Consider the following 111,918-nt stretch of genomic DNA (forward strand, 5'->3'; position numbering starts at 1 on the left):
CATTCGTTTATTTACCCTGCGGCTACATTTCTGCGCTTTGTATTACTGGTACTTAATATTAATAATTATGAAAGTCAATCCCCTTTATCAAATGCAGACACGCTGTCCTAGCTGTAGTAGACTAGTATCCGGGAAACATCAATCACTTTTCTTTGTGTGTGGCAGAGATCGTAACGTGAAAAGCTAGATGAAGGCGCAGGAATGCTATTAAACGGAGAGCAGTAGTCTAAAAGTCATGCTGGCAGCGATGTGTACTGTATAATGCAATGTGATTCCTAATACAGATCACAAGAGAGGTATCCCCGGGTGTTCGAGCAGCACGGGTTAATGCTGGTCTCGGAAGGCATAAGTAATATCTTATTTCAGACTCCATGCATTTTCTTTTCTTGGTATTATTGAAAGTGGCACTCACCATCAGAGGCTGCGATGCTGGTGTCTCTAAAATAACTGCGCTGTATTTACATTATTTTTTGTAGATACTGTGTTGGCAGCTCGATATGTATCAGAATAATCTGTTCCATTTTAAATGTGTGTGTTAAAAAGAATTAGCATTGTTATTCTTTTGTAATTTATCCTAAATTATTTAAGGGCTAAAAGAGATTAACTGGCTCGGAGGTTCGGAGTTTTTGTATCTGTACCGGCAGAACACAAGATTATGTGAGTATCCGTGGTGTACTGTACGGAAAAGGTTTATTGATGAACTCAACTAGATAAATTATACAATAGCGTGTCTTTTGATCTCGGAGTGAACACATTGTTTCTTTCACGTGTTATTTTCGATTTATAATCCCATGCCTGTTTGATATACTAGGCTGTGAAATTAGCTCTGTGCCCAATGGCATACCCTCTCTAACAAAACAAGACACATGCCTCGGAATTGACAATGCACGTTTCCAGCCTGATTGGCTCATTTGGATTCCCCAAAACACTGACAGTTCCCGACGCCGTCTTTCTATGCAGTTCTGAGATAATCAATAACATCAATAACTTCTACTCCTAAAACGAAGGCGGCGTTCCATTGGACGGGCTCGGTGTCTGTCAGGAGAGCCGCCCCGCCCACCCGCTCTTTTCACACCCACTTTGCCCTGCCCCCTTCTCCCTATTGGCGAACCCTTCTGCCCGTCATTGCACTTCTGTCCAATCCGCGGCGAGGGGGCCGAACATTTCGCCTAGTACACTCTCGCACTAAGCAGCACTGTAGGCTCGGACCGACCCCGTGCGCGCTGTGGAGAAGAGTAACGGCGAACGAAAGGAAAGCGACTGAACCGGGAGGAGGCTGTGGTGTTTTTTTTTATTTCTTCTCCCAGCCGACAGAAATAATTACGATTTTTTTTTTTTACCGGGAAGGGCCTGTTGCCACAATCGAGTAGAACCGTGGGGGGGGGGAAGCGAGGGACCTGACCAGCAAGTTTTTGTTTTTTATTTTTTTTTTCCGGGGGAGGGGGGGGACTTTAAAAAGGAGAAAAAAAACCCAAAAAGAAAAAAAAGAGAGAGAGAAAGGATTGTGTGTTGGGCTTGTGTTGTGTATCATCTCGGTTCAAAGATGATGGTGGGGGAGATCGAAGTGAAGGAGAGACCGAGGCCGAGTCCTGACTATCTGATGCAGCTACTCAACGAGAAGAAGCTGATGGCGAGTTTGCCCAATCTCTGCGGCATCTTCACGCACCTAGAGAGGCTCCTCGACGAAGGTAAAAACAACGATAACAACAACAACAACAACGGCGGCGGCGGTGGTGGGGGGGAAACCCGTGATAAAATGAAGGTGGCTGTAGGGGGAGGCGGCCGGGGGATGTGGCACGCCGCGCTGGGCAGGGCAGGACTGGCCGCGCCGGGGGTGGAGGGGGGTGCGGCGCCCAGGCAACGCAATCCCGTCTCCCAACTTCGCCAAGTCCGGTCCGGTCCGCCCCGGGGGGTGTCCCAGCCCGGACCAGGGCTGCTCAGCCCCGCTCCGGTCTCTCCTGCCCTCACGGCTCAGCTCGAGTGAGGGGAAGGGGGAGCGGAGAGAGGGCGCACAAGACAAACAACAAAAAAAAGTTTTGAAGAAGTGCTCTTTCGTAAGCCCCCCGGCTCGCACGCTACAGACCGCGCTGCTGTTGTGGTCTTGGGGCTCTCCGCCATGCTTGTGGTCGGTTTCGGTCCAGTTTTCTCCGTAGGGAGAGATGAGATCTCTGGCTTTTTTGTTTTCTGGAGATGGTGGTGGTGGTGGGGGGGGAGTTGGATCCCTTTTGCTCTTCGTTTTAAAAGTATGTAACTCCTGTAGTGAGCCCGGGTTGGGTTGTCCCGAGCTGGAGTCAAAACTTATTAAAAAGAAAACACCCATGTTTCTGTAAACATCATACAATAACGTCAATATTTACCACTGGTGTTTACGTTGTTAACGATGATAAACACGGGAAAAAAGATACAGTAAATAGAAGCGGAAATGCCTTCAGAATGACTTATTGAGTCTAAACCACGCTGTTCCGATTGGCTCTACGACAAAAGTTTGAGACCATCCCGGGTTTCGGGGCAGTCTCTCAGTCTTAACTTTTCCTCCTGATTTGAAACCGATTGGTTTTGGTTTTCCGCGGTTTGAATACCTCCACTCTCGAAATAGGCCTGTTGCGCATCGGAAATAGCAACGACTTTTTTTTTTTAATGAATTGGCAGGCTGCGATCTTTTCTGAGTTTACGCGAAGGTCCCTGCTGTGGTGTGTGTGTGTGGGGAAGAGAGGGTTGTCTCTAATAATCCTGGTATTCACAGACGTTGCGGATTTTCGTTAAACCCGCCAGGTCGAAGTTGGAGTTCGAGGGGGGATAAGGTTTATGTAATTTGGTGAAATATGTGACGCTAGAGAGCGCCACTTTGCCCACGTTTTTCGGAGAAACTGCAGACGACGGGAGTTGAGGACGGGTTTTTAGATCCGATGGGATTGTATTGTACTCTTCCTCCCTGTAAAAAAAAAAAAACGTCCGTGGTTGTTAAGGCGGATAAATTAATGCTGCAAGTCTCATTATACGTTCTAAGATCGAAGGGAAGATATGAGATTAAAAAGTGAACCGTGACACTGTCAAGCTATAATTTTAGCAAGAGAACTGACATCCACACCGAACTGGCAGTTTCTTCAGCTGTTCTCAGTCCTGCTTACTGTAAGATGTTTTTTTTTTTAGTTGCTTGTCCAGGTTCAGTAAATTCTGGAAGGCAACATTCTTGCGTAAATACAGAGCCGAACATCCTCTGGGAACATTGCGCGTACCTTTCTAAATACCGTTGTCTTGTGTGGCACATCTGACTCGTGAGAGAAAAAATAGAAGCAGAAAGTTTTTCACTAGCTGAACAAGTTTTTCGAGAAGCGAGGTGGCATTTCTGACATGTTTCTTAAAACGTCGTAGATTCTTTGTGGCCGGCTTGGGTTTCAGTTACGCACTTGGACTTCTCTGTATCTGTGCACAGATGACAGTATTTTGCCTCTAACACACAGCACCTATCACCACTTTGGGCTTGTTCAGGTTACAATTTCAGGCAGCTCCGTTCTCGTTCCATCCTTTTGCCCATTCCGTGAACATTTGCCACGGTCATTTCGGTGGATTGGGAGCAGTTTGTAATGACCTCATGCGTTGAGAATGGCCTTTCTGTCAGCGATGGGCCAGCTGCTCTCTCTCTTCTCCCTGCCCAGAGCCTGAGATAGTCATTCTTTTGCGTTGGGCCCTTGGATGGCTTAAGTTTGCTAGGACATCTTCTAAGATTTTCTCTTGTCCTTTAGGCATTTCTTGAAATGAGTTTTAAGAGGAGGGATTCACCACTTAATGCTTCCCCACAACATTAAAAGGAGCTTTTTTTTGCAAGGCTTAGACAGATTTGGCGTCCCATCCAGGGGTGGGATGAGCATCACGGTTTCTCTAGTCCATGTAATGCTGCAGAGACCAGAATCTGGGACGAGCTCTGGTCCGATAAGCTCACAGGGCTCTGGTATGGACGTCACCCTTTTAGCCAGACTTGCCATTTCAACAGTGTGCCCCTTCAGACCCTTCAGCCCTGTGCACAGAGCCCCCTTTTCCTCCAGAGAGAGGGACAGGATGTGAGGTCATTGGGGTGGGAACCTGCGTATCACAGGCTGCCTCTGTTTTCAGACTGTCTGAATTCTAGGCCTGGTCGTTACGCTTCACATTCGCACAAACGTTGCTCGAGAGTTCGGCTGAGCGCGGACAGCTGATTCCCGGCTTTCAGATTCGGGCACGAGATCCTGGAAAAAGTGTCAAGGAAGGCGCTTTCTTGGCTACCCGTGGGATTTTGCACACAATCACCCATTTCAAAGCTGTGTAGTTCTGTGGATGTGCTTGGTTTGTTGCTACTGAAGCACAATTCCTCTGGCCTGTTCTCTGCGTCCTTGTGTGGAGTGGCAGTCTAGACAGTTCATCTGTGCTCAGTTTGCATGCTTTTGTAAAATGGATGGGGGGGGTGCTTGCTTCCTCCTCTCAGTTTATACCACGCTGTGCTTCTTGTGCAGAGAAGCACAGCTCTTTTTGTGCTTCCAGCAGCGGATGTTATCCAGTGCTCTCCTTCCATGCAGTGGCAGTAAGGGATGGAAAAGTGATGTAGTGTTACAGTCACGACATCAAAAAATATTTTTAGTTAATCAGTTAATCATCAGTTAATATTATAAGTCGGAGTGCCACAGGATTCATTTCCCTTTTATTAGATAAATGAAAAGACTGGCTTTTTTAAATCAAAAACAACAGTATAACCTCGTGATCTGAAGTAAAAGGAGAGTTGTTTTTTGCTGTGCTCCGGGCGTTGCTGCAAAACCACAGTCCCCACCCCAATGTGTCTGCTATTTAGCAAGGCTGCAGTGAAGGCTCCTGGAGTTCTTGCACAAGCACAGCGAGTCATGCTGCTATTCTGGTAGCAGAGAGATGCCACTGGAACAAAAGCAGCTGTCCACCGGTGTTCAGTGTCACCTTGACGAAGTGCGATCAGATCAGAACACGCTCTCTAAATAACAGGCACTGACAGGAGGGCTTTCTGGGCAGGATTTCTGCGTGGCCGCGCTTTGTTTGCCACCTGCCCAGGACTGCCCTGGCAGCTGTGCCCACATGTCTTCCCCGTTCCGTGAAACTTGTGCCGTCTTTGTGTGGCCGTTGCCACGGCAAAGTGTAATTGACACCTCCGCTCTCCCTCCTGGGCCCAAGCACTCCCCTCCCCACAGCAACTGCAGGAAGAGGGAGGTGGCTGGTCCCCCCCCTCCATCGGCGAGGAGGGGGGGTAAAGCGGCCCAAGGTCAGCTCGTGGTGTGACTGGCCTTTTCCAGATTCCCTTGCCTTGCAGTTGTGCGCCTTTCAGAGGTGACACCAGCTGTTTTGTTCGTGGCACGAGGGATCGCCTTTCACTTTAAAGGAAGGACGCGGAGAGATCCAGTTAGCAGGGTTTAAGAGTGTGGCGGCAGACGGCCTTACTGCTTTGTGAGTTCCAGGACTTCAGTCCCTTGTAGGAATGTCTTTTATGTGCGCTACTGGTTTGAAAACAGCTCGAGTTTTTCTCCGTGTTGTTGAAAAACGTGAATCCCAGGCTGTTAGTGACTTCACAAGGCTGGACTAGAGAAAAGAACTGACCAGCTTGCCCATACATACCATCACTGGGATACATGTGCATTCCCTTTACTGCTGTTGCTTTGTGTCTAATGCTTCTGCTACCTCAGGTCGGCTTTAAATCATCAAAGATCGGAGAATACAGAGAAGAAGCACAGAGAAAGAGTGATGTTAAAATGCCTTGAGATTCTCCACTGAGGCAGGGAATCTCATTTACAGACACAGTCAATATGTAGGAAGTGCTTTTCAAACAAGTGAGTAGGTAAAAGCAGAAAAGAGCAAGCTGTAGCCCGACAGAGAGATACAACTGGTGTTGAAGTCTGTGCCTTTGTGTTGCATTTCGAAAGACTGCCGTGAGAGGCCTGTGGTAAAACAGATTATGAAATAGTTCCTCTGTTGGCGAGTCTGGGCCCAGATGCTTGCTGTTCTGTGCTCCGGTCTCAAGAGTTGAGTGCCCCCTGCTGAATATCTCTGATCTCCTTTGTTTTGAGGAAGGCATTAAAGTCCTTGGTTACTACAGCGCTGTCTTAGCTCTCCAGACAAGACAGAGGAGTAATTCTGTGTTGTAATTGTCCTCCAGAATGTGCTCTAAAGTTCCAGAACTCCTGTTCAGGCATGCAGTTGTAATTGAATGATGCTGTGCTATGAATACTGTCATGATGAAGTGCTGCTGAGGTGTGTTATTAACGAGTTTGAAGTGCTTTTTTTTTAAAGTAGACTAATCGTTTTGTATCATTACATGCCAGAGTGTGTGTATCAGCACCCTGATGATTTGCGTCACTCATATTTGGTCAATCGAGGCTTTCTTCCCAAAACAAGAGTTGCTTTATAGGCGTAGATCCCCAGTGAGGTTCTTTTTGTGAGTCTCTGTTGTATTCAGTTATCTCTGCCACACTTAATTTCCTATAGAGGTCACGGTTTCTGAGTATTGCAGCAGGCCGAACTCATAACCCTTGCCACACAATCAATGTTTATCTAACAAGATTGAGTGTGGAGGATCGTGAAGGAATTACCAGCAGCTTTGAAATATTCCCGGTGGTTGGTAATAATTCAATTCCATCCCCCCACACAGCATTTAGTGCTTGAAATTAAAATGACACCACTAAGCTGGAAGGAGAACTGCCTGATGATTATGAAACGCAATTATGAGTTCAGTGTCTCTTTTTTAAAAATGCGACTTGGCATGTGCCACTGGGAGGCACAGAGTTATGGATTGGGCCTTGCTCAGCTCTGTTGCTGGGTCATGTTATAAATGGGAGTTGTGAAAAATTTGACGCGTTTCAGCAGCGGGTCCTAGCCAGAAGCCTGATAGTTGATAGCCGTGCTGTCTGATTTCTGCATGTAATGTGTTCATGAGCACGATGGCATCTGGCATTCGTCCTAGTTGGGCCTGACAGTCAGGTAAAGCTGTGCAGTGCTTGTCCCCTTTTATCTCAGGCTCTTCTGAAGGCAGACAGCGACAGGCCTTTTATCGGAACAGTCCTGATAGAGCATAGAGCAAGAAAATAACAACCCTTTACCCTTTTCTCTTGGTTTCAAGATACAGCATTTTGTTTAAATTTGTGCTTGTGTCTATCTAGAAATGAATCTCTTTGTTTTTTTTTAACCACTTCAGGCAGACCTGAAAAATATTCACAGTTTCAGATTGATATTTTTTTAGGCTAGGAGTTATGTACTTGTGAAATGACGTTTCCTTTCACTTTGGTCTATAGGGTGATTGGTGGAGTGCATCTCTCTTGTTAGGAAAAACTCACAAAAGTGTGGCATCGAATGTGGTGACAGGATAGATCTCCTGTCACCTGGTGCTGGAACTCTGTTGAAGTTGTAGAAAAGGGCTTCTTGACTTGGATGCAAGAAACTGTTCTAACAAAGGAAGTAACGCCCAGCTAGAGACAGGAAAGCTATTGAATATTTGTTTTTCTGGAAGTGAATCGCGTAACTACAATTTCAAAAATGCCGTAGGAGTGTGCACAAATTTGAAAGCCAGTGTTTAGTTTTGTATTTCAGATACAGCTGTCATTTAGTTTTTCCTTTTCGGTGGGCTGCTGTTTTTTTTCTTTCACTCCCGAAAGCGCATTCTTCAGGAAGGCAGAAGAGGCCTCTCCCTGTGCATTCTTCAGCTTCCTGAAATACCTCCTGAGGCACAGTGGCGCAACAGTGCTGCTTGTTTTGCATTTAGTCTCTGTAGTTCAGAGTTGAGTGTAAGGAATTTGATGCGGCACTACGAAAGTTAATTGAGTCAAGCCATTTTTTTCTTTATCACGGTTATCTCCAGAGACGTATTTCCTCATCTTGCATTGGTCAATATTTATCCGTATAATACTATATTAACTCTAGAGGCTGTTGCATTTCTGTTCTCATGGGAGGGACTTTGCTGGTTGTGGTGTGCTGTAAATATGGGGCTTCGGAAATGTGTACTTTAGTATTGTTGAGTCTTATCATATGAAATTTAGATTTTATGATTTTAATCAGTGGGCTAGTACAGTAACATTAAATGACGTTTTTTATTCTTATTGGTTATTGTAACTTATTTTATTTATCACATGAGGCTTAAATGGTGTAAATCTGTATTCATGCAATTTTGAAAGAAAAGCATTACCTTTAATCCAGTTGGACTAGACCAGATTCTGTCTGCCCAGCAATGTATACTTCTCCTCTGCGTGTCAATCTCGTGGTCTCAGGTTTGCAGGAGCCTCCTGTATTTTTCTAGTGTCAACATAACATTCACCAGCAGAATGTACCCAGTATCTTATCAAAAGAATTCCAGGAGACAATTGCGAAGCCCACTCTTGACCTCTCTCTGTTGCTACATTTTGACGAGCATGAATTCAGGTTCTTTTTTTAGTCTGAATTGTTTTTGTCTTAATCAGTTATGCTACTTTTCCCTCAACATTGCTTCTTAATTTGGTTCCAGTTTTAGTAAATACAGATTCTTTTTTTTAGATGAATGATTTGCAGTTTATTCCATAATGAGTCTTAAGACCAGGACTGCGCAGCTGTGTATAGGAAGACACTCAGCTCTGAATACATTAAAGGAAGAGCTCCAGTAAGATTTTATAATATTTCAGTGCCACTCGTGTCAGTGGGGATAATTCAATGACAGTATTGCAACCTCTAGATTTCTAGATTATAAAGCTGTAAACATTTTGCATTGCCTAGAAAAGAGAGTAGTATTGACGCTGACTTGTGGAACATGAAAAATACACAATTACATCATTAGACCCCAGTGAAAATTCAACTCTTTACGGGGCTTTGCTAAACAGTAACTTAAAATGTTAATTTTTTACATATTGAGTAGCTCTCGCCCGTGAAAGCTTTCATTGATCAGTTTGCATCCCTGCTACTCCTGATGATATTCTGTGTTATAAATCATCTATGAATAATTTACCTGGCCCTAGCAGCTTGTGTCGGTCCTATTATACGATGGCATGTGTTTCACAGGAGCAAGCGTGCATTAACCTTCGACTAGAAATAAGACCAAGCCATTTCTTTTTCAGTGCTTCCTCATCAAATATGGAGAAAAGTTTTGCGTTCTCTTTAAGGATAGAAACTTCAGCATTTGTCTTCCTACAGTTTGTGGCGGTTTTGCATCACTGCACTGTTTTTTCAAGATGGTACAGTATTTTGTAACCTCCTGGGGAAGGTTTGTAGCCTATTTTAACAAACATCTCTAACGGACATGAACGGTCGGATTACCAATAGCATGTCAGAGCTAAAAAATACCAATACAGTAAGTGTATAAACAAGTTGCATTGCGACTTGAAGTGCAGTCTCCATGTACTATTAGTGTTTGACTTGCTAGCCTTTTTTTTTTTTTTTTTTACTCCATAGCTTGCTTTCTGTCGCTGCCTTAAAAATCACATAATGAGAGAATAAAGTAACTGGAAGTCCCGGTGGGGCTTGGGATGATTAGACTACCGATGCTGCCAGAGTGGCGAATTTCAAGACCTAGGATTCACGTTTTGAGGCAGCGAGTACTCGCAGGCTGCTGATCCACCAGTAAATGGAAACAAGCATCATTAGGCACAGGGCACTTAAAGGGCGGTTTTACCCTGTGGTGGGATTTTTAAAAATCTGGGAACAGTTGCCTCCATAGCTCTGTGTAACCCTTTACTTGAGACTGAACGGAGTGTATTTCCAAAGGCTAGATGCCACTTGAAAATGTGACTCATTGCGTAGTGGACCTATTCAGATCTGAAGGTGTTTGTTCCAGGTTTTCATTGAAAAGCAGTGAGGCTTATGGTAGAAACGTGCGCTAAAGGCTGAGTGATCCTAGTTTTGCTTTCTGTTTGGTTCAGGCATTAAGAGTATTTTTTACTACTTGGGATCTTGCACTCCCTGCAGGTTTTGGAAGATTCCAAAATCCCAAGAAAAACTGGAGGACAAATGAACACTTAACTGTTCAGTCAGCTGTGTCCAACAAGTGGTCATGTAGGTGTGGGCGAATGCTGGGTGTGATTCTGGGGTGAGGGGACCTTCTGTGTGGAGTTTGCACAACCCTCTCACCTCCCAGAGACTGGCTGGCTAGGTTGATTGCCTGGGTGGGGTGTGATCCCACCTTGTGCTTTTAGGATGGGCTCATTGTTGAAGCAGCTCACAACCAGGAATAAGCTCCCTCTGATAGTGATGAGCTTATATGACTAACAGTCTGTTACAAGTTCTTCATTTGTTATTCTGGGGTGAATAAGCACACTAAATAATACCAAATATAGTAAGTGTGGAGAGATGAGGACAAATAAAGATTTGTTTATTACACCTGGGTCCTTTTTATTGAGTACACTTGTAAGCCTGTAGTAAATGGAAATGGGCAAAGCACAAGTAGTAAGATCCTGTAGTATATAGTACAGTCTGCCAAAGGGGATTTTTTTTTAATTCTCCGATTGGGGAGCCACACACCTGACCTCAAATCTGTGAAAGTGATGCGAATTCTGTTCTCAGCACTTTCTTTTCCACAAGCAGGCACTTTTCTCTGGAGGTTGCCCCCATGTATCTGCTGCTTCTCTGTTTCTAGCCCTCTCGGCCGCTTAAAACGGTTTTCCTTTGTGCATGGCATGGCGGGAGAGGGGCAAGAAGCTAATACAGCGTCCGTTTTAAATTCTCAGTCCACTTTGTTCTTGTCAAAAACTGTATTAGCTAATGGTGTGCCCTCTGTTATTCAGCCAGGCACTGGTGTCAGATGTGTTTGCTGAATAAGCTGTGAACAGTGTCCCGGAAAAGTTTCTGAACTGGAGGACACCAGATGCAGCTGGTTTCCTGTATCTGTTGTACTGGGTTGGCCTCTTCCTTTATTTTTATTTTTTTGAGAGGTGGCAGATGCTGAAAAAAAGCTGACGTGGTCTGACAGGTTTGACTACTTGTTTTTCCCCTTACTATTTGTTTATTAAATGTTTCACTTGATGGCAACTGTAATTCTTGTCTCTTAAATAGATAATGAAGGCTGTCTGATGTTTGTGACGAGTCAACTCTTTTAGTAGGATAGTTTACTAAATTTTTGCTAAATAGTTTACTAAATTGCAAATTCCAGTTTTTAAAAATCTGGTAAAATACTGCTTTGCTAGAGTCACATGAAATGGCTAAACAAAAGTTAATAGGACAGTTTTTGAGGACTGTTTTATCAGCTTGTTTTATCAGTCTCTGGGGAGGGCAGAGGCAAAATAAACAAGAACTCAGATAAGAGAATTCTGGTGGAGGAACAGAAGTGTGTGATAATGTCTCCTCAGATAATATTCAAGAGAACAGTGGAGGAAAAAACATACGATTTCAAACATCAGAACAAGGATACAGGACGTCTCCGTCTTTACTTGGTGGCTGTAGGCCGCCGAGTTCATTTCATTCACTAAAACAACAGTTGCAATAGAAGTCAGTCTGTTTTAGATGTAGTGGAAAATCACCTGTATAAAAGTGTGGAACCCCAGCCCTGGAGGACTGCTGCTCTGCTCATCCCTGCTTCAGAATGACGCTCTGGGGCTTAGACGGGTGATTGGCATAATTTGCCTCCCGAGGGCTGCCAGTGGGCTAATTTGACTGACTGGGTTTAGTGACCAGTCAGTCTGTGGCCTTTGTAAAAAGTGCCTGTGGTCAGGGCTCTCACTCATTCTGAGCTACAGTCCAGAAGTTACCCCTCTCTTCCAGCAAAACTGCTCACACTAGCACTGCTGTCTGAGGTCGAGTCATAAAACGATTAACTAGTGCTTTCATTTCTGTGATGAGGTATAGCAGCCACTCTGACTACAAACTTTTTTTTGTGTTGGATTGAAAAAGTAGGGTGAGAAAACTATAGTATCCTGCAATCCTTTGACAAAACATTACCCACTCCATGTGTAGCTATGCTTGGATTGTCATTTTTGCAGCCGTGTCTGAAGTAAAATATACCAGACTTCCTCCCTGCAGGTTTACCTGCTGTAGACCTCTGTAGCAAAGAAATTGTCGCGGTCTTGTGGTTATTTTTAGGTTTATTAATGTTTAATTGTGCCATTGTCCTGTACCTTAGAAGTGTGAAAAACACATTGCCGCTTCTTAAGCGGTGTGAAGAATAGTGAGCTCATGTATACCATAACATCACTTTAGCCCTTTACAAATTGCAGCAGGAATTTCTTTTCGCATAACCTAGCTTGCTCACCATGAGAGCCCTCCCTGTTCTTTAATAGTTGCACGGTCTTTCGACAGTTGTAACTTTTCTTCAGTAAGTAAATCTTCCGAGTACCTAAAATGAACAAGGTGAGTGTTTGTACACTGGTACATACACTGAGGTTTATTTTATTCCCAAAAAAGCAACAGAATTTAAAAGCCGTTCAACTTTATTTCAAATGCATTAGCATGTGTTTGTACTGTGTGGATTTGGCTTTTCATTATTTTTAATGGTGAATGAAAACCTTTGTGTATTGTAAGGGTGTTATTTGTCAGTTTTAGCGCCGGCAGTATAAAGGACTTCCCAGGGTGACACTCCTGTATCTGTCACTCATTCACCTGCTGAAGCAACACGAACGTCTTTTGTATTGCAGTGGGCTCTTTATGTTCTGCAGGCTTGCCGTTTTGGGTTTTGTGAATATGAATGCAATTCAGAGAGAAGACGGCTTCCTACGGCGAACATGCATTAATGCAGGAGGTGGGACTGCAAAGTTCATCTGACGGTGGGGTTCGGGCTGATCGTGGGCTCAGCTTTTGAAGCAGATTTTTATGAGAGAATCTGATGCTTTTGCAGGAACACTCGTCTGATGCCTTTTTTCCCAGACCAGAGTAACAGTGGCATGCAAGTGCCCACTCTGTGGCATTGGAATTATGGCCTCTGTGTGCATTAGCCTTCTGTGACAGTGACACAGCTTCACTCTTGTGCCAGTATTAACAGAAGGCAGGCTTCTGCCACCTGTAAGTTAGAAGTGATTATTTTCTTTTTAAAAGAACACAATTGATAGGTTTCTGTTTGTATGGGTGTCAATATTTCTGAAACAATACTGCTCAATGTACAAGTGGTGATCCAGTTTAAATCTGAGATGTGTGGAATGACTAAGCATTTTGAGATGTTAACCATGTTTTCTGATGTATTGAGAATTAAATAATTTCAAAAACACTTCCATGGACTGATTGTATTGCTATAACATAGAACCTCGCAACAGGTTAAAATGATGTGACTTATTATAAAGTAACATTTCATTAAAATATTTCTTTTTTGGTGGTAATGTTGGTTCTTAAATCAGCTTCTAAAGACAGTTGATTATTCTTCAGCACAAAACAACTGCAGTTATTTGAGTGGCAGGGCAAGAGAACAGTGTGAAATAAATCCTCTTATGGCCCTTCGTAAGGTTTTGTATTTTAAGTTTTATCAAAGGTGCAGTAAAGTACTCTTAGTGATTCAGAAATTGGCCCATTGCAGAAACCTCTTATCTCGTAATTGATACTGATAAGGTGTGCATCAGTGATTTCATACATCATGCAATGGTTTCTAAGATTAGATACAGAAGGCAGTTATTTCTTGAAGGCCTCTGTCACATGGCATGGACCTGTTTTAATAGATGTTTATTAACATTGTGACTTGGTAGCTTGAGCAAGTCAAAATGACATTTCTCATGGGGCAATGTCAGCTTTTAGGCTGATGAATTCCATTAAAGAATGTTTTGGCATCTAGAGTTAGGAAATTGTAGACTTAATTTCTGTTAGAGATGACATTAAGAATTGATATGTGTGAGAACGGCTATGCAGAATGGAATATTTTTAGTGCAACAGAACCCTGCAGTCAATAACATTCTGTTTTGGGCTTCCATACGAGCAGAGGCCAGTTGGTCCATCTAACTTGTTTGGTTGCTAACAGGAAGCTGATCCAAAGATCTCATTCTGGGAAGAGCACTAAAGAGCCCTGGTCTACCTCAAGGCTGACAGACCAGTAATTTTGTTAATAGTTCCTATATACATAGCAAGCTAAGCGTTACGAAGGTCATGTTCAGAATGAAACAGCTCTGCTTCATGTCGTACTATCTCTTTATGCTGTTTCCTCAGTTTAAAATGCAGGTTGAATTTGAGTTCGCATGTAAAAGCGATCCCCTTCAGCCCACAATAGTTTGGACACTTCCTTCCTTTGTTTGTGTTTTTTTTAAAGTGAGAAACGATACTGTATCTTAAAGATTGTCTTTAATCGTGCCTTTCAGAGGTTTTGACATTGGTGGTATGTATGTGGCAGAAACTGAACTAAATCAGTATTTTTCTGTCCATTCACATTCTGGCAATTAAAGCTTTTGTTCCCTTTGTTGCGGGGAATTAGGTGTTTTCAGGTAGTGACTTTGGACTTAATGACGGGGTGCTAATATTTCTGAGAGGCCGCTGGGTGCTGTGTGTGTGGAAATGGACCCAGCCTAGAGTGGGGATAGAAAGCTTGGCTTGAGTTATCTGCGCAGAGCACATGGAGTTGTCGGTTCCTTCCTTCCTTTTCTGACGGCTGGAGCCTTCCTGTCATTGTGTGTTTTGAATTTGAGAGCAGTCGTGTCCTTCCTGTGTGTTCTCACAGGCCTGCGAATAAAGATGAAAGAGCCTACTATTGAGATCGGTAACCGGAACTGCAAAATTCTTTAATGCAAACTTTATACTGTGGAATTCAATGTACATTTTGAAATGATACTGTATTTCCCCACATGAAAACTGCTTTGAGTAGCTAGAATGAGTCTTTTTTTCATTTTCTTTCTTTTCCTGCTTGTGAACAACAAATAGCTTGATCTCCTGCCTCGTGTGACAGACTCAAGTCCAGTTACATGGCACTGGCTTAGCTTCGAGATTAAAGAGGCAATGGAAATGTTTTAAGACGTTCAGTTTCCCTTGGGTTTTGAGAGTGGAATTATTTCCAAATTACTCCAGGAACTTAATTGATTTCCATTTATGAACACCCCTGCTCCACTATTGCTTCACCAGCGGCTGCTCTTCGAACAGTTTGGCCAGAGGGAGTGAAAGGAAATTAGGCTCAGCTGAATTCAAGAAAATCAGGCGCTTTAAACTACAGGATTGGAGATATGGGATCCAAGCAGCCAAGTCATGATGTGGATGCTGGGTCCCTGGGGCAGTCAAGAGAAGTCTTGCTGGAGTTCGTGGATCATTAAGTTGCTAAAAACCAGACGAGCTAGAGGGACTGAACAGCCTCTTCTCATCTGTAACTTTTCTTTTGTAGCTGCTTGTGCTTTGACATTGCAATCTTTGGGGACCCTCTTTTCCAGGCTTCGTCTGGACTCTCTTCCAGGACCTCTTGTCTTAAAAAGGCAGTGGATATCCTGTTGTTTTATTCCTTTGTATATGCAGTGTGTTTCTTTTAAAGGTTTCCCGTTTCCTTTTTGTGAAAATTGTGGTCCCTGCTTAAGGTATCCTCTGTGTGGGAAGTTGTGCAGACGTCTCATGAGGCATCCGGGGAAATAAACTGGGGGAAGAGGATCAGCGCCAGGTTCAGCACTCCAGGTTCTGGAGAGGTTTCATTGTTTGACACCGACACCCCTCTTCCTCCGAGTCGAGCTCAGAGTTTTTCAAATTAGCTGGTTTTTCTGGCCTTGTTGCTCAGCACAGCCGTATGTTCATCAAAGCAGAAGCATAAACAGAAATAGCAGAACTCATTCCAGTGGGCAAAGAGTAAATGGCACAGGGAAACCCAGGTGATATGAAGTAGGCAATGGTATCAACTCGCTCTTTTGTGCTTTGGGATGCACATTTTCAGAAGTGAGACTAAAAGACAAACTTTGCTGCTTCTTAACCTTTTTTTAAACATTCCTTCTATAATCATTGCATAGTTTCATCCCAGTGAATCCCAGTGCCCCTTGCATGTAGGCGGGATGCCCTATATCCAGTATTGAGGTGTGGCAGCCATTGTGCACCAGCAGTCCCACTACACAGCTGATCCGTGAAAAACTGCATCGCCAGCTGAGTAAAGGGGGAATGTTAGGTAGATGGTGCCACCTGTGAGTGGCAGTGATGATTTTTATACATAGCAGGCAGGTCTGTAGAGTGGGGGGGTTTGAATCGGTCAGAACCGATATTTCAGCCCATAGTGAGGGATCCTAAGAGGGCTCTGAGAGAGCAGGGTGGCTGAATACTTTCTTAGGGATGGCAAGAGGTGCAGACCTGCTCTGAGAACGTTTTGTGTCACACATGATTGTGAGCTGGCCGCAGAAGGAGTTGGACAAATAATAAGTTGCTTAAAATGGGTGCGTGGTGAACTAGTGACGAGGAGTCTGGTGATGAAAAAGTTAACGGGCTCGTCAAGAGTCTGCTAGCATGCCTGACTCAGTTTTAGTCATGTCTGAATGACTTTTTTTTAAAATGAAAACATTACAGCCGCCTTTTCTTTTTCCCAGGGGTGGGGAGTGTATTATGGACTTATAATTTCACTGGGGGCGTCATTTCTTTCCTGCTCAAAGGTTTTCAAAGCATGTGTGCATCTGGCATATTATTTACTTAACTCTCCAGGAGCTTACTTTATTAAATTAATATGTAACTTCAATTTAACGGTATGAAACTGATGTTTGATTGAAAAATGTACGTGTTTGCAAGCAAAGAAGACCTGCTTCATTAAACTGAGCATGGATGTGCTCTGGATACAACACGAAGCAGAAAGCACTGCATTTAAAATGTGTAATTGAGGTTATAGGTATATGTTTATTATTTATATTCAGCTGTTCACTTTTCCTTATGAATGTTTTTCTAAGTATGAAATATGTATACCCCTTTTGTTTTTTTGTTTAATATAAAAAACAAGCAGAAAACAGAAGGCACAGTTATGCTGGTTATTTTAGAAAGTGTGTCTCAAGTAGGACCCAACTTAGATGCTAATTCAGAAGGCTGGCACATTTCACATTAGCATGTTTTTTTAGGGAAACTCAATTCTTCATTCAAATGTGATGCCTGTTTGTTGTTTTGTCTGATCTGTGTTTGAATTGCGTAGCCCAGGTTTGGCTGGAATAGTTAACTGTAATTGTATTCCACAGTGTGTAATATGCTATTTCATGTCACCAGTAGTTCAGGCGCAGAAACCAGTGTGCTTTGTCCATTACACTTAATGTGACACATGAGAGGCAATGACTGAATGCAGCAGGTAATACACAGATTCTAGCAAGCTGGGTTCTTACTGCAGTGTGCGGGTGTCCATTAAAGAATACAGTACAGGAGATTAAACGTTCATCTGAAGTTTGTCTAAACTCTTTCCGATTGGAATACTTGGCTTTTTAACATTTCAGTTTTCATCGTTGTCTCCATAAAACCTCCCCTCCCCACTGTGATTTTTTTTTAAACAGGAGTGATGGAGTCACTTAATGTAGTGATGGAGTAGTTCAGCCTTTTATTCTCGGAGCTGAAAGGAAAAGGTTGGAGCCCGAGGCGCTACTCCTGGAGTAATCTCGCTTTTCTCCCAGATCGCCTTCTTTTCAAATACCTTTTCCAATGCTCCCCTCTTTCAAATACCTTGCCAGCATCTCTGCTTTTCCTGGCTGGGGGATATTACCCAAAGAGGCACATATTCAAAAGGTCTTGATTTTCAAAATACTTTTTTGTAGCGATTTCACTTTTGCAAGCTGGCTGGGGTTCCGATTTGGGCCGTGTGCATTAAAGGCACAGGAATTTGGTCTCTGTGCCACAGGTGATTCAAGTTGCCAATTTCCCTAAAGTTGAGGAGCAGCAAGCAAAAGGTAATATAGATGTATTGTAAAGCTATGGCAACTACTCCAGTAGGTGGAAGATTTCTGGTTTTGGAAAGGGTTTGGAAAGGTGCCTCTGAATACAGTAGGGATAGAATTTAAACTTGTTGCTCCAAATATTTGTTATCCAACAAGGGTATCTGCTACACAGCTAGAGGGAGTGCTCCTTAAGATTTTCATGTTGGGGGGGCTGAAAAGCCCAGTTTAAAAAATACTTTCTTTAAGAATGTCTTCTATCTTCAGAAGCTGATTTGAGAAAGTGGGCACCCTTGGTAAAGGTAACAAAACCATTCCTGAAGAGCCACTGTCCAGTAGCTACTTAAGAACAAGAAGAGTGTTCAACTTATTGGGTAAATAAGGGCTCAGGTGGAAAGGAAACCAGAAGCTTTTTGGTCCTGGAGTGGACTTGTGCACCCCTATGGTTGTGGGTGTTTGGGTAAACCTTGCAACAGGTTTCCAGGCAGAAGAAATGTGTTTTTTATTTCGGCATGCTTTGTTTTTGTTGTAATTCTCTTGCCCTATGTTCTGTTTTCAACACTGTTGTCAGGATGTTTCACAATAACAGGAACTACCAACTAGACAATTTCTGGTCTTGCAGAAGAAATCCGTGAGGGCTGATGGCAAGATACACAAAAGATCAGGATTGTTTTTTAAATAGTCTACTGACGCCAGCTAAGTGGGTATGACAGACATTAACAGAGCTGTCATGTTTCTGAGTCTGCACTGTTGCCAACAAAGTCACATTAAGTCACATTGCAGTTGGCAGCTCTAAACCATAAAACATCTTTAACTTCAGAAGTGCTCAAATATTAATAAGGCAGCATTTGGCAGATGTTTTGGCTTCTGTTGTTGCAGGGTGCTGTTTAATGAAGTGAAATTATTAGCTTAGTATTTTTTTCCTCCCTCAGAAGTTGGCAATCAAGGAAGAAACTTTTCATTGGGGGTTTCATGCGGGTGTTGAAAGGTTTGAGGAAATTCAACTTGTGTAGCCTAAAGATTTTTTTGTCTTTCAAGTCTTAAAAGACAAGCTTGCAGTTTTTTTTGGTTTAGTTGCATTTTACCTAAGGTGGTTGAAAACCCACACTCTTTATCCCCAAAACAGAATTGACAGTATTGTACTTACTCAGTGTTTGAATTTGCCTTAACATTATTGCCAAATTTTAGCCACTTGACCTTACCTTATATCTGTAGCCACTACAGGCTGTAAAGTAATGGTGATATTCCATTGATTTAAAGTAGTTGTTTTCTATCTCGATTATTTACTCTACATGACTGCGACAAATTTACAGTGCTACTCTTGAGTCAGAAGGACTAAGGGTGGGAGATCAGTACTTTAGGGCCATGCAGCTGGGTGCTTGGATAGTATTTTCAGTCCCTTCCCAGGAAAGGTTATCAGTACAGTTTGGGCTAATGCAAGAGTTCCCAATTCTAGTCCTAGGAGACCACATACCCGCTGGTTATCATTTCAGTTTAGCTTAAGGACACAATTGAAACCTTATGTGATCAAACAAGTTGCTCATTTTAGACTACATATAAAATACATGTAAAGTTTTATTTTCTATACAAAAGGTTGAGATTTTACTTATGAAATACAGTATCTCCCAACATGCTTAAGCATTGACAGTCAAACATTTTGATTTAAGTCAATTAAGTGTTCTGTTGTGTAACATCTTGACTTCAGTTGGTGAAACATCTGTAAATGTTGCTGCTTATACAAATGAATACCCCTTGCAGTTTAGAAAAATGTTGAAATCTACAGTCTGATTTTCAGGACGTTCTTTAAAAGCAAGTTGAGGGATATAGACGTTTCCTCAACGTTCCTCAACGGATATAGAAGTTCAAGATGAGCAACAAGAAGGCATTGTCTCAAAGCAGCCCTGTCAAGTTATACCCCCCCTGCGTCCTCATTATGGGCAAAGCTCTTGTAGTGTGCTCTGATCTCAGTGTGCTAAGGCTTCTTGGTTTCTTTTTTTTATGTGTAGGTTGATTTCTGAAATTAAACAGTGTCAGAATATTCTTTATAACTTTTACTTCATGTTGCATCAGAGTCTCCAGTGTATCTTGATGGCTGAACAGAAAGGCATTTGTTGAGAGAATTGGTTGGTTTGATGCCTTTGACTTACGAAAAGTCTGAGTGGCTGGGTGTGTACTTCTGTATCGTAACCCTTCACTCATTTCTCCATTTCATCTTGTATTTTAGTCTCGGCACAATTTTTTTGCCTCCCTTTTCCTCTCTGTTCTCAATTCACTCTTTCTGTGCTTTCAGCCCTCCAGAGGAACGCATGGAGGCTGCCTGATTGAAACAGTTTGATAGTCAGTTTTATTTAATGAATTTCTAGGTAAAGATCTGCTGATGGATATGTGTTTGCAAGGATGAAGAAAATTCTTGTGCCCAGTGTCTGCCTAGTTATTGTTTTTGATGCTCTTCTTTTTAAATTAGTTTCAAATGACGTGAACCAGTGGGAGGTGCCCACCCTGCGGTCTGTGTGGTTCCTAAAGCCCCGGTATAGTGGCTGGGACACTTAACACCGTATTGGGCGCTGTCTTTTGGATGAGACATTTAAACCGAGGTCCTGATTCTCATTGGTCATCCCCGCGTCCAGGTCAAATTTCTCCCCTTGGCCTTTACTGTGGCCTCCAAATTGTGCCCATGTGTGATTGGCTTACTCTTGCCCTGTGATGGACTGGCGCCCTGTCCAGGGTGTACCCTGCCTTGCGCTCGTTGCTTGCCCGGTAGGCTCTGGCTTCCCGCGACACCGTATGGTATAAAGTGGGTTTGGCAAATGACATGACATGAGGTGGAAGCACCTCTCAGCTCCACTGAATAAAATGTGGGCTGTGGGTCCTGTTCAGTAGTAAAGCGAAGGATGGCCGTTGTGTTGAATCTGAGGGTAAGGGCGGTGTGGCAGGAAGTGAGCCAGCCTGTCAGGTGAGCCCTCAAACGCTGGAAGAGGCCTCAGGCCTGACTGGACCCGTTAGTAGTCTGGTGCTTGTATCGAGCAGTCTGGCTCAAGAAAGAGTCAGAGGTCTGGCTTCATCATGAAGTAACTCGGCTGAAGGGCGTCTCCTGTAGAAATGACATCATTGTTTTTGGGGTAAACACTAAAAAGAAAGCTAAATTGAGGTTCTAGCGGCACAGATTGCGGAAATCAGCACCTTGTGTAATATAAGACTCCTTTCAGTGTAAATACTGCAAAATGTAGTTTAGCAATTTTAAAGTGAGGAAGAATGAGGTAGTAAACAACTCGACTATGAATGCTGCTGATTTCTGTAGGTGGTTGTATGGTGCCTTTGCATCAAAGGAGAAAAGGGTTGTACGTTCTTAGAAAACCCATAAGATTTCTTTTATTGCAGACGATCACAGTAGATGAAACCAGTAAAATATCTTGGACTAACCCCCAGCTGTGAGCCTCTGACAATTCGGAAAAGCCACCTGACAACTTGTTAAATTTTTCATAAAGGTTGACTGATGTTCCATTTCCTGTACAGACACGTTTAACTGGTATTTCTGTATTATCTCAGAAGTGCATCCCTTCAAAGTAGAAGAACTTGTTCTTATTTGCGGTAAAGCCCCCATCAGGTTTTGCTCTGATTGATTTTAATCTGTGCTTTCCAACATGATAGGTGCATGTGGAGATAGTAAATGTGTTTTAATCATGTTTACTTACATCTCTCTAAAGTACATTCCAAGCGACTACTTCAGCTTCTCTTTAGCTGAAGGGAAAAGGCTCTAAAGGGATTGAAGACTAGTGAGATGGTATTCCTGTTTGCTTAGATCTGTTTAATCTCTGTATGATTCATAAACTCAGGTGGGGTGTATTACCAGCTAATTCCTTTAAAAGACCATTCAGCAAACGTCTTCTAGAAGAAATTAATGCCAGACTATAGCAGCAATTAACAAGTGGTTCTAAAGCTTAGGTTATAGTCTCGCTGCATGATGGCAGTGGAGCATAAACAGTAAAAACAGAGCCACGAACAACTGCCAGAGAATGTTTTTTTCAGGTACGATTTGCCACAAACCCCTTGCTGAACGTCAGGTTTTTGACCTGGAGAACATTTTTTGAGGTCATCTCCATTGTCCTTGGTCCTTGCTGATATAATGTGATTGTGTGACGTACACAGATACAGCAGGAGGTAAAATGAGTCTTAAAGACACGGCATATAAGTTCTGCTTCCTCCTGTGAGTTACTGTGTTAAGCTTGGTGATTATGGCGGTAATGTTGACATCTTCAAACATGACTATTGTAATAATAATGAAGGTGCTTCACTGTATTTATGTGGTGTTTTTTTTAAAAAAGATCTCAAAGAGCAGTTCATGTGTAAAAGTGAATCCACTCCTTATTCTACTGAGGCATGGCAGCTATTCTGTGCCAGCAGCCCCAGTACAGAAATAACCAACTGGAGAAGTGAGATGTTAATCAACCAGTTAAGGGGGAACATTAGGTAGGCCAGATTATGATAGCCCCAGGTGGACTTTAGGTCTTCCATCCCAGTACAGACCAGGCCCAGCCTTGCTCATTAATTTAAGAGATGCAACAAGATCAGGCTGTAGAGTGGTAAAGCTAGTGCTTGTCAAAAGATGGTATTGCAGTGAGTGCTGGACTTTGAATGGTTAGATTGGGGCTTCAAGAGGTTTTTGTTTTGCAGAAAGACTTTGTGTACTAGATTGGTTACCATTTAATGCTTAACGTTTCCTTGCTGATTTGCACTACTAAATCTTTATTTTATTTTCAGTATGTACATTTATGGTGTTAGCATTTAGGCTGTCACAGATTAATGTGCTGATTGAACAAAATATAGTGTTGTACATAAATTAGAGGTTTACACTGGCTGCGGTTCACAGTATGATACTAGCAGGTTTGAGAGTGCTCTGGTATGCAACTATTGATTTGTGTTTTCCACCAGAGGTAATCAGTGAGGAGCTGTTTTGGTAGTGTGGTATGCTACTGTTAAGTATTAAAAGAACGATGTAAAAATGTTAGGCTTAGAGCAACTTAAGCGACAGATTTCTGACTCTGTGCAGGAAAAAGAATAATAATACAATGCACATACAGGGATTCACAGCGGAAATGAGGCTAACAACAAGAGCATCCCTTGAGGCTGGTCTCTTTGACACTGGCAAGAAGTTGTGGCTTGATGTTCTGTGTTGCCTGTCTTTCCCTGTGGTCTGTCTTGTTTAGATATAGAACTAGTCATTGCTCTAGCACATGTGCTGCTGAGCTGTCTCTGCATGTATCACAGCAGCATATTGGATTACTCCTAGGGAAACATCAGATTAGACCCTAAACTCTAATCAGGATTTGTGCTCTCAAAAGAAGCCGAGATTATTTCTAAAAAAATGTTTTTACAAAATTCACCCAACGGCTCACTTTTACCACCTACTGATAATGGGCTTCAAAGTTATTTCCATCGCACTGACAAATGTACTAATGTTTCTATACATGAAACCTGTCTTGCTTTAAAGATAGATCCCTAATAATGTTTTTGATTAATGTAGGTAGGGTTTTTTTTAGAGTAGACGTTGGTTTTGTGTGATGCTTGTGGTTGAGGTAATGGACGATACTCTCAAATTTCCAGATTAAACAAACTTGTTTAGATCTCACCAGGCTTCAGTGAATTTATATGCAACTGCAGTTCTGAAATCTCCAACCTTGGAAAGAGTCTTGGATTTCACATTGAACGGGTATCTGGAAGAATGAAGTGGATGGAGAGCAGCAGCAAGAATGATAGGATATCCTCTAAAGTAAACCGATGGGTTCGAGTAACAATGGGGATAATAAAGTGTTGTTATAAAATATCCTAATTTTGAAATTAAACTTTCAAAAGTAAAGATTCCTCTTCCTAATGTATTATTATTGCGAAAGCAGTGCTGGGCAATTGTAGATTTTTGAGGCACTGCTGAGATCACCATTTCAGTCAGAAGTGGTATTACAAGCTTACTGTTCTATACAGTACCTCACTCCTTTACCTGGCTATCTTCTAGGATCTAAGGTTCACCAGTTTAGTATGGCTTTTGAGGTTTCATGGCTATAGGAACGGTGTACGTTGTATGTCTAATTTGACTGGAGTGCTATTACCTGGAGTTATGTACACTGTTGAGGTTGAGTTAGGAAATGCGTTGGTAGCATTGTCAACCTATCCTCTGAGAAGCACAAAACAAGCTTTCAGCAAAGTGTGAGTTTGCTCTTCAATCACTGAAAGCTGTCATGGGACAGTTTATGCAGTTTTAGAAGTGTGTAATAAAGATCCTTTTTTGTCTAGTCATTAAAATATGTTTTTCCTTAAATCCTTTAGTAGTTTTATGTAGTGCTTGCAAATTCAGAAGGAAATTACTCGGGCCTTTCAGAGTTGATTTGCATATTGAAAAATGAAATTGGGCAGATATGGCACTGCTTACTTCTGTTTCCTCATCTGTTGGAGGCCCTTTTTCTGAGGCCAGCAGATCCGGTGTTCACTGGCTGCACCAGATGGCTGTTCTGTTCTTCTGGAAGTCCTCTCCTCCCGGAACGTCGCCACCGCAGTGCAGAGCCCGAGGCCTTCCTCTGATAGGACTTGGTATCCATCTGGGATCACGTGGAAACGCCTGATGCTCCCTTAAAGACTGGAAATGGATAAGAGTGGCTCTGAATACTGGCATGATCCATGTGGCAGATTGAGGGACACTCCCCTTCTCCGATTTTATGAAAGTAAAAGTAAAACAATGCATTTAGGAAAAGAAGTCAGCTTTTAAAACTCTTTAAAATTAATTCTCTTAAAGGCTCCTCCTCTTCAACACCTCTGAAATCTTAAAACAAGACAAATGGGACCTACACCTTCCCTGAAAAAATAACCCTCTCACTCAAGTGTAAGAAGAAGCAGTGTCAGATTTTAACACTACCATGTTGTACAAATGAGCACAACACTGGGGACCGAAGAGAGATTCAACTCCCACAGACAGTATCTGAGCATCTTCTTATACTGACATTGGAGTCTTTGCTGTATCAAAGTTACATTTAAAGTTACATTTAACTCTTTGCAGTTTGGAGTAAGCCACCCCCTCTCCTGCCTTTTTTGTGTTTCAAAATGATCTCTTATATCAATAACTTGGCAGCTGTTCCTGAAGTCATTGTGTACAGCAGCATGTAGACGCACTACTTTTAGTATCATTCAGCACATCTTGCTCTGTGACAGGCTGGTCTAAAATATTTCTTCCCGAAAAGCTCCATATCCCAGAGTCCTTTGTATACCATAGGAGAGTAACATAGCGACAGATGCTGCTAATTTATTTCTGAACGTGCGTTTCTATTAGCGGGTGCTTGAGTAATAAATTGGGAGCATTACAGCTTATTGCTGCAGTACAGTGGGGTGTCGAAGCAACAGCCTCTATATCATTCTATTCAAATTGCACATTTTAATTGCACATAAATATCACTTACCAACGTAGCTGTTTCCTAATATCTACGTTGGTGGTGGGGTGGAGTTGGGAAAAGCAGGATATATAGTTGGTTGACTCGGGGTTTGCCCACCCTGTATCGCCGTTTCCATTTTTTTTTCTTATTTGCTTGACTGATTTTAACGCATTATAAGCAATTTCGGCCTTGAAAGCTACATTTGCCGGGGAGGACAAAGACAAATGATTTGAAAGCGAGAGAAGCGGGGGCTAATTTTTTGGTAAGCCAAGCATTTAAAAAGACTTGCTGCAAGCTTGCAAGCTTAAATTAGAGGTTGTCATGTGCTACGTGCCTCCGTGGATTGTCTTGAGTGGCCATTTTATGCTTATGTGGCATTTCAGTGGGTGGGGAAATAAAAGCCAGACCTTTCCAGGGAAAGGCTCTTAGATGAGTGATCATTTGTAAACGAAGACTGCACTTCTGCCAGTAGTTAGCAGTCGAGCAAATGGTGCTGTCCTCTGGAACGTACCTGAAGAAAAACTCCAAATCTCTGTTCTGAACCTTTCTTAGCTGAAGACCAGGAAATTGCCGTTTGTGATGCTGGAGAAAGTTGTAGCTTCTCAACCCCATTATGTCTGATCTCTCCAGACATGTTCCTGCTCACTTTGGGGAGGAACATGGTTTCACACTGACTGCAAAACGTGAAGCTGTCGTCTCTTGCCATTAAGTTAGAGGATAGGCTCTAGCACTGGTGCTATAAAGCAGGGTTTCCTAATTCTGGTACTGAGGACCCACACACACACCCTGTTTTTTTTGTTCCAAAAAAGCACCCAAAATGAACGCTTGAAAGACCTATAATAGGTTTAATTTGAACTCTTTGTTTTTAGTTCCTAATCATGTAGGTGGTTGCCTTTTAAACGATTGCTTTTCTTAGTAACTTTTAATCTCCAGCCTTGTGAGTAGAGCAAAACTAGCAAAGGTTCTGACCAAGTAAGTTGTAGGATCAGTTAAGGACTCATTGAAGTAAAGGGGTGAACTGCAGGGAAGACCAGTAGGTGTGTGTTCCCAGGATCAGGATTGGGAACCCCTGACAGGACCATTGTAGGAGATGTGTAGCAAAGTTCAGTCTCCTGATCTGTACCGAATTTAGAACAATCGGTAAGAAACAGTCATTGTTTTATGTGGAAACTTCATCTGAGCCAGTCAGTCATTGCCTTTGTGTTTAACCTTTTAAAACTGGGTAAATGCACATTCATTTTTACAGACGTGTATTGGCTTTGAAGATTTCCAGATGGCAGCACCGCACATGACTCGGAGACAGCAGACGCACTCAGATTATATCAGATTAAAATCAAATACAAGCAGTCCAGCCAGATCTGAAATGTAATAGTCCTGTATCTATTTAAACTGTAGCCTATACAAAAAATAATTTAGTGGGTCATGGCTGCCACACAAAAAATCTGAGATGCCTTTAGCTCATCGTATCCCTTGCTGCAGCCAAGCGATGACTTCACTTGTTCCTCCAGAGGTGTTCTTGTAGAGTCCCCTGGTGGTGGCTATTGCATGAGAAACCAGGACTTTTCTTCATCGTGGATGAATATACTGAGGAGCATGGCTGTATTTCTATTCCGATGTAGGGGCAGCCATTTGTTACACTCCTGGCATGCATAGGTCTTTGTTCCAACTCTGTCAGGTGTTGTTCACCCATTGTGCTAGCCCCTATTGTTTTCACCACTGCTCCTATCCATCTGTTTCGCAGATGTGCCTCCATTATGAATTGGTATCAATCATTGGGATAAATCGCTTGCTGTGGATTCAGAGAAGACTGCAACAGGCAGTGTGACACGTCACTTTGGCTTGGGAGATGCTAATGATTCACTGCCATATCCCCTTCCAGTAATTCTCACATGAGGAATACCCTGGCAGAAATATGCTCATGCGTTCCATTGTTTTTTTTTTTTAGATGGGGAGGGTTTATGATGAAGTGGGGGGAGTGCAGACCTTGTGTTCGGATAGGACTTCTAAGTTAGATTGGAGCTCTACACCCTGAAAGTGTGTCTTGGCCACTGATGTTTCAAGTTTTGTCTGTCATAACATTTGCAATCCTCCTGTGTCTGTTGGAGGGATATTGCTTTGGCAATACTTTCTAGGGTTTTGTTATGTTTTGACTGTTAGCTCCTTGCAAAATGTTCATACTCTTTTCAGACATGACAGGAATGTCTTTTTTTTAAAGATAAGCTGCTTTATGACTGTAATCACCATTTTCCAATATGTTTGACCCTGATGTTTGAACAGAAGTAGTTTAAGCCTAGTGCAGTGTGTTATAGTTGGAAGTATGACTAGTGTCTGTACATGAGGCTTTAATCAGAGTGTTACGCCAGACATCTGCTCTCATCTGTGCACTGCATGGGCTGCCTGTGACTAAAGGAAGGCCTTGTCTTGTTGCTGCGATGAACTCATGCTTCAGATATTTGGCGAAACAGAGTGTGTAGCCTATGTTGCTCGAAATGTCTCATTCTGTTCCCCACGCATGTCAGCAAGCTGTACAATTGTGGCCGTTTGTTTTATCTGACAGCGTGATCAGAGTTGGAGGCATTTTTCACCGTGAAAGATTGCTTCTTTCTCTCCCCCCCCAGCTCCTGAAAGGGACGATTTAAGTAGACAAGTATCTTGGGATTTGGCGAGAGCTGAGTTTTTTTTAACTCTTTGCTTACAAAATGTTTTTATCCCCAATTTCACGATCTTCGCACACTTATAAGGTAGTGGATGGGTATGTTCAGAGTATACAGCATATGTTTAACCTGGCCGCCTTGTTGTATATTGTGATCAGGGAGCTCTTGGTTAAGACACTGGAAGTGACAGTTTTTGGTCTCCCGTTTTTTCACTACATAAAACCACAGTGTCAGCTGCTGTTACATACTCATAAAGGCCATGACTGATTCCAAGATCATTTTCTGTCCTCTTGAAGCACTTCTGATGGTGAAGGTCTTTTAAATGCAGTAACTCTCTTAAGCAGTACCCTGGGTATTGAAATGGCAAGCAAAGCTCTATGGTCATTAGATTCTCATTAAAATAAAAGTTGGAAGATGTGGCAGTGAAATGTTGACCTAACATTGGTTTACTGAACGTTTCCATATCTGTTTTCAGTAAAATGGTAAAAACTCTAGTCACAGTTGTGGGAATATCAGAATGTTTTCAGCTCTCGCAGTGTTTTTATTAACCAGGACTTTTCATTCTTTCTTTCAGAAATCAACAGAGTACGGAAAGACATGTACAATGACACAGTCAATGGCCTCATAGAAAAGCACCCTTTGGAATTACCAGAGGCAGTCGGGCCCATCGTACACCTACAAGAAAAACTCTTTGTGCCTGTCAAAGAATATCCAGATGTAAGTACCTGATCATGCCTGCCCCTTTTGAACTGACACAGTGTTACCTGGTCCTACTTTGCTTATTTATTAATCCCTGTTAAATTGTATGGTAGAAACAATAACATTTTCCACTCTGGGAAGGTGGCTGAGACCAAGCAGGCTTTAATCTAAAACATTCCTGAAGTACTGTGAATGCTGAACTATTCTAACAAAATTTCAAATTTTATTGCTACCTGCAAGGCACCAGAAAGTCTGAAACCGAAAATATAGCGAACGAGACACACACAAAGTATTCTTGACCTTTAATCTAAGACACTGCTTCACTGAGCTTCAGAGCTATGAACTTTCTTCTCATTTTCACTGTAAATCTATATTCACCGACTTTCAAATGCTGGAGCTAGATACCGGTGAAATTGTAGAGCATAAATGCTATATAGAAAGTGGAGGAAAATTGTTTCCCCTTCAAAAAAATCTGAACTGCTCCTTCCCACCCAACAGTCGGGATCTTTTATTTTTAATCAGGCCCAGCACGGCCTTGCACGCTTTAATCTGATTTGCGCTGAAGTAGTCAGTCTTCTCTCCCATCTTCTAAGCGTCCCAATGTCCTGTGTGGTCAAAGTGGAAGAATATCCATGTCGCGTTTACAGGGGAAACATTTCTCTTTCTAATCTGTCCATTGGAAGCAGGGCAGCTAGATATTGGACTAGTCAAGCATGAAATGCATTTTCCCCTTGACAGGCTTGATAAAGGGCTCCATGCTGGCTCCCAGTACCCCCTCCCTTCCTGTTACGCAGCAAGGGCCATGGGTACCAGGAAGAAATGCTTAGCTCTGGTCTGTCTGGACAGAGGGCAGTTCCTCACCACCGTTTGAGGCCGAGATAAAGATTAATATTTGTGTGGTGCTAAAGTTGCATTTTGTTTTTATTTCAACTCCACCTTTTAATTTCTTTCGTGGGGTTGTGCTCTGCATCCTCCATGATGACTCGTTGGTTGTTGCTCGTTTGAAGAGAAGCAGTAAAAACACTTGGGACATAGCAGGTACTCACTGGGGGACAGTGTCCTGGTGTGAACTCTCAGCTGCTCACATAAACCTCTCCAGTACAGCTCAGTAAGGGGTTGTGAAGGTGTAAATTAAGCCTTTCTTTTTTAAAAGTCATTTGCATTCCCTGGTGGATCTAGAGAGTCATGGTGGTATGTGCTTGTACTTAATAATAGTGTTTTAATTGAGGGGTCGTTGTGCATGACCTTGAGCATCTAAGTGATGCTAAACTAGGCCCGTATTGTATACTTCCTAGAGGAAGTTCAGTTACCAGATGAATGTCTAAATACTTACTGATTGTGAATATGAAAAGATAGATTTGCTGTGACAGATCTTAGTACAGTATAAGAAATGCATAATTTTAAAGATTAATGATAGTCAATCATGTGATTTGCCTAAGCTGTGGGTGCAACACTAGTATTGTGGAACAGGAGTTCCCCTGTCCTTGGCCTGGAGAACCACACATCTCCTGATTTTCACTTCAGCTGAGCTTAACTTGGGGATTTAAAAGCCTGACATTTTTTTTTACTTATGAAATTGAATAGTTAAAACACCACCTCCAGCATACTTGCATCTCAAGCCCATTAAGGGTTTAATTGTATAACTGGAAACTCAGCTGGAATATAGACCAGCAGACATTTGGACCTCCAGGACCAGGATTGTGAATTCCTAGTGCAGAAGACTGACGCAAGATGCCATATCTGAAAATAAATTCATACAAGTTCTTCTTTTAATCTTGACCCAGATTGGGAAATTCATTCAATAATTGCTGATAATTAAATTTGTATAATGCTTCTGTCCTACCTTATTAATTTAACAGCTCTCTTAATGGGCACTTCAAATGCCAGGGCTTTTGGTGCTAGCTTAAAATCTGTAACTGTTGAGATTTCAAAGTGCTCCTTATATTCATGACTGTACTGTTGAAGATCTGCAATATTAGGTCTCTTAGCTCTCTGAATGATCTTAACAGGCTCATTAGAAGCTGTACTAAAATATAAACAGGCGACTTTTTTATGCTGTTTTGTTACTCCAACACTTGATGTTTTGTTTATAAATTGGCTGCTGTCAGCAGAGTATTTGGCTTTCTCTGACTTTACCTTAAATATGCGCCAATGATATTGTTCTTATTTATTGCTGAGCACAGAGCTACTGTTCCCTGTTAATAACATGAAAAAGACATCTGGTCAGGGACAAAGTGAAGGCTACTGTACATTTCTCTCATCACTCCCAAGCCTGAATGCCTGTTTTTCTAATGCTGGGCATGGTGGATTACAGAATTTATTCTGTATGGGAGATCTGCAGTTTATTTCTCATTGATCGCAGTGTCTCTCGTTTCTTGTTTGAAAGTAAAACAAAACCCCCAGCCAATCAAGAAGTTTCTCAAGTTTCCATGGGGGAAAATGTGGTTAAGGCCAGCCGGTTTAATTGTTCTTGTGCAAGCAAGACTTTTGAAACTTTCTTCCCCTACAATCGCAGGCATAAGTATTGGCACCCTCCATCTCTGATTTCCCCAGATTTATGAGGTGTTTGCTGAGCCATGCTTCTCTGACAGTGGCACGTCTTTGTAATTTATCGAGCGCGTGTTCATCTAAGCCAGTGATAATTAAGATTTCAAGTGAACTAATTTGAAAGACAGGGTTTGAATACATATTTTGAAATCTCCATCCACTTAGAGCCTATGGACTTACATACATTAACACATTCGTTATATACAGTCACAGCAATATTTCATAAAGCAAAATACTAATCTAAGAGAGCACTAGAGAGACATGTTCTACTGAGAATTATTTTTTTACACTGCAGTTCCAATACCAAATGTGTTATTGGCCCTGGAGGAAAAGTTTGCTCATGTCTCACCACCCTGTATAATCCTTAAAAAGCTCGGCTGCTGATCTTGTAGTTCTCGAGACTGATTGCTTTACCCATTATTGACAAGGTGCTGCAGTTCTGTTGCAGTAGTGTTTTTGTCATAGGCTTTGAGGGAGGGGGGTTTCGGCAGTCTGTCAGCAAGGACATGGCTGACAGAGTTAATTTTACACTCAGAATTAGGATTGTGATTTCTTTCCCATATCCAGGGAAATCACAAAGGTTTCCTTACTGAAGGGAGAATGTTTTATGCGATAAGGTTATGTGTTTTTATTCCCTGCTGGTTTTTTAGGTTTCTGACACATCTTCAGAGGCCTCTGATACTTGACAGTGCTGCGTGGCGTGTTTGAGGCTGTGCAAGCCGGTGACTGCTTTCCAAGTGCGCATACTGAGCTTTCAACATCAGCACCCTGCCAGCGATTGCTTCACTCCAGCAGCTCTATTGAATCCTTTCCCCCCGAATGTTCGTTCCGAGACCAAATAATTAGATTGTTTTTGTTGTCGCTGGATTAAAGATTGGCACAGTGTGCCAGCTAGAAAAAATAACACATTTTGCAAGATGCTGCTTATAATTTCCCCGAATACGAAATCTGTAACGCTAGTAGGAGACTCCGGAAGATGTTGAAAGTTTGACATTACATGCATTTTCCAAGCCCCAGAGGGAGAAGAAATATGGAACTGCTCATCAACATCAGTTTATATTCGCAGACTTTTCAGTGACCGTTAAATCTATCTCTTTAGATCTTAATAGGAACATATTGCATCTGTTTTATTTCTGATTTGTTATTTTATGATTTGTCGCTTCCTAGATCTCAGTGATTTTGTATTGTACTTTCACAGCTCTGCCAATTCCAAGAAAAGGCTTCTGAAAAAGATTCTCTAGGCTGAAGCGTAAGAATCCTTTCTGGCTTGAGCACTTCTTTCTGTGCTGAAGCGATGAAATCGGATACACTGTGGAAAACCAATGAAATGGCTGGAAAAAGAAAGGCAGATGATGAAGGCTAACCTTTTCCTTTTGAAGGAAAATGTTTTGCAGTTCTGTATTGTGTATGTCATTTGCAGTTACTTTTCGATGGAAGGAGGAGAAAAAAACGGGGGGGAAAAAAAGCCTGTTAGCAGTGAGATCTGATTAGTGTTTTATTTTCAAATGCCTTTACTGGCTTGTAAAAGCCCATTTTTCTTCCCTCAACCAGCTGTTCAAAAACGAGTTTGCGATAAAGACAAACAGCTGCCTGAGTCACTAGAGCTTTTGTTAAATAAGGCCTTGAGTCCTAATCTAGCTCCTTCAGGCTAATAAGCGAAGCAGAGCTTGTGCGCAAAGGTCCTTAGTAGATGTGTTGTGCTAAGTCTTAAGGGAGATTAATACAGATGCTTTGAAGAGAACTGGCAACAAACCACTTACAGGAAGAAACTTTATGGGGTTATAAAAAGAACTGATATATTGCTTGGTAACACAAATTCTTGTTCGAGCACCCACTTGGAATTTAGTATTTTTCTTTGTGAAAATCGATCTATACAGTTCAGCAAAAGCAGTCCGTCATCAAAAAGCAAACAGTCTGCAATGAAACTTTTTTAAAACGCTGTGATTTGTGGATCGGGCACGAGCTTTGCAATTGGGGGTTTGTCTCAGCCCTGTAATGAGTAAATGGAAGCTGTTAGCCGCCTCCGGTGTCCATGGGTTTTGGTAATTGCCTGTGTTCTCGAAATCTGGCCCCTCTTTCTTTGCCTCGAAGTCTGCAACTCTTATGGCGAATAGATTACTGGCAGGGTAATAGGCTCATGTCAGCCAGCACAAAGGGCTCATTATCGAAACTGACCGCAGCCGAGCTCCTCCGAAGTTCACTCTGCTCCTGGACTCGTTTCCCCCATGAATCTGAAGGTCGCCACAGCTTCTTACAGCTGCCTGCTGCAGCTATTGTTGAAAAGCAGATCTTTCAATTGAGAGAGTGTGCGGGTTAACAGAAGAATCCACTCGTTAGGCTTGCTACCATGTCGGTATTCCTTCTGTTGGGGTAGATGCATCTGTTTGATTCATGCCAGCCATTCCCTGTCTTAATTTGCGGGTTATTACAGCAACTTTTGAAGCGGAATGACTTCAATTGAGCATCACAAATGACTTCCAGGTTTTCAAACAGCAACCTGATTCATCAAAATTTAGTTGCCACATGTAAGGCATTGGGGGATATTTATAGAGCGTTTTTTATTTTATATTTTCTTTTCCAGTCTTGTATGTAACAACTGCATTCATAACATGTTGTTAAAATATTTTTTTTTTCAAAAACGACACCAAACAATCCTGCTTTTGTCATTCAAGATGCAGACGCAAATTGTCAGCTTTCTATTTTGCAAGAAGCTCAGGACAGAGCAAGCATGTTAGAAAAGACTATTTGCAACTTAAACCACTGAGCTTTTTTTAAGTTTATATTTGTCTTTCTTGTTACTGTTTCTCCACTGACCTTGATAAGCCTTTAAACTGGTTGACAAGCAGATGGAAAAATCATACTCTTCTTTACATGCTTGGTAGACTCATGCAATTCCAATTTCCTTTTTTACAGATGCAGGAAATTGAAATTAAAGAACGTGAAGTAACTTTTAATTGGGCTCTTTGGGGTAGGAAATTTCAGCCTACTTGCCTGCCTCCACTTCAACATAGTAACACTTTTAGGGGCTTTTTGTAGATAATTGCTTGTTAGCTGTAGTGTGTGGTTTTTTCTGCTTTCTGTATGAATACCAGTGCCACAGAATGAGCTGGAAAAAGGCCAGTTTTATGACTAGTATCTAAGTTGCATCAAAGATTCCAGGATGACTTAAAATAACAAGACTGAATTTTCTGAATTCTGAGTGCTTTGTTGTAGATAGCTATTGTTGCATTTAAAATAAGATGAAAGGACTTCAAATAAGCGTTCCTCACTGGATAGACTAAAAGTGCATACTTATTTTTTATATATTGGTAGATACAGCCTACATTTGGAATTCTATTTAACATTTATCATACTCTGACTAGGATTTTTAGCAGTCAAAAAGATGGACCTGAGAAAAATCAGGTAGCTGTAAACTTGGAAGCATCTTGAACCTATTTCATGATGGCCTGCAGTGTATTTTACTGCTGTACCAGAGGAGATTTCTATTTCTGAATCTGTTGATACTTTGGTAGGAAACATTGAAAGCATCCTTTTGTTTCCAACTTTAATTGGGGTTTGGTTGACCCAATAACCTTGTGGATCCTTATAGAGTATGCTGGATTGTGCAGTAAATTGACTTTGTTGAAGAAGGAAAACTTTATGGGACAGAGTAATGGTATGTTGGGTTACAAATAATGGCTTACTGGCCCTCACTGTTCAGACTAAAAATAGTACACGTTTGCTACAGTTTGCTGAGTAGTAGGCCTGTATACGTAATGAAGACCTATTTTTTACTCCTGCTCCATATCGGTAGCCAAGCAGGAGTTTGGATTATACACAGGCCTTCAGAGACATGAATTCCAATAACTATTCCACCATGACTCAGTACTTCCTTACTACAACCAGGTTAGCTTGTCACGAATACCAACCATATTACCTTTCCAGTTTCTGTAATACTGTTAAAAACAGGATAGATACATTTTCTTTCTCTCTTTTCAAGGCTCAGGCCCAGGTTTCTAGCCAGAAGGTGTTTATCAGTGGTGATCAAAGTACTTTCTAGGTGTTGGTATAATCTGTCTGAATGATAGGCTTTGGAGCAACAGTACGAAATGTAGCCGTTAAATTGAGAATCCATCTGAAGTGATTGCTAGTATTGTCTTACGCTGTTTGTCACGGATCTTTAATACAAAAATCATTTATAATCTTCCCTGCATTCAGTGCTTGAATGCCAAGGGTGAACTCTTCTAAGCTTAGTTCACCCTTATCTCTGCCACAGACTATGGAGTTTTTATTTATAATGAACATTATTCATTCCTGCTCAGCCTTGTTTTCTGTACTGAAATGCCTTTGGTCTGTGTTGCCACAGCTTTTTGTAATGCCTATATCACCTGCAACTGTCGGGGCTTACACGGACAGCATTGCACTTGTCTGAAACCTTTAATGCCATTTCTGTGCACACGATGAATTGCAGTATGCTTAATCTCTATAGCGCATTAGCCTTTGTCAGATGTTGCCAAAATCAGCTTTTTTGAGCTGTGTTCTGAAAGAGAATTGTACATTAGCAGTAAGTGGCAGTTTTCCGTGTAACAACACGTATAAAATGCAATGGTGCCTTTTATCTATTCCCATTTATTTATCTGTAACATGCATCCATCCATTTTCGAACCACTTCATCCGATTCAGGGTGGCGGAGGAGCCAGAGCCTGTCCTGGCAAGTAGCAGGCGCGAGGCAGGGTATAGCCTGGGTGAGATACAATTCCCCCTCAGGGCAGACACACAAACATGCAAACAGTTGCACCAGGGCATTACTCTAAGCATCTAATAAGGTAAAATATTTTCCCTATAAATTGTAGATTACAGGGAAATTATAGATTATTTCTTGCTGATGAGGACATATCACACTGTGCTTGAAACCTTCAAGTATCCATTTTCTAACTGCTGCTTCCAGTTCAAGGTTGAAGGCCAGCCAGAGCCTATTCCAGCAAGCAACGCGTGCAAGGCAGGCTACACCCTGGTCAGGACATCAGTCCAGCACAGAGCCAACACAGACGCATACACACTCACACCAGGGCCAATTTTTCCAGTTTAATGTATGTATCCAGTATGTCTTTGGACTGGGAGGACATGGGAGAACCTGGAGAAAGCCCACATGGAACATGGGGAGAACATACAGATTTGGCCCAGATACTACCCAGGTCTGGAATTGAACCCTGGGGCCCCAACACTGCGAGGCTACAATGCTGAACACTGCTCTACCATGCAACCCTTATAACATTACAATAAAGGGAAAAATAATATGATTCTGTGTACCCAGTTGTTATCTTGCTTGGTTGGTTATTGTCCATGTTCTGGGGTGAGTGCTTAATTTGTGGGGTTTACTTCAGTCCACCACACACAGAATGGAAAAACTTAGATGTGAACGTTGATTATTTCAGAACAACTGTCATGCTCTTTCAACAAAATCTTCAGCCCCCCGTCCAGTGGATTAATGTAGAATGTCGGCTTTATGCGAGATGGTCAAAAGGCAGCTGTCACTCTGTGACGGCTGTATCTCTTTCCTAATGCTCTATTGATCAGTGTTAATCAAGTTCGAACACAAACCCATCTGGAATGCCTTTTCTTTGTTCGCCTTCTGCAAAGAATTGTTTCTTGTTCCTTGACCGGATTTCCGCCAGAGCCTCCGATTCCAACCTTCGTGCTTCTGCATTCCTTCGATGCAGTCCTCTTTCGTTCCGGATGGCCTAGATCATTTTCAATTCCAATAGCTATAAAAAACGGATCTATGCTGTGCAAACCACTAAACCTAATTAAAATTACACAGGAGAAATGAACTATGAAGGCAGTGCATTTAAAAGGGCCTGTTTACTGTGTTTGTTTCATTAAGTGTGCTAGTGCTCAAATTCTCCAGTGCTCCAAACTGGAGGCCGTGATTAAACGCAGTGGCTGAAGGGGGGCTGTCAGCTTCGCTGATCGCCTTTCCCGAACAGATTTAATTACAAATCCCTGAACTGAAGGCCCCGGCACACGCACTTTGTCCAGATCTTGGAATTTCTTTCATGTACCATTCTGCCAGCAAGGTCATTACCACAGCTTTTCCTGGAATCGTTTCCCAGTAGCACGAGTCTTGAATTATGATGGTATAATAGTTAAACCGTTTTACCCTTGTTTCATGAAATAATTCTGTTCCTTAGTAATATATATTTTATTAATTTGTATTTGTCATAAACTTTCTTAAAACCTTTGTCATAACCATTCTTTATTTTGTATTGATTTATTTATTTAGTTTAGGACAGCGGATAACAGCCTATCATTTTACTGCTCTACATTTGCTTCTGGTCACCTGAACTCCTGGTGTGCATTGTGCATACACTGTTCTTTGTGTCTGTGTGCTGCAGGACATTAATAGTTATAGAGGTTATTCATGATGTAGAATTATGCAGAATGGTACTTAAAAAATGAATGTGTACGACTCCAAAGTGATCAGCTGTTATTATTGTAGGTTAAGCATAGTGTGCATTTTCTGATCGGGGATGACTTATTTTTCTTTTATTTAGACTGGGGTCATATTATGTAGCCTTGATTTATAAGAATTGCTCAATGTATTTTCTTCCCTCTATTATCCGTGGCCAGGGAAATCAGTCTTTCCCTTTTAATTGTGGTATTCGGTGTAACCTCCCCTCTCTGCCTCGCGTGACTTAATGTAAAAGCCCCGTGGTGCTCACTGCAAGATGTAGGGGTCATGGGATATTATCATAACTAGACGGTGTGAGTGGTGTACGACTTGACGAGGTTAATTGGTACCGGTATTGAATGGTGTACAATCTGCTTGCACACAACTTTATTTGGGCAGAGCTGAACAAAAAAAATTAATTGAATGATGTGGCAGCAATATTGAATTCTACAGAGAAGAATTGATAAGAAACTCCAAATAGTCTTATGGAAAATTGGAGAGACAGGGCTGATGGGAAGGCAGCCGTAGTAGGATGGTTTCCTGGGTGAGGGCTCTTCTCTGTGGAGCCTCAAGTGGGTAAGAAGTCTCTGGCTCAGGCGATCCTTCCTGCTGGAGGCCAATGGACAGGAAGGCTGGGGCAAGAGGTGGCAAAATTAGGACATCTCCTGGGATTCCGGAAAACTTTGCCCCATCCTAGTTTATCCATTTGGCTTTCTTTCACAAGACGCAGGTGAGATTGAGAGAGGGAGAGCAAGAGCGCTTGTTTTAAATAGCTGTGCTCTTTTGAGACCTAAACTTGTGGCTTTTTTTGCACTTTGGTTGTGGTTTTCGGCAGAACGGTGCTGTGAGATACGTATAGATTTGGAAGAAAACTTCAGCTAGTTATTGATTTTACCTTTTTACAGGGTCATTTTAACCACCTGTGTATTTATTTCCCCTTATTTTATGGGCATCACCCGGTCGTACCAGCAAATAAACACCTTCCTATTTCCCCCGTCAAGCTTCTGTGTGTGGCTCATAGCTCCTGCTGAGAAGTAGAATCCACCCATTTGAGCTTGCTTTCACAAATTCTTCTGTGGGAGCCAAGCTGAGTCTGTGGAGACTGAGTTCTGCATAGTTCTCTTTTTCTCTCTTTTAATGTGAAATACTGTCGCAGTTGGAACTTGTTGCTCAATTGCTGATGTGACTTCACTCTCGGAGGTGGGGGGGGCGATATTTAAGGAAGGAAGTGCCTGATGTTTAAAAATACTTACCATCACAACCAACTTCTGGTTTTAGAATGTAATCAAAATAATTTAGTCAAATTCATTCTGATTTTGAAGGTATGCTTTAAGTAAGACATTCTAAATTTGTTTACACTGTTGGTGGGGAAAAAAAGTCTTCCAGGCACCCGCACGTGACCTTAGCGGTGACAGATTAAAGATTAGATAAATCTTTTCTTTCTGCATTCTCCTGAGGTCAGTCCAGTGTAACAGCTACTTTTTTGTTCATCTCCATAACTGGAAGTCCATAAACCAAGTTACAACGGTGTTGTGCACTACAGTTACCAAGAAGCTGTAAAAAAGCATGTTTAGTGCATTATGAGTTTGAAATAAATTTGAAATGCAGCGCAGCAGATAATACATTCTCCACCTTTTGCTGATCTTAGACTTTTTTTTAAATGCATACAGTGCAGATGGATTGGAGAAAGGCCTGCATTAGCTTTTAGCCCTGAAACTTTTTAAATTCAGCGTCACACTCAATTCCACAGCCTGTGGGACCTCAAACCTTTACACTAGAACTCCACTTACTACAGTTTCTCTGCCTGTCCCTGCTCGCCTGTTTATGGCTGATAAGAGGGTAAACAAAGGCCCTTTTAATGTAAGCATAATCCAGTCCTATGAGGCCATTTGGGGGGAAAAATATGCCGATTTGCTCATTTTGAGGAAACGGATAAAAACACGATCAGGAAAGGTCTGTCTCTCTAATCTCCTAATGCTTTAAATTAGGAATGGGAATAACGTGATGGAAATGGTCCCCTGGAACAGCAACTGGAGAAATATTTAGCTTGCAAGAAAATATCGTCAGTTCCATCATTCAAGTCTCGTTAATAAAAAAGACATGGGTGCATTACTGTTTTCATATGTTAAACTGTATTACATTATAATATCTATTCAGTTAAGATTGGATTGTCCAAGCAGGCTTCATTCGCAGCTCAACACATGTCGATGAACAAAACCACAGTATGCATTTCTGCTGTGAGGCTGAAGTCCAGCATGATTTTATTATACAATCAGGAGCAGGTGTGTAATCCGTTACAATAAGACAGTATGGAAAAATTGCACTGAGGTCAGATGCTGTATACAGTTAAGAGCCCACTTAAAATATGTGCTCCTTCAAGTGCTTGTAAAGGGAAATCAAGCACTGTTTGACCAGTGCGTATTTGCCTGGATGCCTTTCCTGACATTAATTGTTAGGCTGTGTAAATGTACTCAGTGGCTGTTGGCCCACTTTCAAGGAGACTGTTTACTGGTGGCTCCACACAAAGCACAGGAATGTTGAAGCACAGGAATGTTGAAGCTCGGGGTTTAGGCCATCTTGGTGCCACAGAGGATGTGCTCTTAGTTAGAGGTGTTCTAATCCCTTTATAAATATGGCATGTGCTGTTGTGGGCTGTTATTGACACCTGCTGAGGCCACTCTTCTGATTGGATGTGCTCCTATGCACTGACGGCCAAAGGGCAGTTAGGATTAGTGATTGAAGGCTGGCGGGGTCAGGAGCTAGTGTCTGTGATTGATTGACTGCCCCTTTATGTGCTGCAGTTTTTATTTTCTAAAAGCAGGAGGGCTTTCCAGGGAACCCAGACTCCATTCCCACCCCAGAGATGAAACACTTCTGGAATGTCCGGTCATGTAGGGAAGTACACAGAAGGCTACAGGGTTAGGGGGCTGGCTGCAAGAATCATTTGCCTTTGTCAGTAATGCTGGCACCCTGAGCAACAATCCCTTTCCAATCTCCAGAACATTTGGCCCGATATTGTTTTACATCCTTGGAGCTTAGCATCAGTGTTGCCCTTGGAAAGGGCAGTTTGTTAATCACCTTCTCTCTCCAGGAAAACTGTCCAGAATAGCAAAAGAATATTAACTCGGAGCTTTGTAGTTGAGCCCTGGATTAGTGCTAGTCCTGGACTGTAGGAATCAGCTGCCAATGGAATGACAAAAAAATGAAGCCTTTATTTCTGGACACCATTAACCTCAAGCTGTCATTGATGAGCCAAAGCAATGCGGAACCTTGCTATGAGTGTCTATTCATATTGTGAAATATTTTATTTCTTCACCATACAATGTTGTTTTGCAAACACTGCAAAAAGCCAAGTTCTGTAATTCCGTGTTGATGCCATCCACTTTGTTCGTTCCACCATCCATTGACACGTCACCTTCTACATGCCAAAGGCAGGAAAAATAACTTGAAGCTTTAAGGCCTCTTCAACATTTACTGCAGAAGAGCACTAATTTCTCTTCTGTGGTGGTGGTATGGGGTATGACCAAATGGCAAAAGGTTGGGAGTTTCAGTTAAATCCCTTGTTTTTAAAAAAATGTCCTACTTCAAATTTTTGGTTGTCTTGTCTGAGGTAGGATAAAAAAGACTTCCATCCTCCCGTCAGTGTGTGGTAATTCTTGGTAGTTTTAGATTTGCATTGAAAGAAGCGAGATTTGTGTCTCGGGTGATCTGTCTTTGATCATCCAGAGAGATGCTTTGAAGATGTAGTGACATTGTCCTTGCAGCAAAAGCGTATTCCCAAATCCTAAATTGGTATGTCTTCGAATGACATTAACATGGGAGCCACACCGTGCCGTAAGTTTTGAAATCTTAAGCACCCCACATGCCCTTTAAGAAACAGAAACATCTAGGTGAAAAGCTTGGATCAAATTGGATACTAGTCACTAAATAAACTACATGTGCCAACTGAGACTTTATTTGTAGCCTTTGTTATGTATACAACTGGCTTCTCTGATCCAGAAGTCAGTGTTCTTCCCTTTACATTTTCACAGCAGAAAGTAAGACTGATTCCAGCTTGATGTCTGCAGGTTTATAGTGATGTGAACAGACAGCTCACTCTACCCTGAGGTTATGGGAATAAGTTTCTTGATATGCTTCAGGCTCAGAGGCTCCGCAGAAGTGGCAGGTGTCCCTCAGGCTCAGTCACATTTTATCATCGTCCCGGCTCTCTGGGTTAACTGTGCTTTGACTTTGCATTGCCTGGGTTGACCCTGACAGCCCCCCCCCCACAGAATGCACATATCTCTAAACATTGCAAGTGATTCTGGCTGGACTGTTAATCTGTGTGTTAGAAGACTGGCAGCCGCAAAAGAAAATATGTACTATCTGAAACAATCACGTGATTCAGATGAACAAACTGGCCCTTACCAAGAATAGAAAAGACCCTATTTCATAATAGGGGACTCAGGAGTTTAGAAAATGTTTTTTAGGACTTCCAGCCTGTAGTTTGTTTTGTCTTAGATTTGTGACTATGTGGTAGATTTCTATCCCCTTCTGCCCTTTTGAAGCATATTGATGAATGAATATATGTATAATGTTCCCTGTGTCCATGTGCTCTACAAAAGTACCAGTGAGCAGATTCAATGCCAGTAGTAATATTGTGCTAAATGTCTAAAAAATTGATCAGATTGAACATCCTCATAGTTCTGGCTGTGATCATGTTTTCGTCAACTTTGCTGATGTCAAGCTCTCATTTTAGAATTTCTTAGACATTTTTACATTCTGAAAAGATTCATAAAAGACAACTTCTCTGTTAAAAGGGATTGAGGAATTAATCAGTAATTCACCGGTTTCACTGCAGGATGGGGAATACAAGGATCTCTACTCAATGGCTTTTCCAGTCTAAGCCTCCATATCCCTTCTTTTGGGTTTTGCTCTGTACTCAAAACGCACACCTCCCCTGTTTATTTTAGGCCTTTTTTGTAAAATGTAATGGATTATTTCAACACATTTCTTGATCCTTGTAGAAGCCAGTTTCAAGTGGAGAGGATTAGAGCAGTAAATACTTTCCCCTTTGGTACCAATCTGAAAAGCTACTTGAAACACACAGGTCTGGATAGGAAAATTGCACTTTGCCTCAGAATGCCCTTAATTCCTGTACTGCTTTTGTTTTCACCCCCAAGCAATTTTTCAGCCAAAGTGATCAGTTTATAAAAGCAGTAAGAAGACGAGGCACCTCTATTGATGAATTCTCATTGTCGTTTCGGGAGCAGCAATACTGATGAAAGCCGATAAGCTGTCTGATAGTTGCGCTGTGGTAGAACATGCTACTCCTGGTGTCCTCGCTCAAAAGCTTAATCGCTAAATGCTTTATTGTATATAGCACATCTTGTTTTTAGAAGATGCATTATAAAATGAAGCTTTTTCGTTTTCAACTCGAGACAAATTAAACAACAGTTCAATGCTAAACATATCAGACGGTTTTAACTGACAAAATTCTACACTAACGAGGTTTTCTGGAAAATAAACTGAACCAGAACTCACGAATTGTGATGCTGAAGCTCAGGGTGCAGCAAGAATTCCCACAAAGACATAACTAATCTTTAATTTTGTAGCAGTTAAATCTGACCTCTTCAAGCTAATAAAAAAATGAAATATAAGTTGCACTTAATCTTGTGTGGCTGCTTCCACTGCTGGTTGACTATAATGCATCTGTTAATGCTCTATCAATGGTAGTTTTCTGTTAGGAAACTTCTTTTCCCAGGTTCCAAACAAACACCTTTCCTCTCCTGTATTTCAGTATAACTTTGTTGGGAGGATTCTCGGCCCGAGAGGACTGACTGCTAAACAGCTGGAAGCAGAAACTGGTTGCAAGATCATGGTCCGGGGGAAGAGTTCGATGAGGGACAGGAAGAAGGTAAGCTTATTTGTTGGGGAAATATCCCCTCTCCCTTTCCCTGTAGTAGCTTTTCTGAAATCCGCAACCCCTCCATTGGCCCTTTTGCTGAACTTCCCTAGAGAAGCGAACACTGTATGCATCGGCCCTATCTTTTCCTCCCCAGATCCAATAGTATTTAACGTGAAATAATAAAAGCAGCACATGGAGCTGCCAAATAATTCTTCAAACTATTTTAACTCTCAACCGTTTTGAAAATAAAGCAAAACGCTTTAAACAAAGTATAGAAATGGAAACCTGCACAAAGAAAATGGGTTAACGTGAAGAATAGAAGACATCTGACCACCATCATGTTTTTAACTAGCAATATCTACACTAGCTATACTTCTCCCTGCAGACTAATTTCTGCAAAATCATGTTCAAATGTTCACGTAGGGACTTAATGGCACTACTATGTAATACAATATTAAATTCAGGTATGCCTATATTAAAATGATTGAAATTGTTAGTTTGCTATCATGATTAGGATTTTTCTCCACGAGATTTTCTGAATCTTACACGAAAATACAGCCCTGTAAAAACGTCTGGCACATTTTCAGAACATAAGCAGAGAGGAAAAATAGCTTGTAAAGTAACTTATTCTGAGCTGGGGTTGCAGTTGTTAAGATTTTAGCTTAGGTTTTAGCTACAGTTGTAGATGAAAGAACATGTTCAACGTTGCCTAAGGGTTCTTGGACAAAACAGCAAGACAACTAGTGCATTACTGTCCCTTATATAGTGGAAAAATGTTTGATCTTATTACACATCTTCAGAAATTTCATTGAAAATCTAAAACGCTTTTCTGTTTTGTCGATGTTAAAGAGTGATGTTAGTCTAATTAACAAGTTGCATTCTTTTATGAAAACAGAAGATCATATGAAATCAAACCGCTTTTATTTTCCATATAGACAAATGTACAGCTCATGGTGGCGTACATTGGTCCGTAGGAATAATAGCTCTCTATTTCAGAACAGAAGTAGTTAATTTGAGATGCTAGCTGTGTCTTAGTGTAGTTAATTTGTCAGAGTGCAGAGCTGTTTTATAGAACAGTCGCATGAGACAGGAGAGTGCACTTTATATTTTCCTTTGGGGAAGTCCTGCCTAGAGGGTGAGTGATTTTGCAGGAGGCGGGAATGATTGCTGAATGCAGAGGATTCCCAGAAGAGACCTGCTAACTGAAGATTCAGTTCTGCAGCTGTTGTGTTCTAGTGTTTTTTTTTTTTATTACTGCCTGCCTGGGCTGAGCAGGTAAACACCAGATCTGTAATCTCAGATGAGTCGTGTTTGTTTGATTTCAGCCACACTGGGGTTGTCTGGCTATACACAGGATAGAGTGAATTGAGAAACGTTTAATTGGGGAACATAAGCTTTTGTACTGCACAATTTATAGCTGTAAATGTAGACGTGTTCAGTTTGATTATAGCATACTTTGATTTTAATGTACAACACTGCACCTACCCCTTTTCGTTATTCCTTTCCTTTGCTGAGGTGCAGAGACTTGTGGCTGCTCTGGGCAATTACTGACACGTAACTTATTGATTCAGTTTTTGTATTGATTTTTTTATTTTGTAATTGGAGTGGGGGTGGTGGGGGATTGTTCCTGAAAATAGCGATGGAGCCATACAATGTCCACTCTTCCAAGTATTTCAACCACCTACTTTGGTTTCTGTCTTCTTTGAATGGGATACAGTGATTCAGTAGCTCTGTGGGAGCTACCAAAATAGTCCCATATTCCATAGCACATGAGATTTCATTACCAGTCTTGGGAACAGTTATTCGGAGCTGATGTTCATTCTTTTTGTTTTTATTTTCAGACATTCTCATTGAAAGGAGGCAGAGTATATAATTCAGTCGGTTTATTCAGAATCCATTAACTCTGCTGTCTTTATTCTCTCAATAATTTAGTTTCTCCTTCCCCTCAGGGCCCGGTCTGTTGGTGGCTAACAGAGCAGGGAGTAGGGCATGGCCGTAGAGTGGAACCACTGCCCAGTTGCTTAAGCACTAGGAGGGATGGGAGGAGATTCACAGTTTCAGCTTAACTGGGTAAAGGAAAGAAGTGGTGGTAGCTTTCAAAGGGGTAGTTCCTTTAGCTTTCAAATCATCTGTTTTTAATCATTTTTTTTCACTGATCTCTTACAATCAGAACTTGGCCACGATATTAGAATCTCCACCCTGAATAGCTTGTTAGACCGTAGTGAGCAGCTTGGCATTTGTAAGGTTTTGATATTTGCAGCCTTCCTACCAGTAGTATCCACCTTCATCTTCTTCAATACCTTTGATACCAAATGGATTACATCATTTAATGGGAGTCTGTACAGTAATGTTGCTTGGAAAAAGTCAGACCAAAAACCTAAGATTTAAACTTTTTTGACCATGTCAAAAGTTTATTATTCCATTTAGTAGTTCTCCTTAAACTTAAGCTATCCAAAAAAAGAGCCACCTGGCCTAGTGCTCCCTAGTATAATGTGAAAGGAAATGGAATGTTAAGTATCTGTTGGTATTGAATTAGGTTTGTTTGACTTCTTTTACCATTTTAATTATAATGTACTAAATTTAAACAAAATAATGTTAGTTGTTGATTTGATAACAGACAGGCAAGGGTCAGAAATGGGGTTAAAGAACAAATATATATATATATTATTTTTTTCATGGCCTTCAGCCAAAGCAAAGTAATTTTTGTGCTTGGTCCCTGCAACATCAGAAATTGATGTTAATCTTTTATGTTTTTGACAATTTCATTGGGATTTTTTATTTTTCCCTATAACCCTTCATATTCTTATGTTGTGACTTCACATAAACTAGTTTCTGTTGTGATGAGCTCTTTTTATTTTGGTGGAGACAAAAGTGGGATCGTTTTTTTTCCTCTTAATTTTCTAGTCTTTGTCAGGCATGTCCAGAACCCAGCTGAGTTTTAGTCCTAAAAATGAGATTAAAAACACTGGAGGAGAGTATCTACTCCTTACATAATATTAAAAAGCCAAGCTTTTTTTACATTTTGTTTTGAGCAAGGAAACATTTACAGGGAATTGGTCTAGTTGAATCACTGGCTGTTTTCAGTGTCTTGACAGCTCCCCAGGCAAGCCTACAGCACTGTGTTTGAGGCTGGTATTTGGAAGGTTGCTGTGTGTACTAGGGCAGGAAGCTGTGAATCATGGTGGATTGGAAGAGACATTCACAGTTCCTGTTGCCTGTCATACCAGAAACCCATTTGAAAACCATTGTCCTTTCTCAGGGGTTGGGCAATGAGAGATTTTAATCTAAAGAAGACAAACACCAAAACAAGCAAAGCTTCCATTTCTTAACCAAGATCAAGGTGGCTTGTGGTCTGAGCAGATCACACATGAGAGAATAATCACATACAGAATCTTTTGTACTTGGTAGAACATAAGGTTTTGAAGTACAGTAAGCTTTCTTCTTCAGACGATGCAGCTGTGTATCTAGTTCTGTGATCACACTTTCATGGGCTTACTGTAAGAGGAATATGGAAGAGGAGAGGAAATGCTGATGGAAGGGTTGTTTCGAGTTTAGTGATCATGTGTTCTGAATGATCAGCAAGTTTTTGTGCTGTTTTTGTAAGTGCTCTAATTTTTCTTTATTTTCATTTGTGGACTTCTTTTATGTCTTTCATTTGGTTTACAGTTGCTAGTAGATGCAGTTGTTCCCACTTGAATCCCTTTGGCCTGATGGCATTTAGAGTGCTAATGATGTGGAGTATATCTTCCCACTGGAACAGGTGCTGCAGTTGAGACTGAGACTTAGTGATCGTGTACAAATGGTGTGAACTATGCTTACTGCAAATGTCCCCTAGCTGTCGGTGTTGATAGAATTGTTATTTTTAGCTGGCTGTGATTTTAGACATCAGAAGGCGACACAGGCCCTGAATTGTACAACGCACGTTGTAGAGTGCAAGCAAAGCACTTTTTGAGGACAACCTACAAGAACTGAAAACTTGTGCTGTGTTGTTATGCTGAGCCACCTGGGAAATGTCCTTGAGAAACCAACAAACTACCTAAAATATTAATTATGTTTATTAATGTAGCTTTTCTTCACCTGTTGACTTCAGAGAGTTCATATGGGGCGAGTGCTTTCTTAACTGCACAACAGAACAGTTTCTTGGCTACAATGTCATAGTGTCTCCAGTTTTCTGGAGATTTCTAGTCTGGAGTTCAAGCCTAGAGTTAAAGAAAATATCCTGCAGGTTGCAACAAGTGAAGAGATTTTACATGTTTAATGTGTTTCAATTTTTCTAAAATAAAACTTAATCGCAAATTAAAGAAATACCATAATGCAGATCTTTAGGATTTTTTGTGCTGTTTAGGAATATGGTGTATACACTTACACTGGCTTTTTTGAGCATTTTGAAGGACAAAAGAATGTGAAGCCATTAATGACAAACTGTTGCAGGCGATACATTTGTCTGTAATTGTTTCATAGCAACAGATTGCCTATACAGTCTGTGCAAAGCTCTTAAGTTTCACATGTGTTGGGTACAGTGCCTGCTGGGATTCACAGTCTACATTTTACAGTGAGACATTTCTGTTGCTCAGACAACCTACATTTGACAGCGGACAAGGAGTTTACTAACAGCAAAAAAGTGTCTTACATCTGTAACTCCAGCAGTGCTCCTGTCTGGGTGATGGTAGCTGTGTAGTAGGCTTGTACTTTAATTGTAATGGCAGATCTGAGTGTGATTAGCTTACATTGGCCAAGAATAATATGGTGATCTAGCCAGTTGGCCTTTAGTAATATAATGTATACACTTACACTGGGATGGTTTTATGATGTATTTTGAAAAACAAAAAGTGAAGCTGTTTGTCACAAATTGTTAGCGATACATTTAAGCCTTTAAGTCTACTGCCTTTGAAGTGCTTGCCTTAAAGTACTAAATATGAGTCTACTAAACGTAGTTTTGGCAGCTTAACTGGTTGTTTTGTTGATATTTCTAGCTGTTGCTTATTTCTTTCTACCTCTCTTTTTTGTGGCACCCTGACTGATCTTTTGTCACTTGTGCAGACTGTCAGAAGAGCAGAGTAATGCCATGTAATTTTTTGAGAGTTAAGAGAAATAATCTTGGACATAATGGGAGAAAGACAGGGGAAGAAACACAGTTCTCTGACAGTAGCAGCTCTCTTTGGCGTGTTCTCGAAGGCTCTGACACAGGCGTTTGTGTAATAATCAGGAGCACTTTTCCTTTAAGCCCAAGGCAGTTTAACACTGTATCCCCTCCTGCTCAGATTGGTGCACACATGAAGCGTGGGCTTGGGCTAATTCGTGTGACTGCAGAAAAGCAGTTACATATGGCTGAGTTAACCTGTAGGTCTGGTTCTATCTCTGATTTATCATACTGCTTACTCCTGAAGAAGCTGAGAGTGCAGGCCAGGGGTAACTTAAATCCCACGGTTGTACTATATTCTTCATTCAGCATGCAGTCATAGAGTCCTTGAGGATTTTAGAGGTGCTGCTATTCAACCCTGTGACTACAGAAGGATCCAATGAAAGATAAGTGGGGGGTGAGAATTATCCAATTTATGTGAATTGAAGAGTATACTGTGAATTTCGACATTTAAAAGTTCAGATTTTACCCCAGCCAAGGTTACATAAATGAAAAAATCCCTTTTCTTTGACAAGTCTCAGCAGTTAGTTTTTTTGCTGAGCTATAATAGTGGCATATTTAAAGGTGTAAATAGTCCTAATTAGTCAGATTTTTTCAGCCACAGCTTGCATTTGTGAATTCTTTTCCTCATAACTAAGCAAATCAAAGTGCTTCTCAACTGTATGACACCAGCACCTACATACTGAAGATCTCTTGTTCTGCTCCAGCGTCACCCCACAACAGAATGGGGTCAGGAAATGAACATCTCATTGCACATCATGCACCTTTCTAATCCACTACACTAGTGAAAAGAGCCGAGTCCGTGAGGCACAATTGTGATGGTATTGGCGTTTCTTTTGATACAGGAAGAACAGAACCGGGGCAAACCCAACTGGGAGCATTTAAATGAGGATTTACATGTTCTGATCACCGTGGAAGACACTCAGACCAGGGCAGAGATCAAGATGAGGAGGGCCGTGGAGGAGGTGAAGAAGCTGCTAGTACCTGCGGTGAGTAATGACACCAGTTGGCACCTGTAATGGAAGAGTTCTACTGGAGCAGAGCTGGGCGGCATGGCGGAACAGTGGTTATCATTGCTGGGTTCAATTTCAGGGCTGCTATTTACATGGAGTTTGTATATTCTTCCTGTGTTTATGTGTGTTTCCACCAGATGGTCCAGTTTCCTACCAAATTCCAGAGACACGCTGGGAGGTTAATTGGCTTCTGGGACAATTGGCCCTGGTGTGAGTGAGTGCGTTTGTGTCAGTCTGCCCTGTGATAGCCTGAGATCCCTTGCCTTGTGCCCATGGCTTGCTGGGATAGGCTCCAGCTCCTCCGCAACCTTGAATTGGATAAAATGGATCGATGGAACAGAGCTTGGATAAAAAAAGCTGAAAGCAGTCACATTTAAGTGTTAAGTGGGTTTCAGAAAAATGTTTTGATCTAGAATTTTTTTTTTAGTTTTGCAACTTCTCCCATTGTCATTGAGCATTACTTGAGGTTCGCTTGTCAGCAAGTTTCTATTCAGATGTCTGAGATGCAGAGCAGAATAAGTTGACAGCTGTTAAGGCTGGGAGCCCCGGTGAGGCGGTGAATGGCAACACTGACCTCCTGAAAAGCATCCAGGCTGTGGAGGCCACAAGTGATTGTTTATTTCAGAAGCTGCTGTGTCTGAGGCCCTTCTGCATTAATGTGATTGTGCTCACAGCGGGTTTGGAATAATTTAATCAAAGTTTCTTAATCCCACTAATGCAAGGTTTACATTTTGTATTTCTTCTTTTTTTTTGTGTATGTGGCAAGAGTCCCACCATTATATACCACCAGGGATCAGTTTGTGCGATGGGTTCCGGAATTGTAATATAGGGATACGTCTTTTATCTGCTGTATCCTTACCAGCACTGCTGCAGTTAATTCCTTGCATTTAAATATAGTGCTTGTCTATAGGAAGGAACCACTTTACCCGCCACTGAAGTGCAGTTCAAGCAGAGAAGTGTGAAACTGTTTTGCCAGTTGAATTAAGGGGAAACATCAGTAAACTAGATTATACAAACCCAGAGAGGAATTTAGACAGCGGAATAATTCTGTTAAATTCAGAGCTCCATTGCAAGCAAAAAGAAGATTTTTTATTTGCTGCATTTTCTCATGGAACCTTTACTGTTGGAATTCAGCGAGATGTACAACATGTCCGGGGAGCAAGGAGTTACAGGAGGACATGCCTAGATTCTGATGTTCGTATGTTTCTGCTTTCATTCTGACAGAAGCAAAACCAAAAAAATTAATCCAATGATAAAGCAGTTTTCTCACTAAAGCAGAACCGAAATCGTCTGTCGATGTCAAAATTGGTCTTGCAAGCAGTTTAGTTCTTCCTTTTAAAGCTGCAATAAAAATAGTCATTGGTGTGGGTGCTACTTAATGAGAAGGCCTGAGAGCTAGTTGGCCATGGGATATACTTTGCATATGTGGTAACTAGAATAGGCATTCAGTGACTCCAGGTTATAATGATTTCAGCTCTGGTCTGTGTGAAAGTAGTGCAGGGAAAGATTATCTTCCCTCAACAGGTACAGCACAGAAAATCAGACCTGCTCTGCTCTCTCACAGTACTTTGAAATCTTGGAAAAAACAACGTGATGAAATCCTACATGAGACCTTGTCATGCATTGCTATATATATATTCCTGCATTGATGACTTGTTCCTCATTAATATACGACTATCATAAAATGTATTCCTGTATGTCAGTAGGTACAATACTTCCTTCCACCTTATGCCAGATTGGAGGCCTTGACTTCTGAGTCTTTGACGCATATGAAAATGTTCTGCTGTGCTTTCCCTTTGTGATACAACCCAGATTAGTAGCAGTTTAGCATTATAAGTGTTAAAACTAAAAGCACTTTGCCTCCTGGATCCATCTCCTGTTGTTTTGCCATTGTTTTTTCAGTGTTCTATAGCCCCTCACTCCAGAGCTCCACTGCTCAGTGTGGAGGAAGTAATTGGGGGGTCCCAGGTCATGGACAGTGAGCATGCACAGCTGTGCTACATACATTGCACAGTATTCAAAGAGAAAGGGAATCAGCTTTCAGCTGTTAAGTAATTATTTAGGCTTATGTAGTTTAGGCCTTGCTTATAGGACATGGGCAGCTGAAACTGGAAATAGATGGGGAGGAGTGAGGGTAGGAGGGCACTTAAGCAAAATCTAATTTCTTTTAACATGCTGAAATAAATTTGATTAAGCCATTGAGGAGTGAACTCAATAGGTACATGAGTTTAACGAAGGGCTTCTCTTTTCTATTCAAAAGCGTGAAATTGTCTTTATTAAATTGCTCAGGAAACAAATAGGGTCTCAGGCATCTTTTTCCAGCAAAGGAAGATTTAATCGCTTTGCTTTGAATTCCTTTTAAACATGCTGCAGCTGTTTGTACGTTTGGAGCTCGAGTGAATCCACACAAACATAGAATTGCTTCTAACTTTTGCATTAAAGTGGTAGGAGCGCTGCATATTTTAGGTTCTGCTAGCTTTTGCAGTTATGAATCCTTAACGCCCACCCTCTGGCCATCAAAGGGTCCACTTTGGAAGCCTGTGCTGTTCTCTGCGTTTGATTTTGTCAATAGGGATTTCTAGGCTGAAGGAAGAGAAGCATAGACCTCAGGCACCTAACATTTGTGTCAAAAACAAAGACATTCAGTGACATTCAGATTGGCAAAATACCCACTGCCAACTAACAGAAAGTCATGACCCTTTATAACCGAGAGAGGAAATTAGTGAAACCTTGTGTATTCACATATTTCCACCCTATTTCCAATCTGTCACTGGATTTGCCAGATGTCATGTGGCTGAAAACTGCATGTCACGGGATCAAATTAAATTATCTCGCTATTGGCATATTCAGGCACAAAGGATGTACTAATTAATTGCAGCTACAGCTTGCATAGTCTTTACACAAGTATTTAGAGAAACATATTAAGCATACCAGCAAGACTAAAGTTATGGCACAGACTTGCATGTTGCAGTTAAACAGAAGTGGGTACAGAGGTAAAAGTGAGTGTTGTGTTCAGAGAATGTTTGTTTGGGGAAAAAAAACACTGAAAATCACATCCTGTAAATTTGAGATGTTATGTTCTTGGGTCCATGGTATAGTAACCAAGGGGTCTGTTATAATGAGGATGGCGGAGAAAATGCAGATATTGTGGCAGGATTGCACGAGATGATTCTGTAAGGAACAGATAACCTGCTCTCTTTGATCTGTCTTAGCTGTTGTGAACAGACAAGAAGGGGCACACAAAGTTCCAGACAGTAGCAGAAATGATGGAGGGCAATGTCAGTGCAAATCAATAAGTTGGAGTCTAGGGGACTGGACCTGCTAGGGATTGTAAAGGGCTCGTTAGCAACAGAACTGCAGGGTCTTCTGAGGGCTCTTCTGTTCTGATGTTTAACTAGATAGGCAGTATACATATGTTCAAAGAGATAATTGCATAATGAGTCATACAGAAAAATGCCACAGTTCTAAATGCTCCCACTCCTTATGTTTTAACTACCAGAAAGCTCCTAAATCATTCAGAAATCTTTAGTTTCAGCTGCTCAGGAATGTGACACGAAAAGATATTTCTGTGAGTGATCGCGACAGCCATGGCTGAGCATCACAGTGTGTGTGTGTAGCTCTGCTCTTCGTGTATTTGTGTGGGCGTGATTTTTGTTAGAAATAAATGTGCTTTTTGCAATGTCTAAAGAAACCAAATGAACTTGCACAAAGGGAGTCCTCTTCGCAATAATTACAGAACTGAATGTTATTAAGGTAGACCAGATTCTGTGTTCATCTTTATTTCAGTTTCCCTTAGAACGTTTTGTCAGTAGATACCGCCTAATAGATCAAACACCACCTAACAGACGGATACAGATCCATTGAGCAGGGGGAAGGTAAATGTGAAGAATGGCCTACTGCAAACGGGAGGCATCTTGCATTTAACTTGCTGCAGCTCTTTTAATTAGTAAGCCACATTAAGAAATGTTCTCTAGCCTGACCTGTAAGTGGCAGGGATTTATGTGAAAAGTGGGGCAATTGGCCTGCATTTCTCTGCAAGCAGCAACATGCTCTTTTCACAACCTAGGCTGCTTTTTTCTCTTCACTCAAAAGTGGCATCGGTTGTTCATATATATGAACAAAAGGTAAAGTTTTGCATAAGACAAGTACAACAGAAAATACAATATAAAAACATGAATTTCTACTGGCCCTAGGTATGTCCAATATTTACTTAGTTTTAAACCTACTTCAGGTAGGTATATATATATACATACAGTGGATGTTTCTCCCACTTACAGTAATCCTTGTTACATGAGCTTAATTCGTTCCTCAAAATCTTGTATAACAGAAATTAAATTCCCATTAATTCCCGTGTTATAATTACCCATTGGTTTCAGAACTCAAAACCATTTCCTCAAACACCAAAACTACATCTAAATACAACACTGAATGGTATCTCCGTATAAAAAAGCATAACTTGAGTGATAAATGATTCAAGTAACATGCTTGAAATCATTAACCAAGGCATAAACAATAGATAGGAAAACAAAAACATTCCTGTTAATTTACAGTGCAGTAGATGCATTGTTAGTCATTAGCAAATGCATAAACATTTATATAGTACTATCCTGTACTGTATCACTTAACACACACAAGCCTTTGTTATACAGAAGTTAAAATCTAATAAAAAATTGAAGTAAATTCCTCATCCAAGAACAAGCAAGAAAAAAGAACAATGCTTTACAAGGGCCCAGAGTCAACATCAACATTGACAAGAGTCAACATCTGTTCATTAAATAAAAAAAGGAATTTCTACTTTCTAGTATAAACAAAAACTTGCATAGCGAGGGATTGCTGTATTGTTTCCCAAAATGCTAGGAAAGGACTTCAGGACTGCACTGCAGGTCCTGTCCAGAGCCGTTTGTGTTGAAGTTTAGCAGGCCCCTGCAGAGTCGAGTGTTTTCAGCGATGTGCGCAGGACTCTTACGCTTGTGCCACCGCCGGTAAGCAGTACTGAGCCTCTTCATGCAGCCGCTTATCTCGGTTTCAAGGACAACACTGTTTCACGTGCATCAGGGTGGACCAGTAGTTATACTTTAAATGGAGAGCTCGTTCAGGTATGCGTTTGGCACTTGTAGTCAATGTGAGGCGCCAAGGATGTGCTAACGAGTCCCCAATTTAGAAAGCTGCGGGATCACATTTCTCTGTGATCGTGATTGTCACATTGTCCTCTCGCCTCTTTATATAGAGACTCATCATGTGGAAGTAAACAATCTGGACGCAGATAAGACAGCTGCAAGAGTATTTCAGGCACCCCAGGGTCCATATATGGCACCTTGGCTGTGTTGCAGGGCGTGATGCAGATGCTTATGCATAAGACACATTTTTGTAACAGACCACTAATGTGAAAACCACCACTTATGAAGGGTGCACATTTTAATGTGCCAGTGTTCTTTGGTATGTTTATTGCATTGCACTGTATTCGACTTATAAGGACATTTCAGTAATCGGTTAAATACCTATCTATGATGATTGGTTTCCAATGTTGGCCTGTCCATCAGGTTCAGTAGTAAATGAGAACTAAATACATATTTATAACACTGACCAACAAAGATAACCAATAAGTAATTTATTGTACCCATTTAAGTCTGCTGCTCTTATATTATAAATGCCCATTATATATGCTGGTGTATATATATATAGTGTATTGTTGCAGAGAAATGTTAGAAACCACCTTGGAAATGACTACAGTTAATGATTGATCTGTAAGATTCACACTGCATCAATGGATAGAAAGGGCCAATAAACCTTTAGAAATGTCCCTTACCTTTGCTTTCTTATAGCCTTGTTTCCTTTTTAAAGAAATAGAAAATTATCCAAATACTACAGTTTTTCAGTTGTAATATTAGAATATTATAACATTTATATGTTGACATCTAATTTATAATGGTTGCATTACAGCTATTTATGCTGATGTGAAATATCAGTGTCAGACAGATTCAGTCAAAAGAGAAAATGATCGGGATGGGGAGCCTCAAGTCATGCAGAATGCTTGTGGTTTGTGCTCCATTAAACATGATTTTTGCTTGATGCAGATTACAGATGGTGAAGAAATTCATAGCATGTATTACTTATTTTAATTTCCCTTTAGTTATGAGGAAGTGTCATTGTCTTTAATGACATTTTGTGGCGAAATGCAAACCCCATTATTTGAAAGACTAGGCACGTTGATCTCAAATATGAGCCTAACGCTTATGGATCTGCAGGTTTATAACTGTTTTACAAACTAACTTGAAACAAACTGTTTTTCTGAAGGGTCCACAGTCCTATGATTGACTCTTACAAATTTCGTTGATCCCGTACGTATTTCGCTATAATCCATATCTATCTTTTTGATTGAGTTCACAGATGAGATTGTATTAAATACTGTTGCTAATCCATAGAGATGCTTGATTTTTAGAATTATTTCCTAATGGGGATAAAGAGAGATGCATGCTGACAGCTGGATTAATGTTGACATCTCTGCTCTCCATTACAGTATTGACGCAGTGGCTTTCTTATTGGTGCCCTAGTATGAACATGATTAGACAAGTCTTCTTCAGTTAGTGTTTTTAAGGTCAATGTACTTTTAATGTTGCATTCTTAGGTCTGACCAGCCTTTTGATACATAGAATATTATTCTTAGCAATTAATGGGGCATTTAAAGAATTGTGGGCATGACTAGGATGGATCATAAATAGTTTTGATACGCATTACAGACATGCTTTGTAAGAAGTGTTTAACCCAGTTTTCTAATAAAAGAAGTACTATCTTGAGATCAGATATTGGCGTTCACACAAACACACACAAAAAAGATTAAAGAGAAATAGAGATTGATTTGAGGTGTCTTTTTCTTTGTATGAATAGAGAGAGAAGCGCAAGCTATTAGGTCAGTAGCTGTAGAAGCACCCAGACCCTTAGTTCCTGCAGGGAATGAAGATTAAGGTTTTGTTGGTAGGTACTGATGGCATTTTCCCAATAATACGTATGGATTTGACATTATCATTCCCTGGGTGTTTGCTAAACCCTGCCACCCAGAAATGTTTTCCGTCAGACTATTGTGGGACAGAGTTTGTAATCCTTTTCTTTTGGATGTGACATTTTCTCAAAGCAAGTAGGAGGAGGGGGTGAGGTGGTGTGTGGGGGGGGGGGAGATCAATATTTAAGAAATCACAAAGTAAACAACATGAATGCCAGGCATAAGAGCAGAAATTGTAGTATGGCTGAAAGTCTAGAAAGTAACACTATAGAGTGGTCCGGGTGACATTCATGCATTTAATCATTTAGTAGTCTTGGAAAAAGGCATCTAAATGGTCACTCTCAAATTGAAGGGGGGGGGGGGGGGGGGGTTGGAGATGGAATGTATATAAAATGGATCCCAGGGCAATAATTAGCTTTTTTGCTATCTCTTATAAACTTCCTAAATTGGATTCTATAGTAGAGTCACAGTGAAGCCTGGGGCCCTTTTTTTCTCAAGCCTACTGATGATACAGCTGACTTTCCTGTGTGATAACACAGTAGCCTCATTTAGATCCATTGCTAATAAGTGGTGTTCTCTAATTGGGACCTGAACAAACAAGGACTGGGAGAGTGATCAGACGGAAAGCGACACCACAGTTTGCACGCCTGCAGGGGCAGAGATGCATTTGCTGGATGCAAGTCAGGGCTTTTGTTAGAAGCGGGTCCTATGTAAATCTCACCGTGTCAGGACATAGCTGTACATTGTAAAGCTGTGGCTGCACACTGGTTGCCAAGCACGTAACAACATTTCTGAATGCTTTACAGCAGTGATTCTTAATTCCACTTTTGGGAGACTGCTGGCTGTCCAAGATTTGGAAACTGCACCTGACCCTTTTAATATCTACATTGTTTCACATTTCTCCCATTTCCTCAAATGCACGTACTTACACAGCAACATGAAAATTATAAGAAGCGGTACAAATTATTGTTTTTTGCTGGAATCCTAAATCTGGAAGGCTAGTGTCTTTCTAGGACTGGAGTTGGGGAAAAAATGCTCTACAGTAAATATCACATTACTGCCTTTTTATGTGATATACATACCAGCCTCTCTTGTGCTTTACTGATTTCCTGGTATAAATTGGCAGTGGACAGAAAAACAAAATCAATTACACCATTCTGTGAAAGTCGGTATTCATAGTTAAATCATCATGGAGGGTTAATGTTGATTAGAATGTGAACTTACAGGCAGTGGGGGATAGATAGATCTATCCTCAAGGGTCTGAGAAGTGTCCCTGATCAGCTGGTTTGACTTTGATTTGTGTTTCCTGCATTGCTTGGGCAAGATGTCAGAGGCTAAAATGAATGGAGGAGCCTGTCATAATATCTTCATTCTCCCATTGTGGTCACAGAAGTGGACACTGTAAGCCAAAGTCTAAAAAGACAGTAGCGAATTGGTGATTCCAAAGTGGATGGATACATAAATGATGGCTCTAAATGTGTAAAATGGCTACAGCATATTTTAATACATTTTGAAAACTCCAGGGCATTTCTCTGAGCCGTGCGTGTCTGCATCAGCACTGAGAGGCAGAAGGGTTTTAGTCGAATTAAAATTAATTGTATCAAGGAGGAGGTTCTAGAGTTTTTTCCCCCCTGAGTTCCATCTCTGGTTTGGGGTAGGTTTCATGTCCATTTACAAGACAGAAGGCAGAACTTAAAAAAAGTGTTACCAGTTAGTTTCTTTTTGCTGTTCTTCTGCTCTAAAGACAAAAGTTTTGTTTTCTCCAAAGTTAGTTCATGAGGCTCAAAGGCAGAGATGGAGGAGAGGCACAATTGACAAAGAGACTTGACTGCTTTGTTCCTGCCTTCAGTCCTCGATAACTGTGGAAAGTGCCCTGGAGCAGAGTGACTCTGCAGTGCCTCATATTTCACAATGAATGGACTGTCCTTGCCACGAACAAAGTAGCTCTTACAGCAGCTTGAGAAAAGCACCCCCTGGCTTTATTTTCTGTTTGTTGCTCAATGGGGTCTCTCTGATGGCATACACATCTCTGGCTATCTGTGGCATTCAGGACTTTTGATTCTTCAACTAGAGTCATTCAGTGCATAATGTGCAAAAGCCTTTTGTAATGTCATACCTGGGAGAGCAAAAAGCATGTGCTTGTGTTAACAAACAGCGATAGATCTTTTTATTTTCAGAAATCGTACAGTGGTATCTACCTCACCAAGGGTCGTTTGTTCAGGGCTTTGACTTTATTGTGCAAGAGGAGATTGCGATCGGTTTCCTTTTAATTATCAATCCAATGGAGTGTAACACTTGAAATGGGAATATACTTTTTTTAGGCATTATTTAAAATATAGTTCCTAAAATTTTGTACGATTATGGTTTAGCTGTGACTGAACATGAAAGATCCATGAAAGCGCTCTTTGGTGAATGTGTTTTTATTCTTTAATTTTCATTTTCCAGTCCTGTTTCTTAAATTGAAGAATAAATTCCCGCCATAAAGGATTGATGGGTGTGTCTGGAAACATATAGTTGATGGGTTCATGAAGCTCAAAACCAGCCGGTTGTATATCTAGGTACAGAAGCTAATCACAGCAGAAGAACAAGGCTGCTGATTAACAACACAAATCCATGCCTTGTGTGTTTGTTATAAAGTCTGTGCTGTAATTTGTACTTTGCGGAACAATGTTCCCAAAAAAATGATTACATACCATCTGGCCTCATCTAGCCATATGTATAATTCAAATTAATGCTATGGGTAAAATGCCTTTATTATTAGTGATCTTACAAAGAACACCTTTCAAGGTTATGTTGCTCTTGTAAGAGTAAATAGTCACCATCAATTATTTCACTTTATATGGAAGCTTGTTTAGACAGTTCTGCTTTCTAATGTAGCGAAAAGGCCAGAGCTAATTAATATTCACATAACCATAGTATATTAAGTCTTCAGTAATGACTCTAGATTTAGGGTAAAAGATATGCTAACATCACCTTTGGAACAAGCACAGATCTGGAGCAGGTTGTTTGATTTTGTGTCGTGTGGGGCCTGATGCATATGCTCTATCAGAACATTGATTTTACATCACAGATGCAGCAGTACTGAGGAGCAAGTTCGGCTGCTCTTTGTATAGAGTGCTGGTTGAGTTACAGCGGGCCTCTGCAGTACATGACACCTTTTTGATTTAACAGTAACATCACCCTGACAGCAGGTCAAGCAGGGCCATGTGGGGGGTTGTGGGAAACGGCTCATGTCCTTGGCTGCATTGTCGTACCCGCTGGCTTATACCATCACTTGCAGTGCCTGGCGACCTTCACACTTCCTCCATGTAATTCCAAACTCAGTGGGCAGCATAAGATGCCACTGTGACACTGGCGTCAGTTCTGTTGCTTTGCCTGTGCCAGTGTTTCAGTGGGCATGCTACGGTCCTTCTGCTGTGGAGTTTCTCGCTTTCACTCGACATTTTTGTGAGAAATGGATCCATGCAGCCGTTGTGAGCCTAATCGCCAGAAGTCATGAACTGTTATGGGTTGGTTATTTTTGTTTTGGAAACTTGAACTTTTGAAAACTCAGCCTATCCAGTGTGTGTGTGTTGTTTTAAAACCCAGAAGATATCTTGTAAACGGACATCAGACTGACTGTTTTAACCTGATTGTGCAGACTTTGGGCAGTTGCAGAGTCCCAGTTGAACAGTCTTCACACTGGTAAACGAAGCTCCTGCTGACTGCTCCTCTCTAGGTCCTGCACTTGCCAGTCTCAACGTGTCAGTGCTGCCGTCTGCCTCTCTGTGTGGAAAGACCATGTTTAGAGCCGCAGTCCTGTTCACTAGTCAGCTACTGTGATCCGGCATTTGATCAGCCATGCAGTAAAAATAGAGGCACGGTGCCTTCCTGTAATTCCGACACTAAGAAACGACATCACCCTGTCTATTTTGAGATCTGTCATGTCCGGTATCACACTAAATCTTACACAGCACCAGGCCTGAAGCACGCTGCTTTGCACTGATCTTGCTCCCTTACTTCCCAAAAAAACATGAAAGAACTTCATTCAGCCCCTGGCAGCTACTGCACTAGAGCGCTATTGTTCTTCACTACCTTAAAAGACAATTTGATTTTATTTCCATAGATCTGCCTTTTCTTGTTTAGTAGATTTATTTCGAAAATGCCAATTAAAGAGGAAAACCAAAGAGACCATCTGCAAGCAGTGCATAAGACGGCTAAGTGTTTGCTTATCGTGTTTTTTTTCTTTGTGAGCTTGTCTGTATCTCTGTAGTTCTGTGGCCTAACACAGAAACCTTGCAGCTTGTTTCATTTTTTTGCCTCTAAAGGCTTTTATTTTTTGTCAGATATCCCTGTTAATTAGAACTACTAACCCTCAAGCTTGGATATTTTTAAATACGAGTCTTTTTGCATCAGTTTATCATGAATGAGGTGAGGATAACATTTTTACAACTGTAATGCATAATTTATGAATACAGCCTTCTGTTGTGTAATTGTTGTCTTATTTTGTTTTATGATCTTTTTATCTGTTCTGGCGATACATAGTGGCTTTTTGGGTTTTAGAAATGCCTAATGCACAGTACTGAATGCCTGCTTTTGAGTCCTAGTCTGCTATAAGACTACCATGAAAGCATTGTATTTATTTTTAATGTTTTCAGTGTAAATGACCCTGTGCTGCTGTCTTTTGAAATACCAGCAGCCTCTTTTGTGAACTGAACTTGGGTTTTGTGCTATGTAGCCTTCTTTGAGCTCTTCCAAAGAGGAGATACTTTTCTTACTGGAATACAAATGTCAGTGTGAAATCTAGATTCTTATTGTATTGTTTACATCAAACAGATTGACAGTGAAGGGTTTTGGCTCATTAAAGCAAATCTCGCCAATTCATTTGTACAGTAATTTGTTTCTTGTACTCTATTGCCCGCGCTCTGCACTGTCGGCAAGTGTACCACGAATTTCAGTCCCTTATGTGAGCTGTGATATTTCAGCAGAATTTTAATTCAGTACGGCTCCAAAATTCAGGGAACGGCTGACCCTTGTAAAGGTTATGAGGCTCTCCTGATCGGGAGGAGACCAGAAGGTGGTCCAGTTTAATGGCTTATTACAAGGGGTAAGGTTCCTGGTTTAAGAGTCAGCCTTGAGTCAGTAAGCCTTGTTCTATCACTATGTGCCCTTTTGATCCAACTAAAATCACTGTACTTATTTTGACTCTGCGTCACCTAGCCTGTAGGTCACTTTTAAAGGCTAATTCGGAAGACCAAAGATCCTTTTTCTGCAGTGTTGTTCTCTATATTCTGAATGTTCTGTCATTGTAATGAAGGTCATTGTCAGTCACACCTGTCAGTAGAAGAGATGGGAGGAAATTATAAAACAGAATTATATTGACTTGAAGAAACGGGAAAATACAGACATACAAGCAAATGGGCTGATATTTATTAGGTAGCGGTTGACCACACTTTGTGTATTATTAAAACCAACATTTTCAATTTTGTGTCCTCCTTGTATTCGAAGTAACTGGAAAAACTCATCACAAAGTCCTGTGCACTCAGTTTCTACATGGAGTAATGTATGACACCTTTCATGTGAATCTGTTTTCTGTCCTATTCAGAAATCCAGACAAAGAAACTATTGCAGCAAAAGATATTAAAACCTGAACAGCAGCTACAGTGTGGTAGCATTTTTTCAGGCTTGCTGAAGAACAGTTGTCTTAAACATCCTTTTTTAATTATTTAAAACTATGTAGAACATAAAATGTATCTTATTTTTCAGTGGTGTGTACACTGTAACCCAACGTATAACAGTTCTTTGCAATCCAGTTATTTTTTTCCATTGCTGTACTATTTCTGTTGATGTATGCATAGAGAGAGGTTAATAACAGGCTCAAAGGAAAACTTTCCTTGGGGAGGGGGGCTGTGTGTGTGGATACTGGGGTTACCAAATTTAGCCAGCCAGCAGAGGTACCGCATCCTACTTCGACCTCTAAGGAATGGGCACCGTTGAAAAAAATTGCACAGCTCTGTGAGTTGAGGTCTCTGTCCATATTCGCTTGCTTTGAAGCCCAATAATCCCATTAATTGTAGGCAGATAAATATGGAGAAAGAATGGTGTTTATGCTTTCCCCAAATTGGTGTGAGGTTATTAGCCGCAGATGTGCCAGGTTTGAGCTGCAGCAGCTGTGGGACTTAGCAGACTGGGAATGCCCTTGGTCTGTACTATTGCGAGAAAAATATTCCTTTCATCTTTTTTCTCATTCAAGTTTTCCTCCTTAAAAAAGGAAACCTTGATTGCTCTTGCTCTTGGAGGCCCAAAGCAACACCACTATAATGGAAGTACTACTCGCCATTTCTCTGCGTGTGATGCTTGATTTCGGCAGCTGTCATGGTCATTTCCATTAGATGGGTCCATCCGATAATGAGGCATGGCTCTTTCTGGCGTTTTTGAGCAAGAAGTTCAATCGGGGAGGGTCGCCTGAGCAGATGTGATGGTCACGTGTTTTGTTGCAACATTCTAACATGAACTCGGTTACATAGGCTTCCTCTTGGGAATATCAAAGACGCGTTTCAGCAATTCTCCAATTACACATAGCACGGTAGTTTCAAAGGGAATGTTAAAGGAAAATGCAGCAAAGAGGTCACCAGTATATTCATTACAGACTATTCATTTTTAAGGGGAGCATAGTTCTAAGCATTTTTTATATGTTCATTGATCTTTTCTGAGAACTAGAACTGTTGGTCACAGTTGTTAATTTCTTTATCAGCCACGGTTGTGTGCCACCCGTTGTCCTTGATGAAGTGGCATTCTGCTCACCCTGCTTTGTTTGTTACAAATGCATGGCAACTGTGTCATCACAGCAGCACTGCTTCCAAGCTCTTTAACACCGGCACTTTTTATAAAATGGGTCACCTGCTTTCCTTTCAAAGGAGTGATGAGTAACAGTTGCCCTGCCACTGGGACAAGAGCTGCCCCAGCCTCTCACGGGTTGCTAAGTCTGAGGATGCGCTGGGATTTCCGTGAAAATGTGGCTCCAATGTAAATCCAGCGGTGTTTAAAACCTGAATCAGTCTCCGAAATCCCTTAAAGATATTCTCCGCTAGATCTCCTGGCATTAAGGGATCAAAGCAACAGAACAATGTATTATCTGGCAGTGAAGGGAAGTGGAGAGAATCTTTCCAGACAACTGTCTCTCTGGGATTTACGGCATGTTCGCTGGTAGAGAGACACGGATTGTTTTAATGTTTTTTCCCCCCTGTGCTGTTTCACTGTAATGCCGGGTGTTCATCAAGCCGGCACGGGCTAATATGAGCAGGATTTTATGTTCGCAGCTCACAGCGGGGAGAGATGCTGAAGGCCGCTGTTTTTTTCTGCATGGCCAGGCTGTCGTGGTGATAAGCTGCTGACCACATCTTCCCAGCCCTGAGCGCAAGAGGGGTTATTAAAAGTGGATAACATCTCATAAAACACTTCTGGACTGTTACATATTAGCTCACACCTAGCTGGAGTCAGAAGTCGTATTTCCAAGATTGCAGAACAGCAGTACAGGTGCTAGACTCTTTTGACAAGCGTCCATTGCTGGTTCTCTGTGCTCTTTTCTTGGACAGGAACCCAGAGCCGTGGTTATGATTTGAATTATCTTCTAATTTCCTGACATGCCTATTTTCAAACAACATAACTTTTTGCACCTCGCCTCTTTTCTTAACCTTCAACACCTCAATAAGACAAACATATTCAGATGCACAGAAGCTCAAATGAAACCAAACTAAAAATGGAAACTTTTCTGTCGGCAGCTGGATGGAGTTTAAAGTTCTGCTATCTATTAGCAAACAAGACTGGCAGAACGACCTGCTGTCATTTGTACACCACCTTGTGTATTGCTCATCAGTGTAGTACATCTTATAGGATCTTGACCATCATGTGGGTAACTACTTTGAAGTTGATGCTTCCCACAAAATGAGAGTATATCGTGCCTGATGGAGAAGCAGTGTTTCTGAGATTACCCTAAGGAAAATGCCAATATCTACTTTTTAACACATGTTCCACACTTAAAGGGCTGCGACTTCTTTTTTATTTTTCCTATGGTGGCAAGGCTTTGTCTCCTTCTTTTTGATTGTGTTTAAAAAGAAGTGTTTCCCGCTGCAGTGTTTCTTCTGTCTGTTCTGAGCACTTACACAGCTGCGCTCCCTCCTTCCGTTCGCTCCCCATGGTGTCCCCCAGGGCGACTCCCCTCCCAGTCTTGTGTGTGTTAGATAAGAGCCCCAGGCGGCTTGGCTCCGTCTTGCGAAATAATCAGTATTCGCCAGATGTCACTGGCAAAAACAGCTGTCTCGTGAATTTCGCCCTTCCATTCCCCCGATTTGAGTGAGGTCGTCTGGGCTCCTTGCACAGTCCGGGCTAGAGTTCGCCGAAATAATTAAAAATCCATTGCTTTTTTTTTCTTCCAAAGAGGGGCGCTGCCTTTAAAAGCTCTCTCAAGGCCATGTTGAGTGGTTTCAGGTTATTTTCGTTGTAACTGGACTCTCCTGCAGTAACTTGATTCACATACTCCCCCCTCCGTTCTCTGTGATCAACAGCTTAGCCACAGAGGAAAAACATATTTTGGAGCCAAAGTGTCAGACCGTTGGGGAAGGAAGGAATGTTGTTTTTGTGTGGTGTGTGTGCGTTTGAGAGATACTAAGTCTAAAGGATCCCAACCCAGCAGACGCAAGAAGCAAGGACTGTCTGGAGGGTCACCTCTGTGGGATAGTGCAGTGTGTTGAAGTTCAGCTGTAACTCCTCTCATTGCTTCCACACACATTGAGAAAGAAGGCACTGTTCCTGTCTTCCAGAATGCGAAACTGGGCCAGTTGTCCATTTAATTAACCCATGCATGGTCTTCCAATCTGGTCGTGGGGAGTGGGCAATATTTTCTCTTCAAGACTAGCACTTCAGTGGATGTTTAAAACATTGCACTTCAGACGTTTGCCCAGAATAATTATTGACACTCTAGTTTTGAACTGTAGAATACTTTAAAGGTTATACCTGGTCACTAATTTCAGTTCTTCAATTCTCATCACCAGAAATTATATAACATTGTAATAGCAATACATGCCTTAGTAAAGGAATCTAAATAATTTTGAAGACTATCAGTCATGTGCATGAATGGGGTTGATTTTTTTTTGCTTCTAAACTCCCCATCTCGCACAAGTGGAAACAAGCCCAGTGTAAAGTAATTGTAAATGCATTCTTCAGTTGGGATGGGTTCTGCTTTTGCTGAAAGGCTTCGGGGGGTGTTGACGAGAGCTGTGTGGGGGTGTGGAGGAGATCTGGCAATGAGCTCCGTCTGCGACGCTACCGAGAGCCAGATTGGAGCCAGAAGCCCATGAGCTGGAGGAGCCGTCTCATAAATATTCCCCTCCTGATGGAGTTTACCGCTTGACTGATTTTGCAAATAGGCTTTATTGATTAAACCTGATTCCGTTGGATACCACTGCTTTATTGAGTGCTTTGCAGAAAAAGGAAACTTTCACTACTTCTTCTTGACGAGTTCTGCAAGATTCACTCAGGTTTTACTTGTGCTAAAGCACTTTTTGGGGAAACTAAACGGTGGTAGCTCTTTTTAATCATTTAAGAGGCACACCATGAATGTCCATACACATTTTATTTGGACACTAATAAGAAAGTATCTGGACGCGTTTTAAATCATTAGTAAATGTAGTGTGACAATAACCCAGGGGTATAGAGGTGGTTCGTGGTTGCTTCCATTAAAGATTCATAAAAGCTGTCATGTACAGTAATAGGAGGCACCATAATCTGGAAGAACAGGTATTAAATCAGCGCTGAATGTACATAGAAGCTTGTACATCATGCTGGATTAGCAATTAAATGTTAAAAGCATGAGTTATTCGTGCTGCAGCACAAAATACCCTTGACACATGGTTACATAGTAACAAACAGAAATGCAGCTGAAATCACAACCTCAAAAGATGTGCAACAGATGAGTAGCAGAAGGCAGAACTGCTCCATCATTAAAATGGCATTACCCTCTCATACGGCATTACATCGATTCCTTTAAGTAACAGATGAGAATCAAGCTTTCACCATTTATTTAGCCTGTAGCTGCTGTTTTTATTACCTAGTTTGATTGCTGTATGTGTATGAAATGCTTGGTCAGCATGCTGGGAGTTGTCAGCTGTAGGGCCTGATCTGGGAGAGTTCCAGGGTTGGTTGTATTTGTATTTACTCTGTCAGCAACTGCAGCGATACCGTCCCTTCAGCAGGTGACCTGTTATTCTCTGGAGCCAGTCCCAGAGCTTGTCTGCTTTGCTCTTGCTGCACCCTTCACCCCTTCCTTGTCTGATGCATGCACTTCGTGTTGGCTCACTCTCCTCTGGCCAGTGGCAAGCGCAGGATGAAATCAAAAGGCGGGATGGCACCTTCTTCCCAGGAGCCTCTTTGACTCCGCGACCTGCGAATTTATCAAGTGCTGCTCAGCCTTGCGCCTTTGCGCTGCTTCAGAGATGAGCTGTGGCGGCGTTTTTCCCTTTTTCCCCTCTGCAGACCGATCTGTCAGAGCATGCCACCCACCCAGCCATCAAGGGCGCCGCACACTGCGGCTGGGGCTGTGCCCACTCTGTGCCAAGGACACAAGCTGCACTTTTGTTTCCGTACTCACTTACTCGCACACTCTACATTTGGCGGCATTCCACAAACAACGAAAGAATTCAGTTGAACTGTACTTAAAAATACCGTTGCGATCCCAGGATATAGGGCTCCTGGCAAGTAAGATGTCGAGGCATTAGATTTTACAAGCTGATGGTTTTTATTAGCCGACTGCAGCTACTGGTTCAGGACCTCGAATCCATGTCTGAACGCACAAAGGTCAGAAACAGTTTGAATAATGTAAACTGTGATCTGGCGTTTGTATGTGCATGCTAACGTATTAAGATCAGTGATTCATGTAGAAAATGATCTTAGGCGACTTCCATTTATCAAAATTCTGAAAGGACCTACACGCAGCTTAGCCAGTCTGAGACAAGCTGTTAGTTATCGCACTTGGATTGTGGTGGCTGAAATGTCTAAGGGCACAAGATCCCTTGGTAAGAGGAGCCATGCTACGTTAAAGAGTTTGTAAGGAAAGTGCAATTATTACAAACACTAGAAAGAAATGTTACGGAAACTCTGCAACAAATATGAGGCTGACATTTTAACCAATGATGGAGTCAAGAAACCAAACGAGTGAGAAGGACTGGTGCCTTGGTATCCTATCTTGTCTGTTGCTTGCAGGGATGTTCTTCGACTCTGTGAGATAAAGCAGTCAGAAAACAGACGGAACAGTGTAAACTTAATTTTTGGATTTTTTTGCAGATGGTTATTAAAGTAACAGACCTCCTTCTTCAATTAGTCAATTGAGATCTTTAAAAGCAATACGTTGGCGTGCATCTTGAAATGCTACAACTGAGATTTACTAATCTGGCACCAGTGGCTCTCTGTTGATTCTTAAATGTTTTAATATGTGATCCTCAGACTGTAATAAAAGTAGTCACAGATTCCTTGTCAAAGCTTTTTTCTTTAATTTACATCTTTACAGGTTTTTTTTTACCAGCCTTGGTTTTTGTGAACCTTTGTTTCAGAATTTAGATACTCTTTTAATAAAGGTGAAACTAAAGCTACCCAGTTGGAGAATGAGCTTTACAGCCTTTTATTATTACAGGCATCTACTGAAAACCTCCTATGGTATTAAAGAGCGTTTATTATACAATTATAGTAATTACTCCCATACCATGCTTCCAGTTTGATTTAGTGTTAAAGAAATAAATGCATTTTTCTTGCAAACTGCTAAAAGTAGCAACATCCCTAAACCCGTTTTGTATATTATTTTAGGTCTGAGGTAGGGTGAGAAAAATGTGAAGTGTAGTGACCACTGAATCAAACAGTGTCCTCCAAGGCTTCAGGGGGTTTATTGTCTTGAAAAAGTGAATATCTTCTTCATTTCACTGTCGCACAAGTATAGCGTTGGATTGTGTGTTTTAGAAATTTTAGCTGATTGAGAGATTTCAGCTGCTTGTAACACTCCCACTTGATCACACTGGGGGGGGGGTGGAAGGGATCATGGGAAGGCTCAGGTTTGACTTCATGCCAAGTGTCCAGTCCTTTACAGAAGATGGTAACCTTAATTGGGACACCTGCATGTAAGGTTTTGCATGGGGGCTACTCACTTGAAGAATAGATCATTTTAAGACTGACTCTTATTTTGCAGCAACCAGCCTCTGTGCAGGCCTGATGAAGTTGGGGGGTGAATATCCGAGTGCTGGGGGAATCAAACCCCGAATTGTAGCCGTTGGCCTGTGGGCAAACAAAATGAGGATTATAAATGCGAGCTGCACCCAAGCTGTAGTGATGAACACATCTGCTAAAATGGATTGAACAAAGCCCTTGGCTCGTAGATCAAACTGTGCCGTGGTCTGGCCTCTGTACTGCATTCTCTCGCATGACAGCCACTGTATTTTGTCTGTGTTTGGTGACTTCAGGTACAGTGGGTAAAAAAAAAAACATTTGGGCGTTCCGTTGTCATGGTTATGTTTTGTTGATTTGCTGAAGGAAGCAAGTTAATTGCAATCCATGAATAATTTCAGTTCCTAATTGTGCCATAATGACTTTGCATGTTTATGTATTTTTTTATCCAAATGGGACTAAGCCTTAATTGACAGGGATGGAATTAGCAAGGTTATGGTGTGCATTTTTAACAAAAGTCTGCTGGAGAGACCAAAAATTAATCAGGTTAAAACAAAAAGGTAAAACAATTCCTTCTGTAAGTGTTCTTTATGTAACAAACTGGTTTGTTTTTTATGATTCTCACTTAATTTAAGAGGATGTCAGGCACAGATTTCTTCCTGGGAATTTTTTTGGTTACCTGTGATTCCTGATTTTATTTTTGCTTTCTTGCAGGCTGAGGGAGAGGACAACCTGAAGAAAATGCAGCTGATGGAGCTGGCTATTCTCAATGGCACATACAGAGATACCAACATTAAGACACGTAAGCTTCACTCTTTCAGCCTTTCCCACTACATTGCATAAGAGAGGTTAAAGACTACAGGAGGCTGTTCGGCCTGTCTTGCCCTTTTGGTCGTTAGTAGCTAATTGATCCAAGGATTCCATCTAACCGTTTCTTGAAAGAAGCCCGGATTTCGGCTTCTTCAACATGGCTGGGTAGCTTGTTCCGTACTCCCACAACCCTTTGTGCAAAGTGCCCCCTGTTCTCACATTTAAATGCACTTACACATCGTTTCCACTTTTACCTTTACACTTGCAGATGTATCATTTTTTGAGGCCATTTTATTCAAGACCTGTATGTAAAAGAAACAGGCTTTCTGAGATAAAAACATAATCTTTGCACTGCCCACCAAAAACACACGCCTGCTTCTTCATATGACACATCACATATATATCATATCACATATAACATATGTGATAGGAAATATATATATTTAAATAACTGTGACAGTGCAGAGTGCAAAACGTAGTAGCTGCACAGTAAGACACACTAGTAGTTATATAGTAACTTTGTACATCAAGGAAGAACTAAGGCACATGTTCCTTGGTAAGCTGATGCATGAAGGGCCCTAAATTTGTCACCGGGGAAATGGAACACTTTGTGTCTAGGAGTCACTTGTTTTACAGGGGTGTTGTAACTGGACATTGAAATGTTTGATGGGAACATTGGGTTAAATTTTGAAATTGTTAGGTTTTAAATTTTCTTTTGAAAATTAATTCAATATGTATAATGACTTTTTTATGATTGAAAAATGGCAGAATAACATTTTTTCTTAATGTGTTTCAATATTTTGAACGACTCCCAGAATTTAGTTGTAGACCTGGATTTCTTTTAGCTAGCATGCAGTGCAAAATCCCCATCCAAACACAGTGATGTTTGTGTCCTTTACTGAAAGATTCTGGGCCTTACGAAGCACATTGTCCATTAACCTAAAACAAATTATATCCTGTGTGAACAAGGACAGGGTTTGAAACTGAGATAACATCTACTAGTCTGTACTTGTGCACTAATCACTGAAAACATGCAATTTTCAGTTTTTTTCACAAAGTGGCACTACTGTAATTTTAAAATGGTATAATTTTTTACAGTGTTAGTGCAATTCATGTTAATGTTGGCTCCATACAAGGTAACATCTGACAAGCCAGAAAGAAGATACGCTTTCAGTTTTTTCTTCTGTTACTTTGCTCCTGATGAATTGAGAGCGACAGCTTATCAGTAGAAAATCAGACTCTGATTTACTGCATTTATTGTGGTGTGTAGCCAGTGTTCTGAAGGAGTGACAGAGGACTTGATGCTTGCTGAAGATCTTTCCATGTGTTCTTTCATGTTGTCTACAGCACACCTGTAGTCAAGTTGTCAACACACAGCCCTTTCATTTTGGAAATGCTTTATTCTTGGGGAACTTTTTTGGCTTCTGCTGACTTGAACTCGCTGGCATGTTTGTGCATGATTTATCTGACCTCTTTTGCATTTAAGACGTGTTTTTAAGCAATGTCTTTTATGTCATTCAGCCCTGATAACGGCACTTAAAAAGTCAGTTTTTATGTATTGTGCTCTGGAAATGTATCAGCATAGGCTTGCTTATGTTGCTTCTTTTAGTTTTCTCTTTCTAGTTTTCCTGAAATATTAGAGAATTTCATTTAACTGACTTTTTATCAGTGCCTGTCTTATTCACCAAATGTAGCCGATCAGCAAATAAACGTAATATTACAGCTGTTTCGGTTGAACTGCTGACCACACACAGAATTTTTATCACTGTAAAAGCAGATGATTTTCTTTCTACTTTGCTTCAGTGCATTGCAGTTCTAATGTAAGATTAATAACCTCTATCATGAATCAGTGCACAGCAATACTGTAACATCACAGCTGTTTGAAAAAAACATTATGTAAAAGACAGTATTGATGTTAATGTTGTCTTTGGCCAAAATTAACATCAGCATGTAAACAGTTGTGCTACTTGGCATTGCTATCAAATGATCACAAATGCAAACCAGACTGCATTTTAAGCTGAAATGATCCTAATGCTTCCCAGATTTGTGGAATACAGATGGTCTTCAATAGGCAGGACCTCTTTGGACATCTGTCTGTATGACTTCCTAACCCATTCAAGTTTTGTTGTAATTGTATCTCCTAGAAGACACTACTAGAGACGATTGCCTTGATTCTAAATATCTTGATTGCTTATAAAAGACCCTGCATCTTTCACAGCAGGGAGGCAAATTAGGAATGGGACCTGTTTCTCTCTGTGACATTAGGGTCCATTTCAGCAGGAGCTTTTTTTTTCTTTGTGCTATTTGCAATTTACAATTTATTGATGTGATTAATGAATTGTACATTTGGTGGTTACCTCCTTGTCTTTGTTTCAATTTGGTTTTGGGTTTTCTTTTTTGTTTTGCGCTATGAAGTATTGCTTGTGTGGTTCACCATGATCATTGCATGGACTAATTTTCCTTTTCCCCCTCCCTCCCCCATCTTGTTCCTGCTGTTTTTCATTTTCGCATCCTGCTTTTTTCCACCTGCGATTTTTCTTCCCACTCCCTGTCTTTCCTCCTCCTTTCTCTCCTTCACCCCCTTTGCTTACTGCAGCCACCCTTGCGTTTTCTCTTGCAGCGGCTGCCGCGGCAGCACAGGGCCCCAGGCTCATAGCTGCACCCACGGGGCAGGTTCTGCCCCCCACGGCCCTGAGACCCCCAACACCAGCAGGGACCCCCATCATGAACATCATCCGGCCCATCCAAACGGCCGCGATGATGCCTAATGGGACGCCAACCTTAGTACCCCCCACGCCAGATGCTGGCATCATCTACGCATCGCCCTATGATTACCCCTATGCCCTGGCCCCCGCATCTCTGCTGGAGTACCCCATCGAGCCCAGCGGGGTTCTAGGTAAGCGCCTGTGGGGCTTTGGGACAGTCGTTAACCCTGGACAGGAAAGCAGCTTGTTGTACAGTGGCGTAATGGATACAGCCTCTGGGAGCCAAGGTCAGGATTTGTTCAAAGGTAAATACATCGTATCGAGCTGAGGGCTTTTGTACAGGAACCCACCTGTCTTCACAGCGTGGGACGAGTGTATTTTTATGTCCGTTATTCGGGATGTTGTCACAGTTGGGATGTTTTGTTTCCACGTTCCTGCAAGTTCACAGGGCTGTCTCTGAAGCAGCAGATGGCGAGCCCCTGAAACCCTTTTGGCTTAGTTTGTTTCTGCCATGGGCTTTTCCATCCACCACCGCTGAGCGCCTTTTTTTTAAGTTGCCTGAGGCAAACAGATCTCCAGAGATTTTTTTTGTCTTTTGAAATCATTCCTTGTTTCACCCACTTGAACCAAACCCGGTTCTCATAGATGCCTCTTTGTGGAAGCCCAGTTCATGTTCCTTTTAAGCCTTACACAAAAAACGCTTTGTAGACTAAACTCCAGGCACATACGGTTTTGCTCTCTGTCGGGATACATCGCAACACTGATGTTGACCAGTCACACACTGAGATTGCAGTAAAAGTAACTTGTTACCCAGCCGCCGAACATTACAAAGCTAATTTAGGTTTCTAAAATTGACATTTTTCACTGCATTTTCAACTTGACAGAATTCAGACCACTTGCAGGCCAATGGAAATTGAACAAGCCAAAAGATTTTAATGCTCATCTGCCTCTTGCTATGCTTACTTCTATCAGTGCAGCTCTCCAGTTTTTCATTTAGGCCTTTTTAGTGTTTCAGGCGATATCTGAATGATTGAACTTAAAGTGTACCTCCCACAGGTCCAATAGCTGCCTGCCAGTGCATATCCATTTTAAATCTACACAGTTGCCTTTTTTTTTTTTTAAAGCTGGATGTGCAATATTTTTTAAAAATTGAACTGAATACAGTATGTAGGTTCCACTTCAGATATCTTATAAATTCTCCTCAGTATTTCTACAAAATATAACTTTTTTTAGCTACTTAACCACTACAGATTTAAAGTGCTGTTGATTAGGTCTCTCTTCCTCATCTGCATGCTCTCTAAAGAGCTGGAATGAGGATGGAATTTGTGACCCTGGGTTTTTCTGGAAGCTGGAGTAGGTTTTGACTCCAGGTCTTGTCAAGACTGCTCAAGGTGGTGCTGCGAGACCCAGATGAGTGTCTATAACCAACACTTTCATCTGTGCTAAGGTCCGAATGGAGATCAGGAAGCTATTCCTCGGTCCTGCCACCCTGTTTTATGTTCTGATCCACTCATCTCGGCGCCCACGGGCACATTTGAGCAGCAGTGACCACGTTGACCCATTCCATTTTGATAGCACTCTGGATACAGGGAGGAAAATTAATTGCAGCTGAAGCACTTAAAAAAAGCTGAAAATGCACTCGGCTCGGTCACAGTTAGTGGCATGGCAATGCAGGTCCATCTACAGCTGGTTATAGGTTGATTAAAGCAGGGACCTGGTATATTTAAAGAAACAACTTTCTTCGGCGTTCGCATGTTTATAACTAACAGTGATAGCCAAAAGGAGCTGCGTCTGTCTACCTTTGAAAATAAGTTAAACTGAAGTGCTAAAGACCAGTTTTAAGACTGCAATAGTGTCTGGTCAAGGTACTATAGGTATTATATATACAGTGTAATATCAAGACAAGTAAAATGTTCCAGTACTCTGAACTTTATTGATTTTGATGGTTCAAAGTTGAATTATCCAAGAGTTTTTGCCAAATAATTAAAATAGTTGAGCCCAAACAACACATTCCTCTTTAGTTTACAGGGAATATTGTAGCAACAGACAACTGGATCAGCTTTCCTTTAACTTATAAAGAATACCACATACATCTTATATGCCTGTGGTTATGATGGACTTTTCTGTCAATATGAAACATGCTCATCTTGACAGGCACTCTTGGTTACAGTTTACATCAGACTGTTGTAGGTGACCTTTCTGTAACTCATACAGGCACATTCACACCAGGGCGTGAACATAATTTCCTGCACAGAAGAGAGGATCATTTTGGTTTGCATAAGCATGATGTCATTCTTTTGGACATTCTTCAACACCGTTTTCAATAAAAACACTCCTACACAAGATTTGCTCTCAAAAGACAGTTAGACTGAAACATATTTAATTTTTACTTTTTTACTCCCTCTTAATTAAAATATGGAAAGATTGATGTCCTGGACACTAGTTTGCTGTTGAAAAATCATTAACATCTTCACGGTTAAATTCAATCTTCATTAGGGATTAGAAATGAGAGCAGCTGATTAATATATGCAAATGTTTTTAACAATTTTGGCATTTCTTTTCCCCCGTAACCATTAGTTTTGGTGTATCCATCTAAAGATTAAACCTAAGATATTGTCACTGCTGTACAAATAGGAAATTAAGCCATTAGGTGAAAGTATTAGACTAAATCGAACTTCAGCTAGCTGCCCTGAAAACACTGAAAGGTCAAAACCTAATATCTTGTTACACAAATCATTTTAGTTGTCTGACATTTGAACCTAATTTTCATGATACAAGATTCTCAGAAATGGAATAATCATATGCCCATTGGCAATCCCTGCTGAGAGTAAATTACAGGAATAAGCAGCCTTTCATGTGGCCGGCTCCAATGTTTTGAGTTTGAGCAGTATTGGCTGTGTTCTATCCAAGAGCTCTTGAGTTTTGTCTCTTGCAGTGCGGTGGAGTAGATTCTGTTTCAGTGATTTTTTTTTTTAACGGACAATATGAATTAACCCTCTCATCTCCTGAGCTTGTTGAGAGACATGTAAATTTAAACAACAGAAGGCTCATCCTAAACTATTGTAAGCTTCTAGGCGAGGACATAAAAAACATTCCTGACTAAATCCTGAAACAGACTCAATGCAAGTGTCTTTCCTACAGTTGTTGCAAATGTTTTGTCTCATGTGAACCTCCTGTAATATTTGATACTGTGGAATATTATAGTCTAAATTATATAGATGTAAGTTATGATGTTTATTTTCTGTATGGAAATGTATGTACATATGAAAATGTTTTGTTTTCTAAGTGATTTTCTAATACTGTGGACCTATTGCAATCTAGGAGCAATGGCAACTAAAGTGCGGCGACATGACACACGGGTCCATCCTTACCAAAGGATTGTGACCGCAGACAGAGGTTAGTTTAGTTAACACATCCTTTTTTGTGTTGCTGATTTTGTTTTTCGCTCCATCGTGTCTTAATCTGTGGTATGCAGTTTCGTTTACAGAAACAAATCTCAATCCTCAGGTTTGACTTAGTTTACATTCATGTGACGTCTGTAAAAAGTTTTTTTGGGGAAAAAAGTGATTTCTGCATTACGTTTTTCTCTAAATGTACTGGTTGTGCCAAAATGTGAAACTCCAAAATGTTTTTAAAAAAGACCAAATTCAAGTGCAATGGAACCATTAGCCTGATGCACCTTTTAATGCCAGGAGAGGTCTAGGTTTTTGACTACTTTGGTCTGCAGCGCATTTCCTGAAGGTTTTTGGAATGAAAACAAAAGTCAAAGTTCAGAACCAGCTTTTTAGGAATATTTTTTTTTTCTCCACCGGATTCGCGTTCACGGTCATCATTCAGATGGAAGTGATTATTTTGCTTCAGTGTGTTCAGTTGTTGATTTGCTTTCAGAATGCAGAGCATTCCATACTCTGCTTTTCCCCACTCAGGGCCTTAAACAATTTTAGGTCCACCTCTACTGAATTTTCCTTTCAAAGATGTAACTATTCCACATCACTCGGTTTAAGGAGTGTTGAAGTGCTGCAGGTTTGAGATGGCTGGAATGAACTGAGGTTATATAATCCATGGCCTATTCAAAATAAAAGTTAAGCTTACAGACAATGGGAAGTTAGGAATGCTGGCATGAAAATAATCTTTTGAGAATTTGGAATTAATTATGTTCCTTGAACTCAGGTTGAGTGGATCAGGGCTAGATGTTGATTGTACCATTTTAGCTGTTACTGCTTGATCACGAGTTTGTGATCAAGCTGGACCAACCTGCACATTTAATGCTGTCCAATGTCAAAGTTATCTTCTTCAATTAAAGCAGGTAGTTTACATTAAGTGTACTTTTTGGGGAAAAAAAATGTTCACTACTTTTTCCTGTAGTATTTCAGTTATAAGAAGAGGTACCTCTGTTTTATATATGGACATTTCTAGAACATAACCCAAAAATGTATTTTTGGCACCTGTATATACTGGTAAATAAAAAGTAGACCCAATGTGAACAGTTCAGCTTTTCTTTGTCTATTTGACACTAGGGGACGTCTATTAACACTAATCCTACTGTATTGTACATAACTGCATTTCCACTTGATGTTTAGAACTAAAACATTAATTTTTGGACTCTGCTTCTGTTATGGGTATTGGGATATTTCCTACACTCTCTGCTCTAATTATAATACTTTGATGATTCAGGTGGGGGTATTAGTGAAATCATGATGTAAGTGCGTCATGATTAACCTAACAAGTCATATATTCATGGGGAGAGAATTGAGATTTCATTCATTTTACTGTTAAAATGATGTCATTCCAGTCTTTTCTTGCTGACACTAATATCCTTTCTATTCTTTTTTTCTTTGTTTTTTTTTGTTTTGTTTCTAACCACCTAGCCGCCACCGGCAACTAACACATGACCTTCTGACCTCTGAATTCTTCACCCAATGATGAGCTGACCAAGCCTGCCTGCTGAGCAGTTAACTGGTAATCGCCTTGCTAGCCTGTCTTGGAAGCAGCGAGCTAAGGCACCTGTACGCATCGTAACCTAACAACATGTTAAAAAACAACTCAACTACAGCAACTCGACTACACCCCAACAAAACTGTGTTTTTTTTCTTTTTCTTTTCCTTTTTTTGTTGAGTCTCAGCTTGTAGTCTTGGTTTGGGTGGATGGTATCCAAGTATCTGCACTGAATAACTAAAGCAATAAGGTAACCCCACCCCCCCCACACCCCACAGCTCTGTCTCTGTATGTATTGTTGAAATGAAGCTAACCGATAACCAGATGATTTATTTCCTGTGATGACTGGATGCTGTTATGAGGCATCTCTCTTCCAACCCTTTCCCATCAGTGTCACAACTCCACCCCCCTCCCTCCGTCACCTTGCCTTAGTTAGGTGGTGGGGATGTGAGACACACACACACCACTCATGCCAACTGCAGTGTTCTGTCTTTTCACATGTAGCCCTGTCTCTAAAAGCTCTGAAAACTTTTTTTTTTCTGTGCTGACACATTATGGGTGTGCCTGACTTGGCTGCTGTCTGAAGCATGGCTAAAATTATTGCAGAGGAGCTTTTTATGTTGTTGTTTTTTCTCTGACAAACGGACAAGGAATTTATGGATTTTCAATAGAAAAGAGAGGTCATTTTCCTTTTTGTAACTGGAGAATTGGCAGGTTGGTGTGTGTGTGATTTGGGGGGTACCAGAAGGTGGTTGGTGTGTGTGTGATGGGGGGAATCTTCATCTTGTTACTGACCTTTATGTTGCTTATCCACAAGGTCAATAATAGTGCCAGGCTTTTTTCCACCCTAAAATAATCCAACTTTAAGAAATTGATTAAGGTATTGCATATACACATTCAACCACAGGGTGCCAAGCTTTTGAAAGAGTGAGAAGTGTGCTGTTACACACTGAACAGTTTGGGAGTTAGTCCACTTCCCAACCAGATGCTGGTTAATATTTTCAGCAGACTGCGGTAATTGAGTCCCAGTTTAGAGGCATGTGGGTGAGGAAGAGTTTGTTTCCGATTCAGACGGATAACATGCTGAAACACTAAGGGGCTTTTTAGGCTGAGAAAGGGAGTGATTCTGCAAAGAGAGCTCTCAAATATAGATTTCCTAATTCTTTTTGATCTTCTTACGATTTTGAGTTGAATTAAAAATCTGTTCAAATTCTGATCCCAACTTTACAGCACATCCACAATGTGTCTTGCACAGTACAAGCCGGTATAAACAAACTCCTGTGTTTGTATGATTTTTACTCTTTCTCAAGAAAAATAAGAGGATGTGAAAGCCATGCTTGCCTGTTTTAATTGCTCTATTACGTACCTGTTCTATATATAAAATGTAGATACCTGTCATTGCATATAAAGTACAGAGGAAAACAAATTAGATACTTTTACAGGGTGCTGGTGAAGAAAATATATTTTTGGCAATTTTAGCTTTTTATACTTAACTTGCAGTTACAAAATACTAGAAAAAAAAAACAAAAAAAAAGAAAATCTAACATAAAAACGATGTGACATTGGATAGTAGTGGCTGGGAAAATAAAGACCAAAATAGTATATCTAGGAATGTTGCAAGAAACTTTAGATGGAAAATTTAAATTTTCAAAAAAGAAAAAAAAGTGCCTTATTGATGGTCGTTTCTTTTTCCAAGTGTTAATTAACATTTGTTAGTGTCCAGCGCACACCAACCAGGAATAGATGCTCCATAGAAAGGGTATTTGGAAAGATGACACCTCAGAGTGTAGATGTAGCTCAGTATTCCCCTCACTAGAGCTACTGATATTATTCTATGCAAATAAGAATAGCAGTGACTCGACCAGCTAATATTTGTGCCATGGTTTGTCTTCCTGAGTTTGTTAGGTTTTTGTTATAATCCTATCTGCCATTTGAACAATATATATTTTAAATTTTACGATTGTCACTTTTTTTTTTGTTAAACACTTGATCGAGAACAAACTGCCAATTGAAATGCATACGCCTGCTGGGCTGTCATTTTGTTTGGAGGGTAGAAAAGCTTCAGTGCTGACTGTAAACCGCTCGTTTCAATAACTGCAAACCTCGCCTTTGTCCCATAAACCAACTCTGCGACCTATTTATGCAGTCCAGAGGTGGCCAAAGGCATTTGTGTTGAGAACAAAATGTTCTTTAGCAGCGGCCAATTCAGACAAGAAGCTGTTGACAAGCAGCACGTGGACAAAACTCCTACTGCTTGTTCATTATAGACACGCTTTATAATGATTGGGCACCCTGATGAACCTTGACCGTTTTTCTACATAGCAACACTTGGTCTATGTTACTGTTGCCAAAAGGTGGGAGATTTCGTGGAGAATCACAACAACAGTGTTAGGGATCACCCCCAAGTTTAAAGCTCACCCTGTGATGCTGTAAATCCAAGGTATTACTTGTTCATTAAAAATTCACCAAGTGCTTCTCAGAGCTTTTTACTTCAGAGCAAAGTTTGCTCCCCCTTTTTTTCAGAAAGGTGTTCAGGTGCAAGACTCTAGCAAGAATCAACTAGGATTCTTTTTTTTGAGGATGATTTTTTCTTCTTCTCCCAAACAGTTTAGCTGGAAATGTCAAAAGGGGTGGTAAATTGTGCACTGGAGCAAGTAGCTTTAAAAGTTAGCGTTGATAATACGAACCCTAGTGTCAAGGGGGTAGTAAGTTATTGACTCATTCTTAGAAAATGGTCTGAGAATAAAATTAATAAAATTAAGTTAAGCTTTGCCAAAGGAGGGCCTTTGCTGCTATAAACGTACTTCCACTCAACCGAACAAAAAAATTGGTTGTTGAATTTGGGGAATTTTGACTTTTTTTTTTAAAAAAAAAGGAGCAGAATGATTTTTCTTTTCCCACCAGGCGTTGCCAGAAGCCTTAAAGCCCATGGGTTTCAGTTATCTAGACGACTGGGATTAATCACACTGAAAGAGATAAAGTACAACGCAAAAGGAAAGCAATGTTGCGATTTCTGTTTTCTCCCTGGCAGACTTCATTTTTATTTTAACCTCTTACATACTGTTACAAAGGTCATTGTTCTATTTTTCAGTGTTATTTTGTTAATGCAATATTAAAGGAAGATGTAGAGAGCAAGAACAAATCAGTATTTGACAGTATTATGTACTCCCTCAGCAAAGTTACAGAACTGTGTGTGATGGTTATCAGGAGTACAGATTATTGTACCATATTCAGTCTATGGCCTGCCAATATGTATGATAATGTAATTACAGCCATTGTTACAGGTTTATAATGTATTTTTCTAACTTCATTTTATATGTATATTATAAAACATTTTCTGACTCCTTTTTTTCTGATAAAAGCCCACTGCAAGTTTTTTAATAGTTCCTCTTTCCCTTTCATGTCAGCCTTTATTCTCCTGGTCCATATCATTGGGAGTGTTGCCTTTTTTAGATTTTTTTTCCCAGTTCCTAGCTTGTTAATTCATTAGCCTCTTTATTAGTTCTCTTGTTATAAGTATTTTTACATTGCTTGCATTTAGTTTCCATGGTGTTTGCTGTTATTTTTCTTATTAACCCCCTGGCATTTATTTTAATAAAACATTCTAGTATGAATTTTACTAACTTGCTGATATTATTTTTTGTCTTGTGTTTTTTAACCTGTTTAATGAATGTATGGTCTGGTTCACTGGACTAACAAAATTAAAAACCTGATGTTTGGCCACAAACACACACCTTTGCTCACACAAGCACATACACACCACAAGCAGCCCCTGAGAGACCTACTGACATTTCATCTCAATCCAACTGCTGTTTGTCTTGTCGGGCTATTTTGCACTGTTTAGAACAACTGAGAGCTGCTTTATAACTGGTATGAAAGTGGATCGTACCAAGGTTGAGCTATTCCAATGAGCTGTGGTGGCGCACACACAGAAGGAATTGTGGGTACAAGAAAAAACGGGGCTTTGTTCAAAATACAGTACGTGACGGCTTTACTCAGTGATTGTAAAGTGCATTTTATGCAGAATTAGTGTGGAGAGACTGCATACAAACCTTTGTGGTCTTTGTGGCTATAGGTAAGACTAGCTCAAAGTCAATAGAGAAGCACACTTACACTGCCACAACTGACTCTTATACTTGTATACTTCAGAAGACAGATTCACAGATTCAGTTTGATTCAGTCTGAGGTTCTTGCTCATCTAGTCCTCACAGGGGGTGTGACTTTGCAGAGCGAGTAAGCGGAGAGCTGCAATATCACCTTCATAAAAAGCTCATCGGCCCATCAGCCTTGTCTAAAAAGCAAAGCTCCCTTTCATGAAACTAGAAAGAACACTGCAGGTTGGGGTCAGACCCCTTCTGAAGTTCTAGCGATAAAGAGCTCAACTATCTTAAGTTTCTTTAGTGTCAAAGCTATTGGGGGGGAAAATGTCATCTAAGAAATGGTGTCACCACCGTAAGCTAAATAGATTGTAGGTGACATCATAAAACCTAAAAATGATCTTTAGTTGCATTTTGAAATTTCATTATCTAGAGTTCAACTGTTTATTTATATGTGCCATTACCCTGGGGGATTAAGAAAGGAAAATCAGTGCTACCTGCTTACATTGGATTTTTTCCCCTTGCACCTTGAACCCACATTCTAGTGCCACCACTGCCAGAGAGAGCATTTGGGATCAAACTTATTTTTCTTCCAATTAAAATCTTTATCTTCCTCTGTTGCCTAAAAGCTGAAGCACATCTTTGTGTACTAATTTTTCAGTTCAATTGTTAGAGCTTCTTTTCTTTCACTAATGAAAGGTGTTCCAAAACAAAGGCGCACAAGCAATGATTAACTTATTAATCTCTTCCTCTTTAACCCACTGAGTGCTGGATACACAAACACTTTTTGCACTATTCAGTTTTGAGAATGCTGCAATTTCACGATGTGTTTTAATGCTTCAGATCCCCTGCTGTAAACTTGATTGATTAGCGGGGGGCGGCTTATGCATATTATTGTGCACTGTGATTAGCAGTACTCAGTCCTTGCAACAGAAGTTTCAAATTTAGCACTATTTTAATAATCTGGAGTTGCAACAGAGAAAAATGAGTGTGTGCACCAGGTAAGATGTTAGTTAACTTTTTAAAGTTAAATGTCAGTCTGAAGATTCTAAACTCTCTTCAGACTTGTATATGTTCTCCCCCAATAATTGATTATATTATACATTTGAGGCATCTAAATTTTGTCTGATGTGCTTTCAGATTTCATGGGTGTTAATTTTTTCACATTGTTTTGCATTTCTAAATTAGAATGGTATGCAACCAGTTGCCAGTACTTACATTTTAACTTTCAGGAACAGTCCATCGGTGCCTTTGTAGTAATGAAAAAATCTGTATTTTTCTACTTCAAGGATTAAAAAGGTTAATTGCATGTCCTTGTTTCTTACACAGAGCATTTTCAGCATGCTGAAATTTTATACTTCTATATTTTATAAAGATATAAGACTGGATGTTTATGTACAAACTGGAATTTCTTGACCAAAAGCTATTTTTTTTTACTTTTCCAACTAAAATGTTTCACAATCTGTAGTTTTTGAACTGCCTGCGCAGTGACTACAGAAATGAATAGCTCTAGCACATGATTTCCACGTGATATTTTTCCCAAGGCAGGTCCCTTGCTGGGTTTTTATTAAACTCCAAAACCTGTACTCGGATTATTCTGGTGTCTCTACTGTAGCTATCCCACACCTCACAGCTTAGTTCCTGGTAATTTTTAATGTTTTTTGGTTGTATTTTATACTACAAATAAGCTGCACATAATCTCACATTTATGGCTCACTTGAGCTGCAGAAATATCAGTGGATTGAAGTGCCTTTCCAATCCTTATTCCTACAAGGTTGCAATAATGTTACGCTCAGAATTACAGCTTTTGAAAACATTCCTGCTTTTGTCAAGACCCAAAGAAAAGCCAAAAAGATGTATAATTCTGAAACAAATGGCACTCAGAGGGTTAAAGGAAAGCTATAAACCAGACAAACTCTAAATTGCAACTGGATATTTTTTTTTACCAATGCCAGTGTGCTTTAAAATTAAAACTTTTGACTTTTTAAATGAAGTGTTTTAACATTCTGTATGATGGGAGCTGTTTATGAGATATAGGGAAACACTAAACATGAAATTTTAAGATTTTTATTAGTTATATGAAGTCCTATTTATGTACCGTAGCATTTTTTTGTTATTGTTTTATGTTGTTTTTATAGTAGACAGGGATAAATTGTAATGCCAGAAATGTTGATCACACCAAAAAAAAAAAAACACAAAACAAGCTGTTATGTGTGCAATAAAGTACCATATTACAAGTAGAATGTGGCTGTTTGCGTGTCCACTAGCCCCTTGTATCGTCGCCGTCTTCGCTCCTGTGAGGATCTCAGAAGATGCTACGGTAAGTGTTCTACAGAGACCTCGTTTGGAAGGCTGGGTTTGCACACAAGTGAATCAGAATTGCCATTATTCTGACTACATTTAAAGCATTGGAGTTACCACTTACCTGTTTCTATTTAAATATTTTAATGGTTTCTATGGATATACAGTAAATACACACTGAAGGTTTGGTAAATGCATTTTGGACAAACTGTTGTAAATCAGAGGAAGCCTTTTGGCCCATTTGGCAGCTTGTAGCCATGCTCACTTTTTAACATTTTGGTGCCATTTCAGTGGGGGTTTTGCCACTGAAGTGTAAAACCTGAGCTTCTGTCCTGATGGTGCTTTAGTAATAACCTTAAGCTCTCGCGTGATAATGTATTATATCCACATTTATACACCAACACCAGGTGTACGTATAGTTTACACAAACCACTGCCTTTCTGTAAAGAGGGTCTCCCAACAGTTTTCCTTAAATGGCATTTATCACATTTAGTCTTGTCTTTATGTATATGTTGGAAATGAAGCTAAAACAATGGTGTAGTGTAGATTTCACTTGGAAGCATCCTTCTTTTATGTTCAATTTGTTTTTTCATATTAAAAATATTACATAGTACCATATACAGTAATGAACAACTGCATAGTCATGGCATAACAGACTTGGTACCTAAACTAACTTTAAATCCAACAATATAAAAACATGCTTCTTTTGTATCCTTTTGAAATTGCAGACTCTGTCATCCAAATATACAAGCGTCTTTAAGCTGTTCTTAGAAATCTAGTGATGTGTTGACAACAACATGAACTTGGAGGGTAGAGGCAGAAATGAAATGAGTGAAGTGAATTTAAGAGTCGTGAGTTCTGCACTTTCTGTGTCAAGAAATCACAACCATTTCAACTGGTAATCCTTTAGGGGGAGATGCGAAAACTGCATTTCTTACTAAATAAAATGCAGAGAAATGGTTCCAGAAAAGATTCTCAGCCTTCTAACAACTCTGCCTTGATGCCCACAAACTGCAACACAAAAGATCCCTGAAGAAACCATTAGCACTTTTGCATTACATTTCACAGATGGGCAGTAAATTCTTGATTTGCACCAGTTGTTCGCATGACATGCCTGTTATGAAAGAGCTGCTTCGTGGGCTCAAGCTAGGAATTGTGCACGGGGTGCAGAAATCAATAACTGTGCTGTAAGGAAAGAGGTTGAAAAAGCTGCTGACAACTGGGATGCATCACGGGTCTTTCTACAAATATTAGCACACTGAGTGACGGGCCACAAGACCTGCACAAAGAATTATTTCCACTTGCGCTTTACAAATCTCAGCAAGCAGGCTGTAGGGTTATCCCTGGACATTCCTTTGATGCTCAGTGTTCTATAAACCATGAGGTTTAAGTGATTACCCAGACCAAACAATAATAATAATTGCTTACACTTATATAGCGCTTTTCTGGACACTCCACTCAAAGCGCTTTACAGGTAATGGGGACTCCCCTCCACCTCCACCAATGTGCAGCATCCACCTGCAATAGAAATTGAGTGCCTGTGTGGGTATTTAACACTCGTCCCCTGAACTGCATCTTTTTGAAAGGATTATGACGGGGGTTTCCGTTTTCAGCACTTAAACTTGTTGGAAGCTGCCTTTTGACTATTGCATTTTATCAGTAAAACTAAAATCTCAAAGGCTTTGGGGGGGGGTTAGAAAAAAAATGGCAGATATTCCATTCAAGCAACACAGTGGCTCAATAAAGGTTGTGGTTGGGTGTTTAAGAGGGGGGCTCCTGATCCCCATGCTGGCTGGGCTGGGAAAATGAGCTGAAGGACCTGGGAGGGCTGCTTTGAGTTAGAGGCCTCTCTCACAGTTCAGAACTGTTACCAGGGGTGGGGACAATGATGTGACAAAGAACTGACATTTATCAGAAGCCAGGCTTGCTTGTACACAGGAGTTCAGGTTCAAAGTAATGGAATTAGCATTTGGCCGCTGGCTGTGAAAGATGGCTGCTTCTACTTTTCAGACACCTGGGATGGGTGGCTCTTCACAAGGCAAGACACCCTTGAGAGAGAGAGAGAGAGAGAGAGAAACTTTCTTTACTCTTTTTTTCCCCCTCCTTGTTTGTGTCACTTGCTCTCTTCTCGCTTGTTTGGAATGTGCCAGGGGACTGCTGCTCAAATGAGACACATTAGCAGTTACTATCATTTGGCAGCCTTGGGATGTAGCCTTAATGAACAAAAACTCGGAGAGTACAAAAGACAAGTTTCATAAAAGAAATGAAAAGATATTAAGAAAGATCTGTTAAAGAGAATCACTAATGTGACCTTTTTTCAGGTTGTTTTTTTTAAAATAAGTTCTCACACATACTTAGAAGAGGATTTAAGTCCTGGTGTGTACGTCCCCAAAAATGAATGTTCTGTACGTGGGAGCTTGCAACCGATCTGATTTGTCGAAACCACTTTAACCATCAAGAGAAACCTCTTTCGCGGTCAACTGTATATTGTGCTCAGTTTAAGTCATCCAAGTAAATCTGCTCTAATGTGACAGGAAGTCAGAAGCCAGATATCGAACACACCTTCTCTCCAGCCTGTGAAGATTTTGTGAAGGTGTTTCCAAAGGCGTTTTCAGCCGTTGTAAGAGGTCACCGTTCGGCTCACACCTGCGTTGCTCTGCACTTGTCAACTCTAGCTGACTAGCCTTTGGTTTTCAGTGAGTATTCATGAGCCATGCTACCTGCAGACAGCAGCTGGTTATAATCTCTGTGCTGCCCTGTGTCTCGTTGCCCATGCCATGGTCCAGTCTTCCCCACATAACCCAGGTCAGCTGTCCTCATACATGCATTGGTGTGTCATTCTACTGTAGGTTGCCTGGCTGCTCACCTTCCCCCTTTTGTGTCAGTTGTTGGTTCCTGCAGAGTCACAGTTTGGCAGGTTTTAGAGGTCATCATTAAATCAATTTCTAAAGACTTGCAAATTCATTGTGATCATTTAAGTATATGAGCATATTGAAATTGAACCCTGTAGAGATCATCTGGGACCAAGATCTGATTAGCTAGAAATCCTACAGGACTGTCTCTCTGGGACCAAGGTTTAAGACTCCAGGAGCCTTAAATGAACCTGAAAGTTACTGCAATATCCACATCTAACATGCAGTTGCTGGTCAAAATATTAGGAATAACATGCTGTTCTTGTGCAACTTGTGAGCCTGAACAATAATTTGTCATCTACTCCCAATCCTAAACTGATCCTCTGAGCAGTTTTGCCTTTGACTGAGATTGTGATGAGGGTAATGGTTTATTGGATTAAGCTACATATTCCATGGATTTTCAGATGGAATGAGATCAGGAAGGTGATGGAAACACAGTTGAGGTGGCCCACATCTTCTGCCCTGAATTTGTGTCTGTGTAACTTGTATCTAAAAGCATTCATACAGACATTAATCTATTTCCTATAGGGTAATGCTTTCTAAGTGCATGATATTAAAACTTTTTATTGTACATTTTATAAATTTTACAGAAAATATTTATACACTTAAATGAGAACAGCATTTCCTAATGAGCTCTTAATGAGGAAAATGGCTGGAAGCCAAAAACAGCTTTAAAAATCTTGGGGAGGGTTAAATCCAATTCTTACAATTAGCTCACTGTCTGTTTTGCCCCCCAAAGTAAAAGTTAGGGTGCATGATAATGTGAAACATTCCAAGACAAATGACTGTGTTGTCTCTCAATGTGTTCTTTCCTTTTTATATCTAATTAATCCTCTCTCCACGGGTGTAAACATTAAGAAGGATGCGCTTTGTCTCAGATTAATGTTTCCTGTCAAATTTACAGTCTTGCTAAATTCACAGGCACTGCAGGAATTAGTGAGTCATGCAGTCAGAGAGTTAGGGAACAGAGAGAAACAATCGGGGAACGTAATCGAATTTACAGCACCGAAAGCAGGATTTGCAACACCTAAATTGAACAGGAAAAGAAAATAATCAGAGGCCTCAGATAAGATCATTTTTGGCAGTCAGGTTTATACTAGGAGATTCACACAGAATTGTCAGTTTCCGATTCTGAACTGGTGACCTAGTGGATCAACTAGAAAGTGTGAGAAATAATGCCTGTGTATGTTTATGGTATCTAGAAATGTGCTTTTTTATCACTGACCGCATTATAGTACTGTTATTGTAGCATATAAAGATATGACATTGTTGTCTGCATAAGATATAGTAGACAAAACGCTTAATTTCCCTTTAGTATCAGTTCTGTTATATTGGGTTTGTCCAGTTCTGGTTCAGGAGGACCAGTGTTTCTGCAGGTTTTCTACTGTAGGTGTCTTAAAGGCGGCAGCACCTAAAGAGCTCAGAGAAGTTGTTACATTTGTCCAATGAAGTCAATGATGACCTGGTGTAAGTTTTTGAATTGGAATGAAAGCCTGCAGGCACACTGGGTTTCAAAACAGGAGTGTACAGCCCTGTGCTAGAAGAATATTCCACTTTTCTAATCCATGGTGAGGCCTGACCAGTCCATTAAAAATAACTACATGAGACTGTAGGAAAGCTGGCTGTGCAAGGTGCTACATTGAAATATGTTTGGACAAGAGAACCACACATATGTCCCATTTTCAACTTGTCAATTAGGCAACAAAATACAAATGCACATTCAGATGCCTTTCTAAAAAAATCTCAATAGAATTGGAATGAAATGTCAATATCCAGATTACCAGACCCTGCCTCCCCCTGCTGATCTTGAAGCCATCTACAGTACGTGAAAAAGAAGGTGAAACGTTTTTCTTTATTAAATATATTCTGTGCTTCTTCCTGCATCCTTAATTTTTTATATAAATATTCAAGCTCAGAGCCAGAACTATACTTGTCACCACCAAGACAGCTGGCGGCCTTCATTCTCTGAATGAAAAATCTCTCCCATCCATTCAGTTTCCTATCTTAAATCCCTGACATGATGTTGGCAGTTTTAACATTTAGCCTGAGCCATTAACGCTACTTTCAACTAGAAAAAAAAAAAACCTCTCTGTATGCTTTCTCTGTGATGTGCCTGTCCAAGTCCTCCGCTAGGCTCAACCTTTACGTAGCTTTGGAGATTTGACAAGACCTACCCTAGGAGGAAAAGGAAGTGCTCGGGAACCTGATATCACTGCTCTGTGCTGTCCAGGTTATTTTCTTTTTCACTGAGGCCTGACGACACTGAGGGCTTAATCTCTTGTCTCTTCTCATCTGTGTCTGTGTCTCCAGAACTGTCACTGCTGTCTCTCACTCCACCCAACACCTTAGGTTAAAACAAAAACCTTTAAAGAAAACGGCTTCCAAGCCTGAAAAATAAATTCCTCTAGATCATGAATAGGACTGTAGGGTATGTCAGGAAAATCAGGATAAAATAAAGGAGACAAACTCCCACACATTGATCTTTGCCAAGGCAGTTTATTTCTGAAACAAATGTTTTGGTCAGAGTGCTACTTCTTGTTGTTATTGTTGTTCTTATTATTGAAAGTAACAAACGCTAGTACTTGTTGTGCTGTTAGTACTTCTACAACCTCAGAAGTATAGTGATAAGTTGCGGTTAATATCTTGTGAAACATTTTACATTTGTGTTTCCCACTGAATCTTGCTTGTTTCTATTTAATAATATTTAAATCCCGGGTTGCATATTTTTATATAGTGTACACAAACATGAATGTGAATAAATAGGACCACTTGACTGTATCCAAGGGAAGTGACTTTTTTTTCTTTACCCTATATTCTTTTAAGTAAAAGTAAAAACTACTAAGTAAAAATGACTTCTTTTAGTAGTTTCTCTCAAGACGTGTACTAAATCCCTCAACCAAGGGCCTGTTAAAGTAACAGTGCATTCTACTAAGCCGAATCAGTTTTTGAGTACTGCATAAACAGTATATATTTACAAAATGTTTTTAACATGGGTGGCATGGTGACACAGTGGTTAGCACACTGTCTTACAGAGCTGGGGTCCTGGGTTCAGTTTCTGGGGTGCTAGTTGTGTGGAGTTTGTATGTTCTCCTGTGTTTGTGTGGGTTTCCCACCACAGTCCAAAGACACTGGTAGATTAATTGACTTCTGGTGTGAATGTGTGTGTGTGTCTGTGTCTGCCCTGCAATGGAGTGGCGTCCTGCCCAGGATGTACCCTGCCTTACACCCATTGCTTGCTTGCTGGGACAGGCTATGGTTCCCCTGCTCCGGATAAAGCAGTTAGAAAAAGCATTGATGTTTTCACACATGCAACCTTGTTAATAATAAATACATTTTATGATGTATGTCAAAAAGGAAAGGAATGTTTGTTTAGCAAAATCAAGAATGTTTTCTTTTCATTGGAGAAGTTGTAAAGCTCTTTCTTTAGTTTGTCCAATGTGGCTTCATAGCCTTGTGTTGTGTTGACAGTTTAGTGAGAGGGTGAGACAAAGGTGTCAAGTGGCTCTCTTTGTAGCAGATTGGATTCTTCAGCAATTCAGCTTCCTCCCTAAATCTGCTAACCTACCTTTAGCTTGTGGCAAGAAAAACATATTGATCATTTATGTGAAACCGAATGTGAACATAATCTGCCACTGTATCTGACTGTGAAATGAATTATTGAATTATTAGCATGTTTACTTAGAGCACAATCAGATGACCAATACCTTTTACTTTGCTCTAATAAAATAATAAAGAGTATTTATATTCATTAAAGGATAGGGTTTTGACAGCCAATCAATTAATACCCCCTTAAAACTTTGCAAATTTCAGTAAATAATCAACTACTGAAATAAAATGAGAATTTATTGAGAATCAGCAGAAAGGCTAAAGCACAGAAAGGCCTGCACATTGTATAATAACAAAATATTTGCCATGTCCCGCAGAAGAGCAAGGCTGACTCAAAAAGTAATGCTTGGTATTTTTCAAAACCTATTAAAATTGGTCCTCCTAATCTTAAACCAATAATTTGCATCCCAGCATCCCATAATCACCCTTCCTCGTATTTCAATCTCAACCACCGCCAAAACGAAGATTCATTATCTGTTGTTTGGACAAGGATTATGCAGATCAAGCCAGCTTAAGAAGGAGATATAAAGACTTGTAATAAATTCTTGAGCTGCTACAATGTACCGACTAATTTTATGCTGCATGTCACTCCCTTCTTTTTTATTATAACTGTATTAATCAAGAAGACAGCTATTTCCTTGCTAATCAGAATCATTCACTTTAGTCAAGCCCCAAAGCCCAGAACCCTGTTGGCCATTGAAGCCCAAGGATTACAGCAAGAAGAATAGCTCATTAACAGACATCTGCATTTGTGGGATAATTAGGAAGCACTTCCAGTAATTGATTAATTTACGTTAGCATCCGGGAACTTTCTTAAGGTAAAATTGTCTTTTCATTCATTTTTAAATGCAATATGCCACTAATACCTCAGGGCACATAAAGACCCTTTCTGCTTTTCACAATAGGCTTTAAACACATATCCTGATGATCTGTCATGCTTGTTCTTAATGTTAACAATCTTACTCGTGATAAGTAGGTCACAACGTTTGGAACTGTAATATGCGCAGCTATACTGTACACGTGCCAAGTTTCTGATTCACATTGACAGGATGAACGAACACAAAGCAGATGTACAGGATGGTATCCTGAGGGCCTGGTGATTCTGAAGAAATGCATTAGTCACTCTGCATAATGGCTTTTGCCTCCTACACCCCCAAAGCAGGGTCTTGAGATGTGATTGGAAAACTGTTAAGCAGCACCTAATGCAAAAACCAGCTTGATTTGGAACCTAAAAGCACCAGGTAACCCTTTGACTTGCAACCCAAATATCGATCTGTTTTTATTGTGCCTGCAATGAATGGCTTGAACGAATGCCTTAATTAAACCTATTATTGACAGAACTGCTTGAAAATGATCAGTTCCAAGATCTTCAGCAAATGAGGACTTTTAAATGATCAGTAACATCAGGTTCCTTAATGTTCCAAAGGCCTCAAAGTAGCCCCTCAAGGAAAAACTAAAATGCTCAGAGTCTATTATTTGTATTTAATAGAACAGTGAAAAAAATATTTAAGGGTTTTGGGAATCTAGAATAAGCTACATTATTTAATCTGATTCATTTAATAAATATTTGGATGAGATTTTTGGATCAATTAGCTACTAGCTTTAAAATAGGCTAGATGGATCAAGTGGTCTCATCTCAATTGTAGGCATTCTTACACACCTACAGTAGGAAAATGATTTTTACTTAAATCCACTGTTAGGAATGCATAATACAACGATAAAGGAGCAACCATCCTTTACTAAATCACCTCAGATACTTTTACTCTTGCATTCAAAGCAATCTAATGACCTATTTGATGTGGTTTTGGAATTTTATAAAATGTCCAAAGCTTTTATTAACCTTGCCAGGAGCCATCAACAAAAAAAAGTGATTTTCACAGTCAGCAGTTTTTTTTCATATGTCTGGGAGAATTATAAAATGTGTTTTTCAATAGGAATATTTTGATCATTTTAATAAACGATGCTTAATATATGACAGTAGCCAAAGTGACAAAGGATGTCACCTTCTCAGATAACTAAAATGATTGGAGCTGTTACAGTGAGCTGACAATGGGCTTCCATTGAGTTATACAGAATGAACTCTTGGTTCTATCTGGTGAAAATACTGTAGATATATACATAGACCTATATTCCAGTTGCCTTTACACCTTCATTCATTGCTCTTTAAATACTCAGGGGGGCCTGTGCTGCTCGGGAAAGTTACCCAAACTCCACACATTCCACACTGATTGGCAGGTGGTGTAGGGGGCACCTCTGAATCAAGAGACTGATAGATATAAAATGACACGAGATCACAGACGACATTTTAAATACAGCCAAGCCAAGCACAAGCAGTTTATTCCATCAAGAATGTCTCAGTGATGTTATGGAAATCAAATAAAAATCCAGAGAAATCTGGAAATTATTATTTGCTGAAGCTTCTAAAACAAATATACAGGAGCTGCGAGGAGAGATGTTGCTGGAAGAAATGGCAAATGAGTTCTGATATAAAAGCCCAGAGTTTTGCTTTAATAATGCAAATTTACAATGAAGGACGTTTAGGTGTCTTTCTATCATTTTTTTAAGTTCAGTTTACAGCCAAGGTTACAGAACAACCATCATGAGAACAGATCTTACAACCTGTGCAAAAGCGAGATCCTGGCAGTATGTGATATTCATTTTTCACAAAACAAGACGCAGACACTGAAGGGCACAGCCACCTTGTTCATTTGGGAGGTGTGCTTCTGATCCCTTCACAATGGAACGTCACAGAAGAGACCATATTCACTAAAGCCTAAGGTCTAATGCCATTCGTATGTCCAGAGAAGCAGAAAGCTGCACAAGTCCCATTTCAGCAGACAAATTTCCTATGAGGCCCATAATCAAAATATGCATTGGATAAATGTACAAGAATATATATTAGTGTCTCCAAGTGAGGATCAAATGTGATTTTCAGATCACAGATCAGGAGGTAAAAAAGTCTGCGTACTCGGCTTCACAAGATATGTACAGTATACTGCCTAAAAAGGTGCAGAAAACTGCCTATCTGAGAGTTGCACTTAAAGCCCATCTGTGAATTATTTGACAATGTATGAAGGTGCAGTGCCTGCAAATACCATTCATAAAGATTTCAGAAATGAAATACAGTAAACTCTCAGTTTAATTCAACTTCATTTTAAAACTCTTTGGATTTAAAAGACAAAATATGCTAAATTTGAAAAATCAGACATACCAATAATATCAGAGCATTTGGACAAATAATAAAAAAGGTACAATAATTACTGCATAGGTTTAAAATTCAGGAATTGTAATGGTTCCATATAGGTGTAGATCAATTGCTTATGATGGGTGTTAATTCTTATGTTCTAGTGAATTTTTTACAGTGTATTTACTACACATTAAATAAAATAATTAATAAAAGATCCCAAAACCATACATAGGATATGTTTCTCATATAATAGTGTGTTTCTGGGCTGAAAAACTATCATGAGTGATATTTACTTTCTGCAATAATGGACTCTCCCCCTGGGAGACATTAGTCCTATTAGGGTTTACTGTATATCAATAAAACATTATGATGCAAATATAATCATAACCAGCCTTTACTATTTGTGAACTGAAAGTTAATAACAAAACCGTAATCCTCACCATTAGCCTGAACCCCAGCCTTGGGGGTATTTGTTGAAGGTGTCTTGTTCTACTTTGAATTCTTTACAAATCTATTGATCTGTCTAAAAATACATTTATAAAACGCAATTCTGTAACCACTGAACTAATGTGTGACTAAACGTATAACTGAGCTCTTTCAAACACAAAAAAAGGACTTTATCTCTTCACAAACTGTTAACCAGGCATCATCATCATCAAGAACATGGCCCAAGTCTTGTTCTCAGGTCCCCATAGGTGACTTTAATTTTTGTGAGTAGCAAATCAAATATGATATGCACTGGGAGCACAATTAATACTCCTACTGTACCTTCAGTTCCTAAGTCCCAATAACAAACCTGAGATTCTTCAGAGTTTCAAGATGTTCATTTTATTGCCGACAAAGTGCAATCTAGCATAAAGCACTGACAGTTTTACAGTAGGTGCCGATTAGGAAGATTAGGTGCCAGTGTAATCAAAATATTACCCACTGTTTGCCTGCAAACTTATAATGCACACTAATAATGCCCTCGTTAAAATGTGGGAAAAAAAACAACACTAGAAACACACACACATAGTCCTCACAGGAAAAAAGAATCCAACATTTGCTCAGCTATGATACATGAGCTAATGTGCAAGCAGAAACGCTTCAGGAAATCTGTATGTCTGAACTGGTATCTTTTATTCTTTTCAAACATAGCGAAGGTGACTAGGACAATAACCACAGGCAATTGTTTGGAAATTTTTGCGAGACTCTAACATGTCTCAACTAGCCAAAATCAAAATTCTCTGAGACGCAAAACAGCAAAGGCAGGTGGTTTAAGGACTAGAACTAGGTAGTAGCTGTCGCCAGGGGAATTTCTTGAGAGCCAGACAGAGACTGAGATGTGTGTGTGTGCAAGATGAAAGTCTGGACAGTTTGTCTCTGTGTATTATTCTACGCACAACAAAATTTGAAATGTTTCCAAAATGGATTGTGTATAGTGAAACAGATGTAGTCTATTATAGTCTTTCTATATACATTTAGTATATTTAAGAATCTCACATTATTTATCTCCAACATTTTAAGTCTCATTGTCTGAGCCTATATGGAAGTAGATGTAATGGAGTTTATAACAAAAGTTTGGGAGGGATGTAGGGATGTTAATATATATCCTTAAACATTAGGAAAGTGTATCTGAATTCCACAAACCTCATGATGGGTTTGCCCATCATCAGATAGCATCATAACTGCTATCTTTTTTGACTTTACAACCACTGGCTGTTTACCCTTCACGATCAACAGGTATTCTCCTTCCTTCAGCAATGTATCAACAACCCTACCTTTTGTGACTTCCAGCAGCCTTCTTTTACACAGCACTGGACACTGAGAAAAAGGTCTGGTCTGCTACCACCTGACATCCTCAGGAATCATGGGGAATGCAACATGGTTGGCCCACTACTCTCCCTCTTAAGGAACATGACATTCTCTGACCCTCCTGTATACATTCCTGTGGTTTTTAGCACCAATATATGATGATGCTTTCACAGTCAAACATGGCTCGTGATGCCATAACAAGACTTGTGCCAGTGCTTTTTACTGGGGAGGGAGCTGGAATATTTATTAGCTCTCTGGAATGAAAATGTTCATTTTTTAAGGACTCCAACTTTCAAAATGCTGCACATTGTTTGTAATGCACTTCAGTGTATTAGGTTTTTAGAAAACATCACCATTTTTATTTCAGATTTGAATAGTGTGATGTAAAAGCTGTGTTTTTCTCGTTTTTATTCAGTCTGAGATAACTCTCTGGATAGCTTTTGTCTTCAGCTACAGTTGTTTTCATTAAGAGAGTAATCTAGCACTACTGCTGCCTCAGGCAGTTCTGATATCACCCTAAAATCTGTGCTCCTCTTTGAGTAAAAATGAATAAAAATATAGAAATAAACAGCATTTTATTTAATCACTATAGAAGCAGATATAGGCTTTAGTACAAAGCATAACTACATCTCTTTTGGGGAAAAAGGCGTGAGTGTATTCAACCAGATTACATACTGTAATTAGACCGACTCTTCTCAGCACAGTTAAAATTAATTTTAATATTTAAACAGCAATGATGAGGCTTATGAACTAGCAAAAGGAGCACTCGGATTTGCTTTATTAATCATTGATATCTATAAATAAACATCTCCTTATTTAGTCTATATGTGTAAAGTTCTTTTCAATATCTTAGTATTTTTACTTGGAAGATCCAACTCGTGGCATGCAATACAGTATAAAAATGTCAGCTGCAATTAGAAAAAAAGTAAACAAGATTTCTTTGCTAACCATTTGAATTGCAATCTTGTCTTTTGAAATCCCCTCAGAATGTGCTGCATGTTGGCTTCGATAAGCGACAACTGTTTGTGCCCTGAGGGAAAATATTTGTTTCATTTTATGGTGTAACCTCAGCTCCAGCCCGCTGATTTTTTTCATATTCCAGTTTTAATTTACAAGAGCTGAAGTGCGGAGTACAGTTTTGAAGGCTCACTAATCCTGCATTAGCCAACTTCCTGGCTGTAGGAAGAGGACGTTTGAACACCCTCACAGAGAGAGAAGTCAGGGTGCAAAGGTGGAAAAGAGTGAAGTGATCCAGAAGACAAATGCAAGAGACAGTATTGATAGTTTTTTCAGGAAGTGACATCATAGAGAATTACAAGATAGAGTTGCAAAGATGAAAGAGACCTTGGATGCCATCATAATTCTACTGTTTCATCACAAGGCTGTGTTCCTTCTCCCCTTTTTTTATCCTCTATACTGATGACTGTCGGAGCATCTGTGAAAATCGGTATATCATCAAGTTTGCTGGTGACAGTGTAAGTCTTTCTTCTCACAGAGCCCGGTTAAACACAAGGACCCTACCTGGGCGACTCTCTCAACTGGTATGATATTTCTTACCTTGAGATGTATGTGTAAATAACAAAAGAAATGATCAAAAGAACAAAGCAATAGAATTCCCAGATAAATCCATGGTGAGTCTGTTGGCATAGTTCACAATTACAAATACTGATGTCATTGTGAAGAAATCCCAGCAGTGCTTATATGGTTTGAGAAAACTGAGTGCCTTCTGGAGTCCAAAACAGAATTATATCAACTTTTTAGAGCTCCTTTATCAAAAGTATCTTAACATTTTCCTTTATCTGTTGGTTCATGTTAGTCAAAAAGACAAAAATCACCTTAAAAAATGTGGTAAAACTCTAAAATCATCAGTGAGCCTTCAAGACCTCAGCACAGCTTAATACCCAGCAGATCCCAAGGACGGCCTGTGCCATCACTGAAGTCTCATCACATATCCCTCATCAGTCTTTTGAACTTCTGCCCTCAGGAAGATGTTTTCACTGTTCGCAGTGCAAGACAAATAGAAGAAAATTTAGCTTTGTTCCAGAGGCCAACAATGAGTGTGAAGACATTTATCAATGTGATTTCTATTGGGTAGAGCCCCTTCTGCAAATGTACAGAGTCCTTACAATGCACATGGACCTTTTGCTTTTTGTTCTTAGAAATGTTTTTTCTTCACCAGTTCACTTTGAATTTTAACGGAAGCTGTCCCAGACTTTCATTAAAAGTATGTGAAATAAAGAAAAACTCCAATAAAACGTATCAACCTACTTTCACCTCAGCAGAAATTGCACCAAGAAAATGCACCAGAAATCCACCTTGGCAGGTTTGCTCAAGCCCTCTCAAGTTGCTTAGGGATTGCTTTCAGACAGCAGTTCTCAAGCCTTTCCACAGGTTCTCAAAAGGATTCAAATCAGAACTTAGACTGAGCGACTCAAAGACATTCACTTTCTTTTCCTTAAGCCTCTCTGGTGTAGCTTTGGCCTTCAACATTCGATCCCTGTCCTGCTAAGAGGTCCATCCATTTTCCTTCATTTCTCATAAGCTTTTCTGTCCCTGCTGAGGAGAATGCTTGAATCCCTATAGCATGAGGCTGCGATCACCATGCTAGACTGTAGGAATGGTGTTGACTGGGAGATGGTCTAAGCCAGATGTAACACTTGACATTAAGACCAAAAAGTTTCCAGTTTGGGCTTTTCTGACCAGACCACCTTTAGCCACATTTTTGCAAGATCACTGGTGCCTTGTTGCAAACACCATGATCAACATTACATCGGTCTTCAACTCCACTATACATGTACCTTCCATTTCTTGATGATTTAGTAGACTGTGCTAACGGGCACATTTTATTTTGAGTTTTGTTATAGTTTTGTACCCTTCCCTTGGTCTGTGCTTTTAAATTATCTCTGACTTGTTTTGAAAACTCCTTGGTCTTCATAGTTGAATCTTTGCAATTAGACTCAATGAATTGTGTGGTTTGCTATGGTAACTGTGTAAAAATGAATGAATTTATGTTAAATAGGGCAAAGGCTTTGAATACTAAGGCAATCATGGCTTTTCCCATTATTCTTTCATATTAATTATCTATTTGCTTCTTTATTGTTGTTTTCTGCTGTGGATGCATGGAGTAGGTTGTGTATATGCCAAAAATTAATTAGCACTTCAAAGTGTCATGACCGCAAAGCTTTAAAAGAACAAAATGTGAAAATTGTGCAAGAGTCTGAACATTACTGTTACTCAGACACTTCATCCAGTACAGGGTTGCAAGGGAGCTGGAGCCTATCCCAACAAGCAATGGGACACAAGGCAGGGTACACCATGGATGGGATGTCAGTCCATCACAGAGCAGACCTACATTTTCTCTGAAGCCAGTTAACCTACTAGTATGTCTTTGAACTGTGGGAGGAAACCCACCCATACACAGGGAGAACACATAAAATCCACACCAAAAGGGCCTCAGGCCTGTGAGGCAACAATTTTAAGCACTAAGCCACCATGACCAACATCAAGGGATTTCTCTAAAATCTTCCTATTCTGTTTTTTGTAGACAACCCTCAAAGATTTACAAAACAATCAAGACCTTGCCCTTTCTCTAGTGCAACACAGTAGTGTCCAGATGGCTCTTGTTTTGCTCAGTTTCATGATCATTTTTTCATCTGTTTTGTAACTATTGTGTTCCCTTGGCTTCTCTTTGTACTCCAGCCAGGACTGTGTCTAAGAGTCTTCCAAGTCTAAGGACGGCTTGGGTCTCTGAAGGGCATTCAGTTCCATGTTACCTCATTTCCTGTGCTTAGTCTCTGCTTATTGGCAGGTAGTCAGTCATGACTGGCCCAAGAGGTTTGTGTCTATATGAGACGCTGGCCTGAACAGTTACTTTTCCAGAAACACTTAATTAAAATCACAAATGAAAATGAAAGGAACCAGTGTATAGCATTTTTTTTCTTAGGTAATGACTTTGGGAGGTGATGCAATTCATCACATACTGTGCTTTCCAGCTACTGTACACTGGATGAAGAAACTCATTCATTTTGATTTGCATGGTGCAGTTGTAATGACGACAGCAAGAAAAGCAAGGATTATCGTCTTTGAAAGAAACATTCTTTAAAGTACATAATCATTTAGATATAATCAAGAAAAACAAAGATATTTTTGTGAGTTTATTAGAGCACATTCACGTCACCCAGTCCTAGTACTGTATTACTTCAGGACCATAATGTAACCTTTGAAAGCTAATCATTTTAGAGTGTTTCAGCTATTCCTTCCAAGTTTGCAATTCACGTTAGCCTGTATTATCATTTAAGAAATCAAATCAAAATATAAAACACAAAATCAGAAAACCTGGGCTGAAATCTGTAGTGAATAAAACGTTCATTGGTGTTACTACTGGGCCCAGGGACACACAGGAGAGTTAAATACACACATATACAAACAGAAAAGAAACAAAACACAAAACTATTAAATAAAGCATATTAACAGATCTGTCTTCAGGTGATAGGAAGAGAGAAGAAGTGGGATATAAATCACAGGAGAGCAATGGACACAACAGGTGAGAAAGTATCCCAATTCTTTCCAAATGAGATCTGAGGGAAGAGGTGTGTTTCTTTGCAGCTAATGCATTAATATATTAATGTCAATTCAATCTTAACTGTTACCTGTGGATACATACTGCTAAAGGGCAGCCAAGTTCAATTCAGAAAAGGGTTCCCCTGTTACAGATTTTCATCCTACTGTTTTCAGATTTTCCTACTGACGAAAGCAGAAAGCAAGAGAAGCAAAAAAAAACAACAACAATCTAGTCAATTACATTGACTTTGATAGTACAGACAATAAAGACCTTTATTGCCTTCAGAGCAAAACATCTGAGTATTCTGACCTAATGGCGAGAGTCAGGCCAGGATATACATTATCACAATTCCTCTTCATTTTGGATACTGACCCTATCATGAAAAACACATGGCAGGACATTAAAAACCTTGGCATTACAAGCAAAGAAAGAAACTGACCCCTACCTTCACTGATGACGAAGCTCGCATCTCAGATAAGCAAGAACAGATACAGCTTGCGATTAAAACATGAGACAAAATGTGGGAGCAGTACCAAGAAAAGCAAATCTATGCCACAGAGAAGTGGCAAAATGCCAGAATAGTAGTCCAGTGGTCAAACATAGAGACTGTGGATACCAATAATGTATTAGCACACACGGACATCCAAATCAGGCTAACAAAAGCAAGAAGAATATTTAACTGTTTCTACATTAGCATATCAAACATGACCAAGGTAACATTCTACAACTCTACAAGACTTTAAAGTTTTGATACTGGCTATGACTACCCTCCAGATTTCACTGTCATATACTACTATCAATCACCTAAGACATCCACTTGGCTTTGTGCACAGTGAGCACATTACTGGCTCCCAGATGTATTAAATAACTAATCAGAAACCGCTACACACCAGGATTAGAAAGAAAGACCATACACAGTTGGGAACCATACTTAAAAAGGAGAATGTCACAAGTGCTGATAAATAACGACCAGCACCCACTGGGTAAAGGAACAGGAGATGGTCCAGCCATGAAACAGAAAGACACCATCAAAGATCAAATAGAGTTCACTCAGGACAGGAGACCAAGGAGGAAAGTTGTTTGGTGCACTACATTCAAAATCTTATCCTGAAAGGACACAGATTTTACCACCTTTTACTGCACTTGAATGAAGATCATGCCAGACTGAAGATGTTGTGTTATTCAATCTTCTCCCCAAATATATTCATGTTTCTGTTACTTGTTTCTCTAATTACCAGAAACAAATAGGAAATTGTTGGCATTCAAGACCAATAAATCAAAATTCTTCCATGTTGTTAATGTCAGGTTTTATTCTTTCACTCGGTCCTACTCCATCCCTTTTCATTCTATTTTTCATTTTTCAGTGCAGCCTGTGTTTACCAGGCAGGGCACGTGTCCACTCGTCTCTGTGTGCCAGTAAACAAACCGAACACTGGGAGAAAAGCCGTTGACAGGTACTGTAGAGGGGTTTTATTTTAAATATTAAGTTTCAAAACATAAATAAATAAGTCGAAAGAAAACACCTTTTGCCTTTGGCACCTTCTAAAACACAAAGCGTTTTCCAACCCTCCGCTACACGATTTGACAAGACAGTAAAGCAAAGGCGCTGTCCTGTCAGCTCTGCGACAAGTCAAGTGTGACGTCTGTTTACAGGAGCTGAGCTGAAAGATGCGAGGGAGCGTGGACACTTCAGAATATGTCAGTATGCTGCCTTCTCACTTTGATTTCAGCACTGCAGTAGGCTGTCTCCTTTGCTGTGATGGCGCACGGAAGTGCTCCTCCATGGCCAGGGAGAGATGAGTCTTTCAGCTTTTTTCAACTACAGTTGTCATCTCACTGTTTTTACTTGCTGGGTTTTCTGTTCAGTTTGCAGCAATTAGCAAAGCCTAATGTCTGTTTTGCCAACATGGAATGGTAATATTAATGGAGTTTACAGCGAAAGTTTGGGAGGGATGACACCAGCCAAGTTCAATCTGGAGTTGCTGTCAGTAATTCACAATCACTGCAGTCATTTCCTTACCTAACTCATTTTAAATACTGTACGTTGCCTCCTTCTCTCCCTCGCATATGTCTTTTTGCAGCCCTTGTCTACCCCATCTCCACCTCTGCAGCTGATCGCTCATCACTCTGCATGGGGGTCCTATGGCCAGGATGTTATCCCTCAGTCAAGCGGGTTAAGCCAAATTTTGACTAAAAGACTCCATAATCCTGTCAGTATACTTAGTTCTTGGGTGTTGTCATTCCTAGTGAACAGCATTTAAAAGTACATCTAGATGCTCAAAAGAATGAGGGAGACAATTTGTCCTCAAAAATGCTCTTATTGCTAGCTCCGTAGCTCTGCCCTGTGACAGTTCACATTTCACAGACACCTCCTGTGCCAAATCAATCAAGCAATGTTGTTGCTGCCACTCAGCACAGTCTGCAATTTGGAGGAGTGCAAAGATTGCTCATCACCCCATCACAGGCTTTTGGAGTCCTGAACCATAGTACATCATATTGACTAGAAGGTTTTCAATCACTTGAGACAGGCTAGTGGACACCATCGCCACATGACCTGTGTTGAGGTCCATCATGCACCGTTTCACTATCATCCTTATGCAGGAACAAAAATTAATTATCTTTCTCCTTTTGTATGGTGTCAATTATTGTTAATTTACATAATAGCTAATCTGTGTAATGGCTTTGTTCTATTTTGTGTTACCTGTTGTGGATCCACAGTTTTATCCTTACCTGTCAGTTCCAATATGTTGTATCACCATGTATCTCAGTCCTGAATGAAATGGGGGCCACCTGTCCATCAGTTGGAGCCAGGGGGCAGAGCTTTGTTTATCTTGACACTCAGGGTGTATCAAGTTAGTCTTTGTCTAGTCTGGCGTGAGTGTTGTTATAATACCTTGTGTGATTATAACAGCCTGGTGTTCATAAATTCTTTTGGAACTGCTATGTAGGAATTTCTTTGAAAGACTGCACTTTGCTGTTTTGTTGAATGTCATCTCTTTTTGTAAATATGTATCTGCACAAGAGCAGTTTCGTAAACACAATCCCTTCTGCTTGTTCTATTTATTTTTTTTACTTCTGTGACCAACCCTGAATTTCCTATCAAGGGATTTTATTACAAGCATATAATGGTTTCACATTATCTTAATTTGGAAAGGAGCAAAAGGGGAAATATACTCAATGCTGTTGGTAAGCCTTCTGCCAACTTTTTGAAAAATCAAGGCCTATGCATTTGGAATATAATAATCATGGAAATCCCCGGCTAAAACCTTTGCATGGCTGAATTCTCTCCATATTGTTGCCAAAGGTGCTTCCCTCAATTGACTCAGAATATTTTATTTTCTTTATTTTTCTTTTCAATTTACAGATATGTTAATTATTTTCCCCATTAAAGTGTTCAGTTTGAGCATTTAAATTCTGATTTACAATATTCACATTAAAGAATGTGTATTTATCATTTGTAATTCAAGAAAATGTAACACAGGTACGAGGTGAATACTTTTGTTCTTGAATAGTATTTCCAGATTTGATCTTCAAAAGTCCCCATATAAGATCAGGATTCATGAATGTTTCCCCATATAAGATCTTGATTCATAAAACAGACTAATTAACGAGTACAGTTCCAGAGTTTGGGAGATGGGACAGAAGAGTTTGTGAGTTTAAGATTTTTTCTGCTTTATAAAGAGCATCTGGTGATACTCCAGTGACGAAAGCTGAATGTCCTAAAAATAAGTGGAAATAATGACATAATGTCCTCTTTTTTAACAAGCACAAGTGGTATTTCAAACTAAATAACAGAAAGATTTTAGAGGTTTGTTGTTAACCTAATTTCACCCAGTTGTTTTACTGCTAATATATACAATACATAAAATACTGTATATTTTCTGAAACAAAACAATCATTAGCCCCCAGAAAAGCATGGTCACTCCAGGTAAAACTACTGGGAATAAAATCAAGTTAGTTTTATTTTTTTTCAAATGATTGCATAATGATGTAAGAAAAAAGCTACTCACAGTCCATGTAAATAATTCTACTTAAAAGCCACATAAAAAAGTGTTATTGCTTTGCTTCTTAATGTTTTTTTTTTGCAGTTAGCACAAAAGGATTCTGAAAATTATACAATAAAGTTCAATAATAATGCTGCAGTCAGATTTTTATTCTAAGAAAAACATAATCCGAAAATCATCTGTAGTGTCGATTTGGATTTTTAGCACCATTATTAATTGATCACAGAATTAAACTGATATGTACAATTTAGGCTAGGCATTGGACATTAAAAAACTCAATGATCGGTTAAAAAATAATGGAGCAACACCATTAAAAGTAGCATTAGCAATTTGGAACTGATTTCCTTAGATCTCAGAATCTAAGCAAGCTGGGACTGGTCAGTACTGGGATGGGAGACCACCACTAGGGAAAACCAGACCACTTCTCTAAGTTGTGTTATTTGAGTGGTAAGCTGACAGTGTCCTTCAAGGCATCCTTTAGTTTTAAACCTGACAAGCCAGTCATGAAATATTCCACAGCATTAAAGTTGTAAACTCCAGTGTCCAAGCTACATTCCACGTAGGTTTGCACAATCTAACATGCACCTAAATTCATCTGGTGAAGCAATTTCTCACTCTCATTGGGCTGCTGGCACATGTTGGCTGCTCTGTGTGACTCACATGGGTGCTGCACGTCAGTGGTGAATGAAATGAGTTCCCTCTCCTTTATATAAAGATCCCAGGGCTATATCGATGTTATATGAATATTATCATTGTGTTAATCAAATATTTTACAATACTCAAATCTTATTTTCTAAAAATATACTCTACTGCAGCAGGAACAAAGTCATACTATACAAAGCACACAAACTGCAACCCAGAGAGTGATTCAAAGACAGGTGAGCCCTTCAGTGATGACATGAACAGCACATGGAGTAGGAGAAGGAAGACTTGTTGGGTAAAGAAACATGGAGGAAATAATATTAAAAGTGCGCATAAGGCAGAACATGTGGTTGAGACTATAGTCAACATCCTAACCTTTCTTATTCCTGAACTGAAAATGCGTCTGACTATTTACATTCATTCTTTTTGATACGTGCTGCATTCCCAGGCACATTATCTATAACCTCTGTAGAGCACATCTCTTCAGAGACTAAAAGCCTTGCCTGCTCGAGAAGGTGTCTCTGCATTCCGTATCAAAGGAAAGACAACAGACAGGATTTGATGCGAGTGACTCACAGGTCTCTGTGAAGTGAGAAAAGACTGAACACTGAGTAGGCCTTTTTGCAGAGCCTGCATTAACGATAGCAATACAAATATTTAATGTCTGTCTATTCTCTGCGGTTAAAACTATTTCTACTCAAAAGATGCCATTTTTACCCATCCATTTCTAGTCCAGTTTTAGTGGTGAGGGTCGGTGCTAAGCACCATTTTTCAGTCAAGATTTAATTTTAACATTAGAACAGCAGATTACTGATTAGTAGCATGGATATACCTATAAAGCAAAAGCATCTGGCCACACTCATAGAACAATGTACAATTTGGAAGAGGTATAATATTAACTCGCAGTCTCCTGACCAGCACGAGTTAACGTACTGTATTATGACAAAAGAGACAGCCCACATTGTAGAGGAGTATGTAAAATGCTTTGATTCTGAATGAATGCCTCAGGCACAACGAGCTCACTTGCCATGCTTTTTAGGCACTCCAGAGTCAAAATAATACACTCGCTCAGCGGCTGGCAAGTGACTTATCTGAGGAGCAGGATATAGAATTCCACCCCCTTCCCAGACCAGACCAATTCCCAGATCACAATCCTACGGAAAACGGTGGATCCATTGGAATGCGCAGCTAATACCCTCATCACAGCTTCCACCGAAGGCGATGATGCTCATAGGGGTAAACTGTTCAATCTATTCTTGTTCTTGTGCCAAGAGAGTATGGACAAACACCTCAACAACATGGTGTCATTTAACAGCAGTTTGAGTGGAGGTCAAATTCTACTTCCACAATTCTGCTTCTCCATGTAAACAAGCTCCCTGGCGGAGGGTTGTGTGCTTCTTTTCTAGTGCCCCTCCCTCCACCCCAACGTCATCGCTACAGCATTTTCTCCCCGGTTCATTCCTCACAAATGACTGGGGTTGTCACAGCACTGACCTCTGACCTGCACCATCTTTCCCTCCTCCAGGTGAGTTAAACCCAAAGTATTAAGTATTCCATCCCTTTACCTTCCTCGTTTCATTTCTTCCTTCTTTGAATTTGACTGAACAGCTGAAATTATTATTTGAATGGATATTATCACCCATCACTTCCAGTAACCACTTATCCAATTCAGGGTCACGGCAGGGACCTATTGCAGGAAGGTGCCAGGCAGGGTACATCCTGGACAGGACACAACTCCATCGCAGGGCACACACTCACACCAGGGACAATTTTCCCAGAAATGACCAGACGCTACCGTCTTTGGACGTGGGAGGAAACTGGAGAACCCGGAGGGTAACCATGCAAACTGTTCATACAGATAGCATGGCAGGAATCAAACCTAGGACTCTAGCACTACAAGACAGCAATGGTAACCACTGCACCACTGTGCCATTATTAAAATTTTGAATGTGAAATGTCATAATTTATCAGTTATGACAGATAAAGAAGAAAACAGAACCAAGATGTGCAGTAACTACTATAATGGCTCAGAGGAACATGTAAAAGTATTTTCCTCCCCCCTTCCCCCTGCCATAAAAACATTTTATGCTGTCAAATATTACTGAAAGGGAGAGAAATCTTGTAAAAGACTTCTTATTTTCAGGATGAAATCCCTTGCATACTTGCAATGCCTTCATTTTCAATCTCAGAACTGATTTTACTACCGCTCAGTGAAAAGGCTTTTCTGACAATCTGAATCTCCACTGTGCATTTTTAAGGTTGCCAGCTAAAGAGCCAAAGCTAAGGTTTATGCATTGGAACTTTATCAAGGTATTAACAGTTTCCTCTACCTTTAGAGTGTTAACTGACTGACACAAATCACTTTAAAACGTTTGCCGAGCCTTCTATGCCAGTCTTTCCTCTTTCCATTTAAACAAAGGGCCTTATGTTTTATAACCAGTGTTGTATGTGTCCTGTGATAGAAACGTGGTAGCTGAAACAAGTAAATTGGAATCAAAACAGAGAAAGTACTTATGGCAAGTAGCATTATCCAGCATTTGGGCTTAAATGGACAGAGAAACAGCTACAGGGAAAGTTTATCTAAATTCACCGTGAAGCTTTAAAAAAGCCTTTTTGTCATATAAAGAATGGGGAACGGGAAAATATTCAAGCTTAACCTGAACCTTTAAAAAAAAAAGCTTAACCTGAACAAATTCATACATGCGGCAGCAAAACCACGACTGTATGTTAGAAATAGACTCTTTAATATGAAACACTCAGTTGTGCTCCTCAATTGTTTCCGAATAGGTATGATTAAAGCTCAAAAGACGTTGCTGGCAAATCAGAGCAAACATGAGGCTTTAAGTAAAAAAAAAGGATTTTTTTCCAGGCAAAAGGCTTCTCTGCGGTTTAGGATAAAAATACCTGCCATTTGCTAGAGTGATCAAGGTAGCACACTAAATAACTAGCAATCACAGTGTATTCATCAGAAGCTCTTTCTTGTAAGCCTGTGTGCTGTAATTACTAAAACACATCAAGCTTGACGACAGGCACCTATGCTATAATTTTGCACAACTTAGGCAGAAAGCTACAGGCCTATAATTTAAATCCCCCAGCATTATGTTAATGTATTAACGTCAGTGTTGCATGCACACCATAGACCTTGGCTGCTACATTGTCTGAATGTCACCTCTTTGCTTTCCAGAATTAATCTGATACTGTAACTATCTCTTCCCTCCCTAAAACACAGTCTACCGTGAGTCGAATAGTCCAATACAGAAGAAACTATTTGAATTACAGGGCCATGAGTGAGATCAGCATGCAACCCTCAAATTCTAATGAGGTCAATACTTTTGAAACACTTCTAAAGCCCAAGGGCATGGAAGTCCAGTGAATTCCCGTGGTACTTGGCTCAGAAATAATGAAATCCGTTTTTGATATACAAACATTTTAAGTACCCGTTCTAATAAGCTAAAAGCTTTGTGATAGATGACCAAGCGTTTCCTGCATCAAAGCAGCCTGCTGAACTCTTTTCAGTCCTGACAAGGCCTCTGAACTCAAGAAAATGCCTCTGTCGCCACATTCCTGCATAAAAAAGAAGTTTATCAGGAAGTATGACCATGGATATTAAAAAAAAACAACTCTCTAAACACTTTCCTTCTCTCAGAGGTCTGTTGGCGTTTTAGTCTGCTCTGCTTGCTTTTACTGAAATGAAATGGCACTTTAGAATATAATTGCTCTGCAGTTATTTTTCTTCCATGAATAAATGCATACTGTAAATATGACACAGAGAGAAGCCTTGTGCATTTTTCTCAAGATGTTTTTTCTTCATGTGGTTTCTTGCTGGATGTGGCTTTAATATCATTACATACAGTGCAAGGGTTGATTAACTGTTGATTCACAAAATCATAAAAAAATATCTAGTTAAAATTTGAATGTAACAAGAATTCATTACTATAGATGCATATAAAGCATTAAGTCAAGCAGTTAACAGGGTAAACTGAACTATAGTTTCCATTTTCAGCAGCTTTTCTGACCTGATTTGTAACTTGGACTTACTGTATATGTCAATTTTCATTTTGTCTTCAACTCCTAATATTATGGGAGAAAGAAATGCAGAAGATTTTAAAATAAAACAGTAGATTAGCAAGCAACAGAACTGGAAACACATTATTTTGTTTTAGATAGGGTACGCCCTTCAGTTTTGAATCACAAAAATTCTATCAGGAGTTTAGAAGTTCTGCATCTTTCAGGAAGATCACTGGAATGTTAGACTTTTCCTGGGAAGGATCAACACCATCTGCTTGGCCCTAATGCCAAGACTACAAACTCAGGTTGAACACAAGTGCAGTCATCAGCCCAGCCTTGCAGCTCTGGTATTCCGCAAGTTTCCAACCTGGCCAGGACTGCCCCTGAATAAGGCAGAGATTGTCCAATTCAGAGCCTTTGGGCCAGCGAGGCGTTCAGAAAGAGTTCAGAAAGCGGGGAGTTCAAAAAGCCATCACACGCATTCCAAGAAAAACAATTTGTGCTTGAGATCTCTGCGATACCTTGTGTGGAGCTGGTGGTGTTTGTAGAGCCGGCTGAGAGAAAAGAAAAAATGTCTGTGCATTGGTGTCCCCACTGAGGAGGACTTTGAGTGAAACCTTTGTTCTGAGTAATGGGGGAGGGGAGGACAGGGAGTGACCGCAGATTCCTTCCGAGAGATTTGGAAAAGTACTGGGAAAAGTGGGATAAGAGCCAGGTGAGGTGGAGGGGAGGTACAACAGATCACTGTATCAAAGGACCTTCGCTTAGAGCTGTAGGGGTTAAAGGAGACAAGGTAAAAGATCACTGGCCCCCGAGGGGGCCCAAAGAAAAGGCTTTTGAAATCTAAGATTTGCAAAGAAAAGTCAAAATCCTTACCAAAAGGCTAAGGGCAATATTGAAGACGGTGTAAAGCTTATACACAGTGCAGGAGAGTTTGAATTCCTTTGTTGTCTAGTGGGAAACCTACATTGTTTAATTCTTTAGCATGGAAACAAAAGTTAAAACATTGTGCTTTTCTATTCATTGTACGTCTAGAATTACCAAGTGGGTAGCTAGGTCAGCATGCGTAGGCTGCAAAGGAACAAGTAAAGGTTTATTCCAAGAAAAGAAAAACACCTGAAGAAGGCTCCACAGCCAAAACACTGCGTTTTTTCTTCTCTTTTCAGAACCTTTATTGTTCCCTTGCATCTAGAATTATGCCAAACTTGCCTAAAAGTTCAATCATTTTTTGTCAGGTCTTAAAACCTGTTGAGGGTATCACCAGGTGAGAAGAATGGCACATTTTTTAGAAAAATGCAAATATACTGGGTTTCAGCTGCAGCATCTGTAATTACTCCTGGAATAAACAGAGTTAATTGAATTACAGGAACACGCTGATTCTGAATGCAGTTGCCTCCCCCTTGCAAGAGAGCTGGGGCAGATTTGTTATACAGGAACTGAAATCCATCACAGAGAAGAAAAGCAGTTATAGCATGGCAGGAGCTTATGAGAGAGAGAATAATAGAAAGCACTGACCTATACAAACTTGCACATAGTTAACTTGCATGTATTTAATTTGTAGTCGGCTGGCATATTTATAGCATGTAATTTAATGCTGTACCAGAATGGTGTGATTTAAGACTAAGTAATAAGGGAAACGATTTCATATTAAAGAACTCATTATTTCAATATGCACTGCTGTTGCGTAAATTCAAATACCATATGTAGAAATGTCAGGTCTGTCTAAAGCCTTTTTGAAGGGATTTGTTAAATGCATTACAAAAGTGTGCTTCATGCAAAATGGTTCTCGGAATTAAAATAATCTGAAAGTATTAGATGAGGAATGTTTTTAATTGGTATAAAGTTTCAACAAACACAAAGTCATTCCCTCTCAACAATGTTTACACAATAGTTGGAAACAGCATCTTCCTCAATAAGAAAGAAAAATGGTAATAAAGTGGTCCACTTACAAGGACTGGAAATTTTAATTTTGCCCAAGTACTTAAAATAACAAAAGGAAAGTATATCAATTCAAATCATACCAGGATAAACAATAATTAAACTAAACTTCAAAGGTTGAAAAAAATTACAGGTTCTTACTTGCTATACAAACTTAAACAATGCTTATTTTAGGGTTACACAATATTACAATACTAGAAATGACACTAACAAGGAGAGTTTTCATAGAGACCTGGGCGATCATGAAGATCCACCTAGTGTTCCTCTTGCTACACCTTTCTGTTGCAGTCTGTAGTACCAGCATTTCCTCTGCATTTACCAAGACGTAAGTTCACAGGATGTTTCTATTCCTAATTATACTCTTTGAGGCTCACGGAAATGAGTTTCAACATCCTGGTTATAGATTCCTTTGACAAAGACATCCTAACACAAAACACAGTTAGTTTACCAGCACTGTCAGTCACAATCAACTCTTGTGGACTGAAACTGCACATTCCACTGTAAGTCACACGAGAATTTATAGAATTAACATGTAAGTGAGAGGAAGGCCTTTTCGCAAGAGTCCTGGCAAGGATACCAAAAATTGAGACAAGATAATTAATATTATCTGGCCTAACACATATCATTTTTCTATCCATTTGAAAAATATTAGGAGCATCACAATGTTCAGTTATTGATATTGAGGCAAAATACTTCACTAATAAGCTTGACAACAGACATTTTAATATTTTAAAATCAACTGGACTGTATTTTAAAGAAAAATCTGAAATAAATAATTGAATTATTAACTGCTCAATTATTGGAGAAGATGTATTAATGTGTAATATTTAAGTATTAAGATGTATTATATAAGATGTATAATCTCTTCAAACATACAAACATATAGATAACCCATTTTGTGGCAGTTAAGTGCATTAAGTTTTATAATTTAATAGCTGTAAAGAAGTTGTAAAGATTTAACAGTTATTCTAGCATCATCATGTTACAAACAAGTTAAAGTTCTATAAATTTATAATAAAATGTTAATAAAGCATCTTTACTTATTCATTAGTGGTTAAGTTAAGATTAGAGAAAGGAGACGATTTCATTAGTGTTATGGTAAAGGTCAAGATTATAAATACACAGTTGTGTATTTATAGATGATTTAATAACATTTATTAATAGACAATGTATTTATTAATAGACCATTTATTAATAGATTATTAATCAGATGCTTATTAATATACCTTTATCAAAAGCATGAACTCAATATAGGTAGAGAGCAATATTAAGTGCAACAATATTACTGGAAATATAATAATACATGATCTACAGAACATTACTTCTTTCTCTTCTTCTATGATCCTACAGAAATCTAAACGAAATGCAAACTGAGCCCATAAATATTTGTTTAAAGTGGCCAGGATCATATAGCACAGTGTTAGGGACAGCGAGGTGTTGAAAAGCCACAGCGAAGTTGTTAAACAATACTAGTCCTATTTGAGGTTTAACAGACCTGGCTTGTTGCTACAATTTGCAAGGAGGAGGAAGACCTTAATAATAGAAAAGCAGCGATTTGCAGTTCAAGACCAGTGTCCTGTTTTACTGCCAACATGAAGGAGAAACCTGAAGAAATATTTAGCTTTGGTTCCAGAGTAAAAACTTTTCTTTACTTTTTCAAGTGCACCATATACATTAACAGAACACTTCATACACTTGCCACTCATTGTAACAGCAATACAGTATCTATTTCAACGCTTCCAAAAATGCAAATGTCGTCACTG

The 111,918-nt window shown here is 40.2% G+C and overlaps 1 protein-coding gene across 3 annotated transcripts; it reads left to right on the forward strand.

Annotated features, from left to right (window-relative positions):
- Positions 1-1,162: 1,162 nt before the first annotated feature.
- Positions 1,163-80,724, forward strand: qkia (QKI, KH domain containing, RNA binding a). 3 transcript variants are annotated; one of them, XM_088602997.1, is made up of 8 exons: positions 1,163-1,688; positions 28,334-28,476; positions 43,215-43,331; positions 49,308-49,451; positions 69,370-69,457; positions 72,062-72,475; positions 75,492-75,566; positions 77,039-80,724. In XM_088602997.1, the coding sequence occupies exons 1-8, from the start codon at positions 1,544-1,546 to the stop codon at positions 77,053-77,055; spliced, it is 1,143 nt and encodes a 380-aa protein (XP_088459123.1). In that variant the 5' UTR covers positions 1,163-1,543; the 3' UTR covers positions 77,056-80,724. The 3 variants fall into 3 exon arrangements, with proteins under 3 accessions (XP_088459123.1, XP_088459124.1, XP_088459125.1); XM_088602998.1 differs by having other exon boundaries at positions 72,086-72,475; XM_088602999.1 differs by having other exon boundaries at positions 1,164-1,688; positions 72,062-72,361.
- The last annotated feature ends 31,194 nt before the right edge of the window (positions 80,725-111,918 follow it).

The sequence above is a fragment of the Lepisosteus platostomus genome, chromosome 13, assembly GCF_059453375.1.
Source record: "Lepisosteus platostomus isolate fLepPlt1 chromosome 13, fLepPlt1.hap1, whole genome shotgun sequence".
Classification (NCBI taxonomy): domain Eukaryota; kingdom Metazoa; phylum Chordata; class Actinopteri; order Semionotiformes; family Lepisosteidae; genus Lepisosteus; species Lepisosteus platostomus.

Coding starts and splice junctions, on each gene's coding strand:
- qkia (XM_088602997.1), top strand. CDS start 1,544: ATGATGGTGGGGGAGATCGAAGTGAAGGAGAGACCGAGGCCGAGTCCT. Junction 43,332..49,307: donor CGATGAGGGACAGGAAGAAG/GTAAGCTTATTT, acceptor CTTTTGATACAG/GAAGAACAGAACCGGGGCAA. Junction 72,476..75,491: donor AGGTCAGGATTTGTTCAAAG/GTAAATACATCG, acceptor ATTGCAATCTAG/GAGCAATGGCAACTAAAGTG.